Source organism: Chlorocebus sabaeus, chromosome 11 (genome assembly GCF_047675955.1).
Source record: "Chlorocebus sabaeus isolate Y175 chromosome 11, mChlSab1.0.hap1, whole genome shotgun sequence".
Taxonomy (NCBI): domain Eukaryota; kingdom Metazoa; phylum Chordata; class Mammalia; order Primates; family Cercopithecidae; genus Chlorocebus; species Chlorocebus sabaeus.
Window position 1 is genome coordinate 51,585,103 of NC_132914.1, and position 136,753 is coordinate 51,721,855.

General features: G+C 51.4%; 9 protein-coding genes and 1 long non-coding RNA gene across 20 annotated transcripts in view; 9 read left to right on the plus strand and 1 right to left on the minus strand.

Annotated features, from left to right (window-relative positions):
• LOC119623887 (uncharacterized) overlaps window positions 1-902 on the minus strand; it is a 4,260-nt gene extending 3,358 nt beyond the window's left edge. The window contains exon 1 of the long non-coding RNA XR_005239974.2: window positions 730-902. This is a non-coding gene — a long non-coding RNA (uncharacterized lncRNA). The remainder of the gene's footprint in view (window positions 1-729) is intronic.
• On the plus strand, window positions 169-7,838 carry HOXC13 (homeobox C13). Its single transcript, XM_008003480.3, has 2 exons — window positions 169-901; window positions 6,300-7,838. The coding sequence occupies exons 1-2, from the start codon at window positions 169-171 to the stop codon at window positions 6,554-6,556; spliced, it is 990 nt and encodes a 329-aa protein (XP_008001671.1). The 3' UTR covers window positions 6,557-7,838.
• An 8,381-nt stretch (window positions 7,839-16,219) lies between these two features.
• On the plus strand, window positions 16,220-20,256 carry HOXC12 (homeobox C12). The gene is made up of 2 exons (XM_008003486.3): window positions 16,220-16,850; window positions 17,637-20,256. Exons 1-2 carry the CDS (start codon window positions 16,247-16,249, stop codon window positions 17,873-17,875), a joined length of 843 nt encoding a protein of 280 aa, XP_008001677.1. The 5' UTR covers window positions 16,220-16,246; the 3' UTR covers window positions 17,876-20,256.
• Window positions 20,257-27,710: 7,454 nt separating this feature from the next.
• On the plus strand, window positions 27,711-39,291 carry HOXC11 (homeobox C11). Of its 4 annotated transcripts, none has more exons than XM_073020826.1 (4): window positions 27,711-27,819; window positions 27,901-28,066; window positions 28,293-35,235; window positions 36,489-38,575. In XM_073020826.1, the coding sequence occupies exons 3-4, from the start codon at window positions 34,550-34,552 to the stop codon at window positions 36,937-36,939; spliced, it is 1,137 nt and encodes a 378-aa protein (XP_072876927.1). In that variant the 5' UTR covers window positions 27,711-27,819; window positions 27,901-28,066; window positions 28,293-34,549; the 3' UTR covers window positions 36,940-38,575. The 4 variants fall into 4 exon arrangements, with proteins under 4 accessions (XP_072876927.1, XP_072876929.1, XP_037852926.2 ...); XM_073020828.1 differs by having other exon boundaries at window positions 27,712-27,819; window positions 27,895-28,066; window positions 28,293-35,231; window positions 36,489-39,291; XM_037996998.2 differs by having other exon boundaries at window positions 27,712-27,819; window positions 27,895-28,066.
• A 3,463-nt stretch (window positions 39,292-42,754) lies between these two features.
• HOXC10 (homeobox C10) lies at window positions 42,755-51,590 on the plus strand. 2 transcript variants are annotated; one of them, XM_073020829.1, is made up of 3 exons: window positions 42,755-43,339; window positions 46,802-47,327; window positions 50,482-51,590. In XM_073020829.1, the coding sequence occupies exons 1-3, from the start codon at window positions 43,280-43,282 to the stop codon at window positions 50,757-50,759; spliced, it is 864 nt and encodes a 287-aa protein (XP_072876930.1). In that variant the 5' UTR covers window positions 42,755-43,279; the 3' UTR covers window positions 50,760-51,590. The 2 variants fall into 2 exon arrangements, with proteins under 2 accessions (XP_072876930.1, XP_008001678.1); XM_008003487.3 differs by lacking the exon at window positions 42,755-43,339 and having other exon boundaries at window positions 46,446-47,327.
• A 112-nt stretch (window positions 51,591-51,702) lies between these two features.
• On the plus strand, window positions 51,703-117,701 carry HOXC4 (homeobox C4). 5 transcript variants are annotated; one of them, XM_073020832.1, is made up of 4 exons: window positions 78,666-78,774; window positions 114,845-114,961; window positions 115,077-116,042; window positions 116,536-117,701. In XM_073020832.1, exons 3-4 carry the CDS (start codon window positions 115,604-115,606, stop codon window positions 116,889-116,891), a joined length of 795 nt encoding a protein of 264 aa, XP_072876933.1. In that variant the 5' UTR covers window positions 78,666-78,774; window positions 114,845-114,961; window positions 115,077-115,603; the 3' UTR covers window positions 116,892-117,701. The 5 variants fall into 5 exon arrangements, with proteins under 5 accessions (XP_072876931.1, XP_008001680.1, XP_072876933.1 ...); XM_073020833.1 differs by having other exon boundaries at window positions 115,107-116,042; XM_073020830.1 differs by lacking the exon at window positions 78,666-78,774 and adding an exon at window positions 51,703-52,123 and having other exon boundaries at window positions 114,845-116,042.
• HOXC9 (homeobox C9) lies at window positions 61,388-64,640 on the plus strand. Its single transcript, XM_008003496.3, has 2 exons — window positions 61,388-62,032; window positions 63,721-64,640. Exons 1-2 carry the CDS (start codon window positions 61,495-61,497, stop codon window positions 63,963-63,965), a joined length of 783 nt encoding a protein of 260 aa, XP_008001687.1. The 5' UTR covers window positions 61,388-61,494; the 3' UTR covers window positions 63,966-64,640.
• HOXC8 (homeobox C8) lies at window positions 70,148-73,890 on the plus strand. The gene is made up of 2 exons (XM_008003495.3): window positions 70,148-71,030; window positions 72,392-73,890. The coding sequence occupies exons 1-2, from the start codon at window positions 70,595-70,597 to the stop codon at window positions 72,682-72,684; spliced, it is 729 nt and encodes a 242-aa protein (XP_008001686.1). The 5' UTR covers window positions 70,148-70,594; the 3' UTR covers window positions 72,685-73,890.
• On the plus strand, window positions 78,665-92,217 carry HOXC6 (homeobox C6). Of its 3 annotated transcripts, none has more exons than XM_008003494.3 (3): window positions 78,665-78,774; window positions 89,972-90,317; window positions 91,051-92,217. In XM_008003494.3, the coding sequence occupies exons 2-3, from the start codon at window positions 90,164-90,166 to the stop codon at window positions 91,356-91,358; spliced, it is 462 nt and encodes a 153-aa protein (XP_008001685.1). In that variant the 5' UTR covers window positions 78,665-78,774; window positions 89,972-90,163; the 3' UTR covers window positions 91,359-92,217. The 3 variants fall into 3 exon arrangements, with proteins under 3 accessions (XP_008001685.1, XP_072876935.1, XP_008001684.1); XM_073020834.1 differs by lacking the exon at window positions 78,665-78,774 and adding an exon at window positions 80,734-80,843; XM_008003493.3 differs by lacking the exon at window positions 78,665-78,774 and having other exon boundaries at window positions 89,359-90,317.
• Window positions 92,491-102,124, plus strand: HOXC5 (homeobox C5). The gene is made up of 2 exons (XM_008003491.3): window positions 92,491-94,947; window positions 95,659-102,124. Exons 1-2 carry the CDS (start codon window positions 94,494-94,496, stop codon window positions 95,871-95,873), a joined length of 669 nt encoding a protein of 222 aa, XP_008001682.1. The 5' UTR covers window positions 92,491-94,493; the 3' UTR covers window positions 95,874-102,124.
• Window positions 117,702-136,753: the final 19,052 nt, after the last annotated feature.

Below are 136,753 nucleotides of genomic sequence, written 5' to 3' on the forward strand. Positions count from 1 at the left end.
TCCGCATGCGTAGAGGGAATGGAGGGAGGGAGGTGGAAGCACTAGGAGGAGGGGAGGGGTGGAGAGAAAAGAGGGGAGGGATGGGGGAGGGGAAACAGGAGCGAGGTGTCTCCCTTGCTCGCTGCCTCTGGCAAGTGGAGTTTTTAAAAAGCTCCAGCAGATCATGTCATGACGACTTCGCTGCTCCTGCATCCACGCTGGCCGGAGAGCCTTATGTACGTCTATGAGGACAGCGCGGTGGAGAGCGGCAGCGGCGGCGGCGGCGGAGGAGGCGGCGGCGCGGGCGGAGCGGGGGGCGGCTGCAGCGGAGCGAGCCCCGGCAAAGCCCCGAGCATGGATGGTCTGGGCAGCAGCTGCCCGGCCAGCCACTGCCGCGACTTGCTTCCGCACCCGGTGCTGGGCCGCCCGCCGGCTCCCCTGGGCGCCCCTCAGGGCGGCGTCTATACGGACATCCCTGCCCCGGAGGCGGCGCGCCAGTGTGCCCCACCGCCCGCGCCCCCCACCTCGTCCAGCGCCACCCTGGGCTACGGCTACCCCTTCGGGGGCAGCTACTACGGCTGCCGCCTGTCGCACAACGTGAACCTGCAGCAGAAGCCTTGCGCCTACCACCCGGGCGATAAATACCCGGAGCCGTCGGGCGCCCTGCCGGGTGACGACCTGTCCTCCAGGGCCAAGGAGTTCGCCTTCTACCCCAGCTTTGCCAGCTCCTACCAGGCGATGCCCGGCTACCTGGACGTGTCGGTGGTGCCCGGGATCAGTGGGCACCCGGAGCCGCGTCACGACGCTCTCATACCCGTCGAAGGCTATCAGCACTGGGCTCTCTCCAATGGCTGGGACAGTCAGGTGTACTGCTCCAAGGAGCAGTCGCAGTCCGCCCACCTCTGGAAGTCTCCCTTCCCAGGTAAGGAAGGGACCCGAGCGCCGCCGCCGCCGGGGACCCCTCCCCGCCCTGCCTGCCCCGGGGCTCCGCACCCCAGCCACCCCCGCCGTCTGGCCCCGGCGCGCCCGCTCGGCTGGGCTGCCTATGGAGCCGGCCGGGCGAGCTGCACTGAGGAATGCGCCGGGGAAGAAATCTGCTCCGACACGTTTTCTGTAGCTGCCCGGCTGAGAATGAAGCAATCACAGGCGCCCGAACGCCGGGCCGCCGGCTCTGCTCCGTTCGGTGGCTCGCCTCCGCCTCCCCTCGCCGGCTGCAGCCTCCCGCCGGGCTCTTGGCCCCTAAACCCGCTTCCGGCCAGGGATGGGGGCAGGGTGGGCCTATAGTGCCTTGGAATCCAGGACAAAACCCCCAACCCACCAAATAAGTGGGGAGGGGGGAGAATAAGAACTCCCACTTTCTTTGACAGATTTTGCAGGATCGTTCAGGCACTAGACAGTAATTTTTAAATAGGGGACTAATTTGCTGGGGTCTACAGAAATGTGGAATTTCTTTTTTTCCTTTCTTGGCATATTTAAAAATCTGGCCACGAATTTCCTGATTGTTGAGGGAACAGAAGATCCAAAATCTCTGGGGAGGGAGTGGAGAGGAGGCTCGAATCCCTCCCCAGCAATGTAAAGTTTTCCTTGCCTCTCTGGTATATTGAGCTGAAATTTATAGACATTTCCACTGCCAACTCCCCCATATGTGGTCGAGAAAGAGAGTTAGTTATTGGTGCCCCAAACACAGAAAGAAGGGCGTGGGGATGAGAAATGGGAGAGGAAGACCTGTTCAGGGGCTTCTGGGGTCCAGGCCCAGGCTGGGGACCCCTTGGTCTTGTCTGGCTAAGTATGGGAAGGGAGAATTCATTCCTCTCTTGTTCGGTCTCCAGTTGAAGAGAGAAAGGATCCTGCAAATCCCACCGCTCTCCTTACAAGACCAGTCCCAGGTTTCCCAAAACCACACCAAGAGCTTTGGATCCTGCCCTGTGCTGAGAAATCAGGATTCCAGTCTAGGGAGTCCAGTATTTGAGTCTGTTCTCCCTGTAAGAAGAGCTCAGTGGGAGAGCGTTCTCCCTTCTGATACCTACAGAGGTCTTTAGGGGCTGGGGGCCCAGGGCAGCCACAGATGTCTCCCGACGGTGCCCAGCTCCCCAACCAGTTCCACATGCCAAGCTCAGGGATGTTTTCCTTGGAAAGCATAGACCCAAAGACCTCGTAAGGGTGGGCCTGAAATTCCTCTGCATCCGGAATTGGAAGCAGAGGTAGGTGGTTTTAAAAAAAAAACAAAACCGAATGATATTAGAGAGTGCAGCAGATAACATTCTTGTGAATTTTATGAAATTACTTAGTAAAATACAACTCAATACCAGGGTATGACCTACACTAGGCACCATGACTTCTGATTGCCAGAATTAAGGATGGTACAATTTTAGTACATGGTATTATGCATCACCTACCCTGTATTGGCTATAATATTTTTATATAATATGATTTCTTTTATTAACTACCTAATATGAAATATACCATAATACATTTCTAGAAGATAGGCAATTCACATGTTCATAATACAGCAATGTATTTTAGAGAGATGGCCCTTTAATTCTCTGTCTCGCCAAAACACAAAGCTTCTTAGGAGATTGGGGTCCAGCAGGAATTCCTGGGGCAGGGAAGCCAATGGGCTATGCCAAGAGGCTAAGGGGTAAGGGAGCAGGTGCCCACCAAACCCACTGTGTGGGTGGGGGCACAGGCCCATAGCAATGTGCAATGGGTTTAGAGTGAAGAGGTAGAAGAGAAGGGGCTGTTCTATGTATGAATGTGGTGTGGAGTAGGGGTGAAGGATTGGAGAAAAGCTGAGAAATATCTTTGAGCAAAATAAACATCTCAAAGATTCCCGGGAAAAAACAAAACAAAACAAACAAAAAACAACCTCCACTAAAAATAAATTCTTTTTTGATCACAGCCTCCTAGAGAAAAATAACTTTGAAATAAAAAAGTATAGCCCAATTGAGATTTAATACACTTGCAAATTATGGCATGGAAATGGATATAAAACCTAGCATGCCTCAGCAGCTATGTGCTCCCACAATCCCCGTGTGGAAATAGAATTGGGCTGATGTATCAGTGAGTGCAGAGGTACAGGCAAGAGGCAGATGAATAAGAAATTACCTTCAGACACTCTCCATCTTTCTACCCACTCAGAGATCTTTTAGAAGTAGTGAGATTTCAAGATAACTCTGTCTATGCAATTGTGGTTTGTTCGGCAACATGTAGGCATAAACACCGCTGTCTCTCTACAGTGCCTCTGGCTCTGAGAAACCTCATCTGTGGCAGTCTGGGCTGGTTTGGGAGATGGAGGCAATTGTTCAGCAAGATCCAGATAATTAGGGCCAAGATGTGTCGTGGCTTCTTCGTTCTCCCAATTATACAGATGCTTGCTTTATTGCTCTGTTTTTGTGTTGTTGTTTTTTTTCTCTCTCTCTCCCTATGGTGAGTGTAGACTTTGTTTTTGTTTTTGTTTTTGTTTTGTTTTTTGGGGGCTTTTTTTGTGTGTGTTTTTTTGAGAGGAGAGAGAGGCAGAAATTCCAGGAGGGAATCAGAAAGGGAGAAAAAGAGAGATGGGGTTCAGGAGACAGAAAGAGGGAGAAAGGAACAGTGGGCTCTTTGGGCCATACTAGAAGTCCTTACTGACAAGCCTTTGGATTTGGGTTGGGAAGAGTAGCAAGCTGGATTTCTAGCTGGACAAGGCACTCTTCAGAGCCCAGAGCTTGCTCGTGGGGGGCAGGTGGTCAAGAGTGGCTGGGCTGTGGGGAGCTAAACACAGGAGCCCCCAAGCCCAAAAAGAAAGCCATGGCTGAGCATTGATATGATTTTTATTTACTCCTCAAAGGTGTCTATTAGGTTTCCAGGCATGAAGTCATTTGTGTTTGTGATCTGGATGGATACTAGGGAAGGGGTGATTGTAAGACTAGTAACTAAGCCCCCACTCACTTTAGGCAGTGTATGCACATCTCCAAGTCTAAGCTACCAGATATTTCTTCATCTCTACATACCACTTCCTTTCCAGATAAGGCAGCAGACAAAGAAAGGGGGCTTCTTTGAGATGGAAAAACTGGAGTTATTTCCCCAGGAGGCCAAAACAACCTGCAGTTGGTCTGATCCAGGACAAATTGGCTAAATCAATTCTTGGCATCCTATAGAGAAAAATCACCAGTTTAAACCAGTTGTCTACTTTTTAAACTGATTTTTTTTTAGGGTTGATTAAATCTCATTGGAAATTTAGAGCTAGAGTTTAGGAAACCAAAATTGGGTAGGTAATTGTAAGAGTTTAAAGAAAGTAAAGTAAAAAATTAGGGACAATTATTTGGCTAATTCAGAAACAAAAACCCACCTTTACCCTACTTTATTCTTCTCCAGGGAAAAGGAGGTGTTTTAAAGCTGGATTGTATCAGCTGGCCTATTTCCATTTTAAAACTTACTGTATCATTTTAAGAGTCAGAAAGTCTGCCTTTAAAATCTGGTTCTGCCACTTAGGTTATTTTACCCACTCTGAGCCTCAGATTCCTGATCTTGTAAAATGAGTTTAACAAAATAAGCCTGAAAAAATGTTCTGAGGATTAAAAACAACAATAACAACAACAAAAGCAACAAACTCCTGGTATCACCACTTACCCTCTTCATTTTATTCTTGTCAACAAATCATCAATTTCCCAAATCATGGTTACATCTCTAAGAGTAAAACAAATTTGAGGACTGAGAGATTTAAAGACAAAAGGTCTTGTTCAAAAACAAATCCTTTTTAACCTAAAGGATCCATACTGTTTAAATAAAGTTATTTTGTTTTTAAGATTTTTTTTTTTTTAATCATGGTTTATTCACACAGAGGCAGAGAAAAATGCCAGGTCCAACAGTTTTCCTGAGAAATTGTCACCAGAAGACAGTCAAAAAAGTCCATTGGATCCCCTGTCTCCCATTTTCTGCCTGAGCATTTTATTTTCTCCTGTGTATCACTGTGACACTGCTCTTCCCACTGTGTGTAGATAAGAGTCCCTGAGAGAAAGCAGACCCAATGGGGATGGGTACAGGGAAAGTGTTTTGTGAGGGTGGGATGGGAACAAACATTTCAGAAAGAACTTTGTGTCTTCCCTCTGGGCTGTGTCTATAATTTCAAAAGGCAGTAAGAATGAAGGGGAATCCCCAAATATTCAGCCCTCCTCATTAGCTTTCACCTAAAGTCTAATAATTACATGGAAAAAATTGAGGACTGAGCTATCCAGATAATCTCCCTAGTTCCCCACTTCACCTTGAAAGTGTTGCTGTGACCTTTATTGACAGGGATGAGGGTGGAGTAGAAAATGGAGTTAGAAGTGATATATATTGGTTTTAGTTTCTGTGAAATTCTCAGAGTCTAAAGAAACAGAACTGGTGGTATTGGTTTGGATGACAGGTATCTAGGGTTTAGGATTATGGTTGGTGCATGGGATGTAGACAGTTTCCTTCAGCCATGAAGGAATGGAGAGGGAAGGGGGTTGGAACAGAATTTGCCCTGTTTTGGTGGGACTGTGGTGTGGACCCCCTACTTCCAGCGACACCTGATTCCCTATATCTCAGGTTCAGGACCCCCCACCTTGGGTGTTGTTAGGTGGTTCACAACATTGGACCCCAATTCCTAGAGTGTGGACCTCCAAGCAGGCTGGCTTCACCTGGACACTTGTCTTCTATCTGTGCCTCACATCCCTAACATATGGCCACTGTCCAAAGGCATGAAGACCCATCTGGTGATCTGGGCCCACTGAAGCTGACCCCCTGCCTGCCGTGCCCTCCCTGAAACATATAGCAGAATGTCTTCCTCTGACAACGGGGCAGAATATAAACTAATAAGCACCCAAACGATCTAACTCAGGAAGGAGGGATTTTTCTGAATATCTGAAATTCTGCAAGCATGGCAGGCCAGGCTGGAACTTGGAGGGCCCCTTGTAAGCGTACAAGGATCCTAATATCGAGTGCTGTGCAGAGCCATATTGGGGCCTGAAACAAAAGAGAAAATCAGTAATACCGAACCCATGTTTATCTTTTTAATTGATACTGTGTTCATCACGGACGTTTTTGTATTCGTTTTGCTTTTGTAAACGTTGCATTAAAATATCGTCTTGATTACTGAATTTTTGGCGCCCCCTCCCTTAAACCTTGAGCCCAGTGGCCTCACCATAGTTGTGGTCTTGCTAAAATAACAGAAATGAAAAGCATTTGGGACTTCATTATGCGGAGCAATCCTCTGGCCCCGTTGAGCCCCTGCCAGAACTCTGTGCGTAGGCAGCCTCCGGTCCTCTAGACCAGTCCAGCCGCGTGCCTCACTTCTTCTCGCTTGCCTTATCTCCCCGCAGATGTGGTTCCCCTGCAGCCCGAGGTGAGCAGCTACCGGCGTGGGCGCAAGAAACGTGTGCCCTACACTAAGGTGCAGCTGAAGGAGCTAGAGAAGGAATACGCGGCTAGCAAGTTCATCACCAAAGAGAAGCGCCGGCGCATCTCCGCCACCACGAACCTCTCTGAGCGCCAGGTAACCATCTGGTTCCAGAACCGGCGGGTCAAAGAGAAGAAGGTGGTCAGCAAATCGAAAGCGCCTCATCTCCACTCCACCTGACCACCCACCCGCTGCTCGCCCCATCTATTTATGTCACCGCTTTGTACCATAACCAAACCCATGGAAAGATGCTGCGCGGGTGCAGAAGAGTATTTAATGTTAACGAGAGAGAAGAACCGCGCCGCCCGGAGGCAGAGAGGCTCCATGGCCACGGTGGGCCATCCCCAACTCCCTATCCCATCCCCAGCCTCCACCCCCATCCAGATGGGACTCACCCCGGCTTCAACAGCTTTGGAAATGGGTCCCGGGTGGGCCGTGGGAGGAAGGCTGTCGACCTCTACTCCTCCTTGTGCTCACCTTGCCAGAAAGTCCAGTGGCAGTGCAGAGCCCAGTCATTCCAACCAAAGCAGGGTTGGGGAATCCCGAATGGCCCCAATTCTTGCCTCATCCTATCACCAGGCTAGTAGAGGACCCTCCCTAAGGGCGCAGCTTCGGCGCAGGATCTGTCCAGCTCATACTTTCCTTCGCTGTCCCTCTCGCACTCCTTAGGCAAGATTTCCCAGTAAAGATTTTCTGTGCATATTTTAAAAGTCGTGTTAACATTCATGATAATTATTAGGGATCTGGCAGCGTGATTGGAGTATGGATGGTTCCCTAAAAGCTGGAATCAACGCAGCCCCTACGCTCCATCCCAACCAAGAAACTGCATTTCTTGGGGCCAGGTGGGGGCTGCCTTTGCCCCACTGCCTCCCCTGTTCTGCTCTCTCAGTCAACATGTGGAAATCCAAGGAGGACAAAGACTCCAGCCACGCTGCTAAATAGGGCTTCTCTCTCCTCTCTCTTTCTCTCTCTAGGTGGTAAGGTTGGGGATTAGGCCAGGCACAGAGAAGCAGAACTTTTTTTCTAAGGATAAACATCTCTTCCAAGAGGATGGAGAATGGGTTCCTCAACAAAGTCCCTTTCCAGTCACCTTTCCATCAAGGCACTAGCTCCTCACACTTTCACTTTTACTGATTTCCAGAGGAAAGCTAGAGGATCTAGTTCAGGAGGCAAGAAGATCTGGCCCTCAATTAGCTAAATGAGCTAAATGTAGATGCTGCCTAACAGTTCCCTCCTCAAAGACCACCTTGGTGCTGTGGGGGTCCCTTGCCTCTTCCCTTCCCACTGGTGCATTACAAAACAGTGTTCTTTTGAAATGTTCATCAGAAATAGGCTTTTTTTTTTTTAATGTTGTGTATCTGTATATAGTATTGTGATGTCTGAATGACGATGTACTGAATGCAAAAAGGAAAAAAAACCCCACAAACATGTTTTTAAAATAAAATATCTTTTTTTGCCTTGATTTTATTGCTTAGATTCTTTCTGAAGTCTCTTCTGTTCACTGCCTCTTCAGGGCAGTCTACTGTGCCCTGATTCTGCCAGAATGATCAGGGGGCGGAGTATAGACATCACTCCCAGCTGGGTAGATTCCAAACCCTTGTTTTGCTCCACTTAAGTTTTTGAGTTATCTATACCGTCTATATAGGAGAAAACTTCCCATCCTGATGCCCAACTTAGTTGAGTGTATGTTGAGGAAGGAAAGATGTAATTGGTGACTGAAAGGCCTGGAAGCAGGTGAGTAACAAAAGTACATTGATGGTCACTTTAATTAATAATTGGGGCTCAGATCTGTTTCTGGGTACTGAGAAAGTGGCATCCCAGCTGGGAAGTGGGTGAGGTAAACATGGTGGTGGCCGGCGGCAGCAGGGAACTAACCTTAGGCTCCTGGTGCCCTATGGCCCCCAGAGGGCCCCAGATACATTCAGCCAGTTCAGGACTGGAGTTGAGGCTGGGTTGGGGTCAGCACAGCCTGGCAGGGCACCTTCAAGCTCAGCTTTTCCTGGCTGCACTATTTTCTTTCCCCCACTTAACCTATGCAGAGAGGCTGAGCTGCTAGGACCCCTTTGGCCCCCAGTTTGCCAAACCAATCCCACTTTTACTCTCCACATTCCTGGGAACCCCAGTCTTCGAGGCAATGAGGAGCCTATGTAAATGCTGCCACTAATTTGTTTTCCTGGTCGAGTCAGTGCCTATCTCCCTATCTGGCAGAGTTAATGAGATCATTAAGTTGTCAGGTTAAGAGACTTTTTAAAAGCAATATAGCCTAAAACAATGTTATCTCAGATTAAATCTTTACTGCAGCAATTTTTATTTATATGTAATATTCTTCCCCTCCTGAGACGCAGAAACACTGGAGATGTCAGGTTGGAAATGAGAGTTCTCCATTCTCCCTTTGTCTGATGGGGCTGAAGCTTTAACAATTTCATTTAAATAAATATTCCTGGGGGTTAAACACATGCACATTTTGCGTGCGCACACACACACGCACACGGAGGCTGAGAGACAAAGGACCTGAAGAAGTTGCCCTCTGTGGAGGTTCTGCTACTGACGTGGCTGCCAGTGCTTCTGGGTCTCAACTCTGGGTTAACTACTAGAGAGCCACACGCTGGGCAGTGGAGATTTGAGGGAGAATTTCCAGGAATAAGGTTCATTCTTAATTCCATCTCTCCTTTATCTCCCCACCCACCATCCCAACCTCTCTCCCAAAATCCCTGGGTTTCCCCTGAGATGAAAGGAATTGGAGACTGAGTGTGTGTGTTTGGTCAGAAAAAGAAACTGAGTAGACAAGAGGCCTGGGGCGCTCTTACTATGACCCCACCCTTCCTGACTGCTTTAGGTAGTCCCAAGCACAGCTGTAGGCAAACTGGAAATTGGGGATTCTGATTAAAGAGAAGTCTAGAGTTCTCCGAGGAATCCCTCTGCTTCTGCACACAAACCCATTTATAATCATATGAGGTAGTCATCCCATACTGAGGGAACCACCCTAAGGCTCTAGAAGGGAATAATGTAAAAAAAGAAGAGGAGCCAGGTGCAATGGCTCATGCCCGTGATCCCAACACTTTGGGAGGCTGAGGCGGGTGGATTGCTTGAGCTCAGGAGTTTGAGACTAGCATGGAAAACATGGTGAAGTTTGAGACTAGCATGGAAAACATGGTGAAACCCTGTCTCTACCAAAAACAGAAAAACTTTGCCTGGCATGGTGGTGCATGTCTGTGAAGTCTGAGGTGGGAGGATCTTTTGAACCCTGGTGGGGGGTGGGAGGGTGGAGGTTACAGTGAGCTGAGATCTCACCATTGCACGCCAGCCTGGGTGACAGAGTGAGACTCTGTCTCAGAAGAAGAAGAAGGAGAAGGAGAAGGAGGAAGAAGAGGAAGAAGAGAGGAGGAGGAGGAGGAGGAGAGGAAGAAGAGAGGAGGAGGAGGAGGAGGAGAAAAAAAAAAGAGGAAAGCCTGTGCAGGCACACTACTGGTGCATTGGGACACTGGTAAGTCTAACAAGGACTGCAGTTCCTGAGTGCCTGTGAGCCCTCGTGCGGTGCATTAAATATACCCAGATTTATTTTGGAGGAGTATCATGCCTGGATTTATTTGGAGATGACTTTCCCATAAGAGTAAGCAAACATTGTGTGAGTGTGTGTGAGTATGTGTTTTGGGGAGGCACAGTTGTGAAATGTACTATTCTTTCCCTGAATAAGGATTTTTTTCTTCAACACAACTCGATTGTGTTGATCTCTCACCTTTCCTTCTCCCAAGAATTGGCATTGTCTTTGAGGACTCAATGAGATAGTTCATCTCTTAGTCATGTCTCTAATGTATCTTTCTCTCCAAGGCCAGTCTCCTAGTGTTTGTGTTAAAAGTAAAACTAGGTGTGAAGGAAAATATGAGGGTACCAGGGGGTACAGGGTGATCTGAAGAGCTGGTGAAACCACTGTGTGGAAACACAGACACACAGAGGGACTGAGACTCCTGCTATCTTTCTCGTAATCTGATAGCACTCCCCACTCCCCCTATCTCCCTAGGCCAGAGCTGGGAGGCTCAGGCAGCCTAGGGCCTCACAGGACTCTCCATCTGGTGGTCACTCCCCAGGGCTGCCAGAGAGGGCTTCAGGAGATCCTTTGCTGAGCTTGGGGGAAAAACCCTTCCCCACCCACATCTAAGTCTCTAGACAGAGGCCCAGCAGAATGGGCCTTTCAGCTAGCAGTCCCACAGCCCCGTACCCACCTGAGAGAACAAGGACAGCAGTTCTTTCCGCAGATGCCTCCATGACTGTCTGCTCCTGAGACCATCTGCTCCTGGGGTTGATCCACAGGCGGCTGGGTCAGCAGTGTGGGGACAGCAGGCCAGTGTGGGTGCAAGGCGGGGACAGGCCCTTGGGGCAGCTGCTATCTCTCTGAACAGCCCTCCCATTGGAGGTGGGGTCCTTGTGGCAGGCAGCCCCTTCAGTGGCTCCATCTGTTCAAAAGAGAACTCCCCACCCTAGGGTCTGCCTGGATCTGTCCTGGGTGGTACTGGAGCCCACCCCCAAGAAAACTCCAAGAGTGGTTCAGGCAGATGTGTATGTAGACCTGCACTGGTGGAGAATTGAGGGGCTCTGGGGAGCCAGGGGCTTCTGGGAAGAGGAGGAGGGGGCCAGAGTCTTTTCACAACCAACCAGGCTCTTCCTCTTTTAGCCTTGACCGTGACTAGGTCTTTCTGACCTTGACATCACAGGGAGCACACGGAAGGGGGGAGGGTGGAAAAGGCCTTGATCTTCCGGTGGCCAGCGAAGGGGAGGGCTGCTTGCCCCCTTGATGCGCCATCCCCCTTCCCGCCGGAGCTCGCCGCCTCTGTTTACACACAGAGGAGGTGTCGTCTCCAGTCTAGACAAGGGCGCTAATAACGCCCATAAAAGCCGGCCTCTCCAGAGATGCTCTGGCAACTCCGCTCCCGCGCGCCTGCCGCTGGCCGCTTTATCCACCTCCCCCCGCCCCGCCCTCCTCTGATACCTTGGCGAGGCCGGCGCACGGCCTTGGAAAGGGGGAATCCAGAAGGCTTCTAGAGGTTGAGAACTCCTATCCCTCACCCTTATGAACCTCTTCTGTCTCCAAAGGTAAGTGGACCCTCGTTCCTGTCCGCGCTCTCGCAGCCCAGCGAGCCCCGGAGTTGGTAGTCCATTCCTCACCCCCAACCGCCTCCAGCGACCGAGCTTCCACCCTAATCTGCCCGAGCCCCCCTCCTCTGCCCGGAACTGGGGCCCCGGACTTGGAAAGCAGTTGTATAGCGGTGCTGAGCAGACCCTAAGCAGATCTCAGCTCCTCCCCAGAGCTGGGCCTGGCCAGTGGACAGGGTCAAAGCCAGAAAAGGACGCCGAGGAGCAAGGGCACACCGGGTAGTCCTCACCCCCTGACCCAGTTTAGAGGTCGGTGGAGACGTCTCACTGTTGCATTGCAGGCGGCTATGGGTGTGGCATTTGATGCGATTTTTTTTTTAACTTGGTTCCCACACCTTGCCTGACACTCAGTAATTCACTAGGTGGAGGAGATCCTCTGCTGGTGGAGGGGGAAAATGTCAGAGCTGCAGCCCTATTTAACTGTTAGCGCGCCACCGAAGGAAAAGACAAAACGGGGGAAGGTGGTCCATTTAGGGATGCTCATATTGGGGTGGAGAGATGGCCTCCCAGATGTCCTTGCCTGGGGGCTCTCACCTCCCCCGCATTTTCTGAGAGGCAATCGGGCTGGGATCTTTTGGAGACAGAGGACTAGAGAAGCCGAGGGAAAACTGGAGGAGGTAGGGGCTCCGTTGGCCCCAGACTACTTGCCGGAGCCTAAAAGCCTGACTGGGCTCTGTCCTCCAGGCTGCAAATCCCTAGAAAGCAGCACCTGGGGAAGGGATTTCCCAATCTGTTCCTTACCTCCCGGGCACCCGCAGGGAGGGCTGGGAGCCAGGTGGGCTCCAACCCCTGAAGGAGCTTGGAAACCACGAAATAAGAGACTGAGCTCCCTACTCTACCCCCTACCCTTGTTTGAACCCCACAAAAGTCAGGTCCCAAACCCAAGTTGCCCCAAAGAGGCAAGACAGAGAGGGCTACAGAGTTGGGGGGGCAGGCCCTCCCACTCAGCCCCCCTTTCATCTTCCCTTCCCTCCGCCGGCCAAACCCCTGCTCACACCCATTCTGGGGCTGAGGCCCGGCCTAATTTGCATACAAGGCAGAACCGCTTTCTGCAAACTAGACAGTGACCTTGAACTGGGCTCCTGCGGCCTCTGGACAGACCATGGGTAAGGCAGTACTGCGCGGAATCACTCCCGACCATGGGTCGGCGGGGGAGCCAGAACGCAGTCGCTCACAGCCGATTCCCCGCGGCCTAAACCTCCAGCAGCCGCGTTGCCTCTGCCACCAGAATCAGCGTAGATTTTATAATTAACTCCTTTCGCCGGGCTCAGCCGCAGTGGAGGCTGCTAGGATGCAGGAGGGATGGAGGCACAGAGAAGGTGTGAGAGAGGCGGCGTTGCATCCAGCTGGAGGAAGAGCTGAGGGACGCAGGCTGCTGTGGTCTTCAAGGAAAACCTTGGACCGCATCCTTGCCTTCAGCTTTAATTAACCCCGAGTTAATGAGCGAGGCTTAGTCGAGCCTGGCCAGCTGCGGCGGGAGCCAGTGGCCCAGGGGCCAGTAGGCAGGCCACCGCTCTAGCCTTGTGATTTGATAAATGTGAGGGAGAGTTCGCACCAATCGCTCCGCGGTTCGGGTGCCTCGGCCCGACCTCGTATAGTTTTGCGCGTGGTCAGCGAAATGTCGGCGGGTTAAGCCCGGCTGGACACGGCTGCCCCAACGCCTTGGGCTGCGAGTCCCTCCCAGTCTCCTCACCCAGCCCCAGCCTGCTACCCGCGAGCAGCTCTCGCCGAGGCTGGATTTAGAATTGAAGGGTCTCACCCGAGCCTCCCGCCGGTCCCGGGGACCCAGGTTGGGAGCGGCATTTTTGTCTGAGCCCGATTAAAAAACGGGTGCCTGAGCTGCGTGTGTCGCGGGTTTCCTTAACCGCAAACGGAGCCTCGGTGGTGCACCGGAAGGCTGGACGCTTGGATTACCTGGGTCCTTGCCAGGGTCCTGAAAACCCCTAGGTTCCCAGTGGGTCTCAGGGAGCAGGACACTAGGGATGCGAATTTTGCTAGTGGTTGTCGGCAGCTCTCCTTGAGAGGAATCAGGGTCAGCTACAGAGAAGGAAGAGGGGTTTGTGCGTGCTTCTTTGCCCGCAGAGTCCAAAACCTGGGGGAAATAGCCCCCTTTGAAGGAGCTAAATCAGGCTAGAAGAAATGCATGTCTGGAAGAAGGAAGCCTTCACCCAATCTTCATTTCTCCTGTGTTGCATCCGCCGCCCTGTGGCCACTGCTCCTCGCGCTCAGCGGCCTGGCTCGGGAGGGCAGCGAGCAGAGCTCCCGGCCTGGGATTTGCCTGCTGGGGTGGAGGGAATGGGGAGAGGCTGAGATCTTCCTCTCGGGGTCTCTTTTCTAGGAGAATGGAATTATCTAGGAAGGGAAAAGAGAACGAGGAGAATACTCCACCCCACAAAGGGTGGTGATTATTTGGCAAAGTCCAGCTCGGCATCCCTCACACCAACAATAGCGGCTGAGCGCAGAGGCCTGGAGAGCCTGGGCGGAGACCTAGCTGCCCGCACGATGTTCTGATTGAAATCAGCAGCAATATTAAAGTCACACCCTGTTTACCTTTATGACCAAAATAACCCTCAAATAAAATGTTTTTTAAAAACTGAAATTTCAATGGCGCTCATCAATACGGCTCGAGAAGGGGAAATAAGATGTTACAGATGCTGTGACCTGGAATTTGCAGCTGAGGGATGTTCTTCTCCGCAGCCTCGCAGTCCCTTATCAATTAGGCACAAAAAGGCCAATCCAGGCTGAGTCTCCTGCTCATTCCTTGGCGCCACCGGCTCTAACCGAAGGTGACCGCTTCGGGTTTGCAGCCCATAGCTTGCCCTAAGTTCCGACAAGTGGGCCTAACACGGGGCGGCTTCTGGGGGCGGGAGGGGCCAGGCCAGGCCGGGCAGCTAGGCGAGCAGGGGCGGGGAAGGGGAACCGGCCCTGCAGGGCGAGGGGCAGGCACCGAGCTGCGAGCTTCGAAATGCTCCAGGCAGGGCGGCGCCCGCGGGGACACATTTCTGTTGGAGTGAGCAGCTACGGTTTGGGATATGAAATCGCCCGGGGAGCGGTGGAATTCAAAGAATCTGCGTTTCTCTCTGCCGCGTCCTGCAGAGAAGAGAGGGGAGGGAGAGGAAAAAAAAGGGAGAATCTTCTCTGCTTGGGTCTGCTTTTGTAGCTTCGGTTTATTCTCAGGCTTTCTCTGATATTTAACTTTCACCTAAATGGGTTTCTTTTGCGTTCTCTCTGACTCTCTGTCTCCAATTTTCTTTCAATCTTCTGGTATTTTTTCGTATTTAGACGTTTACTGAACTATTTATCCAACCCTGTATTACTTAAGCCGTGCATTGGTTAGGAGTTCGAAAAATCACATGGAAATTCGAGTGTTTTCTCTATTAGACCCCAAAAGGATACATCTGGTTTGGGGGAGTTTTATTTTGTCTTTCTTTTTAATCCGCTTGGCTGTGTTCTGTGGACCTAGTTGAGATCGGATTGTGGTTTTGCAGATGTTGATTATCTCACCAATAGCCAGCATTGCTTCTCGGCCTTCTCTGGAGGGAGCTTCTGAGTTTTCACCATAAATATAATTTCACCCCCCAACAAGATAATTCTTCAAGGTTTTTTCCCCTCAATCCCAGCCCCCTCAGGAGGCAACCTATTGCGGGCCTCTGCACTGCTATCTGATGGTCCCAGGAGAAGGCCGGGCCGGGTCTGGGGTGCGGGTGTCTCCTCCGCAGTGAGAATTAGGCCCCTGTCAGGCCAGTTAAGCCCTGTTAGGGGGTCCAAAGATTTCCGCTGCAAAGACTCCAGGAGGCCCCCAGAAGCTCCTCAGTCCCCCGGAAATGACAGCAGAAGAGTAGTTCTAGCCCCCAGATTTTCAGGAGCAGGCAGGCAGGTCCATGCGGAGCTAGGCACCTCCTTTTGCTGCATTCTCTGCCTCTCTTCCGCATCCTTCCTCTAGCCGTGAGTGGAGGTGTGAGGCTGGGTGGCTCCCGGTTCCAGCGGAAAACCCGGCATTATCAGTTATCCTTGAGTACTGGGGAAGAAGACTCCAAATGTCTCTACAAATTCCTGAGGATAAAGAGCTGATAAAGAAGCGTGCAGCAGCAGCTGGGGCTGGGAGAGATAACGGCAGGGAAACCTGTCCTTACCCCCACTTCGCCTCTACTGTAAATAAACCCCGAGCCAAAGGGCTCATCCGTCTCCTTAAACAGCCAGTAAACTTTATATGACACAATATCTAATAGTAATTTATTGGGGAGATATTGTAAATTCCAACGGTTTTAGTTAATAAAGAAACTAATTAAAGAGGGACGAGCTGTGCTTGGCCAGCTGTTGGCGATAAGATAATACATGGGGGTGGGGGTGCAGGTTATAGGGGTGTATATATGCGGACATTTTTTTGGTGTGTGTATGTTTTTTTTCCCTCTTGCTCCGTGTTGGGCAATTGCTTTACTTTCTGCGTTAGATTGTACATATATATATATATATTTTTTTTTTTTTATCAGAATTCAGCAAATAAATCTGCCCCCGCCCTTTGTTCCCCCACTAACCCCCAGGATTGGGGAAGGGGGAAGTTGGAGTTGGTGCGGGATGGTAGGGGGGATCCGTTGTCCCCACCCCTCCCCCTGGCGGCTGCGCCCACGTGAGCGGGGCGGCCAATGGGTGGCCGGTGCAGGTTTAACTATGTTTAATGTCAGATAGCAATAAAGTAGAAGCTGCCGGTCGGGCCCCGCGGAAATGGGCGAGCATAATCTCCTGAATCCCGGGTTTGTGGGGCCTCTGGTAAACATCCACACGGGAGACACCTTCTACTTTCCCAACTTTCGCGCGTCCGGGGCGCAGCTTCCCGGGCTTCCTTCGTTGTCCTACCCACGCCGCGACAACGTATGCTCCCTGCCCTGGCCGTCGGCGGAGCCGTGCAATGGCTACCCGCAGCCCTACCTCGGCAGCCCAGTGTCTCTCAACCCTCCCTTCGGCCGCACGTGCGAGCTGGCGCGCGTGGAGGACAGCAAGGGTTACTACCGCGAGCCGTGCGCCGAGGGTGGCGGCGGGGGCCTGAAGCGTGAGGAGCGCGGGCGCGACCCGGGAGCCGGGCCCGGGGCAGCGCTGCTCCCGCTGGAGCCGTCGGGGCCGCCTGCGCTCGGCTTCAAGTACGACTACGCGGCGGGCGGTGGCGGTGGCGACGGCGGCGCAGGACCCCCGCACGACCCGCCCTCCTGCCAGTCGCTGGAATCCGACTCCAGTTCGTCCCTGCTCAACGAGGGCAACAAGGGCGCCGGCGCAGGCGACCCCGGCAGCTTGGTATCGCCGTTGAACCCCGGCGGCGGGCTCTCTGCCAGCGGTAAGGACCCCGGCCACTCACGCGGCGGATTCAAACCTGACATCTTACTAGGGCGGGCAGAGCAGGACTGAGCTAGGGACGCCTGGGGTAACAGAATGTGTGGCGAGGAAGAGCTTCTTTTAAAATGAAGTGCGGGTGGGGGGAGCCTATAAACATGTAAATACCCCCATAAAATAACTAGAGAGAGTTCCTTTTTCGTCCGCCCGCGGCAGGAGGCGGCAGGGATTCCGGAGTGAGGGGATCCTGACGGGGACTCCCCAGGCCTGGGAGTGAGGAGGTAGGGACAGAAAGCCTGGCTCTAGTTCTCCCAGGCGCCTCTCCCTCCACCTTCCCACAGACCCCCATTACTTACATTTCAAAAGAAATGCCAGTGGACAAATTTACTCTGCCACTCGCCCATGTCTGTTCTAACGGATCCGGGATCCAATCCTGAAGAATGTGAGAGGAATGGACCAGGAAATAGGGAAGAAGAAAATTGGGGAGAGGTTTGGGGAGAAAGAAGGGGCAGGGACATAGAAGGGTCATGAATACTGCAGCAGGAGGTAGGGTTGAGGAGGTAAGGGCAAGGAATGAAAGAAAAAAAGAGTAAAGAAGGTGGGGGAGTTGGTGGGGATGTGGGTCTGGGTAGAAGAGGGGATTCAGATGACTGGCGGCAAGCAGAAGGCAGAGAAGGGGCCTGGAGTCCAGGCGTGAGGCCAAGGTGAAAGGGTCTGGGGAAGGGCCGAGGGCACTGGACTGGTCACCCTTTGATCCTCTGGCCAACCCCTGCCATTCATCTCCACCCAGGCGCGCCCTGGTACCCGATCCACAGCCGCTCTCGGAAGAAGCGCAAGCCCTATTCGAAGTTGCAACTGGCAGAGCTGGAGGGCGAGTTTCTGGTCAACGAGTTCATCACACGCCAGCGCCGGAGGGAACTCTCAGACCGCTTGAATCTTAGTGACCAGCAGGTCAAGATCTGGTTTCAGAACCGGAGAATGAAAAAGAAAAGACTTCTGTTGAGGGAGCAAGCTCTCTCCTTCTTTTAGCGGGCAGGACACGGGCGCCAGCCCCAGACTGAGCCTGTCCCTGGCAAAGAGCAAAAGAGGGGGCCGCCTAGAACACAGTCCCCGCTTAGAACGCCAGGCGTCTCTGGCTGGCCCTCCCTGGACATCCTCTTGTCTGTTTTGTTCGTGGTTCCCTCCCATACACACCCAAAACACCCTGACAGGTTCCAGAGAGAAGGGAAGAAACCTAGCCAGGGAGAGCCGAAGCCCGCGGCTGCCGGCGGTTGGCAGGGCCAGGAAGGCTGAGGTGCTACGGGCTGGTTTATTTGAGGCGGGACTGAGGCGCTGCACCTCCGCTGAGGATCTGGAGAAGCCGCGGCCCAGATGTCCCCTTCCTCTACTTCCCTTCCGTGGTCTTAATTCTCTTTGCCTGCAGGAGCAGACAGCAGGGCCAGTGGAACCAAGGCACCCCGACCTCACAGTCGGTGGGGTTAGAAGAGGCTGGGAGTAGACAGGAGGGTGGAGGGTCAGCAGAGAGAGCTGAGGGGGTCAGGTGGCTCTGGCAGGGCTGGAGGAAGTGGGGAATCAAGGAGGAAGTGTGGTTTGTGAGAAAATGATCAGCAAGACCCAGAGCCTGCTTGGGTCTGGGTTCCCCAGGACATCCAGTGGGCTGAAGCTTGGGCGTTTGGCTGGCCGCGCTGTGGACAAGGATTATCAGCCTTATGTTCCCTCTAGGACCAGAACAGTGTCCTGATCCCCAGCCCTCTCCTGAGCCCCCTGCCCGCACTGGGCGAACGTCTGTTCACAGGTGTGCTGCCATCCACTGTTTCGTTGCCTGCGGCGGCTGCGGACCTCATGCAGCAAGCAGGGACCTGAGAGCCCAGAGGACACAGCCTCAGGTTCAGTAGCCACCCCAGAGGTCCCCACCTGGCTCTCCAGAAAGAAAGTCCAAGTGGCTGTAGATGGGGCTACAGAGCACCACACTGATTGGCCGGGCGAGTTTCTGGCAGCCGCAGCGGAAGCCTCTGATTCTCCCTTCCCGGCTGGCGTTCATGGTCATGGCCGATGGAGGCTGGACCAGAGTAATTTATGAGGCGGGAGGAGAATTCTTCCCTTAAAGGGGCTACCAGCCATTGAGGCCCCACTCAGCCCGTTTCCCAGGCCGGTGACAATGAAGGAGGGGGGTGCTGCAGCCCCCCACCCAACTCCCTTCTCTCTTTTCCCCGCCCACCCCTCCAACATTGCCCTTTGTCTTCAGACTGGCTGCCTCTGCCTCCTGGCCCGCAAACCTCCACAGCCTAGCACATGGACCAGAGCAGAGGGAGGGGCGCAGCCCTAGAACCCATTGTAGGTCTGAGAATGGCTTCTCTGAGTGGGAAGGCCTTTCATCCAGACTCCTTCAGACCCCAGCCCCAGTCCAGTAGATGCTGGGCTGGCTTCAGAGAAAGGAGCAGTGAGAGAACCATCAACCTTTCTGCACTTCATTTTTATCCTTCTCCCCAAGTGTCCCCCAGCCTCCCATCTGCTGTCCTGCCCTTTCCAGGAGAAAGAGGGGTGAGAAGCAGGACACTGATGGGAATTAACTGCAGCCTGGACAGTGTGAAACTGGCCTGCTGACTTGGAGTGTTTCCCATATGGGGAGAGTCTCCTCTAACAAACTCTCCAAGGGCAATCCACCGAGCTTTTTACTCTCCCACCAGCACAGAGCTTCTGTACAGGGAGAGGCAAAGGCAAACATATACACACAGCTGAGCCCAGCACAGCACAGGGCCCACCTGACCCTCCCTAGTGCACTTGCAAGCAGGCAGCCTCATAGTCCCCACATGGCCCAGCAGAGTGGATATACAATCACATGCCTCCATCCCCCGCTGGATATCTGACACCTGACAATTTCCCAGCCACACATACTTGTTTCACCCATGTACCAGTTCCCCCAAATTACCACTACTCCAGCTGTCTGCAGTCTCCTGTGGGCTTCCCCTGGGCATGAAGCATTCCCCACCTTGCCTGGTCACCCACTGTACCCCCTTTATGCAGCCCTTCCTGTGACCTCTGGGCTCTAGGGTGCTGGATTTGAGCTCTACCACTCCAAACTAACCTGATTCCCAACCTAATAGAGAAGAGAGACCAGAACACTCCAAAAGGAGTGAGGGGACAAAGATATGCAATATTCTCTTTCCATGTGCTTTAAACTTGACTTCTGTGAGCTTCTCTGTCAATCTGTGTCTTGTTCTCTGTGTCTGTCGCTGGTACCTAGTGTAGTCCCCGTGGATAGTTGCCCTTCCCCTAGCTGCCTCCCTAGCTCTCTGTGGTGTACTCTTCTATTCAAACATCTGTCTTTAGCACGTTTTCCCTTTATATAGTCCTTGTACAGAGTTGTTTCATCATATTAATATTGATAATAATAATAATTAAAACATGAATTATGATTATGTGATTTTTTGAAAACAAAAGTTCTACCCCAAAATAATGGGAGTCCCAGCCTCCTAGCTGTCCTCCACTCTATTTTCTCCAGCTCAGGTGAATAATAAAAATAATAAATATATAATAATAATACAGGAAGAGTGGTTGCAGGGGCAACAAAAAATGTATAAGCAACCAAGATCTGTTGATGAGCTACCATCTCCAGTCCCAAGCAATTATAGCAGAGAGAAAATTGGGCGGTAGTAGACTTGGGGGAGGAGAGGGAGCTTTGAGGAGTCATGAGGCTATAAAAATAATGTGGACAGCCTAAAGGAGGTTGAAACTAGCTTCAGAAAAGGAGGTCTGTGCTGCAGGAACTTGACAAATAGAAGCTGGGATAGGGGCACTGGTGATCTGAGCTGGATACTGGGGCAGTGAGAGTAACCCATAATCCAGGGGCTGAGATGGAGTGGGGTTGGTGGGCCTAGAGCTTCAACCCTATGATCTTAATCTTGTGGCTTCACTCTGAGATGACACTGTGTATTGCAAGATGTTGAGAGGGGGCTAAAGATCCCTTGGAACTGGCAAAATAGGCTCCACCTTTTGAAGCCAGCGACTCTCTCCAGGCCATGCCAGAGGTAAACCCAGGCCCAGGCCAGTAGTAGAGTCCAGATGTGCCCACGAACCCTCTGCACCTCCACCTACCCCTGCCTTCGGTAAGAAATGCCCTCTCTCTTTCTCACCCTTTTGCCTCTTCCCTCCCCTTGCCCCTTTTCTAACGGTATGGCTCCTATCAAAGGAGTCTCCTCCAAATGCCTCGTTCACCCTCCTGAGCCTGTACCGGAATCCTAGGAGCCCCCACCAAGTCCAGCCTCTGAGACAAACCTCCTGCCCTGAAATCTCTCTTTCTCTCTTTCCTTCCCTTTCTTTATTCCTATAATTAGAGAAACTAGTGAATGTAGATCAAATACTATTCTCTTTTTTACCCCTAATCCCCAGTTGTTTTGCAAAGCTGAGGGGTATGGACAGGAAGGAGACCCAAAGCCTTACGGTGCTCATAAAAATGCCCCACAGAGTGCAGCATCCACTGAAGACGGGTAGCTTGGGCAGCCATGAGCTGGGGGAGGGGCCTGGTGGTTGAGCCCAGGTCTGGATAGAGGAGGGTAGGAGGAGTCTGAATCCCAGGAAATCCAGGCAAAAGAATATCTGACTCTTATGATGTGTCTATACAGGAAGGATCAACAATAGGGACATCTCTGGCAAAAGAAAAAGAGGGATTTAGGAAGGCAGCAAATAACGGGCCTTTAATTTATTCCCAGAGACACTCCAATTTGAGAGAGAAAGCACCTAGTTGGGTGGTATCTCTGCAGGTCCAGAGACTCAACGCAAACACTGGGGATGTTGCCAGAGAAGGATGTTGCCTCCTCCTTACGACTGAAAAACAAATCGTTGGGTCTCCCGGCCAAAGAGGAGGTCATGGTTGGAACCGCGATCCCAACACTTAGGGCGCAGCTGAGCAGCTCTCCATCTGGGTGAGGATTTCCTCTATGTTACAACTGTTTGTCCAGTTTAAGCCCCTAAACTACAATTTACTCCACTAACTTTAAGACAAAGCACTCCGTGTCTCTCGCCGGGTTTTGAGGAGCAAGAAAAGGGAAGAAATATCCAGATAATTTAGGTAGACAATAATTCTGCTGTTGCGCGTGTATAAGCTTATATTGCCCGAGTGAGTTCTGTATTTGTTATTGTCGCAGTCATTCTGCTCCACTCTGACGTGCACAGACGAAACTGAGTATTTAAGGCCACTAAGCCGCTATCGAGCCGGCAGGCGATGGGTCTGGCAGTCTGGGTTCTGTGGATGCTAATGTAGCCGGAAATCCGGCGCGATCGATGGCTGAGACCCAGAGCTGAGCAGGGACCGCTGGCTCCGGTCCGCGAACAAGACAAACTCCGGGGACTTTCGGTTCCGGCCAGGCCAGAGCCCCTGCCCACCCTCCCTGCTATATCCAGGAAAGCAGGAGCGGTTTTTCGGCCCCAGGCCACGCGAGAAACGCACTCTGGAGCCGCCAGTCCTCCCTGCACTGCACCTGGAGGCGCGGAAGGTTCCGGTCTAATTCAAGCTGGAGGTGGAAGGCAGGCCCCGATTCCACAGCGCGCCTATGCCCAGCCTTTGATCCGAACCGCCGCCCTTCTGCGTATGCCTCGGTCGAGAAGGCGCTGCCGGTTTTCCGCGGAGAGGCCGTGGCCCGCGCCAGCTGCTGCTGGTCTCCCCAGCTTCGCCCTCTGCTCCGCGATGCAGCCTTGCGCGGTGCTCGCCGTTGCCACTCTAGCCGAGGCCCCGAAACAAAGACGCGCTGGCCACTGGTGGACTACGCGGGCGCCTGGGCCACTCCCTGACTCGCGCCTGGTGTGCTCAGCATCCCGGCCCTGTGGAGAAGGCTGTGAGACCTTGGTCCAATTCCCCGACCGTCGTGGTCCCGGCTGCGGTCCTCTCCAGGGTCCAGGGAGAGGAAACCCGGCGCGCCCACAGCCCCAGGGGACCCGAGCAGCTCCCGCGCCCGACAGCGCCGGCAGCTCTGGTCTCCTCTGGAGGGCTGCTGTGCCCCCGCGAAGGACGAGATGACCCCTGCTGGCCAGAGCTGTGGAGACTGCCTTGCTGAGACCCGGACCTGTCCAGTCGCTCGTCCCTGAGCACCCTAGGCCAGGGGGGACGCCCTGTGAGTGTGAGAGACCTCCAAGAGCGGCCGGAGTCTGAGGCGCTGGCCGGGCTGCGGGAACTAGACCTTTATCCTAAGCGCCTTCCTTCTGCCGGGTCTCGGTGTCCCCACAGCGGCTGCCCGCCCTCCTACCCGGCTTCTCATCGCTACAGGCTCTGCCCTGGAGGCTCCTAAGACCCGGGCCGCCCTCTGGAGCCTGGCATAGGAGCCAAGAAACTGGCCTCGACAAGACCAAATATAGCTGGACCTTTAGCCAGTCTAAACCAGCCCGTTGCCGGCAGGTGATTTCTCCTCTTCCAGCCAGAGCCGCTTAGGAGGCAAGTCTTCACTTTGTCAGTTTACCTGGCCCAGAGTGGAGAACTTCCTTCAAAGACAGGTCTGTGAGGATTGAACCCACCAACAGCCCTTGTTTGGGAAGCTCTCTGCAAAAGGTGCATCGTCCACATGCAGAGCATGGAAAAGATGTTCCATAAACACACACCTGGTCATAGTGCTGCCAATAAATTGAAACAGAGTCTAAAATGCACAGATATCTCTATTATGGGTACATTGTTGGCATAGAAAAATAAAATATACACACAGAGGCACTTTTATCTACTGTATGTGAAAGTAACCTACTGGGGAAAGATTACATACAGCATGTATATTCACCACATGTAAAACTTTATTTACACATATAACCACCACACACACACATCCTACACAAGGAATGTGCAGTCCTGAGTCTATTAGGTACATGTGAGTATATACTCCATAAGGCATATAAAACCAGTGCATAGAAAATGCATCCAGATATTAATATATCTACGTTTTAAAACTTCATGGAAAATACATTATTATATATACACAAAGTGCATACCTACCCAATGTATGGAAAATATATTCTGTGAGTTGTGTTTATATACATACTGTGTGTGGACTAAATACATTGAAATTGCATTCTTCTGGGTTCATGAACTGTTCATAAGACACAATTCTCTAGCAATCTTAATAGCAGGAGGAAGTTCAGGCTTTGGGAATGGTAATCTCCATCTGCTGAGTCTTTTTTCTGTTCTTCTGTACTTCTATTATTTCTGTCTTTTAAATACCCCTTCCATGTCTACATGCATTACTTATTTAAGTGTTCCCTTATGTCTATTTATCTGTTGCAACTTTTGTCCCAAGCTGGGGTCTATATTTAGAGTGCAAAGTCCCGTTTGCAGCAGGGTCCCACTGCATAATCACTCCTGTATGGAATAAGCATTATATAATTAGGCTACCCACGTGTCTCAAGATGCATTCTTCTAGACCTAATATAAGCATATTATAGAGTTGCTCTGTGCTGCCAGTTAGAAAAGGGGTGCCACTGTGGCTTGGAGAGGCGTGTAATAGGCAGGTGGATTCCTGGGTGGGTGCTGAGCCTTCAAGAGCTTCCGAAGGCTATAAGGCTGGTTTCACTTTTAAAAATTTGTTTTTGAATCTTTAGGAGGCAGCATGAAGCAAAGGCTGGACCTCTGCTACTATGTTCCTCTCAAATCCCGGAGCAGCTCAAGTCCCCTGCATCCAGCTGGGACAGAAAGGCTTCCGGCCTACACAACCCCTTCGCTTCCTTGTAATTATTAAACTGGGCTGGGTCTACACAAGTAGCATGGAAAGGCTTTGCTATAACCCAAGGATTTTTCCAACAAAACACACTCCCAACCCCTTTGGGGAAGCATTTTCTGGCACTGAACGAACTCTGTTTGGGCCTCCTAAAGTTAGTCCCATTTGGGTTTTTCCTTAGCAACTAAATATCCAGAACCCTCTGACACATGCCTATGGAAAAATTCTTTGACAGTGCACTCACGCCCAGCAGAGATATTGTTTATGAGTCCATGGATTCCGTGTAGACGCCGCCATATTTTACAGTCCAAAGGAATCAATTAATTAGCGCCTCCCAGTCCCCCCGCCGGCCGCTGCTCGGCTGAGCGGGCGCGGTTGAGATAGATGTGCGTGGCCAGCTCGCTGGTCTTGTTAACAAGCCTTGTCATAAAGATGGAGATGATAAGAAGAGCAAGGAAGCCCGGGTGGCCGTGAGGGGGGAGTTGGTGGGCCCATCCCGGCACCGTGTGGGGCAGCGGCTGACCGGAGCCGGGTGCTGCCCGGGCACCCGCTCAGGTTTTTCCAGCGTTCTCTCCTTCTGGGCGTTCATGTGGCGAGCTAGGACCCGGATAATTCTCTCTGTACTCCTGTTCCCCAGATTTTCCCTTTTCGTCATGGAACACCAAATCAGATTTTAAAAAAATAAAAATACATAAACCTCTGTCTGTGAGTGCCTGTCTTGCCCTCTGCCACGTTTGTTCCGGGAACTGCCGCCTTGCTCCCTTGCCTGTATTTCTCTGCGTGGTTCGCTTTCACCTTCGTCTGGTGCTCTCTTCCCTCCTCTGGCTCTCTCTCTAGCTTCGTGGTTGCTTTTTCTACCAGGTCGGTGCTGGCTCAGGCCCCAATGAGCTTGTAAAAAAAAAAAAAAAAAAATACAAATACCCCCTGGTTATCTCTTGCCAGAGTGAACACCCCCAGATAAGCGAGACCCAATGAAAATAAAATTAAAAAAAAAAAAAAAAAAAAAAAAAAAAAACACCTTGGGTGTAATTGCTGGTTTGGGTTGCAGCACTTAATTCTGTTTATTCTCGCCAATGTGCATACTTAACGGAGAGATATTGATATTAAAGGGCAGGGGGGAATTAATTTTACTTTTATAGTCATCCATTAAGAGCAGAAGATGATCTGAGTCTCCTTTAAAGGGACTCAAAAAAGGGGGAAGGGAAAGAGAAAGAAAAGGAGGGGGAAGGGAGAAATATGACTGAAGGCGAACAAAGATCTTTGCCTGAAGAAACAATGTAACACTAGACAGAACTATAAAGTCTGGGAATGTAAGAACGCAGGACTCTCTCAGCTTCCCCCATTTGGAATTCTGTCCCCTGCACTTCCTGCTGAAATTCTGACCCTGACTACACAGTGGTATTCCAGGAAGAATTCATGCAATTATTCGGATAATTGTAGGGGGAGAGAGAGAAAGCATTTCTCTTTTATTGTCTGACCCTCTCTGATGTCTGTGCAGAGGAGGAGGGGCCAGGGGTGTATGGGATGTAGAGGAAAAGGAGATGGTAGGGTCTCCCAATATCACACTAAGCCCCACAAAATGGCTACTCCTAAATCAAGGAGACCCTAGGCAGGAGCTTATAGATTTTGGAACATACTCAAGAACGCACAAGAGATCGAGTTTGAATGCCCCTGATCTGGTTTCATTTTCCAGGATATTTGCTTGGCTTTACTTTGTCAGCATAGACATGCCTCCTGTAGTATTGTAATCGTTACAAGTAAGGGGATAATAGATAATTATAGGGGTGTCAATAATATTATTTTATAGCCACACAAGATATGATTAGAGTTAATGTTGGAGGCTCTGCTGGACCCTGGGAGGCAGCAAGAGACAAGATGGAGAGAGGCCCTTATAGTCTTTCACTATCTTATTTTTACATATGCGTTAATCTGTATAAATCCCTAGTTCTCTACATCTCCTCCTCAGATGTCTTAAGGGAAAACTCTAAGATTTCAGGGGCTGAAAGCCAGAGAAGGGTGAATCACAATTGGGTACTTGAAGTCTGCTCCCTTCCCCATAGTTTCAGGAGCTGTGGGATTTGCTTTCCCCATGCCCCCACAGCCTGAGGCTTTGCTCTCAGTCCCAGGCCACTAGGATCACAGAGACTTTGCAGGTGGGGCCAATGTGAGGAAGACAGGGTCTTATCCAAACCAATTTCATTATGATCCCCAAGTGGGCACTGGTCCCAAAGTGAAGCCTCTTTTGATCCTAAATTGGCCTTCCCCCTTACCCCCAGGAACACCTGGGTGGGGCAAAAGGCAGGCTGGGGCTGTGAAGGTCAGTTCAGAGTAGGGATGCAGGAAGGACTGAAAATATTTTTGTTGTTGTTGTTTCCGGGATTTGAGACCAGAAGGGACCAGAAGGCTGGGGGAGAGAGAAAGAGATCAAGGAAGTGCCTGAGAACAAGGCAAGAAAGAACTCAGGGAAGCTATGAAACCAGCCGGCAAGGGTAAAAGAAATGAGTGAAAGAAAGGGGGCAGGAAGAACAGGAGGAGAAAAAGAAGAAAGGAAGGAAACGAAAAGGAAAAGACAGAAAAAAGACGAAGAAAAAGACAGAAGGAGGGAAATGAAAATAAGAAAGACGAGAGGAAAAGATTGAAAGATAAAAAGAGACGGGAGGGAGGCAGAAGCAAGGGTCGGCGATTGCTTTCCCTCGCCCGGCTGCCTGCAGCAGTCTGGGTGGGCGGGGGCGCCATGACAAAGTGAAGGTCAAGTTAGCATCGTACCTTATAAGGAAGGCGCCGGTCCTCCATTTCAGCCTTTTCTTTGCCAGGACGCGGCTGTGGCATTTCTGGTCTTGTAAACATCGGACTCTTTGGGGCCTTAAAAAAAATAAAGACGCCCCTCCTTCCTTTACTGGGGGTGAGCCGGCCGGGGAAAGCGGCGGACAGGAAAATCAACTAATGAAGACTTTGGGAAACTTTTCTCTCTTTTTCTCTCTTTGGCTCCGCTCCTCGCCAGCTGGGAACCCTTCCCTCCCTCCTTCCTCCTCCTCCCCTCCCCCGCCTCTCTTTTTCTCTGTATCTCCCGGTCTTCTGTATCTCTCGCCGCTGTCTGTAACTCTGGGCTCCCTCTCTCCACTCCCTACTCCCCTACTGCAGGCTTCTAAATCCGTTCCATTCCACTGCGAAGCGGAGCAGGACCTAAGAAATGGAGAGAAAATTAAACGTCATAAAGAAAAGTTCATTTACATCTTAAATGTCTGAATGTTACGGTTTCCTTCAGAAAACAAGGCGGTACACTCGGTAAGGAGGAGAAGTGAGGCAGCAGGGGTGGGGAGGGCTGGTGCCGTAGGAGACTTTGTTTTATTTATTCCTCAGATCCAGAGGCGGAAAGAAAGGGAGAGAAGCAGGAAAATGCGACAGAAGCGTTTTACCCGGGCAGCTAGCAAAGAAAGAGGCTGTAGTCGGTGGAACTGGAAGCAAAGCGCGTAAGGACCCGGTGCGGGGGCAGCGATCCCCGAGCGCTGAGCGGGCTGCGAGGAGGCCTGGGGTGAGGAGAAACAAATATATTGGATATTTGTTGGTCTAGGGGAGGGGTGACGCAAGAATGGAGGGAGACAGGGAGACCGGGAGCGTAAGGCGGCGCCGCAGCCGGCCGGCGAGACCGAAAGAGCCCCGGATCCGCCGCAGCAGCCTTTGGTGGTGGGCAGTGGGCTTAGCTAGAAGGCTCAGGGAGGAAGGATCCTGAACTGAGATTCTTGATCCTTTTCCTCCAGGGTAGCGCTGGGGATGAACAGAGAGAAAGAAGGAAAGAAAATTAATTGGTGTGGGGATATCTGCGGAGGACTTACCTTTTTCCTGGACCTCACAGCTCGTTTTCGCCTCCTCTGGGCTCATTTTAAGGTCTAATCATTGCTTTTTAAATTGAAATTCTAATGGCAAAGGAAGGGAAAGATGCACAGAAAACAATGATGGGGAATTCTGGGTCAATCTGATGCTCCAAAAGCCTCTAATTGTTGTCACCTCCACCCTCCTCAACTGGAAAAATGGCCTCTGGGATCTGCCCCCACCCCCCCCCCCACTTTACCTTTCTGATTGAGAGCACCTCCCGGGTATTAGGAACCTGAGGATCTAAGTCCCGGGTGGGAGACGCCAAGAGCAGGGGTATTGGTTGGTGGAGCTCCAAGGCCTCAGTGCCTGGTGCTCTCTTACCCTGTGTTCTCATCATAAAAAACAAAGGGGGAGGATTTGATTATTTCTGGTGATGTTAAATGATCCTGGCTTTCAAAGCAACTCTGACCCCAAGATCTAAGGTGATAAGTGTCTCTGCCACAGACGTTTAATCTGGGCAAAGTGTCACTTACGTTACAAAATGCCTGGGCTCAAGGGGCTGGAGGGGTAGCCAGGAAGACCCAGGGAGGGAACAGCAGGCTCTCTTTGGCCGTATCTAGAGTACCATGGATAGTATTTTAAACAGTTGAAATGGACTGGGGAAGCCCTTTCTTATGTCCCCTCGGTCTGGGAAGGGGAGCCCCAGTTAGTGAGGTGGTTTATGAGCTGGACGCTTCCCCCTAGTGTGGGAAAGATAGAGATAGCCAGACTTCACCCTGCAAAAATGTGCTTCATGTCTGTGACATAAAATTGGCAGGCACTTTGGAGATTTAGGGACTTGCAGAGAGTGGGGCCGTGTCAGACAACCTGGTGAAGGCAGAGGCTAAGGTGCGATTCAGGGTGGGTGGGGGAATCTGAGGGAGTGAGCCTGGGAAGGTATCACCCAAAACCATTTCCTCAGAGAAGCCAAATACACACAATGCAGTCTAATATTGAAAAACACCAGATGATCTGCTTGGAAGGGACATAAACAGGCCAAGCGGATGCAAGTTAATAAAACCCGAAAAAGCCCAGGCAGGAACACTTAAAATGCCCCAGAAACAAAGCATACCATGACAAATTCTCACCCAACACACAAGTACACGCACCGGAATGTTCCCAGACACAGAGAAAAAGAGACTTCCCTACCTTGGGCCTCCACTCGTGAACACTCAGGCGTACCTGCCCAGCTTCAAGAGCATACACAAATGTGTGCACTCTCATAAACTGACCCAAAGAAACCCCTGGGGCCTGGGGGCAGGCACCGGCTGCACAAACACCCCACAGAGCCAGCCCCATGTCTCCTGAGCCTCGCTAATGCATGATCCATACCCGGAGATAAAAGTCTAGACAATAGACGGCTGTTTATGACAACGAGGCTCTCCAAGTTTGGGGCCAGGCGATAAATCTCTGGTGAATCTTCCTGTAACTCAACTTCTGACTGTAGTGAGGAGAAAGCCACTGAGCCCACAGAGAGGAAAGCAACAAAATGGGGGAGACTTGTAAATCCTGAGCAGAAGGCACCTTCCCTGCTGGGGCAAGGAGGCATAGGCCACCACACTCACCCTACACAGCAGTCCTCACTGTGGAAGCTTTCGGATCAAGCTTCAGAGCACAGGCGAGTCAGAGTTCCCCATTGCCTGCCTAGGCTTCCAGGTTCCGGAAATCAGGGCTGAATGTGCAGGCAGAAGGCAGGGCCTGGAGGCTGGAACAGATCCCAAACAAACGATTCTTGCTGGGGGCAAAAGATCTTTTTTTGTTTTTGTTTTTGGTGACTGGAATCTTTTTGCTTTGTGTCACCTGAATTTTTTCACCCCATGCCTTCCCACCTCTCTCTTTTTTTCCTTTTCCTTTTTGGATTGATTAGCTGTTTGTTTCCTTTTGCATTTTCAACCCAGGCATCTGATCGCTAATAAAGAGTCACTGAAGTTGATCTCATAAAAATGCCGTGAGCTCACTTTGATCAGGAAGACTAGGTCCGAGCCTTAAAGTAGGAGCTAAAGCCAGAGAATCAGGGCCCCAGTCAACCCGCCTCAGCTCTGCAGTGAGGCAGGAGATCTGAGATCTGGGTGGCCCAACAGGGCAATCCCGCCCAGAAAAGGTATTTTCTGTGCCACTACAACTGGCTTAGGAAACTAAAGCCCAATAGCAGCGGCTCCATTTCCAGACTGCTTTTAAGACATTTCCTTCATTTTGGAACATTTGGTGAGGGGGCCAGTGAAACCGGCTCGTAAAATAGGGCTTTTTATGGGAAGAAATAGGGTCGGGTTGCTACCCTCCTGGGACAATCTCTCCACAGAGGAAGCTGGGTGGGGCCTGTGGGGGCAAAGGAGTTGTCCTTCTCCCTCCCACTACCTCCTCCATAGGTGCCAGGAACCTCTGAGCAGCATCCACCAGCTTAGGTGGCCTGACTTGGGGACTTAGGCTTGGGGCAATGGCCAAGTCTGAGAAGAGGTAGAAGCCAGGAACTAGCAGTCCCAGGATCTTGCTCCCTGGCTGGGGCTGGGGTGTCCCGGGTGCAAGATAAACCACTGACCTGAAAATCCCAAAGCATACTAAAGGGATTATTGCAGGCAGTGATATTACTGTAAGGGAGAGAAATATAGGCAAGAAGGTGAAAGCCAATTTCTAATGAAGGCTCCTTGCTGGCCCAGCCTGTGAACAAATGAGGTTGTCCATGCGTGGGACTCTCTCCGCTTATCTTTTTATTGACTCCACACAGGCTGAATTTACAATCCAAGCCCATTGGAGCACATGTGGCCCCATTTCTCCTTTCAGCATTTTCCTCCCCAGTTCATGGTCTGTGGGATGGGCTCCTTTCCCTACCACGATCTGCTTTCTAGAACCCAGAGCAGTGGGAGGAGGTAGACAAGCTAACAGGAGGCCCTAACTCTGTGTGCGGGAGTTTGCTCTGGGAACTGCCCAGGTCAGAATTTAGGAGACACTGTCCCCTTCTGAAGTTGCCCCTGTTGTCCGTGTGTGGGAGGGAAGGGTGCTGGAGTCTGCCTTAGCTTTGGTCAGGCCACCGGGATAGCTGCCCAGACCGCAGCCGCCTGCTAGCGGCCAGGCTGGCTGATGGCGCTGACTGAGGACACCAAGAGCCAGTGGGGAGGGCCGGATGGCCCTGCTGCAGAGAATTTCAGGTGAAGGCCAGGACTCAAAGAAGATGGAGGGGCCACAGGCGTCCACCAGATAAGGTACAAATAAGCCACCTGGAGCAGGCTTGACAAGGAAGGGGTTGGGGGCCGGAGATGGGTCCTGCGTGGGGAGGCATTGATGCTCCGGCCAGAATCCACAGGCTGAGAGGGTGCAGCCTGGGACAAGCATCTCAGCTGAAGCTTCCAGGTAGCCTGGACCCAGGGCTGGGCAGGGAGGCTACTCCAGACCATGGGCATTTTTGCCAGTAAATGCCTGGCTGACCTCAGTGGCCAGGGCCTTCTTTCCTTGACCCTAGCAGCAACTGACAGTTGCTAGGGGTTTTTTGATTTGTTGAAAAACTAAGCCATACCAACACTAGAGAACATTTTAAACTTCATGCCTTACTTTTAAGAGGAGGAATATTACTTTCCAGAAGTCTCTGTTGGAAAACCCCAGCGTTTCCTAGACATCAACTCTTTGATATTCTTTCTTGCCTTTCTTTTTTGTTTCAAGGAAATAGGGCCGCCAGCAGCACCTTGTTGCCGCCTGGCTCACTTTTATGGTGGCCCGGGAATAAACTTTGGTGGTCAAATTCAAGTGCTCAGGCCAGCAGCTGTCTCCTCACAGGAAGCAGCCCCTACCCCCACCTCAGCCCTGGCTGTGCTGAATCTGCCTTGGGGGACTGGGCCCCACATCCCCTGGAGGGCCAGGAGGGGGAAGGAAGCAGAGCCTTGGGTGGAAGTGGAGAAAGTGGGAGCTGAGAATTGAGCCCTCATCCACACTTCTGCAAGGATAGGGGTACCTCTCGCTTCCCTCTTGCTGGTTCCTATCACTGTTTGGGGAGCGTATTGCCTTCAATAAACTTGAGTTTAATGAGGTCAGTGTGAACCCCATTAAAAGCCACAGTCCATAGTTCCCCACTATTATAATTAAAAATGCTGGCCCCAGCTCACCCTATAAAAAGGGCTAGAGGAAAAAGGAAACACAACAGAGAAGCCTCACACTTCAGCAAAGCCCCAATCTAGTTATTCTTTCCTTCGGTTTAAGATCTGACCAGAACTAAAGAAGCAGCGCCCAGCATTGAGTGGGTAGGGAGGCACCTGAGACCTATCCCTGAGTATTCCAGAACCGCCCTGAGATTGGGACCCATGATGGAGGCAGACTCCACCCAGGTGTCACTCTAAATGCTGAGCAAGTTTGAGGAGGCAGGAGCGCTGAGGAGGAATGGATTTTAGGGTTTACATATGGAGACAAGTTACAATTTTTTGTGTCCTCCCTATCTGGTTTGGGAGCTGCAGCACTTCATCATGTTTCATCCAGACAAATCCAGTCTAATTTCTTTAAGTGGAAACTAATTTTAACTAAGGGTTTTCGGTGTAAAGAGAGTTTGGGCTATTTTTTGTTTTCCCTGAGTGTGCATTGGGCTGAGCCCTTGGGGGCTTCGGTTCTTCCCCTCCTTCCCAAACAAATCGTGCCCTGGCAGCTCCTCTTTGGACCCAAGGTTGCTTTCAGCTCATGCCGGTTGCTTTTGGCCCCTTGGACCCAGTCCAGAACCTCTCAATAAAGTGATTTTCAGATGCCCAGATGTGTCCTGTGGTGCTCAAAGGGATGGAAGGCAAGGGATTGGGGATGCAGAATCACTGAGCCTACTGCTTGGGCTACAGCTACCCAGGAGGCTGACAGACTTGGAGGAGGGCAGGGCAGGACTGAGAAATAGGAAGGAGGCACTAAGATCTGGTCACAGCCCCAGGGACAGAGGCTGGGGGCTTTGACTAGGGAGTGGCCCCTGGGTCTCCCCTGATGCTACAGCATCCACCGCTCTTTTCTGCTGTCTGGCTAGTTTCTTCTAGAGACCCATACCTGGCCCCATTCCCACCTTATAGTCCCCAAAATAATCCAAGGATAAGAACCCCAAACCTAGTCCCCCCACTATATTCTATCTGGACCCCTACACTAGGCTTCTTTTCAGCCCACTAGCTGAGGCTGAGCCACTAAGCCAAAGGGCCCTGACATAGAAGATACATGGCTCTCATTCTAATCCTTTTCTTTGGGGTTTGGGATTTGAAAATCCACAGTGGATGTAGCTTTCTTCACATTGATTGACAATAAAGGCAGGCATGAAATATTCACCCAGGGCCACTCTCTCATACTAAATATTTAACACAACATTAGAGAAGGTTTTTCCCAGACTTCGCCAGGCACCGGCTGGGCGGCTGGCGCACTGCTCACCACTCGTTTATGACTAATCTGACTCCCTAGCCAGCGGCAGCACAGCAAGCCAGACAAAGTTGGGACACTGGCTTGCAGCTGGGCTGCCTCACCTTTGGGAAACTTCAGATACTCTTCCGGGAGTCTCTCTAAGGACTCCGAAAAGGTAGTCTTGACACCCAGCTCTGGCCAGGAAAACAGTGGACTTCTTCAAACTCTTGTGAGCAGGCGGTGACTCTGCGGGTTGGAAGGGTAAGAGTCCCTGAGATTTAAGGGAAAGGATTCACTTCTCTGGGGAAATCAGGCAGTGGGGAAAGAAGTCCTCACTCCCACCCTTCTGGTGCTGATCACAGAAAGGAGGCAAGACCCCCATACGTGAGAGACCTCCTCCTTCCCCCAATCCTGGGGGAGAAAAAGAGCAGCAGCTAGAAAAAAATACAATTACCCCCTCCCAGCCACCACCCTCGCCCGTCCCACCGCCCACCCCACCCCAACCCTCTCTCTCCTTTGCTCGTGCTGTGATATGGAGAGAAGGGGAGTGACGAGAGAAAAACGAATACAAATCTGCAATTGATTTTCATAATGTTTCTGCGGTGTTTGCAAACCAATCGCCTGAACGTCCCCGATCTTACCTAAGAGAGAACCCCTCCTACGTCTGCGAAGTGCTCCGAACTGATATATGACAATATCTACTTTGGATCACGTGCTCAGGGAGAGAGACTAAGACGGATAACGCGTCATCTCGCCTTCCCAAATTTTCCCCCCTCGCTAGACCGGGTCCAAAACCTCCATCCGGAGCCGGCAGGAGAGGAGAACGATGTTTAACTCGGTCAACCTGGGCAACTTCTGCTCGCCGTCGCGCAAGGAGAGGGGCGCAGATTTCGGCGAGCGAGGGAGCTGCGCCTCCAACCTCTATCTGCCCAGTTGCACTTACTACATGCCCGAGTTCTCCACGGTCTCCTCCTTCCTGCCCCAGGCCCCCTCTCGTCAGATCTCCTATCCCTACTCGGCCCAAGTGCCCCCGGTCCGGGAGGTCTCCTACGGCCTGGAGCCAACCGGCAAGTGGCACCATCGGAACAGCTACTCCTCCTGCTATGCGGCTGCCGACGAGCTTATGCACCGGGAGTGCCTGCCTCCTTCCACCGTCACCGAGATCCTCATGAAAAACGAAGGCTCCTACGGCGGCCACCACCACCCCAGCGCCCCGCACGCAGCCCCCGCCGGCTTCTACTCCTCAGTCAACAAGAACAGCGTCCTGCCTCAAGCCTTCGACCGTTTCTTCGACAACGCCTACTGCGGTGGCGGCGACGCTCCCGCCGAGCCCCCCTGCTCCGGCAAGGGCGAGGCCAAGGGGGAGCCCGAGGCGCCCCCGGCCTCGGGACTGGGGTCCCGGGCTGAGGCGGGTACCGAGGCGGAGGCTGAGGAGGAGAACACAAATCCCAGCTCGTCCGGTTCAGCCCACTCCGCGGCCAAGGAGCCGGCCAAAGGAGCCGCCCCCAGTAGGTAGCAGCGGCCGGGGAACGGGCGGGCAGCGAGGGAGGGAGCGAGAGAGGGAGGGCGGGAGAAGGGGGGAGGCAAGGGGAGCGGGGACGGCCTCGTGTTTTGGGTCAGTCCGATTTTATGTGGAGTTTTATAAGCATTCAAAGGATTTTATTATAACCTACAAAGCCCTCTCTCCCAACGACTCGACTTTTTACGATGGAGAAGGGGTGGGGAGGGAGGGAAAAGGGCTCTTTGGAAAAGCCGGGTGAACCCCCCTCCCCCGTTATCTCCCTCGGTCTGTGAAATTTTTAAAAGCGCCACCATTGCGGGCGATATTAACTTTGATCGTGAACTTAGAAGAGCATTTAAGGAAGGATGGGGAGCCAGGCTGCCGAGGAGTGGGAAGGAGGGGAGGGGTGGAGGGGGAGAAAGGGGAGGGCGAGGGAAAGACAGGGAGAGATCCAGAGAGGGGGAGAGGTGGGGGAGAGGAGCAATGGAGCAGAACCTGAGACCGGAGAGGCAAGCCAGGGCCGCTATGATCCTTTTTAAAACTAGTTTTGAAAATGTTCAAACTATGTGTTCGCGGGTCCTCCAGCAGAAACCCAAGCAACTCTGGGGTCAGCGGCGACAGGGGAATGGGGCGAGGCGGCGCAGGACTCCACTGCGCTCCAGGCGGGGGTCTGGGCATTTCTCCTGGGTCCGCGGCCTCGGAGCTGGCCTAGAACTGCGGTGTGGAAGGCGCGGCCCCGCGGGCGTCCCGGGGCGCCAGGGCCCCGGAAGCGGCTCTCTGGTGTCCCGGTGCCTGCTGGCCGGCTTCCTCCCCGCCTCCCCACTGCTCTTGCCAGATCTCACTGCTTCGCGCCTGTTCTCAGCTTTCCCCCCAGATTTCTAGGGGGGGGGGCTGGGCTTTCCGAACCACAGGGAGGGCGGCGCAGGAAGGGCCCGAGGGCCGAGGGGGAGCAGACAGGGGGCCCGAGGGCACGCACGTGTCCCCAGAGGGCTTTCCTTGTGTCCCAAACCCTGTCAGCCGTGGCTCTCGCCTGAGGACTGGGGACGAGATCGCGCAGTGGCTGGGGGTCGGGACCCGCTAGACCTGGCAGGGGGTCGAGGCTTGCCCGGGCGCTGCAGCTGCAAGACAGCCAGCCGCCTGGCGGGAGGGCTGCCTGCGGTGGGCTAGGAGAAGGGCCTCTGAGCGCTCAGCGGGCTGGGGTCGCCAGGGTCTCACGTGTCTCTCTCCCCCCTCTCCTCGCACTTGCCCCCTCCCCTCCCTCCAGACGCCCCCCGCACCCGCAAGAAGCGCTGCCCTTATTCGAAATTCCAGATCCGGGAACTGGAGCGAGAGTTTTTCTTCAACGTATATATCAACAAAGAGAAGCGGCTGCAGCTGTCCCGGATGCTGAACCTGACGGACCGACAAGTGAAAATTTGGTTTCAGAACAGAAGGATGAAAGAAAAAAAACTGAGCAGAGACCGGCTGCAGTATTTCTCGGGAAATCCGCTGCTGTAACCTGCAGACCGGGCCCTTTTGGGGGCGGGGGGAGGGGAAATTTATTTTATTTTATTTTTATTTTTTATTTTCTAACTCGTCTTCTTTCCGCGGGTGGAAAACTGGACTGTGGCCAGGGGTGGCCCCCACCGCTGTGGCCCGCACTCCATTCCGGAACCTCCTGGACCCTCGATCTGACTCTTGCTGTGGGACGGGGACCGGGCCTGAAAAGGGGGTGAAGGGAAGTGTCTGATGCACGGCGAGTGAACACGGTTGGCGCCGAGGCCAAGACTTTTATTTAAAAGAAAACACACCTCGGCGACAACGTCTTGCTGCTGCTCGGATTGGGTGGGGGAGGGGCGACAGTAGTGAGCGCCTGAGCCGAACAATCCACGAACTAAAAGCCTTCCCTTGCCCAAGTGAAAAGATCCGCTAAGACAGCATGTCTGCCAGCGGAAACTTCTCGGGCTCCCCCTCTACCCCGCCCCACCTAGCCCCACTACTTTAGGGGGCAGCTAAATGTGATCCTGCTTTGCTGTGAAATTTCTGTACCGTCGACCTGGTGTTAGGTGTGCAAAGTCCGTGTCCTACCTCCGTCTTCGCCAAGGCCCCGCCCGAGCCTAGTTGTTCTCCCCGTGAATGTGTAGAACCTTCCTTTGAAATTTCTTAATCGGTGCATTGAGGTTTCCAAACCTTTTTCCAAGCAGTGCCCCCACTTCATGGATTTATCTATAGTCTATGCAGTCGTTACCTCTTTTTTTTTTTTTTTTTTTTTAAGAAAAAAGAACATTGGGGTGGTGGAGGCAGTAGGGAGATGGGATTGGGCGCCTCCCGCTTGCTGGGGCCTGGATTTTTGTAAATAAATTTCTTTCCACCTGGAGGGGAAGGGGGGACGCCCCCAATGAGATTCAAATCACCCATCTCTCCTCCTATGCGTAAGTGCGTGTGTACATGGGCACTCCCCACCCTGCTCCCTTCCCAGAGGGATTGCTGTGAAAAATTTTTTGGTGGCAAATAAAGATAAATTTCATTCTGTTCAATATTATGATTTTATTTGACCCTTTTATTAACCTCTCTCCTCTTAAAATCCTCCATGCTCCCATGGCGGCGGCGGAGGAGGAGGAGGCAGGAGGGCAAAGCCCAGCCGGTGAGGACAGGCAAGCAGAGGTGAGATAGGCCGGTGCTGGCCGGCCTGGAGCTGCTCTCCGCTGGCAGGGCCAAGAGTATGGCCGTAGTTTCCTCACATTCTCAAGCTGAGGACATTCCATAGCTACTCTGAAGCTCTCCTTTCTCACGTGCAGCTCGAGCTGTGTCCAAACGCCCAGCAACGGCTTTCTGTTTAAGTACACGTTTGTTGTGGAGTTAATTGTAACCATCATCGAATTTAAATTTATAGGAATTTTTTTGGCTCCACCGCCCTTCTGCCAGATGTCTCCGTCTGTCGCAGTTAAATGTGTAGTGTGAAGGGTAGAGCTTTTCTCTCTCTCTCTCTCTCTCTCTCTCTCTCTCTCTATGAGAAGTCTGTATTGGAATTTTTACACACTGTTTTTAAGGAAGGAGGGGACAGAAGGAGAAACCAGCCCCTCCCTCTCCTCTCCACAGCTCCTGGGGGTGGGAAGGTGGGGACTGGCTGCTTTCCCTCTGGCACAAATGGCCAGGCTCTTCCAGACACAACAAGACGCCTGTACTGGGGCCACCCTGAGGTTTACACATTGGGTGTCCCACAGTAGAAAGCCCCAGAGATTTGTTTTGTAGGAGTTGGCACTGGGGATGGAGATGACCTGTGGGGACAGTCACTATACCCATCTATATTTGTTGCAGGTTTCTTCTGTATAAAGATAATCATGGCCCTTGCAGTGCTTTCAGTGAGGGCACTTCGTTGGTCTCTGTTTCAAATTCATTATTTGGGAGCAGAGGTTCGGGACCACTTATCTCATCTTTCCCCTCTCTTTCTGTCTTTGTATAATTCAAAGAAAATGTTTTTGTCAATACAATTCTGTTGGATGAAAGGAAAAAGCATCATGACTATCAAATCTAGGTTCTGTCATTTTTGATGGTAAGAATCCCTGCAGTTTAGGTATCTAAATTTCAAATTTGTAAACGTGGGTCAGGTTGTGAGACAGGATTTGCAAACTAGGGTGTATATGCAGCCCACAATTCCCTCATGTGCCCACACACAAACGTTTTATTTAACTCGGTGTGCCTATGGGTGCACATAAGAAGGAATATTATTTGTATGCTTTTGTCTGTTGTATGGAGTAAACCTGACCACATGCACATCTAGAGCTTGTGTCTCTGTGGTGTGTAACCACTGGCAGTGTTCATTGAGTGCGGGCAGGAATGCAACTGAGGGGCCTCTGTACGTTTGTGTGTGTGTGTATGTGTGACACTTCTCCAGGTATGATGTTTATCCACTAGCCACATTAGGAAATATTAGCCTGCTGGTCATGTTTCCTGTAAAATTAGGCTAGAGGAAACTCTATAAGATGAACCTATTTATAAAGCAAAATATTAGCCTCCAAATGCCTGATTTTGGAGAAAAATATTTAAAACCCACAGGTACCACTTTCTCTGCAATGTGCAGCCCAGAAATGTCCTCTGCTCCAAAAGAGAGTTCTGCTGGATGAGAGGAGAAGGTCACCATGAAAGAAAAACAAAGGCTTCTGCGACCCAAGCCAGGAATCTGCCAGTCCTTGGTGACCCTCTGAAAAGGAGGAAAAAGGGTTTTCTGGCCCCCAAACAAACCCACCTTCGGTCTCCCAAGGTGTCCAACCCCCCTTGCAGGTCAGGGGCACTCTGGGCTCAACCTCTTGGGGTAATCCTCTCCAGCCGCAGCACTGCCCAGGAACAAAAGATCCTCGTCTAGACACTGCCATAAAGCACCCCCACCCCATGTCTCTAAACCCAGTTTCATTTCGACCTTAACGACTCAGTCTGGCCTGTATTAGAAACCGCTTCCGCCCTAAATAGTAAACAAACCTGTAGTGGAGGGTCTTGGTTCTTCCAACACACCCCAGACCCCCACCTCCTCAGCCCCTTGCCCCACATTTTTCCTCTTTTCTCCAGCCTTTCTCAGCTCCCAGCTCCCCAGCCCCTTTCCTCCCCACCGCCCCCCCACAGTAAATAAACCTGAGGCCGAGTTCAAAGTTTCCCGGAGCTAAGGAGGAATGCTGGTTGTAAAAATCCAAGTTTATAGCGCACGTGGGAGTTTACAAGGGTATTAAGTGGTATGGGCTGAGAGAGCACTCTGGGCCCCTCCCCCTCCAACCATGGGCTTTGGGGGTGCAGGAGGAATCAAGGGCACTCGAAATGAGAAATGGGTTTGGGAGTAGCCTTGAGTTTGGGGTTTCTTTGTCACTTAGACTCTTAGGTGGCTGAGGTTTGGCGGTGCAAGGGTCCCTTGTAAGAAGACTCAAAACCCCTGCCAAGCACCTCTGAGAGAAAGCCCCCTGGCTCTAGGTGTCCCAGATGGAAAGACTGGGGAGTTCTGTTTTGGGGGAGCAAAAGGTGTCTGAAAGGTGAACAAAGTTGGGGATACCTAGAGCCAGTTCTCAACCAGAATGGGAGAAGCTACCTTGGGCTAATTTCTCCAGTGGGCTGAGAGCAGAGAGGGCTCTTCTCTTAAGGGCAAAGAAGAACTTTGAACTTCAAGGGAGTCAAGGGCACCACCCCTTCGCTTTCCCCGCCTCTCTCAGGAATCCGTAGGGCAATTGTTTCTGGGCCAGTATTCCCTGAAGGGGGGAGCCGCTGGGGTTTTCTGGTGCCCCAGGGTTGGATAATGCTGTTTGCTAACCCCTCCCTACTCAGAGCCCGCCAGAACCAGTGCACGCGACTGCACTCTTTATTATTCATATAAACCTTTGGAAAAGGCAACGCCCGGGAAGTTTTTATAACTTTGTTTGGCATAAAAATTTTACAAGATTCCCCATCCCTTAAAAAAAAAAAAAAAAAGTCAGTTTTCGTCTTGCCATAGGATGAAATCACAGGTCTTTGAGAGGCAGAGGTGAGAGGGGCTCTGCGGGGTGGCAGTTCAGGGAAGGGAGTGTATGGAGCTGCCTTTCTCTAAGGCAAAAAGGCTTGGCTTGAAGGTCTGAGTCAGTCCTTCCTGAGGCCCATCTTGGACTCAGCTTTGGAGCATTTTTGGACAGAGTCCTGTCCACTCTGCTCTTGCACACTTACAAACTCTAAAAGTTTGGACAATATCAGCATGACAAGACCTTCCCCCATCACACCCTCTTGTTCTCCTGTAGGCACTACTCTCTCTCTCTACACACACACACACAAACACACACACACACACAGAGACACACACCTCTCTGCACAGCCCCTCTCCAATCCACTGCACAAAGCAAAGACCCATAACCTTGACTCAGACTGCTGGTTTGGGAGGGTCTCTGCACACACAGCCCTTCATCCTGGCCTGCCGCCTGTGAAGTCAACAATGGGTTTGAAGAAAGAATCCAAAACACCAAGAAACTCCTGCCCAGAGGTTGCAGTGGTTGCAGGACCAGAGGAGACAGAGGGCCAGCAGGGCTGCAGTCCAGGAGCAGAGAACAAAGGCGGCCATGTGGGAGATGGCCTTGCCCACGGATGACCCCTGGACCTGCCCCTCATCCTGGGACTGACAGAATCCCATTCGCTCATTTCCCCTGACTCCAGCCTTGGGAGCACCAACTGGGCTCAACTTTGGGCCATTTTAATGTTTCAACTCCGGAGGTCAGGACAAAGATGGGACAACTTCTCCAAAGGCAGGCCTGGTAGACAAGCCTCCTTTGGGGTGATGGAAGTGAAAATACATGACCCCTGAATCCTGACACTTGAAGAAGCCATCAGCATTAGTGTGGATGTGCCCCAGAATCCGATTTTTCCTCCCTCTAATGGCGACTGCTGAGGCCTGGCTGCTGGCGGCTGGCAGCCCTACACTTCGCCTTGTGAGGAGGAGCTGAGCTAAGGCTGTGGGCGGGAGAAGGTCAACTCCAAGCCTTAGCAGCTGGGCTAGGGAGGTATGCGACTGAGCCTGGTGCTGTCCCCCTCACTAAGCCCAGCACACCAGAGAAAAATAAGAAAGCCTAGGAAAGAAAGTCAGGGGGAAGGAAATAATTGGAGAGAGAAAAGAGCAAAGAATGAATTGTATAATAAAGAAAGAAGGAAATGAGGAAATGGGAGAAATAAGGAAGACAATTAAGAAAGAGAAAGGATTGGAAAAAGAAGAAAAGAATATATTACAGGCAGAAAGGAAGAAAAAGGAAACCAGAAAGAAGCAAATAAAGGAAAAGAGAAGGATGAAACAAGAAGGAAAGAAAGAAGAGAAGAAAAGAAAAAAAAGAAAAATAGAAAAGAAAGGAAAGGAAGGCAAACAGAGATCTTTGAAAAGGAATTTAACCGGTAAGAAAGGATCGGTGTTTTTCTCCGGAGCAAGCCAGCCTAACCACAGCCCCGACTCTAGCTGGAAACCTGACTTACTGGGGGCAACTGAGAAGCAAACCACTAAAGTGGGGAGCAGGGCCTGCCTAAGACATTCTCCCACCCGTTTCCTCCCCACAAAGCTTCTCTCCGAGGTGTCTTCGGTCTGGTTTCAATTCAGGGGACAAAATTAAATAACTGGCCAGCTTCGGCAGGGCCAGGAAGCAGTCAGACTGGTACGGGTTATCAAAATTCGGGATTCGGAGATCTCAGACAGCACTTTGGGTAAAAGTGAATATTTGTGGCTGTGTACACATATTTAAGTGCAAGTTAGACACGTGTATAGATGCTGAACTCCATAGCATCTGTGTGCAAGTGTGTACAATGTCAAGATGTGACAGATTCTGCTGGCCGAGCTATCCCGGGGGCTGTGAGGTCCAGAGTAGACCAGAGGCCCCGCTAAGCGTCCTCAGCCTCCTACCTTCCTCTAGTACCTGTTTGAAAATCTTTTTCTTTTCTGGGTCTCTGGGCATTCTGAATTTTGCCTGGAATTTCCCTGCTTCCAATTCAGCTGGGGCAGAGCCTGGTGCTAGTGAAGAAGAAAAGCAAATCTTTTCTTTAAGTTTTGGGAAGAGAAGGATTTATCTCAGCCTCCAAAGCAAGAGGAAAAAACCTGCAATCTCTGGTGTGATTCTGTTTTCTCTTTGCTTAGAAAGATTTCAATACACATATTTTATTTTTATTTTATTATTTAACCCAAAAGGGAAAGACATTCTTCCTTTCTCACTTCATCTTCAGAATTTCCCAGTTGACTTTCTTAACCTCTTGGGGAAACTCGGATAATTTTTGCTGGAGAAACCAGGGTGCTTCTGGGGTGTGTTGAGGGCTACAGCCAGGAAAGCAACCAAGGTTCCTTTTTTGTTCATTGAGCATATTTTCCTCCTTCTGCTTTCACGTGGGGACCCCTAGTGCCCCAGCCCTTGGGCTGCCCTGTGGAACCCGCTGGATCCTCCCAGAGTATTCACAGAGCTCCTGAACCCTCCTCCTCTGCACTGCTCACAGCCCCACAGGCAGAAGGAGGCCCAGCCCCGTCCTTGCTGCCTTTCCAGGATCTGGGTGCCCGGGAAGGGAGAAAGGGGTCAGGGCACTGGCCCTGGGTGGGATTTGTCAGGTCGTATGCACAGCCTGGCCCCACTGTGGCCTGCAGCCCCTGGATTTTCATGTTCCCAAGTTGAGGTAAGAAGGGGGAGCCCCACACTTAGGCATAGGCATAGGTCTCTCGGCACCCTCCGAAAGTTGGGGAAATTGATTAATAAGAGTCTATATGTGGATGATTCTAGCAACACAGGCCTTCCCTGGATCCTAATCCAGTTGCCAAGGGCACAGGCTGAAGGGTCTTGGTCCTGTGGGGCAGGGCGGTAGGTGCCTGGCAGTGGCGGCAGGCGGGGTGGCTGTGGCGGCCCGCATGCCTTTGAACGCCAGGCCTGGACAATAGGACGGAAACAGCCTTTGCTCATGGCCTCAGGAAAGACCGAGCCCAAGGGGGCAGGGCTGGGACCCAGGCCCCCACAAATGCTCCCTTCGCCAGTCTCAAACACTCACTTTTTCCTTCCTTTTACCTCCACTGAAGCAGAATCCCAAAGTCTGTGAAAACCCAACAAGTTATTCAGGTCTGCGTCGTCCGAGCGGGCTCGAGTTTAACAGCTCCGGGTTTTCGTTTATCTTGCGTAATTAGAGGCAAACATTTGTCCCACCGGGGGTCCCACTTAGGCTGATGAATTTGATTTCTTTTTTCATTAATGGGCCGTGTTTATCATACTTCTAATTATTTCAACTTTAAACACTATTCGTTCTTGTGAGGAGGCGGGAGTCGAGGCGGGAGGCTCCTCCCCGGAGTATTATTTTCATTAATGACGGCGAGCGACTTTGTCCTCTCCCTTGGCTAAGGTGAGAGGTGGGCTTGGAAAGAGATTGGGTGGTGGGGCCCCTGAAGCCGATGACTCTGCTCCCTGTCTGCTGGTTCCCCAGGCTAGGCCTTGCGGCTTGTCTGAAGTTTATCTCCTTCACCCTTTGCTGCCGACTGCTTCACCCCCTCCCAAGCTGTGCTCAAACCCTTTGCGGTTCTTCCCTGGAAAACTTTCTCTGATCCCAGCCTGGCCTGGCCTGAGCAGACGCTCGGGTAGCGCTGTCCTGGCCCCCAGCTACTAACACCTAGAGGAAAAAACAGAAAAGGCTAAGGTGGCCAAGGGGCACTTGGCCGTGGGGAAAAGGACGCACCGGACTCCAAAATGGGGGGTAAGGGTAGGGAACTGGAACGCTAAATTCCTGGGAAAAGCACACCAGGCAGGAAAATAAAGGAGATGTGAAAGAGGGGGGAGGGAACCCCCAAAGCCATATAATTCTCAATTGCTTTGGTATTTAATTTCATCGTCCCATAAATGAGGAAATATCAGTTCCCATACTAAATTTTTATCCCTGACTGATAAATATGACGGGAAATTTTCGTTGGGTCCTCGTAAAAGGGAACGGTTTCGATCAAACTGGTGGGGAAAGACTAATGCAGATAATACAAACAGAGTGGCCATAAAGTCTCGCCCGTTTCCCGCGGGATGGGCGGTGGGACAAATGGCTCCCTGGATTGACTGCTGCCCGGACTGTCCCAAGTCTGGGGCCTAAACAGCCTAACCTTGCCCTGGATAACCCCCATGCTGAGGCCACGGTGACCCTGCAAATGAAAACACAAAACCATTTCAAATCTCCCCTGGCCGGTCATGCAAGCAAATCATACACTACGTATTTCCTTCTAGTTTTCCGGAGGTTCAGGAACCCCTGCGTCTTCTCTCTCCACCCCTGGATGGGGAAATTCGGAGGATTTCTTTCTGTGGTCTTCTAGCCGCAGCGGGCTTGGGCCTCCCTAGAAGCGGTCTAGCCTCCTCACTCCTCCACGCCAGGGCGCTGGACTCCAGTCCTTTCCCCGCCAACCTCCAGCCCTTCGGAAAGTCTGAACCCCAGGCTCTGTCCAGGGAAAAATGTGGGGCGACCAGAAAGACAAGTTGTTCTCCAGATTCTGTTTCCTGAGGAAGGAGTGGAGAGTTTAGTTCGCTTTGGAAGAAGGCGATGGAAAAACGGAAATAACTATTTGAAAAATACGGTTCCCCTTATTTCTTCCTTTTATTTAAAAACAACCACAAAAATATACTGGTCTGTCTTCTTTCAAACATGCTCCCAGCCCATGCGCTCTGTAAAGGACGCCTCTCTGGGTCGGGTTTTGTTGTGTCTTGTGTGCTGGTTCCCGTGTCATACGTGACTCCTCCAAACTGACCGAGGCTCCGCAGGTTCCCTCTTTCTTTCCCGGAATATTCCCTGTTTTAGTGGGGGCAAGGTCAAACGGAAAGCGAGGGCCGCCAGGGCCTGAAGTAAAGTAGCAGAACCGGCTCCAAGGCCAAAGCCTTGTGGGCCCCTGAGATGGTGACCCAGGAGCCGCCCACCCTGCCAGGCCCAGGCCGCAGCTCTCGGGTCGGGGATCGGGTGCCTCTGGTCTCTGGCTTCCTCTTTCTCCTACGCCGCGTCCATTCGGAACCTCCTTTTCCGAGCAGCCATGAAGTGACCATGACCCCCCTCCCTGGCCCACCCTAGAGGCTGGAGATTCCCCGTCAACCCCCACAGGGAACTTGCAACTCCACCAACCTCCAGCGCCGCGGCCCCCAAGCTTCCAGCCCCGAGGGCCAAGTCCGGAGAAAAGAGGAGGCGGGAGAGCAGAAACTTTAGTCCTGTTTGGGATTCCTTAACTTTTTTTCGCCTTTCTCTGCTCATCAGATCCCCCCACTCCCCCCACAATAAAAACCTCACCCCACTCCCATCCCCAAGGGAAGAAGCGGGAGCCGGGGCCGGGGAGATGAAAAGGGGAGATGAAGAGTGGGGAGAAGTACCTGATTCGTGTCTCGACCTTTTAATTTGAATTTGACTGTTTTGAGCCCCGGGTAGCCTCGCTCTCTCCCTCTCTCCCGCATTTTGCCCCTCTCCGCCCCCTTCTCCCCAGGAGTTACAGGCTGGTTACTGGATAAACAAACCCCACTCTTTCCAGAACCCTCACCCCCATCCCCCTCCACCCCCCTACCGCCCCTGCAGCCCGGGGGGCGCTTCCTTTGTTCGCCGGGAAGGGCTCCGGTGCCCCTACCCCGAGGCAGCTGCTAGGTGGCGCTGTTACTCCACTCTGCGCGCTCCGCCTGCCGACAACTTGACCCCACTGACGTCACGGCCGTCTGAATCATCAAGGCCATTTTCAAATCCCATTGGTCTAGCCGTCACATGGTGAGAACCGAATGCGCGGATAATTATGGAGCTGATATTTTCCCCCCTCCCCTTCTTTTTCCTCCCTCCCCTCCAACCGCGCCCCCCCTCCCGGATGGGGGAAAAAAAAGATGTCAGCTCCTCCGCTGTAGTATTGCTCCTTAAAAACCCCTCTCTCTGAAAATGACATGCCCTCGCAATGTAACTCCGAACTCGTACACGGAGCCCTTGGCTGCGCCCGGCGGAGGAGAGCGCTATAGCCGGAGCGCAGGCATGTATATGCAGTCTGGGAGTGACTTCAACTGCGGGGTGATGAGGGGCTGCGGGCTCGCGCCCTCGCTCTCCAAGAGGGACGAGGGCGGCAGTCCCAGCCTCGCCCTCAACACCTATCCGTCCTACCTCTCGCAGCTGGACTCCTGGGGCGACCCCAAAGCCGCCTATCGCCTGGAACAACCTGTTGGCAGGCCGCTGTCCTCCTGCTCCTACCCACCTAGTGTCAAGGAGGAGAATGTCTGCTGCATGTATAGCGCAGAGAAGCGGGCGAAAAGTGGCCCCGAGGCAGCTCTCTACTCCCACCCCCTGCCGGAGTCCTGCCTTGGGGAGCACGAAGTACCCGTGCCCAGCTACTACCGCGCCAGCCCGAGCTACTCCGCGCTGGACAAGACGCCCCACTGTTCCGGGGCCAACGACTTCGAAGCCCCTTTCGAGCAGCGGGCCAGTCTCAACCCGCGCGCCGAACATCTGGAATCGCCTCAGCTGGGCGGCAAAGTGAGTTTCCCTGAGACCCCCAAGTCCGACAACCAGACCCCCAGCCCCAATGAGATCAAGACGGAGCAGAGCCTGGCGGGCCCTAAAGGCAGCCCCTCGGAAAGCGAAAAGGAGAGGGCTAAAACTGCTGACTCCAGCCCAGACACCTCGGATAACGAAGCGAAAGGTAAGGCCGCCTGGGCCGCGGGCGCTACTGGGACGTTCCGGCACTTGGTCTTCGCGGCCGGGGGAGGCGGGCAGGGGAGAGGGTTGGGCCCAGGAGGCCCCAGACCATTTCGGGAATACGACCCTGGCTTGCGTCTAGTGTCTGCTGAGCTCCAGGCTGATGGCGCGTCACTTAGCTGGGGAAGGTAAGCGGCGACGTGGAGGTGTCTGCCCGGCCCCGGCCATGGGTGCTAAGGCGGGGGCGGTGCGCACCGCGGGCAGCCTGCAGGCGCAGTGTGCTGCCCCGGACGGGTGGCTGCTCCCAGGCGCGTGCTGGCTGTGGTATGCTTTCTCAATGCTGGTGTCCTGGGGAGCTGATGTCCCCCAGCTCAGGTCCGGGGCTTGCAAAAAGCCTAAAATGGCGATCTTGGGCCAGGGACTAGGGAAGCTGGGGAGATGGGGGTTCTCTTTACTGCGTTTTCCCAGTTGAAAATTGTTTCCTGCGAAACGCGATTTGTTGTTTGTGGGTCTGATCTGTGCGTGCGGCTTGGGCTCCTGCGGCTTTGCTCGGCCGGGGGCCTTGGGCAGCGAGGCTGGGGCCGGAAGAGGTGGAGGTGAAGGGCTGCCGGCCACGGCCCTCCCTCCTCCAGATGCCTGGCTTGGATGGCGTTGGAACAGGGCATTTGGAATGTTGTAAGTTTTCTGTTTCCTCTTTTAATTTTTTCCTTTCCATTTTTTCTAGTTAAATTATCTTTTTTCATTGGTTTCCAAAAGCAGCTTACAAATGAGTGGTTGGGAAATTTCTGTGTGCGTGGCAAGAGGTTTTCTCCTGAAAGGGAATGTGGCTTTGGTTGGATTTCACTGTAATTTGGTTTGAGAGAAAGCCCAGCCAGAGTTCAAGCTCAGAGTTCAAGATTCATTTCTGCTGTAGGAGCTGGAGGCCTTGAGGATCTTTCTCTGTCTCTAATACTTGGGGAAAGAATGTGGAGGAAACGGGAGCAGGGGAGGGAAGCTGAGGGGAACGACTTTTCCTGAAAAGTTGTAGCAAAGAGCCTCAGAAAAATGCCCAACCAACGGGGAAGAATAAACCTGCTCCCCACAACACCGGCTAATGGTGACAGAATATAAGGGGCTCATTGGGTATAGAGGCAGATGAAATATTGAGAGTGGAGCAGGCTAGAGGCGGCCTGGATCTCCTGGTGCTTTGTATATGGACGCGACGCACACGCATGCCTACGGGCGACCTGTGCCACACTCACACACATCCGTATTGCATGCTTCTTGCACACTCACACATGCCACTCACACATGCATGGGCACTCTTTTGGTGGGCAAGGGCAGAGCCTCATCCTCTTGGGTCTGCAAAGGTGGCCTTGGCAAATCATCCCCATAGAGACACTGACTGGAAGATGAGCACTGGTGTGTTCATGAGGGGGAGAGTGAGGTGCCTACAGCCTCAAAGCCTTTACTGTGGCACGTGTGCAGTGTGAAGGTTTAATCTTATACCCTCTCTACTGACCCTGAGCTTGGTTAGGGAGAGATTTGAGGCAGGAAAAGCTGCATTCTAGCCCCACCAAAAGCAAAGTCAAGGTTAACAAGTTCACCTCTTAACTCGACCTGCACCCATTCCCATAGGCTCTCCTTTTTCTCTAGCTGTCCCCACAGCAACCTAATCCCTCCCACCCCAAGGAATCCCTCTTACCCTGTACCCTGTCTGTGTCCTTCTTTCCCCTCCTCCTATTTTGATGTCTCCACCAGTCCAGAGGCAAGAGAGCTGTTGGCTAAACTTGCCCATTTATAATTTATCTTGTCCCCCCGCCCCACCAAACCTAACAACCTCAGTAAGAAAATAAACAGGACATAGTTATATGTGGAGAGCCTGTAAACAATCTGGCAAGAGGCTGCAGGTGCAGAGACAGGAGAGAAAATTTGAAACATTCAGATTTTTTAGACTGTAGCCTCAAGTTTGCCTTTTTTGTGTGTTTTCTGGTTCCTCTTAGGCCCCCGCCCCACCCCACCCCCATCAAGATAAGATCCAGGAACCTGGCAGTCTGATTTGGAATAGGGAGGAGAGAGAGCTCAGAGCCATGAGCAGAGTCCTTTGCTGGGTGTCCTCTCAGGTCTTTGGACTCTGTGTTTTGCCCTTAAAAAGATGGCCAGGTTCCCTTCTGCTGCTTGAGAAGCAGGGCTGGTCCATTTCAGCAAAAATGGGTGTCAGGGAGAGAGGCTGTCAATAAGATCATGGGAAATGCACAGTATTCTATAGTATCTCCTTACATAAATAGTCACATGTACTTATCTGTGTGTGTGTACTTACATGTATAGGTGTGTGTATCTCTGCAGGTATACATGTGTACTTGCAGGCATATACATCTACGTATGCACAGATTGGGCAGGGGGTTTCTAGGAGGCTGCATTTCCTCAGGATATGTCTCTCCCTTGAGCTTAGGTCCTTTGACCAGGAAAGTTGTTTGAGGACCCTTTAGGATACCCCAGCTCTGTTGTCCCTGACCTCTGCTGCTCTCACAAGCTCCCCTGCCTCAGCTACACATACCTGGGGAAAATGATTAAGAGAGGAAGAGATGGCAATGGGAGACCTAAGGGAGCAGAGTCACTTTGTGGCAGCTTAGGTTGGGGTAAGAGCTGGGGGTCCAGTGCAGGGACCACTGCAATGGCCTCTGGCCACAGATCCTAGAACAAAGTCCCTCCACCAAGTTGAAACAGGTCAAAGCTCTCTGGGAATTTCTCTGGGCTGTGGGTGGACTCTGCTCTGGTCTGGGGCCTGGAAAATGCTTTTCCTTCTGGTTGGATTTTTCCAGAGCTGGAATGGAACAGAGAGAAGGGGGGACCTGGCAAGATGTAGGGAATCTGCCAGGGTCAGCCAGCTGGGGGAAAGCGAGGGTACTCAGGATCTTTTAGATTAAGGTGGACTTGGGTAATTTAAATTTAATAAACGCTTGGAGGCAAGAACTTCCTCCCTTTATCTCCCTAAGTCTAAGCCCCAGAGAAATTGTAAGAACCCTGAGCCTAAGAGGAGCCCACCGGCCAGGCCCCTAGGGCAAGAGCAGCTCCCCTATGCTCCCTCAGCCACCCCACAGCAGGCTGGCAAAGGCTGCAGCGCTGAGAGGGTTTTCGACTTCGAGGGATACTTATGCAAATAATGTTATTTTTAACAGAGGAGATAAAGGCAGAAAACACCACAGGAAATTGGCTGACAGCAAAGAGCGGAAGGAAGAAGAGGTGCCCCTATACTAAACACCAGACGCTGGAATTGGAGAAAGAATTTCTGTTCAATATGTATTTGACGCGAGAGCGCCGCCTGGAGATTAGCAAGACCATTAACCTTACAGACAGACAAGTCAAAATCTGGTTTCAAAATCGCAGAATGAAACTCAAGAAAATGAACCGAGAGAATCGGATCCGGGAACTGACCTCCAATTTTAATTTCACCTGAGCGCGAGGCCTCTCCTCCTCCCTTCCCCCGCCTTCCTTTCCCCGCCCCTCCTCCCTTTGTGCCTGGTGATATATTTTTTTTTTCCCTCCCTGAGTATAAATGCAACGCGCCTGCAAAAAAGGCAAAGACCTCAGACTCTCCTTCCAAGGGACCTATGGTTCGTGCTGCGAAGATGCTTACACTTAAAGCATGAGAAATGGGGTGCCGGGGTGTGGGGTGTGGTGTGTGCCCTCATAGATGGGGGTGGGAGTGTGGCTGGTGTGTGTGTCAAACCCTCACTCACCCACGCACTCACACATAGCATTCTGTTCTCCATGCAAAGTTAAGATCGAATCCACCCGCTTGTAGGGGAAAAAGAGGAAAAAATTAACCAGAGAGGGTCTGTAATCTCGCAGAGCACAGGCAGAATCGTTCCTTCCTTGCTGCATTTCCTCCTTAGACTAATAGACGTTTTGGAAAGTTCGGCTAGTGTTCATGTGTTTGTCGTAGCACCCAGAGCCTCCACCAAACCCTCTCTGTGTCTTTACCTCCCAGTCGCTCTAAGAATCTGCTTGAAGTCTCGTATTTGTACTGCTTTCTGCTTTTCTCTCACCCCTCCCAGCACCCCCACATCCCCCATCTATTAACATCTCAGAAATTTCATCCAGAGGAACAAAAAAATTAAAAATAGAACATAGCAAAGCAAAAACAGAATGCCCCCCCCCCAATATTGCCCTGTCCCTGTCTGGGAGTTGTGTTATTTAAAGATGTTCTGTATGTTGTATCTTTTGCATGTAGCTTCCTTAATGGAGAAAAAAATCCTAATAAATTTCCAGAATCATAATCCTCAAACGGATGGTTTTTTGTTTTTAGTGATTTTTAGCGACACCCCCTCCCCCGAAGAGGCTGAGTGTGTGGATGTGTGTGTTTTGTGTTTGACTCATCTCCTAGAGCCTTTCTAGAACGTCTCTTGGCGGGTTTAATGTAAGTGAGAGACCATAACGTTGATTTAAATATTATCCAGGTGACCACAATAAGTCAAGGTCATAAAACAGTAATGTCAGGACGGTCTTGGTGCGCGCGAGAGGTGGATTTTATGATCTGCAAATATAATGTGGTGCTGCAGTAAAAGATGCATTTAAAGGTGACTGGAGGAGGGAAAGAGGCAGAGAGCAAACTGCAATCTTGAGGAGCAGACGGATCTGATTGCCTGGGGTGCTGGGCTGGGCGCACCCCACTGCTGCTGGGGGTCACCCAAAGAGCCCCCCACCCATCCAAGGAAAGGAATAAACCTAACCGCTGGAGGGGCATGAGGAGCTCAGCCCCCCCAACCTCAACAGCAGCTAACAGAAACGCCAGGAGCAGCAGGAGGAGGCAGCGACAAGGTAAGAGAAGCGGTTTCTTGTTCTTTTCTTGGCGGTGGAGTGGGGACGAGTGGTGTCCCCAGGTGCCCGGCGTCCAGCGGACAGAGCCTGGAGGAAGGTGTTTAGGGCATCTGTGCTTGCCGAGAATCCAGGCTTTCCTTGTGGCCGCTGGCAGCGGAGGGCAGCGACTGGGAGCTCCCTCTCCTCCCCTCCCCGGCCCATTGCCGTGGGAGTTCCACGGTTAAAGGGATAAATTGATGGTTTTTGGCTTCTTTATGTTTTTGGGCACTTTGGGTCTCCTCGAGGTCGACACTCTGGTCTAGGTGTTGCTCAGTCTGGTCGTCTGTTGGTGGGGGAGGGGGAGTACAGCGGGTTGAAGCTTGAAGCTTAGGTTTTCCTGCTTTTCGCTGGTTTGGGTGTGAGCCTCGTCCAGCCTCTTGTTCCCTGTGCTCCCTGGCTGTAGGGTTTTGCCAGGCAAGTGGCCTGACTGGAAGTGGCTCCAGAGCACAGGGCTATGATTCAGCCACCCACATTCGCTGAGAAGCCTAAACCGAGCTAAGAGGGAGAGGATCAGAAGGAGTCTAGGAGAAAAGAGCAGGAGAGCCAGATGGACAAGACAGGGGACCCAGCTCCAGAGTGGAAGGAAGATCCAGCTTCCCCCAGGGCCAGGGACACATGCAAGAGAATAGCTCCACTGCGGTGCTGGGGGTGGGGCCGGGATTTGGTGGCCAGCGGTCCCATTTCACTAGATTTTTCCTGAGCGATTTGCTTAGACCAGAAACTAATGAAGGCAGTCAGACCCCCTACCCACCCAGCAACCCAAAGTCTACTCTCTAGTCCTTAGGGAGGTTGTGGGGGCGGAAAGGGGGACGGGGCTGAATTTCTTCCTTCCCCAACCCCCTTCCCTTCTCCTCCGGATAGATGCAAAGCTGAATCTCCCGCCCTGCTCGCTCAGCTGATCTGTGGCTTAGGTAGTTTCATGTTGTTGGGATTGAGTTTTGAACTCGGCAACAAGAAACTGCCTGAGTTACATCAGTCGGTTTTCGTCGAGGGCCCCAACCCACCTCTCCCACTCCTACCTTCCCAGTGGGACTGCCCCCCTGCCCCCTCCCAGATAGGGCAAAGTGGGTGCAGACCAAGGAGGGCAAGCTGTGAGTGGGGTTGCAGAACAAGTCTGGAGAACCCTGCTTTATGCCGTCCTCTCCTCAACCTGTCCCAATCCCTGTGACTAAGGGAGAGGAGTTTTTCCTGCAGCTATTGTCTCCTGGACCCAGCTGATGGAGACAGACAAAGAGGGTCCAGCCAATTCCAAGGAAATTCAGGAGTTTGAGTAAGAGGTGACCTGGCGGGCCAGCTCAGTTGGGCAGCAGGGTGGGGCAGAATCATTAGCAGAGAGAGGAGACAGAAAGAGAAGAGGGTCTCCAGAATGGTTAGCCTCTCCCACCTACCACCTCCAGTCAACTGGGGCTTGAGATTCCCCTTAGAAAAGTAGGGTACCTGGAGGTTCCAAGAGTTGGGGAACTCTGAGTGCCAGCCCAGCCATTTCCCCTTCCCCTTCTATAGCTTCATCTCCAGGGGAAGGACATGTTTGGGGTGTTGGTAGGTTAGAGAAAAGCCATCAAGTCCAAGTAGAACCCCCACACACGTACACGCAACTGGGAAACATCAGGGCAAAAACCTGACTCTGGTCTCTGTTTAGTTGTCTGTGGCCCGTAGGCCTCGGTCTCTGTGACTGTGACTGTCAGGCTGTCTTTGCACTATGTGGAAACGTACGGGTGAACAGAGGCTGCCCGTGACCACCATTGCTATGTTGGTGGAAAGGTTGTTGGCTGATGCCAGGGGGAGGAGGGGAGGAAAATGGGGTAGAGGAAAATCTGAGCCCTGTGAAACTTTGCAAAGGTTCCTCTAGTCCTTTCCCCCTCTGGTTCTTCGATTCTGCCCCTGGTTGCTACGGAGAAAGTTCTCAAAAGAGGTTTCTTTGCCTGCCTGCGGGCGGAGTGGGGGGGGGGGGGATAAATGGGGGAGGGGTTAAGGAGACTGAGGAGATATACCCCTGTTCTCAGAGATACTGGGGAATAGAAGCCAAAAGAAGGTCAGGTTCTTGGTTCTCTTACTGTGAAATTATTATGATTATTAAAATATTATAAACTTCTAAACAGGGAAACAACATTATGTCCCCATAACAAAATATATATAGAGTTCTATATTCTCACAGTCATCTGCTGGGAGGGATATATGTGACCTTGTATGAGTGTAGGCTCTGTGTCTGTCTGTTTCCCCTAGGCTCTCTTAAATACCCTGCATGTATTTATACACACACACATTTATTTTCCCCTCTCTCTTATGCAAACATATTTATTTTGACTGCTAAGGAAGCTGGAGGAGAAAATGAGAATAGAGTTTCTTGTCTCTCTAGCTGAATTGTTGGTCTGTCTATCCCCCATGCCTTTGTGGGGGAAAAAATTTCTTCTCTTGGAGAGAAGTATTCAAACCTCTCTATGACTCCCAGGGAAATGGGGAAGTTTCCAGAGAGGCAGGCCAGCTGGTGGGAGGCAGGCAAGGGATTCCCCTAGTTTGGGGGCTCCTAGCAGCCTTTGAGTCTTCAGGCTGCCCCAGGCACACAGTCAGTTGAGGTAAAGGGTATCCCAGGCAGGGACTGGGTGCTCAGGAGCATTTTTGGCTTAGAGATAGAGTCCCTGATGGGCCGAAATTCACCAATGAACGACTTCTGTGATTTGGGTCTCTGTGCCCCCATTTCCGTTTCAGAGCTGTTGAGCTTATGCGTGGGAGGTCATAGAGCCAGGGGTTGAGGTGTCTCCTCCCCAAATCCAGAGAAATGGAGCGAGGTCTCATAGGGCCAAGGTGAGGGCCAGTCTGGTGGTCAGAGTCCATCCCCGGCCGGAGGCCGTGGATCATGGCTAAGGCGATGGTAATTATTTATTCGCTTCGCTGGAAGGGAGTCTTCAGAAGGAACAGCGTGAAGAGAAGAGAAAAAAATTACCTCTCTCGTCTGCGGATATTAAGATGGATTTTTATTTCTTAAAGGACCCTCCCCGCCGAGAGCGCATAAGCGTAAACTTAATATATGCTCCGCAGCCCAACTCCAGAAATCGCAATAAAAGTTAAAACCTCCCCTACTGGTTTTTTTTAATTATGATATGGGAAAGAGGAGCAGGATTTATAGAGCTGAACTCTCAGTGTGTGAGTGTTTGAGACTTGAGAGAGGAGGAAAAGGCAAGAGCTCGCCAAGGCGAGCCTTGGTCTCTGAGATGTCTCGTCTGCTGCTGGGGCTCCGGCTCAACCTGACAGATCCGCTGTGGCCTCTCTGGGACCTCGCCCCGGCCCACGGCCTGGCTTCGGCTCGGAGATGCAGCCCTTCCCGAGAACAGGTGAAGAAGGCGGCGGCAGTGGGGACTGGGGGCTGCGGGCGGCAACGCCAGGTCTCAGGGCTTTGTGTGGGTCGCGCAGGGGGCGAGGTTCGAAGTCCTGGGCCGGGCCGCAGCCCGAGTGTGGCCCAGACGGCTGCGTGGCCAGGAGGGGTGTCCAGGCAGGGCGCAAGAGCACCGGCAAGGTGGATTGTGTATGGACTTTGGCCGCAGACAGAGCAGAGCGGGCTCCCGGGCTGTGGCCGGCGGCGAGGCGGGCAACCGGATGTTGAGTCTGTAGAAAGGACCTTGAGGTCCGCTGGGTGTTTGGGCTGCCGTGGGGGCGGCGGCCCAGAGTGTGGAGCACGCGGCGCACCGGGCGCGGCGGTAGACGTGGGCGAGGCAGCAGGCCCTGCACACCTCTGCAGCTGCCGGGCCGAGTCCGGGACGTCTGAACTGAGGCCGACCAATGGTCACAGCATGAAAAATAAATGCAATGGACGGTCTTTCTTTCTTTTCTTTTCCACGTAAGAGGTCCTTTCTTTTTTCTCTCTTTCGGAGATACCTGGATTTGGTCCAGAGCAGGTTGCCCGCGGGAGGGCCCCGCGAGCGGCAGCGCGCGAGGGAGGGAGAGAGAGGGAGGGCGAGAAGGAGGGAGGGAGGGAAGGAGGGCGGGCGGCGGCGGCCGTGGTGGCCGGGGCTTCCCTCCCCAGGCGGGAGGCGGCTGTCCTGCATCTATGGCCGTGGGGAGCGGAGGAGCAGGTAACGAAGGCGCTTCCGAAGCGGGATTGGACCAAACCAGAGGGAAGGAGTCTTCTGGGTCTCTCTGCCTGAGGCCCTGGAGGGAGAGAAGGTAGGGAGATCGGCGCCCGCCGGGCCTGGCAAAGAGGCCTCGGGAAATGTTGAACCTGTATGTGATCTCAGGCTCACACTCATGTTGTGGGTCTGTCTGCCTCAGGAGATGCGGTTTGCCTTTCTGTCTGAGACGCCCCAAACCCTGAGCTCTCCTTCCCAAGGCTGGAAAAAAAAATCGGGAAAAACGGCGGAATTTGCACTTTCATTCATTGGGTTCTCTGCAACTCAGCGGGGCTAGTTAAGGCGCCCCCAAGTTGGAAGGGCGCTTTGCTTCTGTTTTCTGGATGCAGAGTCCTCTGACTCCCTCTGCCACGGGCTGAGTTTCCGGCTCCAGGTTCGCGTGTCGCCCTGAGGTTTGAGGCCAGACAGCTCGCAGTCGGGCAAGGAGGGCGGGGGAGAGACGAGCGGCTCTGGCCCCTTAATTGTACTTCGGACCCGTATTGTCTCTCCTTTCGCCACCTCGCTTCCTCAGTCTGGGCTCCAAAGTCACTGCAAATTTCCTTGCGACACATACATCACACAAAAGATCAGGTAACAAGGCGCTCAGGGCCATTGGGGCTCCGGGCAGGGCAGGGAGCGGCTCTAGCTCTGGGGCGGCTCCCCCTCCAGCCACTCCCAGGCTGGAAAACCAGACCATGTTGGGGGAGCCGGAAATAGCCCCGTTTGCTGCGGAGCGGCAGGGCGGGGGCGCCGGCGGGAATGCAGGCCCGGCAGGCCGTGGCGTTGAGAGGGCCACGTTCACAGGCCCTGAGGATTTCACTCCTGCTGGGCTTGGGGACCTGACTCCTGGCGTGTAGGGATCCCAGATACCCACCTGGGGTGGGGGCAGGACGCGGGTCTCCTCGCGGCAGGCCAAGAGAACTCAGTTTCTGCTTCCAGCGCAGGCCTTAGCTAGGAGGAGTTGTGTGTGGGTGTGTTTTTCCCAACAAAGAGGGATCAGGAGAGAGAAGGGGGGAAAGTAGAGGGGAACCGGGGAGGGGGCGGGGAGGGGGAGAGGGCAGTGGAGAGGTGAAATGAGCCTATTTCAGGGGGAGAAGGAAAATGAAAGCAAATGGAGTACGGCCTTCTCCGCGCAGGGCGGGTGCTGACGAGCCGGGAGCGGGCTCCCTGCCTGCGGCAGCCGGGATGGCCCGCTGGGGGCACGGGAGAAAGCCTGTTTTAAATTTAATCCGAACTTGACGGTGTGGATTGAACCGGAGGGAATTTAAATCACTAAAAGGAAGGCGCGGGGCAGGGGGAGGGGACGACTCTAACCTGTCTATCTTTCTGCTTGTCCTTCCCACGGTGCTAGTTTGGTTGTGGCCGCAGCTGCCCAGGTTTCAGGTGATGGAATAAGGGTGCCCCTCCCCCTCAGGGGTCTCTCCTGTGCCCAGTGAAGTCTTTAGGGGGTAGGAAGGAACTGTAAGAACAGAGCGAATGCACAGCTGCGAGCTAAAGCTGGGGTTTCCCCCTCCCCAATAAGAACTCCCAGTGGCCTCCAGTCCCTGGGTTTGCCCCAATGGTGCTGAGGAAAATTGAAGGGAGTGTGTGGGTGAGGGGGAGTCTGGAGTATGGCAGAAGATTCAGAAGGAGTAACTGAACCCCAGGAAGACAGACCTTCCTTCTTGGTGCCCCCATATCCTTTGTGCCCCGCCCCCCGCACCTACAAACCTGGATTTGAGGGAAATCTGCAGGTCCGCTTCAAAGCCCTGGTTTGCCACCCACCCCCCTCCAAATGTGGAGAATGGGGGCTACAGGCCACATGCAGTTGTGGACCTGCGGAACCTCCGCCCAGTGGACTCCGGGACTCCCAGCCTCTTCTAGCCCCCCTCCCCAAGGCCGCCTCTCTTCGAAAGGCGCAGGGAAAATGAGGCATTGGCTGGGAAGGGGCTGTGGGCGAGGCCTGCTTCCTGATCCGCAGTCATGCCTGCCTCTGAGTGGGAAGAGTTCGGAGTTCATACTCCCGGGAAAAATAAAATAAAATAAAATAAAGGAAAGGAAAGCGACAGTCTCCTTGGTTTCACAGGGGATTTCACGGCAGCAGGGATCCCGCCAGTGATCCTCACTGCGCGCTGCTGCCGCCTCCGCAGAGTGGGCAGGCAGGGTGCGCAGGCAGCTCAAGAGTTGAAAAGAAGGCGGTGTTCAAAGGGGGTAGGAGAGAAGGGGGCGTCTCTTTACAGCCCCGATGTCTATTTGAGGAACTTTCCCAAATAGCAGAGGCCCATAGGGGAGGCTCCTTAGGGACTCTTTCCTCCAGGAAAGCTGAGGCTGGGGCAGCTGGCCTTGTCGCCAGAAGACGCAAAGGAGGAGCAGGCGTGAAACCTCTTTCCTCTTCTGTTTCTTCGCTCCTTGACTAGAGCAGGGCTCAGCCCCCAGTCGCCTGAGCGGCTCTCTGGGCCAATATGGGGTTCTATATCCCGGAGGCCTAGTGTACCCACCCGAGCAAGTCTCCTGGGAGGGGCAGGAGAGGAGGCCTCTTCCGCCTTTGTGTCCAGACAGAAGTGGCTGCCGCGCCCGGAGCCGGTCCCGCGGCAAAGGCCCGGCAAGCCTGCGGGCTGCACAATGCCACGGCTGCTCCGCCAGCTCGCCCCTGCCCCGTCCTGCCTGTGTACGGCCGCCCTTCCTCCGCCTCCCTCTCTGCACGCCTGCCTTTACCGGCTCTCCTATCTCTTTTCGTCTTGCCTTCCTTCTTTAATTCTTCCCCTTTTTTCTCTTTATTCTAATGCTCCGTTTCCTTCTTTCGTCTCTTGGGCCTGGCTCCGTGTTTCAGTTGGTCTGTCCCAGGCTGTCTCGGGTTCAGTCTCTCAGACTCTGTCCCCTGATGTCCTCTTGGTCGCAGTCTGGCCCCGGGCCCGGCTGAGGGCTAAACGTCTCTGCTCATCGCTGCCAGCAGCCGCCCAACAGCCGGGTGGGGTCCTCAGCCACCCTGGGCTGGGGGAGGTGCTGGCTGCACTGGGGATTTGGAGAAAGCCTCGGCAGGGGTACTGGAACCTCCTGTCTTTTCCTTGAACTAGTGAGGCAGATTTTTTGATTGACAGCTAACCCAACTCCATCAAGGCCAAAGAGATATTCTGTTTCTTGTTGTAAGTTGGGTTTCCCAGCTCAGTCCAGCTCAAGGGAGGGGAAGACAGTGGCGCCAAGGAGCTGAACCCCCAAGTAGCCTCTCCCCAACCAAACACATCCTTCATCCTCCCCCATGCGTTGAAATCCCAGCCTCGTTAAACCGCCCCGCTAGACCGAAAAGGAAAAGGAAAGAACGGGAGAGGGGGAGGAGCAGAGACTTTGGGAGTGGGCCTGTGGAGCTGGGGTCGGTGCTGCCAGCTGCAGCTGTCTCCCCCCAACTTTCCTCCCCCGCAACACACATACTACACACACTCTCCCCAGCCCTTCTCCACCCCACAGGAGAAAGATCCACAGAGATGCAGGAGAAAACTAGCCCCCGCCCCCACCCCTGGCATTTGGTCCCCTCCTGGGGACAGGAGAGGGAAAGAAGGGCAGGCGTGGCTGGGTCTGGGAAGACTCCTACCCTGCTGCCTCCAGAGCCTGCATCTCAGCCTCAGTTCCTGCCTATTTTCCCTGGCCACAGACTGGGACTCTTCTTTTCTGACCCTGAAATTGCACCCCTCCTTCAAATTCACTCTATCCTGCCTCAGTGCACCATATCTCTGGAGGCATCACCTGTCCCTTCCCCCCGCCCCCAGCCAACCTCCATGCCCCCTGTTCTTCACCCACACTGATAATTTCCTACTTGACTAAAGTCCCCCTTTACTACACCACCATGGGACAGTCTGATGGAAAGCAGAGGGCTGGGCACAAACCCTCAATTGAAGGAGGAGGGTAGCAACCAACTTATTGGGGGGAGGAATCCAAGTTGTCTGATATTCCTCTACAATCACACTGCCCCCTCTGGAATTCCTGCATCAGACCCCAAAGAAATTGCTTTCTCCCGTCCCTCCGTTGCTTTTTTCTCGTTCCAAAAACAGCCTACAATTTTATTTAATGAAAGACACATTTATGAACAATCAAATGATCCTCATAAAAATTTTATTGAAGGACGTAAAAACAAGCTACTTGCCCACGACCGAGGTCGCTCTCTTGCCTTGCCCGCTCTCACCCTGGCTCTCTGCAGACAGAGCCCGGGAGTGACTTCTTTTTTAGGGGGTGGGGGTGGGGGAAGTGTCGCAGAGATGGAGCTGGGGGCAAAGGAGGGTGAGCAGGAAGATGGGATGGGGACGCCCCACTTAAGTTGTGTGGATCTCTCCTACACTTCTTCAAGCTGGCAAAGAAAGATAAATATAGACAATAAATTTAAAATAAAGGCGCCTGTATATCTGTGCCAAAGCAAAAAGAAGACTTCCGAGGCTGCTGATAAAGGTGTATGAGATCCTGAGGTTTTACCCCTCCCACCCAGGGAGCACCTTTCCCAGGCTTCCCCAACCCAGATTTGGGGGGCTGAGTTGGCCAGTGGCAGAAGAACGCTCCCCCTGCCTCCTTCCTTCCCTGTATCTCATCTTCCCCAGTCCCCTCCCACCCTCCCTCCCTCACCGCTGCTGCTGCTCCTGAAAGAAATACATACATACACACTATTTAAAAACGCATTTTTAAAAGCCACGTTCCGAACTGACAATCGCTGATCTCGGCTCGCGCAGAGACTGCGGGAGCGTCGGGGCCGACAGAGACGGATTACGTCAAGAAATAGTTCCTCCACCTACCTCGGTCGGCCTCCCCGCCCCTGCGGGGCTCCCGCGCCCAGCTCGGCCCTTGGGGTCCGAGAACCCTGGCTTCGGGGACTGGCATTTTCACCCCATTAAAAAATCCTCATGGTTGGGGGGAGGCCATCTGCTTATGGGCGGACATGGGCACAGGGGCTTCTCAGATGAGCTAGGAGCCGTCCTGAGCGGGTGACCGGTGCCTTGGGTCCAGAGTTCCGGACCCCCAGGAAATCGCAGGTCGCGGGGAGCAGCAGAGGGAAGGGGGTGGGAGAGGGGGAAAAAAAGCAAGGAAAAAAAAAAGCCCCTGCGCATTGATCCGCGCCGTATTTTTGGGTAAATACGATCACGTGGGGGCCGGGGAGCCAATGAGCTGCGGGGAAAAGGCTGGAAAAATAATTACCTGCCTTGATTGTTCTGTGAGCAGATAAAAAGTACATATACAGTTCATACAATAATCTTATGTATGTAAAACCCCGTTACGATGTCGGCGACGGGGCCCATCAGTAACTATTACGTGGACTCGCTCATCTCTCACGACAATGAAGACCTCCTAGCGTCCAGGTTTCCGGCCACGGGGGCTCACCCCGCCGCCGCCAGACCCAGCGGTTTGGTGCCGGACTGTAGCGATTTTCCGTCCTGTAGCTTCGCGCCCAAGCCGGCCGTATTCAGCACGTCGTGGGCGCCCGTGCCCTCGCAGTCGTCCGTGGTATATCACCCGTACGGCCCCCAGCCCCACCTCGGCGCCGACACGCGCTACATGCGGACTTGGCTCGAGCCGCTGTCCGGCGCCGTCTCTTTCCCCAGCTTCCCGGCCGGGGGCCGTCACTACGCCCTCAAGCCGGACGCCTACCCCGGGCGCCGCGCGGACTGCGGCCCGGGCGACGGCCGCAGCTATCCGGACTACATGTACGGCTCGCCTGGGGAGCTGCGCGACCGCGCCCCGCAGACACTGCCCTCGCCCGAGGCGGACGCGCTCGCCGGCAGCAAGCACAAAGAGGAGAAGGCCGACCTGGACCCCAGTAAGTTGGGAGCAATTTTCCTTTACAACCGGCGCGGGAGGGGAGGGGAGGACGGGCGGGGGCAGCCGGATTACAGCCCTCCCGAACCGTGCAGGGAGCTCGGGAGAGAGGCGAGGGGGCGAGGACTCAATAAAAGCGAATTACCTTGGGGAGCTTTCAGGGGCAGGAGGTCTGAGAAGGGGGCCCAGGGAGACAGGTTGGGAGAGGGCCGAGGGGAGCTCCTCTCTCAGGAGATGGCTTTGATGAGAGACCCCTGCCCCCTCCTCCCAGCCCAGGCTTTTTGGCTCAGTCGCCACTTTCGAAGAAATGCAGACAGGGCCAGGGGATGGGGCTGGGGGCGAGGTTCAGTTTATGATTTGAGATGGGATGGGGAAGAGGTGAGGAGGACACTGGGGGCACAGAGGAGATACCCCCAGCGAGAAGAATTACCCCTGCTTCCCAGTCAGCGTGGAGGTCCTCACCCCACTAGAGATTCATAAAACAGAAGGTCCATGGACTTCTCCCCCAGGAGCACTGGATGAGGGGTCTGAGATATTCCGAAGCCTGGAAACTTGGAGAGATCAGGACTTTCAAAGAGAAGTGGGGACAAAAGTGGGGTCTGAGTCTCCTTAAACTTGAGAACCCTCTTCTGAGGGTCTTAGAGGTTAAGGGTTGAGAATGGGGATCAGGGATGAGGAGTGGGCATCACCCCAGATTAGAGAATTCTACACACACACACATACACACACACACTCCAATCAGGGAGACAGGCACCTTCTGAGGATTGCACAGGAGGGCTAGGGTGGGGGGCAGGTGGGAGCTGCAGGGCCAGAAAAAGGGGAAAGAAGGAGAAACAGCAGGGGAGGGGGTGCAGCCCCCTGGGTGTGAGGAAGTGTCTGGGGGAGTCCCAGGAGGGGGCTGCAGGAAATCTTTTCCTCCAGCCCCATAAGGGGCCAGGCCCTAATTATACCCCTCTGAAGGCTTCCCTCCCTGCCCTCAGCTACTCCCATAAACCTGAAATTGGAGGCTTGGCTCCTGCAGAGCCTGTCCTAGGGCTGGCAGGAGGGGGGCACTGGAGGCCAAACAGGAAAACTAAGATATAGGGGAGCTTGTCCCCAAGGCCAGCAGCTCTCTGGGGAGAGGAGAAAGACTTTTCCCGTTTCAGCATCACCCTGAGAATTCGCCTCAGCAGGGTTGAACTCCAAGCGGGAGGAGGGTGCTGCAGAGGGAGGTGAGGGGTTTAGGGACTCTCAGGGTCAGGAAGCAGAACTGCTAAAATTTCAGGACTTGGTCGTGGGCTGGGAGGATGGGAGGGGGCAGAGGAGGAGGGAAGTGGGGAGGAGAGAGACCTTGCTATAAAAATAAAAAACAAGAGAGAGAAGCGTTTATGGGCCTATGAAACGGTTGGGAATTTGGACTTTTTATGAGGATATTCTCAAATTACTACTCTTGAAGCTGAGGACCAGACTGGAGGGGCTTTGATAGCTTTGGATTTCCTACAGTTTTAGGTGCTGGAAACTGAAAAGGGGGAAGCTGGGGAGGGGACAGAATGCAAAAGGAGGAAGGAGGAAAATTCCTAAAGCAAAATGTGTCCAAATTCAGGTTCAGTTATTGCATTTGGGGAGCCTGGCTGAGTCTGGGGGTAGAGTAGCAGAAGTCCTGGGCTGGAAAGGGGCTCCACTGACCCCTGCTTGTGTTTGGCCCTCCAGGCAACCCCGTGGCCAACTGGATTCACGCCCGCTCCACGAGGAAGAAGCGCTGCCCCTACACCAAGTACCAGACGCTGGAACTGGAGAAGGAGTTTCTCTTCAATATGTATTTAACCAGGGACCGTCGGTATGAGGTGGCCCGGGTTCTCAATCTCACCGAGCGGCAAGTCAAAATCTGGTTTCAGAACCGAAGGATGAAGATGAAAAAGATGAATAAAGAGAAAACCGACAAGGAGCAGTCCTAAACACTGCCCAGCCTGCTGCCTCAGCACAGCCAAGGGAAAAACAAAAACCCCACAAAATACCCCAACACAGGCCGGGGAGAGACGAAAAAGAAAAGGAAAGAGCAAGATAGAGAAAAGCCAATCAGCTTAAAAAGAAAAAAAAGGAAGGGGAAAAGAAAACTCTTGCAATTTGGGAGGGTTCAGTGTTGAGATATTGGTGTTTTAGAGTTAGTTCTACCCAGCGAGGAGGAGGCGGGGAGAGAAACTGCGTTCTCTTTCCCCAGCGCAACCGAAATAAATGACACACACAAATGTGATTTTTTTTCTCCTTTCTTCAGAGAAGCCAGTACTTGAATTGCTATATTTCTATTTTTTCCCCCTGTATTGTATTTGGTCCAGGCCATCCCTCCCCGGGCCTGGGGCGCTCTGCGTGCAGATTTTGTACAACAACATAAAAAAGACACACATGCATACATCATAATGATTCTCAGCCCAGGGGCTGAGGGGCGAAGGCTGGGGACCATGCCGCGGGCTGGGTCGGGGCGTGCAGGCCAGCGCCTTGGGCTGTACATAGCAGTGTTTCTTCTCATCCCCAGCGTTCGTCCCCAGCGTCCGTCCTGTAACATGCTCCTGTTTGTTATGGTAGAACAGCCCTGTGTTAATATATCGAAGTCACTTAAAAAACCAGAAACTCAACTGTATCCAGTTCTCGTTATTTCTCCTCCCTATGGTTCCCAGTCTGCTGTTGTGGAGGAGGCAAGTGCTCAGGTCGTCTATCGGAGGCTGGAGCCAGAGAATGGGCTCCTTCTACCTTGGAAGGGCAAATGCCTGCTGCTTCTCTCCAGTCAGGGAGGGGTGGAGGGGGGGCTGGGGGGGCGGGGTGGAGGCTGCTGAGGCCCAGGCCCAGCTTGTGCTTGCCCCGGCTGGCTGCCTACAAGTTTCCTGGTGGCTAGATGGAGTGCGGGGGAGAGGCACGGCATGAATGGCTTTCCTTGGCTGTAATTAATTGTAATAATTTATGAGTACAAGAGATCGGAGGGAAGAGATAGGTGAAGATGAAAGTTGGGTGCTGGGTGAGGGCCCAGGCTGGATTCTTGCCTGGCTGCATTGGTGCTTTGGTACTTCCAGGGATGGCTGGGAAAAAAGGCTGGGAGGGGGTGTGCGACTAGTAGGAAGGCCAGGCAGGCCTCAGAGAGCAGGACAGGCACTGGGGACTGCAGTGGGAGAAAGAGAAGAAAAACAGAGTGAGAGAGAAGAGACGGGACATGGAAGGAGAGAGGAAAGAAAAGGAAGAAAGGAAGGAAGGAAGGAGAAAGATGGCAAAGCCAATACAATCAGAATTAGATGTAGTTTCTACTTCTCAATGCAGTCTCAGCTCCTTTCTCTCTTTCTCCTACTTCTTTTCTTCCCAATCTCTGTCTACCCTACTCTGTTATTTAGTTTGAATGTTTGTCTAGGGGTGACTGGGTCATGCTGTGCAGCTGCAGCATTTCTGGGGGATGGTGTGCCCAAGGCCCAAGGAAGCTGGCCAGAGATTAGCCAGGAGTGGATGCTCCCTGGTGGCTGTGGGATCCCAAGCGCAAAGGTGTGGGGATGTGTGTGTAACAGCCCGGTGGGGCTGATCGGCTGTACTGCACCCCAGAGCGCCTTCCTAGAACCAGCAGTTTTAATCTGCTAATCAGAAGCAGACACAAGCTGCGGGTATGCCTCGGCCCAGCGCCCCCTTTCTCGGAAATCCCCCAATCTGGAAACTATTAAAATCAGGCTGTTTGAAATATAGTCCTTTAATATCTCAAGCTGCCCATTCTGCCAAAGGTGCAGGATATCGCTCTGAATATTTGGGGGATACCTCCGTGAAAAAAAAAATAATTAGAGACCCCAGCCCATGTGCTGCTCCCCGTAGCATCACCTTACAGGATGGTGAGACACTTGTAGGGACCAGCCCCTTCCCCATCATTTGAATCTCCTACTCTCTCCTTCTATTTAAAAACTCCAATTTCGGTGACTGAAGGAAGGTAGGAAGGGGTGAAAATTTTGTTTCGATAATAGTGGGGGGCAATCAAGTCGCAACAAGGGACTTCGCAGTCGCTGAAGCACCAGCTCCTCTTTCGAGCTTAAGAGACCGCCTGCCCAATTCCAGAAGCATTGTTTTCTTGGTCCATTTGAAAGGTGCTTTGCCTATAGTTTTTCTCCTTCCTCACACCTCTCTTTGGCCATTTTGCTGTTCTGGAACTCTGACTCCTCTTCCCCACCCAGTGGAGGCCAAGACACCCCTCTCTCCCCTGGTCGGGAGCGCCAGGATGCGGGCTTCTCTTCCAGACCGAGAGCGGCGTTTCCGGGCTTCCACCCCGCCCCTGCTCCCAGGCTCTGTCGCCTCCCCTTAGCGTCCATCAGCGCGGCCTGCTTCCTGCAGCCGGCCTGAGCGGCCTTACTGCGGGCAGGAAGGAGGGCCGCGGGCTTGGAGGACCCTGAGGAAATCATGGGATGCAGAGCAGGCCCACCCGGCCCGGCCCACTGTTCAATCCCAGCCCAGCCTGCAGGTCAGGATTGGAATCATTTTTTATTCGCTATCATTTACGAATTAAAACAACAACACAACTTGCATCTGGGGAAAGAAATGAAAGCTGGGGGTAGAGAGGGGCTAGCAAACGCCCTCTTCCCCTAATCTTTCCCTCCCACCTCTCCTCTGCTCCTTTGTCAGAACCACAAAACCCTAAAGGTTGTTCCACTTGGGAAGGCAGCGGATAGGTACATTTCCGCAGCCCCGAAATGCCACTTTTATGGCGCTGTTTGTCTCCCTGTTCTGGGTTTTGAATGGGGCCGAACAAAACAGCAGCGCGGAGCTGGCTAGACGTCTGGGCTTAATTGTTTTATGGTTTAAATAAGGTGGACACTCTTTCCTTTGAAATCGGATTATAGGAATGTTTTGTCTATGGCCCACGGAGAACAGGACCTCACTGGCTGAGAGGGAGAGGTGGAGAGCGCGCGCGCGAGAGGGATGGGCTACAAACCAGGGGTCAAACAGCCTGGAGAAGTCAGAGTCCCACCCCAAAGTTCTGCAGGAGGCGGTGGAATAGTCGGTGCGGGGCCAGCATCAGGGTAAGAGGAGCGAGGACTTTAGGGTGCGCGCCGCGGGCAGGCGGTCGTGGGAGCCTCGGAGCGTGCATCCGCGTTCGCGGAGATGTTCCAAGCCCAGAAATGCGCCTGAATGGGGGTAGATCGCGGTAGTTGCTTTGCTTAGAGTCTCTTAATTGGAGAAGGGAGGGTAACAAAAAGAGAAAACAGTGTGGAACCTTTCACAAGGTTTTATTTCAAGAACTTAGAAAACAAAAGAACAGCAGTCCTGGGGCAACTCCCTTCCCGGGAATCTCTCTCCTGCGCACCCATCTGGAGATTCCTTCCTCCCACTTCCCACCTTTGGGGCAAGCCTGGGACCTCTGTTAGCTTTTTCCCAGTCGGACTGCATTGGAGCAAATGGACGCGAGGTGGCGCTGTTGCTCAATGATAGAGGCGGCCGTGCCCCGGGCCGCCCTGGCCGCACTGACATTTGAGGCCCGGCCCGCAGCCGCTGCGAGAAGGCCCCGCGCCTCGGCCGGCCCGGCCCCACTGACTCTGAGCAAATCAATCCTCTCACCTGCGAGGTGTAAATAATTCGCGAGTGGCAGCGGGAGATGGGCCCTCGCTCTGGCAGCAGACTTAGAAGGCTCAGGAGGGCAGGCATCAAAAATAATCGCTTTGTGGAGGAGATAAGTGCAAAGCAGGCAGCGAGTAATTAACGCAAAAAGGCAGAATGACCCGGACAAACGAACATAAATCCGTGGTACCTATGAGGGCGGTGCAGGCCTCGGGGAGAGGGACAGAGACGGCCTCGGCGAGGATGGCTGCTTTCGGTTCCTTTATTTCCAGGCTCGGGGCGCGAAATAAACCAGATAACGTGTAAAAGCAAGCAAACAAACAAATGAAAGAATGGCGAGGGACCCCTAAAAGGGGAAACCAAGTCCGGCCAGGGGTTGCGGGACTGGTGGCTCTCCGGGCAGGCGGCGGTGGCGGCACACTCGGGACAGTCGCATTCCAAGACACAAAGGCCCGGAAGAATAGCTCTCTGGCAGGGTTTTCGCTGGACCATAAAATGTCGAAATATCCCCCCACCCCACCCCCTAAATGATAAGGCGCAGGCCCCAGAGCGGATCCAGCCCTCTGGGCCTCCTTTTTCCAGGCTGGGAAGAGAAAGTATTTATGACAGTCTCCAGTGACCCAGATGCTGGGAGCCCAGAGTCCACTCTGTTCATCGCAGCACCCGAAGAGCAGGCTCAGAAAAGGCAGGGCTGGAACCAAAGCTGAAGGGAGCTGTGGTAGGTAGGGGTAGAGACGCCCTGTCCTGACTCCCACTGTTCTGGACCCTAGGGAGGCCTGCAGCCCTGGCACAGCTCTCTTCTGACCCTTCCCTCCTCTGCTCCAATGCCAGAGTTCCGGGTGTCTAAGAGTTTGGGCAGCTCCTGATATGGGGGTGGGATTCCCCGAATGCAGGGGATCCTGGAAGGAGCTCTTGCAGCCTGCACCAGTGAATCTCCTTTGGGAATTTGACAGAGAGTGGCCATTTCCCCAGCAATTAGTTAGATAATAGAGGGACTGGGTTGGGTGGGGGGAGGTGTTCATTCTCTCTAAACCATCCTGCCCTGAACCGCCATTCCTTTTTCCATCTCCAGAGCTGGGCTCCGGATGAGGAAGGAAAAGATCTGGTTGCCTAACCACCTCCTTCCTCATCCAACCCTGAAACCCCCAGGATGTGGAAGAAAAACAGGTAGCATTTTGTTTTCATAATGCAAAGACCTAAAGATTCATTTGTGTTTGTCAGGCATGTGTGCATGTGTGCCTGGGTGTGCACATGTGCGTACAGTGTCTATGAGGTGGCAAGGATGCTTCCAGGCATGTGTGTGCTAGTTTACACTGAGCATGGACTTGATGTGTCTCAGGGTGAGAAGCAGCACGTACAGTGCGTGTGTGTCCTGAGTGTGCTCCAGGATTTCCTGGGTGTAACAGCCTCACACACTAGTGAGGGAGAGGACTGGAAAAATAATTCTTATTCATCTTTTTCATTTGTATGCACACAACACGCATGTATTCTCACTTTCTCCCTTTTTCTCTCTATCTGTGTTAAGCCCAAATCACTGTACACACTTACGGCCAGAGAAGGGTGCTGATGGACTGAGGTTCTTTAATCCATTAGAATTAACTTAAATGTATTCAGTCTTGGGGTTGGGGGAACCCTCCAGAGAAAGTGTGGATAAATATTTAAAGAGTGTCTGTTGACAGTTTCCATCCACATCCTGGCCTGGGCAGCCTGCCTGGGGACGAGGGGGCTGCAGTGAAGCCAGGGGCCCCACCAGGCTGAGCTGGCATTTCCTCTGGCATGGGGGTATGTGGGGACAAGTAAGAGGCCTGCTCCAGTCCCCTTCAACTCAGATGCAAATAGTCTCCTAAGAAGAAATGTCCTGAATCAGCCCAACTAGAAGCCAGGGACACCCAGCTGCCTTTTCCTTTTAGTCTCCATAAGCAGCTTTGCTCTCAGAGCCCCTAGCCAAGCTTGTGGCCATTGCCTGGGTTTCCTGCTCCATGCAGGGGCTGGTGTCTGAAAGGGCAGTGTGGCCCTGACTGGGTATATGGAGTTTTCCCCAGCCCCACCGTCTCTGACCCTCTCCTCTACCCATAGCAGGTAGCAAGAGAGTCTCTGGGATCGAAGGAAGAAGACAGAACAGATTTGGACCCTGGGGAGGGGCCAGGGGATGGAGGGTCTGATGCCCGAAGTATTTAGGGGTATGGTGTGCTTGTTCCTCCTCAAAGTCTCCAGACTCAGGGATCCCCTAGGGAGCCCATCTTTTGGGTTAGGGGCCCTGCTCTGGCTTGCAGGTATTCATCCCCTTGGAGGTCTTATACCTGTTGAGGTAACCTGGGTTGACCTGATGGCTCAGGTATCTCTCTCTCTCTGAGAAGAAGGAAAAGAGAAGCGAGGTTGGGGGCGAGAGGCACCTTCACATCTAAATTCGTACCCTGGAAAAGCTGGCCCCAGCCATTAGCTGGGGCTGGCTCACCAGCCCCCTACACACACCACACACCCCCATCCCTCCCCCTCTCCTCCCCTCCCCTTCCTCCAGGTTCCCCCAGCCCCGTACCCCTCAACCCCCACCATCTCTCTCTCTCTCTCTCTCTCTCTCTCTCTCTCTTTCTCTCTCTCTCTCTCTCTCTCTCTCCCTCTCTCGCCTGTCTTCATGTCGTGGATTGATGAACGCGAATCGCGTGTAAGCGCCGCCACCGCCGGGAGTCTGAGGAATTCGCCTGGGCTGTTAAAGGAAAGAGCTAAGTGAGAGAGCGCGAGCTCTACCTACCGACAGTGAGGAGCGCCGTCGCCGCCGCCGCCCGCTCGCCGCCCGCCGCCGCCGCCCGCGCCCCAGCCCCGGGAGCTCTGCTGAGCCGGCCGAGCTCAGCACCGAGGCGCCCCCCAACCTGCCCAGCCCCCAGCCCACCAGCCCAGCCCAGTCCCGGGGAGCCAGCCGGCCTGGGGTTTGGTCCCGGGGGAGGGGGAGTTTCGGGGGTACCGGGCGGAGTAGTCGCGAGCCAGAGGGGAGGGGGCCGCGGGTTTTCATGTACCCAGCATGAGCTCCTACTTCGTCAACCCCCTGTTCTCCAAATACAAAGGCGGCGAGTCCCTGGAACCGGCCTATTACGACTGCCGGTTCCCTCAGAGCGTGGGCAGGAGCCATGCGCTGGTGTACGGGCCCGGCGGCTCGGCGCCCGGCTTCCAGCACGCTTCGCACCACGTCCAAGACTTCTTCCACCACGGCACCTCCGGCATCTCCAACTCAGGCTATCAGCAGAACCCGTGCTCGCTTAGCTGCCACGGAGACGCCTCCAAATTCTATGGCTACGAGGCGCTCCCCAGACAGTCCCTTTATGGGGCTCAGCAAGAGGCGAGCGTGGTGCAATATCCCGACTGTAAATCCTCCGCCAACACTAACAGTAGCGAAGGACAAGGCCACTTAAATCAAAACTCGTCTCCCAGCCTCATGTTTCCATGGATGAGACCCCACGGTGAGAAGCCTTTTCTCTTTCCCCCTTGGTCTCCCGCGCTCCGGGGTTTTCCCCCCCTCCCTCGCCTCCTTTTTGTCTGCCCTCGCTTTTTCTCCTGGCTTTGGGGTCTCTCCCGCCCCCGTGCCTGGGTGGGTTTCTCGAGGTTGGGAAGGCTCCGCTGGGGCGGGGCAGGGAGGGGGTGCCTAGAACATTTAGGGGATTGGGGTGAAGGTGGGGGAAAGCTGGTGTGTGGCTACAAAGGGTTAAAAATCGTTTTCTCCATCTCTGTCTGTCTGTCTTTCTCTGACTCTCCCACTCCCCGTCTCTAAAGTCAAAGTTGGGGAGGTAGCTGGGAATGGTACCCTGAGTACCCTGAGATTGTCAGCCTTTGGAACGAACCAGTTTCTCCAGAGCCAGGGAGACTGGAGTCCAGGACAGTGGCCAGGCTGTCTTGGGGCAAAGGGAGACCCCTGTTTCTCTGCCCTAGCCAGAGAGTGGTGAGACTCAAAGGACAGGCTCTCTGGCTCTCTAGGGCACCCACAGCCTCCTCTCAGAGAAACAGCCTGAGGGCCACTACCCCAACTTTTCTGTACTTCCCCCAGTTGGGAGAAGACAGGGGAGCCTGACAGGAGGGGGAAAAAAAGAATGCTCAAAAGGAGAGGGGCCATGGAGATTAGGGGTCCCTGAGCTCCAGAAAACCCTAGCCAGCCCCCCAATCAAGGACTTATGGGGTCTCCCTGAGACCTGCAGAGTAGCTCAGGTCATGAGCCCCTCCAAGGGTGGCCCCTCATGGCCCAATTTCGAAGTACAGGGGGAAGCGATAAAGCGACAAGTTCCGGCAGGGATGGCCCATGATTTATTTGCTGGTCTCCAGTTAGCAATCAGGCGGAGCAGTGATACATTCCAGCAGATCAATTATTTTTCGTATTGGAAAAGCATTAGGCAGAGAGAGACAAGGAGAGGGCAGTGGGCAGAGCCCCTCTTCTTTACCCACAGCTTTTTTTCCTTTCTTTTGGAAGCACTCCGTCCCCAGCCTTGCTCACTAAATGCCATGCTGCACTTGTAAACAAAGCTGCAAAGGCCACTTCCTAGAATTACAGGCCTGGTGGGGGGGATTCTACAGGTCTCCCCCAGCCCCTGAAAGGCCCCAGTTTCCAAATAGACCCCAGTCCCCACCCCCACCCCACCTCCCAAGGTGAAGCCAAACCAAAACAATCCCCCAACTTTCCTGCCCTTGTCTGCCTTCTGCTCTAGCCTTTTCCATAGAGGGGAGGAGAACTGAGGACAGGACATCAGAGAGGGGAGTTTAGAGGAGGAAGAGTGGCGAGGGAAAACCGAGCCCCCAACCAAATGTAACCAGACTGGGGTTTTCTTCTGTCCAGCTCCGGGGAGGCGCAGTGGACGGCAAACTTACAGCCGGTATCAGACCTTGGAACTAGAAAAGGAGTTTCTCTTTAATCCTTATTTGACACGAAAGCGTCGGATTGAAGTCTCTCATGCCCTGGGACTGACCGAGAGACAAGTGAAGATCTGGTTCCAGAACCGAAGGATGAAGTGGAAAAAAGAGAACAACAAGGATAAACTGCCAGGAGCCCGAGATGAGGAGAAGGTGGAGGAAGAAGGAAATGAGGAAGAGGAGAAAGAAGAGGAGGAAAAGGAAGAAAACAAGGACTAAGCAAAAAAAGAGAGACCCCCCCCCTTTAGCAACTCCCTTGAAGTTTCATTTTATGGTAGCAGATAAATTGAGAAGTTTACGACTGTCATTTGCTTTTATAGAGAATAGAATGACACTCACAACTCTAACTACCTGTCAGATACTTGCAGCTCTGGTTTTATTACCTTTGGACTTCCCCCTTCTTTATTTGTTTGGGGACTGGAGGGGGGAGACCGAGACACAGCAAAAAGTTCGGACTCTCTGTCTCACTCCTTGCCCCACACACACTTGTCCCTGCCCCCACCCTTCTGAGTCCTTCCTGGATTTTAAGGTCTGAGACCTGGCCTCCGTGCTCCTGGGTCTGTCTCTTGCCACACTCCCACCTCCCTGCTTCTCTGGTATTTATTTTAGAGGGGAGCCCCCTTGAAATGCAGAAGAGAACTTGTGGTTTTGTTTTTATGCTAAGGCTAGTGTACTAGATGTACTTTTTTAAAAAAGGAAAGGACAGAAAAAAATGAAGAAAGGAAAGGAAGGAAAGGAAGACAAATGTAAAGAAATAAGAAAAAAGCAAGGAATATCGCCTCCCCATCCCCAGGGCTCCCTGCTTAGAAAAACCCCCTTGACTTTCTCTAGGAACCTGATGGAAACCTGAAGGAGATGTGGGTCTCTCCCCTCCCCACATTTCCAGAAGGGTATATAGGAGCCTGCAGTCGCCTCTAAAATCCTACCTAACCATCCCATGGTCACTCGGGCCCATGCCTTCCTCTCCTTCGCTGTTTGATTTCTGTTCTGTTGGGCCCGGCTTCCTCTGAGCTACATTAGTGTTAGTGCTCAGAAATCACCATAATCATGAAAACAATATTAATAATAATAATAATAAATCTTTAACATACTACCTAAAGGGAACCTGCAATAATCTTGAAAAAGAAAAATTTAAAATCCTGCTATAGGAGAAAAAAAGAGAAAAAAATAAAAACCAAAAAAAGAAAGAAAGAAACCTCCAGCGTATTTTATCACTACCTATAGGAAGAAATCCTGCTTTGAGAGTATTTGTAATGCGGTTTTGTTGTCGTTTGTTGCTGCTTATTTCACTAAGAAAACCCAACAACTGAGACTGCCTAGCCCGCCGGTCCTGTGCGCTTTTATTGTGCTTCTAACCCCAGTAGAGTAGAACTAAATTGCACTGAATGTATAGTTAACTCTGTCTTGAATTCTCTGTTTATGCAACGTGCTCGAAAGAAAAAAAAAACGTTAAAAATATATCTATAATAATAATTTTTTGTCATTTGTCTTTATGTCCAGCTATGAATGTAGATTTTGTGTCCCGACAGCCCTGTTCCTTGTCCAAGTACTTTGTATTGTATACGTGAGTCATAATAAAAAAAAAAAGAAGAAAAATAATAGAAGCTGGAATGACTTGCTTTTTCTCCATAGCTCTTCCCCGTTCTCTACCCTCTCCCTCCTTATCCCCCTGTCCAGCTCTCTGGAAATGGTCTGCTTCACTGCTCTGGCTTTGGGGTTGAGAAACTCATGTGGAGAGAAGCCTGGGAATTGAGAAAGCATGCTGGCCTGGGAGGGATGGTGAAAGGGATGAGGGATTGAGAAGAGGAAGAGTAACAGTCCATTGGTTGAGAAAGGAAGGAGTCTATAGGTATGCCCTTGGGGGAATCTTGGCTCCAAACAAAGTGGGTTTCCAGATGCCAGGATCCCAATGGGAAGAAAGATTTCCTCACTCATCTACCCTCCTCCTCCTCAGCCCTGGGCTGGGCCCAAACAAAGAATCTGCCCTATGCAACTATGACTTTTTCTTCCAGGGTCTGGGGCTGAGAATGTGATAGTGGGGTTCCTTCTGATCTCCACATGCCCCTTGTGGCCAGACCTTAGCACCCAGCACCCAGCACTAGAATAGTGAACCAGGTGGGAATGTGTGAGGCTCAAGGCAACTAGCTGGCCTGTCTGCAGGGCTTGCCTGAAGATGCCTGAAGATGGGAGATGCTAAGAATGGAGGATGAGGAAGCTTAAGCCTGAAGGAGAGGAGAAAGGAAGGGGAAAGTAAGTGAACTTGTAGGTGACAAGCCTGAGCCTACATCCTGAAATTCAAATTCAATCCTCTATACAAGAGGATTGTCATCACTGTCATTCAGCCTGCTTGTGTGCACTCCAACTTCTGTTCAGGCTGTTTAAAGTCCACTCCCTGCTTCACCTTGACAACTGGGCAGGTTACCCAGCCCCCATAGTGTGGGCCATTGGCCTGGAGGATGGGCCTGCTGAGTGGACAGCCTACCACCCCAGCCACAGTGGGGTATGAGGGAATCTTTACTGGTATCTTCATTCCCCAAAATGAAGAATTGAAGGTTCAGGGACCCAGAGGGTAGAAGGGTCTCTCACTTCTCTCTGGAGAATCCTAGACTTAAAAATTCTGTTTATGCCAGTAAGATTCTGGTCAAATAATCCCAAATTCCAGAGATACAAGTCTTCTGACTCAGTCAGGAGAGGGGAAAAGGGAGGGGAGGGATCTTCTGGTCTTAAAAACCAGACCCCCAAAGGCTGAAATATTTTTGAGGCCAGATTTTCTTTCTTTCCTCTTCTCTTCTCTTCTCTTCTCTTCTGTTCTCTTCTCTTGTCTTCTCTTGTCTTCTCTTCTCTTCTCCCTCCTCCTCCTCCTCCTCCTCCTCCTCCTTCTGCTTCTGCTTCTGCTTCTTCTCCCACCTCTCTCTCTCTCTCTCTCTCTCTCTCTCTCTCTCTCTCTTTCTCTCCCCCCTCCCCTCCTCTCTACCCCTCATCTATCTAGCTCCTGGTCAATGATTTTCCCAGACCTAGGCCCAGGCCAACTCTTGTTTTGTGTAATTTCACCCGGGTCCCAGTCACTGGCCCCCACGCAAATCTGGCCTGCAAATCTGGCCTGAGTACAGAATTGAGTCGGACTTCCTTCACAGGGGACTCCTGCAGCCCGAGAAAGGCTGTGAATTGGAAGCACACGCTGTAGGCAGCTGGGGCAGCTTTGAATAGGAGCTCCGAGAAATCTACCCTAACCCGGGGTCCCTGCTGTGAGCAGCGGCACCAGCCAGGTAACCCTGTTCTCAGTGGGAAACACCGGCTACCCACCAGGGAGGCCAGAAAAGAGAGCATTTCGCTCTGACCTCGGGCCTTCCCACAGGCGTGTCCTCCATACTCCGAGGGACGGCCGAGGTTCCGTTTCGTTTTTAAACGTGGAATTATGATTGCTGTTAATAAAAATACTCGGCCCAGTAGCCTAGTGGGATGAACCCAGCATTAAATGGCTCCGAAGGGCCTCGCCACCTTTTCCCCACACCAAATGTCCCATTCATCCCTTGTCCTGCTCAGCAATGTCCGTGGCCCCAAGCCCGGCGCGTCGGAGGGCGGGGTGCGTCTGGCGCCCGGCTTTACTCGAGATGCCAGGCATGGGGAGGGCTAAGCCGAGGAAGCCCCAGCCACCGCCTCATGAAGTACCCTCTCCCCCACCCCTCCTGCCCACAGCCTCTGTTTTCTCGTTTGTAAAGAAAAGGAGGTAAAAACCCGTTTTATGGGGGAACATAATTGTGAGCGGGATGCGCTCTCTTTAGAATCGCGTCCTCCCAAATGCTCCCGCCGTCCCATTACCGGAATGAGGACCATTCGGCTGCTGCAGATAGGACTTTCTCTCCCATTCTTTACTTTTTTATTAGCCAATCAAAGTGGCTTCCGAAAGCTATTTGTGATTTGTGAAAAATAGTATCTTTCAAAATGCTGAGTTGAAGCATCTCGCTCATTGCTCCTTGAATTTATTATTCTAATCTCAACCGTAGAGATAGAATAATGCAGCTATTAAGTTGGGGGGCAAATTCGTTTCTCTGCATTAAATTTTTTTTCTTCCCCACTCCCTCATCGTGTAAGCAAAGGAAGGTGCAGACCTGCAAGAGATCTGGGGGTGGGTGAGAGAGGTAGCGAGCGTCCTGAAGGGCTCCTTGAGGGGCCCTTGGATAGGCGTGTGGTTTGGTCTCCCCAGTCTTATCTTCCCCAAATAAGATGCCCCAGTGACTGCCTGCTGGCTGGGAAAGTTACCCCGCCCCAATTAGGGAGAACTCAGGACAGGTTGTGCCACAGTCTAGAAGTGAAATTTCCGGTGAGCTGCCCGCAGCGCCGTCCCATTCTCCCTGCTGCCCATTGTGAAAAGCTGGGCCAGCGCTTCCTTGTCGTAATTTTTAACTACCTGTTATAAAATTTATGGGTGGGTTTGTAAAAAGAAACGAGGTCCCTGCATCCGGCCTAGGGAACTGCTTTGCTTACTATGGAGGAAGTTTGGGGAAGGCATGAGGTATCCCCTCTTGGTCCGGGTTGAGGCACCCAGCCATTGAGATTCCCATGCCAGCTTGATGCGGGACCAAGTGGAGAGCTGCTGGCCTTCAAATCTCCAGCCCGTGGGGAGAGTGACCTGGCTGCAACCCCTCCCCCGGCAAATAGTCTCTATGGGGGAATTTATTCTGGACTCACCTTCAAAATTATGGGTCTGGAAAAAACAGGCTGCTCGAAATTTTAGCACAGAAGGTGGAATTCAGGGCAGTAAAAGATTATTTTTTCAGGCCTCGATAGTACATCCCAGCTGCCCAGACACTGAATCAGAAAATTTTTCTGAGAAAGGCAGGTGGGTGTGGGCAATCTAAAAGGCTTACTGCCTTGCACCCCTCCCCCCAAAAAGGAAGTAGAGACCAAGATCTTGGGCTTTAATTTTATTTTTAATTGTAAAAAGATTCCAAGTAAGCCACCATTTGAACTGGGAAGTGAAACTAGGGATGGTCTTGGGGGAAAATGATTTTCTCTCTAAGAAAGGGACCCCGGGATGAGGGTCGTTTTGAGGGTCCTAGAAGTTGCCCCCAATTCTCACCTCTCCTGCTAAACTGCAGGATTGCCCAGGGTAGGTCTAGTCCCCTAGGTTCTTCAGACCACTCCAGCTCAGGTTTGGTTGGGTGGTTGCCAGTGGTCTTAGACTACTATTCCTGTCTAGGGTGGAGTAGGGGTTTTCAGGGGTACCCCATAGAAGGGATGTTGTTCCCTTCCAAAAAAAAAAAAAAAAAAAAAAGGAAGGGGTAGGGAGGCACCCTTTCAATCCCTGCAACTCACCAGCCATCACTGCCTCAAGGCCACAAATCTTTGCAAAGCTTTGAATTCCCCCATCCAACCTTAATGCCCCCATTTATTAAGGACAATATTTAAAACTCGGCAAGCCAGGAGAAGCAACCGACCCTCCGTGCTTGAAGCTTTCTTTCGTCTGGGCGTCCGCCCTCAGCTCTTTCCGCGCTCGCCTGCAGCAGCCCGGCCCGTGGGGAGTGGGCGGTGGGTGGGGGTAAGGGTGGGGTGGGGGTCCGGGGATGCTCCCTCTATGAGAGAATTGGGTAAACATGGCGACCGCGGCGCCCATTTGCACACGCTACACAAATGCATCGCATTCCCGGTTGTTTGCAGAAAATTTACAGCTGAGTAATAAAAGTTTACGATCGACTCACAAGTTGGATTGGCCACAAGAAGTCATGTGGATTCCATCCATGAACGTGAACTTTTTATTGTGGTTTGTCCGTTCCGAGCGCTCCGCAGAACAGTCCTCCCTGTAAGAGCCTAACCATTGCCAGGGAAACCTGCGCTGGACGCTCCCTTCATTAGCAGTTTTTTTTTAATTAATCTGATTAATAATTATTTTCCCCCCATTTAATTTTTTTTTCTTCCCAGGTGGAGTTGCCGAAGCTGGGGGCAGCTGCGGAGGGTGGGGACGGGAGGGGAGAGACAGAAGTTGAGGGCATCTCTCTCTCCCTTCCCGACCCTCTGGCCCCCAAGGGGCAGGAGGAATGCAGGAGCAGGAGTTGAGCTAGGGAGCTGCAGATGCCTCCGCCCCTCCCCTCTCCCAGGCTCTGTCTCCTGCCCCCTTCTTGCAACTCTCCTTAATTTTGTTTGGCTTTTGGATGATTATAATTATTTTTATTTTTGAATTTATATAAAGTATATGTGTGTGTGTGGAGCTGAGACAGGCTCGGCTGCGGCACAGAATGAGGGAAGACGAGAAAGAGTGGGAGAGAGAGAGGCAGAGAGAGAGGGAGAGAGGGAGAGTGACAGCAGCGCTCGGTAAGTGTTTCCTTATTGGTTCAAATATGTAACTAATGGTCCGTAGCTGGGTGGCGGTTTCAAGATAAGGACAGCAGCGGCTTGTCTTGGTTAGGGAGTAGAGGAGGATGGCGAGAGGGTGGGCGCGTAGGTAGTAATGGGGAGGAAAAGTTGGGGGGTGGGAGAGAAATGGGGTTAAACTGGAATACCGGTAACTGGTAGTGGGGCGATTGTGTTGTCCTGATGTCACTGTGTGCCATGTTGGGGGTGGAGGGGCAAGGGAACAGAACCTGTGGGGCTCAAGCTGGCGGTCTAGGGCGCCAGCTTTTACTGCCCACTGTGTCAGTACCTGCTTATTATAGATCTTCGGGTCTCAGCTAATGGAACTGGGTCGGAGGAGAACTGGAAGCTCAAGCTCCAGGCGGAAGAGAGAACCTAGAGGCTGTACCCATTGCTCCCTAAGCAAAGTCAGCCCCCCAACCCCCAAACAAACTTTCCAGCGTCCCCTCCCTGTCTGGCAGCCTCCTCCCTCCCAGAGAGCGCGACTCCTAGAGCTCACACATGCGCAGTGTGGGCCCAGGGCCGGGCCGCCGAGCAGGAAGCGGGCGCATCTAGGCTGCCGGCGGGGCCTGTTAATTGGCAATTAGGGGGGAGGTTGGTGGCTGGTGCGCGTCAGCCGAGAGGAGAGCGTCTGCCCACCCCCTGCTCCCGCCCCCACTCGGGCGGATGGAAGGGTGGGAGGTGCCCTGCGTTGGGTAGAGGGTGGAGGGTGGGGGTGGGGGATGCAGTACTCAAAAGCCATCTTGTGCTTGGAGAAAGAGGCCTACCGGCTTTCCCTTCCCGGGTCCGGCGCCCCTCACCCCCAACCGCGGCCATCCCAGCCGGGATGCCCACTGGACCGGGATGCCCGCTCGCCACGCATGGCTGCTCTAGGCTAGGACCTGCCTCGCCTAGGGCAGAAGTGGGAATGGGGAAGGCCCTAAGCTGGGCGGGGACAGGCCCAGTCCCCCTGGCAGGGTCTCCTAGGTGCTGTGGAGGCAGCGAGGATTCCGGGGGCTGCTGGCTTATGGGGTAGGGGCGTCAGCCTGGGGCGGCGGGAGAGTCCTGGGCACTCGGGATCTCTCTAATAATTGGTGCTAATGGCCTGTTGTATAGTCTTAACCCGACGCATATGGTTTCATAACACAGTGGCTTAATTTCTTCCAAATGTACATGGCCCTGAATGTGTTGCAGTTTGATATATGACCCCGGCCCGGGTCCGAGACTCCAAGGCGGCCCCTATAAGTGTGAATTTCTGTTTATAAAGGGCGACGCACACGCAAACGCCTACACACCCAGGCAGACACACCCGGAGGCGTGGGGGAGCATATTCCAGACGAGGTCCGAGAGAGCCTGGGGGCCAGACTCACCTTCAATCTAAGCCAAGACACCCCCCCACCCCCACCCTCTCCCAGAGGCGCGACTGGGATTCTGCGCCAAGTCCCAGTGGGGGAGGGGATCGCTCCACGATTTCCTGTTTAAACCCTGACCCGTCGCCTGTGGGGGGCCGGGGGAGGGGGAAGAAACCTGTTTTTATCGCATTCTTAAAAATACAGTTTGCATTCAGATCAAACCGCTTGGGCCCGAGCTGACGGTGAATTTTATCTCCCCTCCCCCCACAACCGCCTTCCCTTCCTTTTCTGCCCCCCCAAAAATTCCCCTTTCGCAGCCAACATAAAGGCCTCTGAGGTATTCTCCCGGGGGAAGAAATGGCATTTTCTCTCCCCCTCCCCCCCCCCTCAGTAGGACTTGTGTGTCGGCAGAGGCGTCTGACGAGGGGCTAATTTCGCGTTCCTTGTTTACGATCGAGAAAAACGCTTGGCTCTCCCCAAATGGGCCCAGCCCGCCGCCTGCTCCGGCTGCCGCGCGCTCTCCCGCCGCTCAGGCACGGCCCAGGGGCTGACGCCCCAGAGATCCAGCCTGCGGCAGGCGGGAACCCGGAGTCTGTGGGACCTGAAAAGGGCAAAGGGAGTGCGGTGGGACACTGGAGGGGCCCGAGAGGCCCGAAAAAGGGAGCTTTTCTCCTGGCGTAATGTGGGAATCGCCTACCGGTGAGGCCTCTATTTCTCTCTTTCGCCTGTATTTTGTCTGCCCCCCGCCCCTGTGGATGGCCGCCGATGGGGGTGGAGTGGGGGTGGGAACACAAGTGTCCTTTGTCCGCCCACGAAAGAAAGCCTTTTCCAGAGAAGGCCATTCAGGCCAGTGGAGATTCACCTGGAATATTAGAAGGGCCCCCTCCCACCCGAGAGGCGGGCCTGGGCGAGGCTAGGGTGTTTATCTCAATCCTGGAACGACCTGAGGGTGTCCACAGTGAGATTTGGGGGTGCTAGAGTTCGAGGTTGGCCGCTTAACAGCACCATCCTGAGGTGTCTTTATATAATATTTTAATTGATTTTCTGTTCCTTCCTGGCTAGAGCCCTGCAGCTCCCCCACCCTCATCCTATGCCCCTAACCCCTAGACCCATCCTCACAAGACAGAGGCAAGGAGAGAAGGCAGAGCAGCAGCGATCGGCCCTCTGTTTTCATTTTCCACCCTGGCCAGGGGATAAACTGGACCCCAGTGGACTCCAACACCAGCTCTCTGCTTCCCAGTTACTTTCGATTTTCTTTCCCTTCTCCTTCTTTCTCTCCTTCTCTGGCATTCAAACAGAAGCACAAGAGGATCCACCAGTGGCAACTCTCAGCCTCCTTGCAGGCCACATTCCCTGCTGACGTGGTCCTTACTGCAGGATAGCCCTTCCATGATTATCTAATAATAGCCAGGGTGGCTGAGAATAGAATCTGGCTCAAGGACTCTGCACACCCCAGGCAGAGACACTGAATCTGTGGGTCAGGGCCTGGCAACATTCCTTGGGGCCTCTGGCTCTGAGCCCACTCTTTGGGCACCCTTAGGCCTGCCTGCTCTCCTTACAAGGGGCTTTGTCAGCCCTGCCATCCGCTGTATTTCACCTGCGGGTTCCTAGCTAAGGAGAAATGGGCAGAGCAAACCCTTTCTCTCCCTGGTCTGACAGTTGTGATCCCGACAAAATGCAACCTTGTTTAGAGAAGGCGACCTTGTTGGGTTGGCTGTTGTGTTCTGAAACCAGGCTTGGGAGTGTTATGTATTTATTATATACAGGCTCAAATGTACAGACTCAGGCTTGTGCATGAATATATACAGACGCATATTTCCTTGGTGGTTAATTGTATATTACCATGCCTATATTCGCTCAAACACCATTTTATGTGCATGCAAAATTTGGTTAACCCTCACTAGATGAGAATGGGCTCATGGAGGCACCGGGTGCACTGAGCAGGCCCTCTCTGCATGCTCTGCTGGAAATATGTGTGCACTGGAATCGGAGTATGCAGGTTCCAGTAACCAATGGATGCCATAAAGGCTTTCTCAGACTTTATTGCTTTTGTTGCCTAAGCAGCTGGACTGGGGAAATACTAAATCCCTTCTGCTTTCTCTCCACACCTTCTAGCAAACTCTCCCAACTTACAAAGTATTTTACAAGGGAGACCAGTTGTCTTGAAATTGAGTTCTGCGGGACTCTTTTCACGGGCGTGGTGGGTCTGCAAGCAGTTCTGAGTAGACAGGGACCTGGCACTGGAAGCCTCCCTGGGGCGATGAAGGGATAAGAGTGGTTAATAAGGTGGCCTCTAGACAGTGGTCTGGGGCGGCTGCTGGCCAGGGTGCTTGGAGAAGCTGGTGGAAAAGGCAAACCAGAAGGGGTAGGGATGCAGTGAATATGTTTCTCCCCCTGCTTGCCCCAGCCGGCCACTCACCCCACCCCAGCCCGATTTGCCTGCATCCATGGTGGCAGATTGGGAGTTCTCTAAGGTCCCCCAAATACCCAGATCTGATTGCTGGATGAACTGCATTTTAATCCTCGTCAATATCTGAGCCAGGGTGAGACCTGGTCAGGGAGAAGGCTGGTCCGAGCAGCATGGGAGAGGACGCTGGGACCGCCGCCTGTGGCCTAGAGCACTGAGTATGGGCTACCGAGGCTGAGAATTAATGGGCCTTCTTTCCCAGCCTTTTTCCCTTCCAGAGACACAAAAAGACAGAGCAGAGGGGAAATATCAACGTCAGTGGAAAACCCCAAAAAAGAAAGCAGGGACCAGAGTGGGGCTGGAGGGGTTTTCCGCCACTCTCTAGGTGATCGGGTTCCTCCCAAGACTCTTGTCCAGACAGGCTGCACCAAGAGATGTGCAGCTTTCTTCCACCTTCCTTCCACCCTTCACGGAGGGCAGCCTTAGGCTTTCTGGGCCTTGCTTACCCCGGGCACTGGGGTGACATTACCTCAGGATTGTGCCCCTCGCCCAGCCCATGGCCTCTGCCATGGTGCCGCTGCCGCTCCTGTTTATTGTGTCTGTGAGTTGTTTACTTGTTTTGTCTGCTGCCACCCTGCGTCAGAAACCCGCCAAACCAGCGAACTCGCCCAGGAGAACAAAGTACAGTGCTATCCCCGAGCTCCCTCCCCTTTCCAGCAACCCCCTCCTACCCTTACAAGCTCCTGCATTCTCCCTTTCTGAGGGGAAGAAGCAGAAATAGTCTTAAAACAGGGCAGCTGTTTATAGGGTCAGGGGAATTATGGGGACACCATAAACCTCCGGGTGTCCCTGTGGTGGAGAGACTTCTGAGCAGCCCGTCCCTTGCCTAGACTTTTCTTCCTTTCCCTGGTAACCACTTGGTTAAGGGGGCCACACTCACTGAGAAAGTTGAGCCCACCCCCGTCAACCCAGTCCCCGACTACCCCACTTCTTTTTGCAGGAGTTTCCCTGAGACGGGGTTGTTGGGTTTTAAATCAGAGTAATGCTAGTGGATTCATAAAGCTAGATATAGCATGTCATTCTCCTCCTACACTCCCTTCTCCTCAGCCCCTCAAAATTGCAGTGAATTTAAGCAAATCCTACAAAATTAAATTGCCCCTTTGCTAAAGATCCTATATGTTTCCAATCTCGCCAGGTGTAGAGTCAGATAGTTGGCTTTTGGCCTTTAATTTTGCTCCTGGCTATTAAATTTAAAAGAGTATCATTCAAGTAAGTAATATCCTCATTTCTAAAATTAATTTTCCCCTCCCAGTCTCTCTCTCTCTCTCTCTTTTTACCAGCACAGATTAAATGGTTCTTTCAGATCTGCAAACAATAAAGGATAAAATTATTTATAGGGAAATGAGGATGCTGTTTTATTGTTGGCTTATTGTTCCAGAACATAACAACATTTTATTTTCAAGCAGGAGAAGCTAGACCAGGGGGAGAAAGAGGGGGAAAGGAAAAAAACATGAAGGGAGGGCGGGAACCCAAACACAAAACTCCTGCCATGTATAACTGGTAGGACATTTACAATTTCTATATGACAACTCACTGTGACTTCACAAATACCGAGTTCTTGAATTTTATAATTCTCATGAACCTCTCAAATAGGTCCAAGCAATGCTTCATGTGGAGGGGTATAGAAGAAGCCAGGAGGCTGGGGATCCTTTGACCCAGCACAGAGCAGCACACCCCCTATTGTGGCTTCTTCTTCATGGGACATCCTCTTGAGGCCCTATTCTGGGGGCTGAAAATATTCTGGATATTCTGGATTTTAATTTTTCTCCTGGGCCAAGCAGGGCCACTTGCTTTGTCCCCCTCAAGTGTCCCTAGGCGTCTAAGCTTTCTCCCCATTCCCAGCTCAGAGAGCTATGTCCCCAGGCTCTCCCCAAGCCCCCTCCTGAGCTGATACTCAGCTGCTTGGAATAGAGGTGAGAGGCTTGGGCGCCAGCCCCCAAAAAGCCAGAAATGATTTTTTCCAGATGGAGCTGGAAGGGGGCTCAGGGTTGAGCGTGATGGGGTAGAGATGTTTGGGACCTATTTTACGTTAACCTTAAGTCAGAGAAGTGAAATGAGAAGCCAAACAAATGCCGATGTGAGAGTTTGTGTCTGCTGATGGTAGCAGCAATAAGTGAAGTGCTGGTTAGGAAAGGTCAGGCAGAAATCTGGAAAGAAAGAGGGAGAGGAAATGTGACATGAGTTAGCAGAGCCCCTCCATATACCTTTCTTCTCCATTTAATTGCAGTAAAGCAAAAGTAGCTCGGGTAGCCTCTCAACCTCAGCTTAAAAGAGGAGTCACCAGCGCAGGCCTCGGAGGTATTTGGGGGCAGTTCTCAGCAGCTTAACATGCTCAATCTGGCCTCTTCCTCCTTTCCTCCTCCCTGCTGATTCCCCAGCTCCCTTCAACTGGTCAGCCCGGGCCCTGTCCCCAAAATATTAGCACCCCAAAATGGAATCAATTTCTGCGTTAGATGTGTCAAATTTCACTTCTCTCCATGCCTAAACTTTGAAAGGAGGAGTGTTCCTTTTTGGAATGTGGTGTGTGTGTGGGGGGGCAGGTATGTGTTCAGACAGCTTCCCCCATCATATCTATGGGAGACTGAAGCCCCTTAGGTGAGCCATGCTTTAGTATTCCCAAGCAGCATTCCCTGCATTCAGGTTCTCTGGCAGACCAGGAGGCTCTCTTTGCGATCTGATCCTTTGACTAGGAGTTCCATGGAGATCAAAGGAGCTTATTTATACACAAAACACCAGGCATTTGGAGTAGAATTTATTTTTAATTTCTAAATTAAAAAGTCTAATAATAGACCAATCGGGCCAACTAAGCAGTCGCTCTAGAACAGCAAAGCCTTAACCAAATAGTGTGATTGTGAGGGGAGCTGAGCAATTACTGAAACTCGGCTTTCTCCGTAACAGGGATTTTAACCCTCGTCCAGTGGCACAAAAGGGGTCGGCGGGGCAACCGCTCTTCTCGTGCTCAGAAAAGTGAGAATTGGGGGTGGTGGGGGCAGGGTCGGGCAGCTACGGTCGCGTCCAGGCAGCTGAGCACCCAGGCCAAGCGCTGAGGCGGAGCACTGAGTCCAGCGGCTCCAGTGCTTGGGTCCCTGAGCAGCCTCCGCAGGCACCGAGCTGTAGTTGCGGCGCAGCAGCCAGGAACGGAGTATGTGTATCTGTGTGCGAGGGTGGGTGAGTCACAAACATCCGCGCAGAGTTGGGGGATCTGGGGAGAGAAAGGAAACAGAGAGAACACAACTCAGAAGGACCTCTGGAAAATATTGTCCCCAATAAAAATTGCAGATCTCATCCCGCTCACTTCAAATATCCCTCCCCAAGAAATTAATGTATTTCCCAGAGCTGAGTGGAACGCAAAAGTCAGCAAGGTGAGGCCTGCCCACGAACCTCTTCAGGCTGGGTCCAGTCCCACCCACCCTTTCCCCAGTTCAAAGCTCACAGGCCCCCAGGCTTTCCCTGGCCTAAAGCGGAGTAAGGTTGGAGTGGTAGCTTTTAACTTGCCTAGGGAAATTCCCAAGTGCCTAGGCTACAATGCCACCCTTATCCTTGGGGACTCCAGGCCAGTGACTGCACCCCACTCAGGTCCAAGGCGCAGGCAGTAAATTTCTTTCCTATAATTAGCGCTATCAAAAGCATGTGTTTTGCACTGGGGAGGACTGGAGAAGCAAGTGGCAACTTTTCCCCTGTATTCTTTTTGTGTGTTTTTTGAATTCTGTTTTTGAATCCACTAATTAAAGCCTCTCTGAAAGTGAAAATCTGCTCTTGACACCAAGCCCCTTCCGAATGCCTGATTTGGGAGGCCAAGGGGCCAGAGCAGCAGCAAGGAGACCTGCAAGCCTGATGGGGTTGGGGGCAGGGGGGTAGTGTTCTCTGATTTCTCTAGGCTCGTTTTATAGAAACAAAGAACAAGTTCTCTCCCCTCCTTCCCAAGACTTGTGCATATTTACAGAGCACAACTGCAGTTTTAATAAAACATCTGTTCTTGCTTCTGCTGATGAGTTTCCATAATTGTTTTCAGACAGATTTAACAGGAAAATATAAATATATTTAGAAAACTGTAAGTCCCAACTTTCCCCCTATAGACAGCCATTCTTTTGCCAAAAAAATAAAAAATAAAATTAACATGAAATGGGAAAAGGAAAATATAATCCAATGGAGGGAAGATCAGGCTCATCCGACCTGCTCTCCCCCCTTGGAGTGAATCCTTTCAGCAAATTTCAGCTACATAATTAAAGATCTAAGAGAAAGAAGAGGGCTTCTTTCCTCAGGAATGAAAGGTAATGGAGGGGAGTGTGTTGAAAATTAATTTTGCCAAAAGTCTTTAAGCAGTGGAGGAATTTATTTGTATTTCTGTTTCCCCTTCTCTCCCCCTTCCAGCATTTCTGCCTTTTTCACCCAGCAGCTGGTTTCTGTTCATTATAAATCGGCGAGACCTTTCAGTCTCTGCCCTCTGTTTAGGAACGTCATAAAACACTTAACTTTCCGGGGCTGAGGCTCACATTCTGCTTCTCAGGTCGCCAATCCCCCTGAGCCCACCGCCTTTAGGCCCCAATAGAGAATCTCCCCAACTTTGGGGCCCCTTTCCTCTCCAGACATGGTTGAGGAGGGGCTCAAGGAAACCTAGGCATCCTTGCTGGGGGCTGTGTAGTCCATGCTGCCCCGGAACCCCCTTCTTTCTTCCAAGGTCCTTCCCTCCCCTACCCAGACATAAAAGAGATTTTTAAATACATAGAAAATCAACACTCACTGAAAGCGAAACCTCATTAAGACATCCTATCTTCCATCATTCAATTTGTTGTACATTGCAACAATTTAATACCTTGAAGGAAATATCACTGACATGATTTATCCCTCTAGCAATCTCTCTCTCTCTCTGAAACTGGGGTGGGGGGGACGAAGTTGCTCTCTCTTCCGGCCTCTTCTACTTGTTACACCATTACCCTCAGGGCAGAAAGGAGGCTGGGAACTCTGAGAGAGGTTACTTGTGTCCAGGGGTGCACTGACTTGTTCCCTAGCTCAGCCCCCAGAGTACTCCTGCCTTGTTGTCTCTCCCCCACCTCTTGCCCTCCAGGGGGCCTAAAACCTCAGCCAGCTGTTAGAAACCTCTGCTCAGGCATGCCATGAATTCGAGAACAGCTGGATTATAGGGCAAAAAGCAACTCACACTGGTGTCTATGTTTGTGTACCTGCCAAGTCACCCCAAAACGAGATAACTCATCTAAAAATTTTTTTTCTTAATTTAAAAATCCTCCTCTACCCTTTCCCCTTCATTTCCTTGGTGAGAAGAAAGTGTGGTCTAGAAGGAGGAACCTTTATAATTATAGGAGTCTTTCCCCTTCCCTTCCAAATACTGACAAATTTCTGTCCTTTCTATGGGATTGGGGCTGTATTTTTAAAAACCAACATATATTGTCTGACAGGAAGACTCTTCAACCCCCTAACGAGGTTCATGTATTAACTAACGTGTTGTCTCCACCAGCTCCTGCACACTGTCTGCTTTTGGGTTCGAAACTTTATTTTTCCCTCCTAGCGACACTCCAGGGAAACCTTAACGTTACAGAAGATGAATAAACGAGTTTTTTTCTCAGCATAGTCCCGTTTATGGCTTTATTGCTACCCATTGATTACTCCGCTTTGTTACACAGAAGGAAAAGATCATAAAATCCCGCGACATCCGGGTTCTTGTTATAACCAGTTTTTCCCCCCCAACCCACCCAAAAATGGTGGGGGGGAGGAGAATATGAGCTTTCACTGCTCCCTGCACACTCCGCACTACCCCTCTTTGTCAGCTCAAAGCATTTTCAGCCTATATCACGATATCAAATTAAGTTTGGACTAATCAGGAGAAAACCCCCATCTGCACACTTTCCGCTGTTTCAGTTCGCCTACTGCGGCTCTCTCAGAAGCCTCAGATTCAGCGGCCTTTTCGTAACCATCTCTTCCTTTTTTTTTTTTAGCCTCAAGATGGGGGAAAAAATGGGGGTTGAGGCTGCTGAGAGGCCCATCCCCACCAGGGGTGACTGGCACTTGGGTGAGAGCTGCTTAGAACCCCTTTCTGAAGTCTCCAAGCCTCATAGCTCAGGTCCAGGGGTGCCTCCACTGGCGGTGCCCTGAGTCTGGAGGGGGCAGGGGCTTCTGACCAAGGCAGGGGCTTGAGCTTGCAGGAAGCCAACTGTCCATCAGAGCCCCACCAGCCTTCTCTTTCTGGCTGGATCCTATGTGAATTACCCCACCGGCCCTCACTGGCTCCAAATCATAAATTCTCACCAACATAAACAGGAGTTGATGTCTCTAGAAAGATTCTCAGAGTTTTCGTTCTTCTCTCTCTCTCTCTCTCTCTCTCTCTCTCTCTCTCTCTCTCTCTCTCTCTCTCTCTCTGTCTCTCCCCCTCTGGTGCCACCTCCCTACATTTTACTTCTTTTTTCTCCTTTTTCTATTGCATTTTTATACATTTGCCCTTTTAGGCAGAAATGCTGGAAGAGTTTTCCCAAAAGAGGGGTCCTGAGGAGGAGGCAGAAGGGAACCAGGAAGCAAAGGAGAGCAGATGCGTGGCCCGTTTGCCCACTTCAGCTCTGCCACTGTACCCTGAAGTCTTGCCCCTTTAGACCTAGTTGTTCCCCACATCCCTCCTACATTCAAGACTCTCAGCCACACTCTACTTACTCAGGGGAACAGGTTTTATGAAATTTCTTTCTACTTTTGATTTTTTTTTAATTATTGGAGAAAAAAATACTAGTTTAGTGATGGGACTCACTCCATGGAGTGTCAAACCAGGATTTCCTGCAGGATTTCTGGGGACCCCCTCCTGTGCTGGGAGGGAGTTCCTCCTTCCTCCCATGGAGAAATCAGGATGTAATTTTACAAGGGGGCAGATATAAAAGATGAAACCAGATTGAAAATACAGGGATTTATCTAGCCCTGGCTCTGGCCACAGCACAGCAAAGTTAACTGGGGCTAAGAGATGTCCTGGGAGTACAGCTCTCCTTACCTAAGTCCCAAGGCCCTGCTCAGGGACGTGCACCCCTCTTTCACCACCAAACCAGTTCCCCTACATACATATTTTTAAAAGAAATCCAAGTCTTACTTTCAAAGCACACACTTAGTCTCAACTAGGGAATCAACAGAAGCAGAAGCGATTTTTTTCCCCCTTCTTGACATCTGGCTTGCGATTGGCTGGGAGGGGGTCAGCTGACTTTGTCATTTTGTCTGTCCTGGATTGGAGCCGTCCCTATAACCATCTAGTTCCGAGTACAAACTGGAGACAGAAATAAATATTAAAGAAATCATAGCCCGACCAGGTAAAGGCAAAGGGATGAATTCCTACTTCACTAACCCTTCCTTATCCTGCCACCTCGCCGGGGGCCAGGACGTCCTCCCCAACGTCGCCCTCAATTCCACCGCCTATGATCCAGTGAGGCATTTCTCGACCTATGGAGCAGCCGTTGCCCAGAACCGGATCTACTCGACTCCCTTTTATTCGCCACAGGAGAATGTCGTGTTCAGTTCCAGCCGGGGGCCGTATGACTATGGATCTAATTCCTTTTACCAGGAGAAAGACATGCTCTCAAACTGCAGACAAAACACCTTAGGACATAACACACAGACCTCAATCGCTCAGGATTTTAGTTCTGAGCAGGGCAGGACTGCGCCCCAGGACCAGAAAGCCAGTATCCAGATTTACCCCTGGATGCAGCGAATGAATTCGCACAGTGGTGAGTTTTACAGCTCCGAGATATAAATTAAATAAACTGAACTGGCTTTATGACCGGCTTCCCTAGAAGAACGGGCGGAGAGAGTTTTTTATGGCCCCATAAAAACAATCACGCTCGTCTCCTTGCCGAGACAGGGCCCCCTCTTCTGCCCCCTCAGCTTGCCTCCCGCTCGCTTGCAGGGGCCTGGCCCCCTTGGCCCCTGACGGATTGGAAGTCTCCAAGACGAGCTGAGGGGGCAGGAACAGGGCAGGGGATGAGGGGAGGGAGCAGAAGATGGGGGAGCCCCCCAAAGCGGAATCAGTCTGAGGAGAAGGGAGGGGGAGAGGAGAGGCAGAGAAGTGGGGAGAAGTTTCCAAGAAACTAGGATACTTGGGGAGATGGTGGAGCCCAGTCCTTGAGAAAGGGGGCCCTCATCCTCATTATCTGGGATTTTTCAAAAATCAGCTTTTAGACTTGCAGCTTTCCGTTTGCCTTTTGCCCCGCCCCCCCCCCACCCACCCCACACACCTTTCTTTGGGACACACACGTCCCACCTATGGGAGGTCTGAATGAAGTTGGGGTCCTGGCTGTACCCCCAGTGGGGGTGGGGCAGGGCAAACGGGAAAAGGCTAGAGCCCTAATGGGGCTGCGAGCTGCTGGCCAGGTTGGGAGGGTCAGGACTTTGCTAGGCGAAACAGTCTGCAGAGGACGCCTCGCTGATTGCTTTTAGTGTGTTTTGTGCCCGGATCTTTAGGGGTCGGCTACGGAGCGGACCGGAGGCGCGGCCGCCAGATCTACTCGCGGTACCAGACCCTGGAACTGGAGAAGGAATTTCACTTCAATCGCTACCTAACGCGGCGCCGGCGCATCGAGATCGCCAACGCGCTTTGCCTGACCGAGCGACAGATCAAAATCTGGTTCCAGAACCGCCGGATGAAATGGAAAAAAGAATCCAATCTCACGTCCACTCTCTCGGGGGGCGGCGGAGGGGCCACCGCCGACAGCCTGGGCGGAAAAGAGGAAAAGCGAGAAGAAACAGAAGAGGAGAAGCAGAAAGAGTGACCAGGACTGTCCCTGCCACCCCTCTCTCCCTTTCTCCCTCGCTCCCCCCCAACTCTCCCCTAATCACACACTCTGTATTTATCACTGGCACAATTGATGTGTTTTGATTCCCTAAAACAAAATTAGGGAGCCAAACGTGGACCTGAAAGTCAGCTCTGGACCCCCTCCCTCACCGCACAACTCTCTTTCACCACGCGCCTCCTCCTCCTCGCTCCCTTGCTAGCTCCTTCGCGGCTTGTCTGCAGGCCCCTTTCCCCGTCCAGGCCTTGGGGGCTCGGATCCTGAACTCAGACTCTACAGATTGCCCTCCAAGTGAGGACTTGGCTCCCCCAACTCCCTTGACGCCCCCACCCCCGCACCCCGTGGAGAGGGCCGGCACCCGGGCCTGAGGCCTCTGCTTCGGGCCTCAGGGCCGGGCTTGGCAGCCGGGGAGGGCCAGAGGCCCAAGGAGGGCGCGCCTTGGCTCCACACCAACCCCCAGGGCCTCCCCACAGTCCCTGCCCAGCCCCTCTGCCCCAGCAAATGCCCAGCCCAGGCAAATTGTATTTAAAGAATCCTGGGGGTCATTATGGCATTTTACAAACTGTGACCGTTTCTGTGTGAATATTTTTAGCTGTATTTGTGGTCTCTGTATTTATATTTATGTTTAGCACCGTCAGTGTTCCTATTCCATTTCAAAAAGGAAAAAAAAAAGAGGGAAAATTACAAAAAGAGAGAAAAAAAGTGAATGACGTTTGTTTAGCCAGTAGGATAAAATAAATAAATAAATAAATCCCCTCGTGTTACCCTCCTGTATAAATCCAACCTCTGGGTCCGTTCTCGAATATTTAATAAAACTGATACTATTTTTAAAAGTTTATACCGGGAATTCTGTTAATTCGCTCGCCCGCCGGCCTCGGGATGAGAGCTGGAGCAGGCTCCAAGCGCTCCCGCGCCTGCCCGCCGCCTGCAAGCCCACAGCCCTCTGCACTCGCCATCCCCGGAGCCCAGGCGCCCGGCCCCGGCCTTCTGTTGGTTCTCGCGATCTCACTGAGGGCCTGGGAGGCCTCTCTGAGCTCCCTGCGCGGAGCAACACACACACCCTGCGGCAAAAAGGCCGCGTAGGATTTTGTTCCGGGGGGAGCCCGGATCAGTCGGCTTGGGCACCAGCCCCACGCAGGCCTTTCTTCCTGCCTGTGGCAGCCGGAATCCTCGGCGTCCGAACCCCGAGGCGCCCCGAAAGACCAGTAAAGAAGCACTATCCAGGCACCAGGGTCTCCTCCGCCCACTCCCGGGAGTTGGAGGCGGGGGGCGCCGTGAGAGCAAGCCCCAGGCCCGCGCCAAGCCGGCTGTTGCGAAACGTGGCGGAGGCGGAGAGCGGAGGGAAAGAGAAGACCGCGGGACTGGAGCCCTGTCGGCAGGGATTGAGCGATTCAAGGACATCTTGAGAGAGAAAGCCTGGAAACTGAGCTCTCGCCGGTTCTGGGACTCCTGACGTGGCCGGGACAAAATTCCTTCTTCATTACAGCTCCAGCCGGGCTAGTTCCTTACTCTTCTCTCCTCAAACGGGTGAAGAGGCGGGTGAGGAGCGCAGCCGGACCCTAACCATTTATCAACCCTGGCCTTCTTTCTTCAAGCCTGACCAGAGAAACCTGAGTGGGCCTACGGGGAGAGGTGTTGAGGGGGGTCTCCGGAGGGAAAAAATCCGCCAGAGTTTTCCAGGCCCTTCAGATTCCCTCCAGCACCCCCACCCTCGCCTCCAGCGCCTCCACCAGTGAGGAGGGGGCCTTCTGGCAGGGGCGGAGATTTCCTGGGAAGAAGCAGGCGGGAAAGTATGAGATTTGGGGCTACTGGGGAAGAGGATGGGGCCGAATGGCTGCAGATACCCTGCGAAGGCTACCCAGGCGCCTGCCCTGCCCACCTCCCAGTCCGCCCCATTCCTCTTGGTAGCTCAGAAATTGCTCTCCTGTGGATCTTATGGATTCAGGTCCATGGAAAGCCTGGCCCAGAGACCTTTTCCCCAAAGGTCACAAAACGGGCCTTTTCCTCTGCCATGCTCACGTAATATTTGTGGAGGCTTCAATCTTGCTTCTCCATGCCCTCAATTAACATCTATTTTCTGTCTAAGCCTCTGGCATCGGTACCACATAAGGATCGCACACAGGGAGACAGAGCAGTCTTCTAGACCATTGCCTGCTCTGTCCGTGTCCACGCACACACTTGAAAATTGCCTTGTTGCCACTCTGGGGACCGTAGCATGGTGAGGTCTAGCCAACTCCACCTGGTTCCTCACCTCCAGATCCATCCCAGACAGCCCGCAGCACCCTCAGCTTCATGACCCTCCTATCTTGTTCTGACCACTCAGGATCCCTCCTCCTGGGCGTCCTGTCTACCTCTCCAGAGGCTAATTCTACTTTCTCTTGCTGATAGGCACCTCTTCAGCAGTAGTGGGGCCTTAGGGCCTGCGAGGGACTTCTACCTTTGGTTTAGGGAACCTAAGTTAAACCCCATTGGGTCTCCAGCCTGGACATGGGCCACCCTACCTAACTAAATCTTTCCTCAGCCATTTTTGAGGATTAGAAGACCCTGGCGGTTGGGAGAACGGGGCTATTCATTACAAAAAGCACTCTGTGCATTATAGGTGGGGCCTCATTTTTTCCCAATTTTAAATAGAATTTAAAAGGCTAGCTCAGAGGTTGCTCCAACAACCAGCTTCTCCTTCACAGTGTAGGAAATTCAGCTACCGGAAAGCAAGCTGGTGCTCCAGGATGCAATTCCGCCACATAGGCACCAGGTGTCGCTGTGGGCTTGTTGTCCCGGCTACCCCCAATTCCAAGAACCATTTTTTTTCCTCCCCCTTCCTTCTTTCTCACTCCCTCTCCCCCTTGGTTGGGCTTTGCCAACATATCGAGATGCGTTTCGCCGGCTTCCATCACTAACCTCCCGGAGGTCATCAAGCCAAATTTATGAGTGGCCGCTCGAGTCACGTGACTCTATTTAAGGCTCCCTTATTTGGGAAGAGCGCATAGGATAAAGAAAGAGATATCTCCACCTATAAATTGTGCACTTTGGAGAACAAAAAACCCCTCAACTTCAAAGAGTCACAAATCACCCTTAATCAAAAAGGGTGCAGAAATTTTTTGGGCCCTCCCCGCCATGAGCTCCTACGTAGCCAATTCATTCTATAAGCAGAGCCCCAATATCCCTGCCTATAACATGCAAACTTGTGGGAACTATGGATCGGCCTCAGAGGTGCAGGCATCCAGGTACTGCTACGGCGGATTGGACTTAAGCATCACTTTCCCACCGCCTGCGCCTTCCAACTCTCTCCACGGGGTAGACATGGCTGCCAACCCCCGGGCTCACCCCGACCGCCCCGCCTGCAGCGCCGCGGCCGCTCCGGGACACGCTCTGGGCAGAGACGAAGCGGCTCCTCTGAACCCCGGGATGTACAGTCAGAAGGCGGCTCGCCCGGCGCTGGAGGAGCGAGCTAAAAGCAGTGGGGAGATCAAAGAGGAGCAGGCGCAGACAGGGCAGCCCGCCGGACTGAGCCAGCCACCGGCCCCGCCACAGATTTACCCGTGGATGACCAAACTGCACATGAGCCACGGTAAACTTTAGGACTTCATTTTGCGCGCTCGGGTCCGCCTGGGTTTTATAGGCCATGCGGGGCAAATAAAGAAAAAAAACCTGCGGCCATAAATTTTACGATCCAGGCATCAATGGCTCGTAAAACTGTCCACTAAAAGGCTTAGAGGCTGTGTGCGCCCAAATTTACGACGACATAATTGGATCATAGGAACAAAACGTGTATAAAAGGCAATATTCAATTTTTGGGGGAGAGGGAGGGAGTTAAAAAAATAGAGGGATCTGTAGGGTGAGGAGCGTGGGGCTCCAGAGCGGGGATCCCCCCGCTGCTCCCTCCCTCCCTCCCTCCCCTGCGGAGCCGGCTCCGCCGGCGCTCGCGGCTCCGGAGGATTCCAGCGACTCGGGAGGGGCGGAAGGGGGGTCCCCGGTGCTCGGATCTCGAGGGTGCTTATTGTTCGGTCCGAGCCTGGGTCTCCCTTTTCCCCCCAACCCCCCCTCAGCCCCTCCGGCTGCAGAGAGAAGGCTGCAGTGAAAAGTTTCCTGCCTGGGTGGAGGCGCCTCTCCCGGGGCTGGGCTGGGCCGGGCCGGGCCGTCTGCCTGCGGCCCGCGGGGCCTGTCTTGCGGCTCTCGCCTCCTCTCCGGCCGCGGGTGGGGGTCTGGGGCTGGGGTGGGGATGGGGGAACGCTGCACGCTATTCACCCCTTCCTGGCTTGGGGTGGGGTTTATGTTCCAGAGACGGACGGCAAGCGGTCCCGAACCAGTTACACGCGCTACCAGACTCTGGAACTTGAGAAAGAATTCCACTTTAACCGCTACCTCACTCGCCGCAGGCGCATAGAGATCGCCAACAACTTGTGTCTCAATGAGAGACAGATCAAGATCTGGTTCCAGAACCGCAGGATGAAGTGGAAGAAAGATTCCAAAATGAAAAGCAAAGAGGCTCTTTAGACGCAGCGGGGCAGGCCCGTAGAGCGCGCCCCTAGCTGGTTCCGGTCCCTGCGCATTTCCTTTTCGCCTTTCCTCTCTCTATATTTCGGGGCGGGGGCAGGTGCTGGAGCACTGGGCTCCCGGACCTCACAGACAAAAGCGCTTTTCCTTGGCATTACGCATCCCTACTGACCCAGGGTTCCCGCGGGGCTGCCCGCGCTGCCCCATCTCCCCTCAGCTCGGCTCAACTCAGTACCCGGGGCCCAGGGCAAGCTCCATAGGGCTTCCCCGGAGGGCTGCGGCGTACAGGCTGGCGCTGAACGAACCTTGGCCTGGGCCGTCTCTCCGACTCTCAGCCTCAGCGCGGCCCTCCCGAGTTAAGGTGGGCCCGGCCCGCGCCACAGGACCCTCGCCCAACCCTCTAGCCTCGCCCTCTCCTTTGTTCCCGGCTGGAAGGGTTAGACAGCCGCAGGCTGGCGAGAGTCTGGCCCCAGACTTGGGGTGCTTCCTTGTAGCGACTAAACTAGATTTTCACTTATGAATGATTTGCATATGAAGGAGAACATCGGTCTAGGGCCCCCACGGTTGCTCTATGCTTTCCAAACCTTATCTCCACAACCTCTTTCCCCCAAAACCCGGGAACCTCCCCAGCCTGCGCCTGCTGCATGCCCTCTCAGGCCGGCAGCCCCAGCCTGCTAGCTAGCTCAACTATTGGGGTTTCCTGACACTGGACCCCAGCAAGTGGTCCTAGAGGCCCTTTGCTGTCCCATTGTCCCTGCCACGACTTTCTGTGCCCTCCTGACCCATTGCTGTTGTCCAACTATTTATTGACTCTGGGTCCTTCCTGAAACTATATTTTGTCATATCAAATAAAGACGAAGAGAGAACAGGACTAAAGATGCAGTGGCTCCTGTCTGTCTGGGGCATGTATTGGGTAAAATTGTCTAAATGGGCTGTGAGGTGTAGAAGGAGACCCACAAACTTTAAGCCTCCCTTTAAAACATTTTCTAGCTTCTAGGAGCAGTGAGTAGAGGAAGGTGAAATTGAGTTCCTTTCCTGATCCTTGGCTGCAACAAGAGCCTCTGGGGGAAGAAAAGGGCACCTAGGCCTCAGGTACTGGCTTTTCCCATGCTGTGGCTGTCCAAGGCCTTCACGCTTCTGCACTCCATGAGGCCTCTGGACTGGCAGCATCCCCCACTGTATGCCAAAGCTCCGGTGCAGGAACCAGTGGCTCTTCGGTGCTCAGCCTCAGGCCCTTCTGGGCTTCTGAAGATCTTTCCTGGGCCTAGGTGGTCCCTGAGAGGCCTTGCTGGACATAGAGGAAGGGCTAAGCCCTCACTCTAGAGACACGTTTGGTCCCAGAAGGGCCTCTAGAGGGAGGTGGCATTGCTTGGTAAGGGGGTGTTGGGAGAGTTGTAGGAGGTGTGCCTCAGTATCTAAGATACTGAGGAAGAGGGAGCAGGGAGGGCAATCTGCAGCATGTATCAGCCTGGCAGGAAATGTTCAGACTGTTTCCACCACCTTCTAGGGCCTAGGGCTATGCAGGACAATTAACTGGGAAAGGAGCTGCATAGACCAATGCTGGAGTCACGTCTGTTTGCCATCATTTATCTCAGTCTCTGGGATTTTGTGTGGAGGAGAGGATGGGTTAAAGGTGGGGGTGGGAGGAGGCAGATAATTCAGGTAGTGTCTGAGGCTCAGGTCCTTCTCCAAGTTCCTGGGATGGGCTAGGGGAGGAAGCACTTTACAGTAGAAACAAATGTGGGAAGGGTCCATAAAACTTTACTGCATTTCCTCTCCCACCTCCCACAAGGGGGTGATTTCCCCCCACACTAGGCCCCCCACACTGGTGGGGTGAGGGTCTGGAGCTGGGCTGCAGGAGCAACCAAGAAGAAAGGGGAGCAGAGAGGCTCTGGGGAGGGGCAAGGGAATATTTATGATTATTAATGCTGATGCTCCTTGGATTTATTATAAGTACTAACGTATGCTGCATCCCACTGCCTAAGCTACCCATCAGTCATTTTTTAAAAGACCCAAGAGCCTTTCCTCACCCCATGCTTGGCACATAGGCAGTCTCAACAAATGTTTATTGAACAGTGCCCACAACTGCTACCCTTCCCCTTCGCACTGCACTCAGGCCAGGTTAGGGCGCCTGTTGTCTCTCCTCAACTTGCACACAGCAGTCAACCCAGACCAGCTCGCTCTCTCTCTCTCTCTCTCTCTCTCTGAAATAAAATGTGTAATTTTCTTCAGGGAGTTATTTTAATTTTTTCTCCATGCTGAGTAAAACTATTGGGCGAGCAGTGAAGCGTGGAGAAGCACTGGTGTCTCCGGTGGGTAACAGTTAACTAAAAAAGAGGCTATGGTGCCCGCATCCGCCCGCTCCAGCCTCCCAGGCTGCCCAGGCCCTGTGCTTCCTCCCCAGGGGACAGGTGTAACAGCCCGGGGGAAAACCAAGGGCTTTGCCATGGATGGGGGCAACACTGGTTAGAGCTGCCAGGCAGGGCACACCAGCCCCACCGTGCACTGACTGCCTCCTCCCGGCAGGGTTTGGGCCTCTCCCTCCCTGGAGGAGCTGAAAGTCTGACTCATTTTGGCCAGGCTTGGGTGGACACAGAGTGCCTGCCTGCTCTCCTCCTTCCTGTCACAATCTGCAGGTCTGCCCAGGCCCCAGCCTCGGCTTCTGTGGCGTCGGCATCAACAGCGGCAACCAAGCCAGAGGCCTCGTACCTACTTCCCTACACTGGGGGTGTGTAAGGCCCAGATCCCTGATTTCTCCCTGAACAGGGGCTTCTGCTTTGCGACCTGCGGTAGTTTCCCCACCTGCCAGCCTCCTAGAACATATTTCCAGGTACCAGGGTCTGGCATTGCTCTGGGGGAGTTCATGGAGGGGGCTTCTGGGTTCCAAACAGAGACCATGGAGCCTGCCTATCCACTTTGCCCTGGAGCCCACCCCCTCTGGCAGCGAGAAAGAAGGGGAAGAAGCATGACTTACCTTCCCGGGGGAGTGGGAAGAGGGGGGACACGGCCCACTCTGAGCAATTAGAGGAGAGAGGAGGAAAAAATAAGAGGACAAAAATATCAACACGACCTCGAAGGCGACAGGTCCTTATGGAAATAAGTAAGTAAATAAATAAATAAGGATCTACCCTCTCCCCGCTCTCCACCCTGCAAGGGTGATGTGGGGGTGGGGCAAAGGAACAGCACCAGGGCTTTTTAGTGTAACTGAGCGTTAGAGAAATAGGCATGGCTTCTATGTGAATTTAGGAGTTTGAAACTTTTGGAGGTTATTTATGTGAATAGCCTGAAGGCAAGCCCGTGAGTGGCTCTTGGGGGACCACGTGATATCATTAAACCAAGTTTTATGGTGTAGGGAGAGCTGACAAACCCACAATATATTTACATCATATATAATCTTAACTGTCCAGCCACGCAGCTGCTGGTGAGGTTTAATGCTAGGACAGAGGGCCTGGCAGTTAGAGGGGATTACGGCGCTGGGGACGATGGTGAGAGAGGTTACATCTTCGCAAATGAATCCCAGGCGAACGCTGTGAGTTAATTCTCTTTTTCTGTCTTTCAGACCCTTTCTCCCATTTACCTAGCCACCCCTCTCACTTGATAGAAGGCAGTTCCCACTCATTAGGGGGAGGGGAAAAGGCCCTCAGGCTGGGGTGGGAGAAGAAAAGAAGCCGAAGAAGCCGCTGGAAATAGGAAGATGGGGGAGCTTGTCTACCCAGAGCAGCCCTCCCCTTCCCACTCGTTATTCTCTCTGACTGCAAGTCAACTGGGGTAGAGAAGCCTTGGTTGTTTAGAATTTTGTCAGGTCTTCCTGACCCTTTCAGTTAAGAAGAAAGCAGGCGGCAGCAACAAGGGTGTTTGGTGTCTGTACGGGTATGTAAACTCTAGACACAAGTTCGAAATGCCTCTGGGGCCCCCCGTTCCAGCGAGGGGTGAGTTCAGCCCTTGGCCAGTGGCCCAGAGTCCACACAGGGTGGGAAGCTGGGGAGAAAGGCAGGGAAGGAGGGTTTTGTGGCTTCTAAGCCCACAGGCTACTGCTGCCTGAACTGGCAAAAGCATCCCAAAGGTAGCTGTTTGAACCCAGAGGTCCCAGAGTGCCCCCTCCCTCCCTCATCACCAGGTTTGGATGGGCAGCTGTCTCATCCTCTGTAGTTTGGCATCTTAGTCCGTCTGGAGCCAGTGTGGTTTCATGCTTCCTCCTCTCCCTCTAGCTGCTTGGGTCTTCTGGCATTCCCAGCCCTTGCCTCAGATAAAACTAGGCCCTAAGAGCCCTACAGGTTCCTGCTGTGAGTGGAGTGTAATTGTGTGTTGAATGGGTGAGGGAACAGAGGCAATGTCTTTGCTAGGCTGGGAAAGTAAGTCCCCCAACCTTAAGGACAGAGTAGCCCCTCGGGGATGGAGCTAGCAGGGCCCAATCTGAGCACTGCACGCTGGGGTCAATCCTAATGCTAGGGCGCTCTTCAGGTTTCTAGGAAGGAGCAGCAGGAGCATTGGGCATGAGAAGCACGTGTCTTCCACACCTGCGAGTGCTATCCCTCCCTGTGCGTCACTGGGAGCTAAGCCAGGAAAGAGACTATATGTGAATTCAGGCTCCTGTACTGGCCAGCCATGAATAGCCAGGGCTTTGGAAGCAGGGCTGAAGGCCAGCGGACCCATAAGGGCAACTCCTCCAGGCTGGGAGAAAGGGGTGGGAAGCAAAGGGATTGCGCTAGATCTGCACTTTCCAGAAGGTGGGGCATGCCTGGGGAGCAGGGGTGTCTGGGCACCTGCTTTGTGAAAAGGTGCTGTTGGGGGATGAGGAGGGAATGCTGTTAGCCTCGCCCCTGCTGCTCAAGGGACTGAGGAAGAACCAAGAAGCAGGCAGACTCTGGGAGAATGAAGCGGGTACAGAGGCCCAAATAAATGGATAGTCTTAGCTGAGCCCCATCCTTCAGTCTAGGGGTCTCTCACTTGCATGAGGAGCTCGGGAACGCGACATGGAGAATTCCCTTGACACCATCCCTCAGGGCCTCAGTCTCGGCCAAGATTCAGCCTCCCCCACCCTCCTCCCTGATACCTTTATTTCCCTAGGATCACAGGGAATTCTCTCCAGCAACGCATTGGAAAAAACTAATTACCAGTTTCTCCCTTCCTCATTACCCGTCCTTCTTGGCTCACTCCTTCCCTCTAGTCTGTGATTTTGAGGGTTTCTGGAAACTTTCCTATCCAAGCAGCAGGGAGATGGGAGTTTCTCTTGGTCTGTAACTTGACTCTTTCCCTCTCTCCAGCCTCCCCAGGGCTCTAGGGAGCGAGTGCAGTGGACTTTAACGGGGAATTTAGCCAGGGCCGAAGTCCCACATCCAGGCAAGACTCCACCCTGACACTCGCCCTGACTCCCGGCCAAATCTCAGTCCCATTCCCTTCCTCTCTGTGTAGACGGGCATTCGAGGGTGTTTAAAGATTTACACAGCGTCCCTTGAGCCCTTTGATGACTTCTTCACCCCCTTTTCTGTTCTTTAGGCTCCAAAGTTCCATTTAAATACCACCCCTCTTCCTGTGATAATTGATTCTCCTTCCCCTCAAATAGTTTGCCTCAGCTTTTTACTGTTTTGTAAAAACAGTTTCAATTTCCACCTGGAAACAAGGCAAACACAAAGGAGGCCTGAAATTCTTGGTTTTCCCACCCACTACCCCAAACCCGAATTTGGAGTCCCTCTGGATCCGAGGAAGGGCAGGCAATCAGGTGCCAAGCTTTCCAGCCAACCCGGAAAGCTTTTAATTTTGTTCCTAGGTCTTTAACCCAAGGAGAGGTCAAGCAACCAATCAGAAATGCACTAAGCAGGGTCACATGGTCCCCATCAACCAATCAGCAAAAAATACTTGGGTCTCTGTCTCGCTTTTCCCATCCGGCCCTGTTCCTTCCTCCCTCCCTCCCTTCCCTCCACAGCCTTAGCTCCTGAGTTTACCCTATCTCAGATTTGGAAGCCTGGAGTGATACCCAGCATATTCTGGCCTCCTCTCTCAGTCCCTGAACCATCTCAGGAGTCTTTGGCTTGTCTCCTCAATGTCTTACAAAGTTGTATCTGGGAGTCAATCTCACATGCACAAGGATGTGAAGTTGTGGGGGCAACCTCTGGATCATTCCCACGTTCGCCAGCGTGATTCTACCCAGTTTTCTGGGTGTTGTAGTTGTAGACTCTAAATTAGACTATAGAGCAAATGCGGATATGAACTCCAGCCCTAAATTCAAATTCTGGCTGTGATTATTCCCCATACACTTACAAGTATTCACTCTTCTGATTTTCATGAGGGCGGGTGGGGTGATTAGAGGAGAGGACTTTTGATTTATCTTTCTGGAAATGCTCCAATAGCCATTAGCTTTATCAGACTGCCTCAGGTTGATCAAGTTAGGAAGGGAGCAAAAGTGGAGTTTTTTTTGAAAGTTGTGTTTGGTACCTCTCGTTTGTCAAATAACTTTGAGCTAGTTAAGGGTTCTGGAAAGGAATGAGCACAGAGAATCCCGACTTTCCTCACTCTCCACATTAAATAGTTGATGGATTTGTTTAAACCCCTTCCTCTTCCATTCTTTTAACAGGATATAATAATAGTAATAATAGGCCGGGCGCGGTGGCTCAAGCCTGTAATCCCAGCACTTTGGGAGGCCGAGACTGGCGGATCATGAGGTCAGGAGATCGAGACCATCCTGGCTAACACGGCGAAACCCCGTCTCTACTAAAAAAAAATACAAAAAACTAGCCGGGCGAGGTGGCGGGCGCCTGTAGTCCCAGCTACTCGGGAGGCTGAGGTAGGAGAATGGCGTAAATCCGGGAGGCGGAGCTTGCAGTGAGCTGAGATCCAGCCACTGCACTCCAGCCTGGGCGACAGAGCGAGACTCCATCTCAAAAAAAAAAAAAAAAAAAGTAATAATAATAATAGACTAGGTGAAGATCGTATGTCCTGGCCAATAGCCATCAAAAGGTACAGCTACTGAAGGTGTGGATTTCAGTGTTTGAGTTTACATGGATTAGACCAAGAACAAGCAATAGGCGAGAAACTATTGCTGAGTAAGAGCATCTGAGGCACAGGGAGTGCACATCTATGACAGAAATGCTTGTGTTTCCTGAACACTTGGGCTGGGCCCTGAGCCAGTCCACTGCTGGGTCCAGACCCAGGCATTCTCCCCCAACTCCTTCTCCAGAGCTTTGTTTCAGAGTGAATTTTCTGGTTGGGTTCTCCTCCCCTTCTCTTCCTGATCTCTTGCCCTCTTTGAGCTAAGGGGCAGGAGTTCTGATGGACTGTGCCACCTGGACCTCTAAGCCCTCCCCTGAGGGCATTAAGAGCACAAGAATGGGAAGGATAGTCCAGACTGAGCTGGAGTTTTTCAACACCCCCCCTCCTTGTTTGTCTTCTGGGTGGAGCTGGTTTGGGGACAATGCCACAGGCCAGTTGGGAAGGATAAGGATGACAAGCCAGAAAAAGAGCAGCTCTTCTCAGAAGTCATTGAGCCCTCACTTCCCAAGTTACCTTCAACCACACTGCTCCATCTGCCTCTTTTGAGACTAAGTTTTGCTCTTGTCGCCCTGGCTGGAGTGCAATGGTGCAATCTCGGCTCATCGCAAACTCTGTCTCCTGGGTTCAAGCAATTCTCCTGCCTCAACCTCCGAAGTAGCTAGGATTATAGGTGCCCACCACCACACCCAGCTAATTTTTGTATTTTTGGCGGAGATGAGGTTTAATCATGTTGCCCAGGCTGACCTCAGGTAATCCACATGCCTCAGCCTCCCGAAGTGCTGGGATTACAGGTGTGTGCCACCGCGTCCAATTTTTTTTCTTTTTTTTTTTGAGATGGAGTTTCACTCTTGTTGCCCAGACTGTAGTGCAATGGCAGGATCTCAGCTCACTGCAACTTCTGCCTCCTGGGTTCAAGCAATTCTCCTGCCTCAGCCTCCTAAGTAGCTGGGATTACAGGCATGTACCACCACGTCTGGCTAATTTTGTATTTTTAATAGAGACAGGGTTTCTCCATGTTGGTCAGGCTGGTCTCAAACTCCTGACCTCAGGTGAGTTGCCTGCCTTGGCCTCCCAAAGTGCTAGGATTACAGGCATGAGCCACCGCGGCTGGCCCCATTTTCCTCTTTTATGAGTTAGAATTAAAGGACACACTTATTCTTCCCCAGTGAATGGTGTGGCAGGTTGTTGGAGACCAACTCTCCCCTCAGTGTGGACTTCTCACACTGGGTACCAGTTCTCATGAAGAGTTAGGAAACAAAGATGGGGGAGATTGGTTCTATCCACACAGGCACTGGGAAAAGAGATTTTATGAGTGCCTCGACCCCTCCTAATATCTAGGTAAACTTTCCCTTTTTGACTATCGCTCTTCTTCCATAACTGCTTTGGACTGAGTTTTTGAGAGGGGGGATGCCGAAACATCATTGTTCTAGGATTTAATTAGGTCTTTTTTGCTGAGAAGGCAAGTACCACCACCCTGAGCCTCTTCTTTAGTGGGACTAGGGCCCCTGAAGCCCTTTCAGGTAAAGAAAGAAAATCTGGAATCAGGATGCCAAACTAGGGTTTTGGGGTGAGGGATTCAATTTAAGGAGAAGACAAGGCTATTTGAGAGCCAAGAAAGTCACATCCTTTCCTACCCCTCCCCACTTTTATTGGCTCCTTGTGACCCATATTGGTGTGTCTGTTCTGATAATATCTCCGCTAGCTGCTTCGATGGGGCCCCAGGAACCCAAGGAATTGCCAGACAAGGTCTGGGCTGAGGAACTTGGGTGATACAGATCTCTTTATTTTTGAGCCCTACACAACCCTTGTAATCATCTCCCTCTCCCAATCCGAAGGTTCACTGAGAGGCAAAAGGGGAACAGAGATACCTCAGAGGAAGCAGTGTGGGTGTGCAATGTGGGACTTGGGAAAATTGAACTCGGTTATGCAGGACCTTCTTCAGCCTCTAAGGACCACATTTTAGCAGCTATGAGAAGAGGTTGAACACTTGGGCTGGGCCCTGAGCCAGTCCACTGCTCCAGGCATGCTAGGGAGCCAGTGCAGGGAGAAGGCTGCTTCTCTACACCTGCACACATGTACAAAAAAAATTCTACAGTGATCTGCAACCCCATGTGGGCTGGCTGAAATGTGTAGCCTGGTCACCTAGGATCCTTTTGGTTCTGCACCACAGGTCTGAGAGAGGCAATTCAGGCTTGGTTCTTCCCTAGGGTTCGTTTCCCCTAGTTCCTGGCCCTGAACACCAGAATACTTGAACACACAGAAATACATATATGTGCCCAAGGATGGTATGGTAGAGGTCAGAAGCCTGGGCTGGATACAGTAACCGGTATGGAACCAACTTCCCACTCCTTCCCTCCCACTCCATTCTTCAGCCCAGCTTCGAAACCATTTGTCCTCCCTACCCCACCCCCACCCCTCAAGCCCTGAGCAGCTGTTGAGTTTCCTTCCTTCTGCCTTTCTGGAAAACCCAAACCCTAGAGCTGACTCCAGGGATGGTGGCAGCCAGGCTTTCTGTGATCAGTGTCATGTTGTCCCAGACTGAGTTGTTGGGATTTGGAGAGACATGGAGGGTCTAAGCAGGCCAGAATCTTATCTGATCTAATGCCTCTCCTGCTGTTCCAAGCTCAAACTCCAAACTCCTCAGGGCTCCCTTGCTCAGACATTAGAAAGAAATCTTGTCTAGTAAATACTTCTTTTAAAAATCAACTTTCTGGCTGGAAAATACAGGGGGTGTGTGTGTGTGTGTGTGTGTGTGTGTGTGTGTGTGTGTGTAGGGAGTAGTAAGGGTCAGGTCTTTCATTTTATGTTGTGTCTCTCCCCATCCCCTGGGTGGAGGATGGGGACATGGGCTGAGGTTTTATTGAGGGTGCTTTTCCTGTTGGGAGTAAAGACAGGGTCGTAAACACCTAGAGGAGGGTGTTTTGATCTGGTAACTTCTCAGGAAGTAGCATCTGAGGTTTTGCTTTGTAAATCACTCTCCCCCAAAGCTGGCTTGGTAGATTGGATTGCACTTCCCCAAGCCCACCTGAGGCCCCTCCTTGCCTCCCTTCCCCAGTAAACTAAAGGAGAACTATAACAGAGCATCTGGAGTCTTCAAAATCCTCTGCCTCCAATTTCTTTTTTAAAAGGCTAGTTGGTGATTTTTTTTTTTCCCCTCAAAGTTTTCCCCTAAAAAATAATGCAACCTTTCATTTCCTTTCATGTCCATGCAGTCCCTGGTCCCCCAACCCCTCAATCACAAAGGAACTAACATTGAAGGTAAATAGCTTCAGAGCCTGGCTGTAGATATCAGGACTCTTCTGTTCTGGGGCTCATCTCTCCCTGTCACTCTTTCCCCAAGCCCCAAACCCCCTTGGACAAGGTAGAACTTCAGATGTATAAGAGAAAGAGTTCATGGGAGCTAGGAATAAGAGGAGATGGGAGTGGGGCATAGGGGAACCCCATCATGTACCGCATGAATGAAGGGAGCTCTGCAGTCTGTCACCGGGTTTTTTGTAATTAAGAGATGGGTGCAGGGGTGTGTGTGCGTGTGCGTGTGTGTGTGTGTGTGTGTGTGTAAGCCCCCAGCCGTCTCACATCTCTATCTACCAAACAAACAGTATATTTTACCTAAATAGCTCCATTTCCTAAAGATAATGAGTCTTCCCCTCCTAAGGATACCCCCACCCCCTCCCTGGCAAGACCTTCCTTTGAGCCTGGGGCTAAGGAGCTGAAGGAAAACCAAGTTAAGAGCCCTCTAACTCAGCCTTAGTTCAAGCCAGATCAGGTCAGGAAGCTTTCAGGCCCAGGCATCAGGGCTTATATTCATTGCCAGTAAAATGCCCCTATATGCTAGAAATATGTTATAGATTATATGAGTTCCTGGGCCCTTTTAGTACTTGTGAAGGCTCTAGTCCACCCTCATTTCTTTCTCAGAGAAGCCTGGGCTGGGATACCCCAAACCCACCAGCACTAGAGATTCCTCTTCATTCCTAGGACTCCATGCAAATAATCTTCACAGAGAGCTCAGCACTCCTATAGTTATATATGTGAAAATGTATTTGTAGATCGTTCGTTCTATGTCTTTATCAGGATGTGTGTTTTATACTCCTTCTTACTCCACGTTTAAATGCAGATTTATAGATCTTTAGATTTATAGAACCATAGTGAACATAATGGTCCTCGGTCGAATTCCTGTGTGCACTTTACCAATCTTTCTATAGTGGTTGGATGTATATGCTAGGATGTATTGGTACAACTCTCTTGAAACACCTAGTGAATAGTTGGGAATTTTTTTCTTGGTTGGAAAGAACTATGTGTGTGTTCAATGTGCATTTTGAAAATTTTATCTAGATTTATGCAAGGATCCTAACCCATAAAATAGCTACATATTGAAGCTACATATTTAGAGGTCTTTACAGTCTTTGCATTTTTGCTGAAAAACTTACATGTTTGGACGTATGTTTAGAGATGGTTTCATAATGCATGCATCTGTGTATAGGGGCATAGATCTCCCTTCTAGAAGGACTTAAACTTACTACATCTCTCTGTCTCCCTCTCTATCTCTGCCTCTGTGATATACAAAGATATTAGGTGAGTGGGTGTAGGGAACAAATATATTTTGGATGTTTAGCTTATTAAAGCAAGTAATTCTGTCTCTATTTCCAAGACTATCTCCAAAGCTAGTCCCACTGAGTTATCTGCCCCCAAAAACCTACTCTAAGGGTCATAGCCTGCCTCCAGGCTGCCTCTGTGACCCAAGATCCAAGCCGAGGCTCCCTACCTCTCAAGATAGCCACTAAAAGGAAGGGGGAGAGAAGGAAGGGGAGAGTCTTCCAGCCCAGTTCGTCTTGGATCCCCAGGGTGAGAGGCTGACAGGGGCTTGTAGGTCTCCCTACACCCCCAACTGGGCCTTTGAAATGTGGGGGAAAAGGGGATCAAGTCCCCAACAATTTTTGTAGGGTGCCCAAATGATGCCAGGGTTATTGCACAACCCATAGGTTCCTCCTCCCCAGTTGTTCTTGGTGCCCAGGGCCCAATTAAGCGGCCGCCTTGCTCCCAGCAACACCGCTCTTATCGGCTGGGATTGATGCCTCAGCGGCTCCTGTATATCATTTCCAAGATTTTTTCTGTCCAACTCCTCGGCTCCTTTGGCTTCCGCGGCTTTGACTAATGATTGCTACAGATGCCAACGTCTCCAGAATCCTAATAGCCAGGCAGGCGGACTCTTATTTACCCGGCAACATTGCTGTGGGGGAGGGGGCCTGGGGGGCAAGTATTGGGGTGTCGTAGGTCAGGGGACAGGGAGAAGGTTGTGGCCAACTCAAGTGTCACTGAACTTCTTCCCAGTCAAAAAGACATTCCCAATCCCCTTCTGACCTTGAGGAAAAATATATATATATATATTTATATATATATATTTATTTATATATATATATATACTGTTAATAGTAACTAATTGCTGCCTCGTTAGAAAAGATCAAAGAATGAACACAACGTAGGAGAATAAGCAGAGCAATGTTTATTTGTTGTAAATAAATGAGAGATTAAGTGGAAAACCAGCAGTTTGGGGAGGAAAAAGAGAAATGGAAAGAAGTCAGCCACAGTGGGAGAAGGGGCTCCTTTTCTTCATTTCTTGTCTTCCCCTTTCTCCTCTCACCCTAAGTCTACTCTTCTCACCAATTTCTCCCCTCTTTCCCTTCCTTCGCCTCACCTTCAATCCGTCGGGTGGAGGGGCTGAACAGCGTGTTCCCGGGCGGAGGTGGGCGCAGCCACCCCAGGCTGCTGCAGGGTGCCCGCTGAGGCTGCCAGGGCGAGGGGGCCTCTGGGCTGTGGAGCGAAAGTCAGATCCACCGCCTACTGCGGGGTAGGGGCCGCAGCGGGGTGGGCCCTCTTGCGCTGACTGGCGTAAAGTTGTGGCCGAATTCTCGTCTCTTCTGGTGCTTCTCGCCCGCCAGCGCCGGGCCCAGGTGTTTGGGGCGAAGGGGCTCGAGCTCCCCGCAAGCCTGGAGCCGGGCGTCGCGCTTCCTCCGGGCTCAATGCAGACCTTCCAACACACACCTCATTCGGGGGAGGAGAAAAGCACAGAACCGCGGAGAGCCCAGCTCTGAGGCCAGGCCTGAAGGGATAACCCACACAGGGAACGTTTTCCTATCAGAGAATAATGGAGCACAAAATAATTCAGAAAGCGAGTGGGCAGGACCACAGCCTGAGAGTCCCGCGCCGCCGGGCCGCTGCAGAGCCGGTTGCCGCCCGAGCACCGCGGCAGGACCATTTCGTTGGAATGTAGGGCGAGGCCGCAGCCAGTCCCGGACCCAGGCCGCGAGGTGCGCGCCGGCAGCCGAGTGGCCGCCTCTAAATTACAGCCCGCCGGAAAGACTCGGAAATACAAAAAGGGAGCCGAAAGATTTAAACAGTCGGAGGGAGAGGCGTCCCGAGGCGGCCAAAGCGGAAATCAATCACGTAATTAAAACAGGGAGGGGGCGAGGCCCGAAGCTGGGGGTCCCGGGTTCGGAGGAGGGGGCCAAGGTGCAGGCCGAGGCTGGCGAGCGGCTTAGGGACGTGGCTCGCCCGCCAGGAACAGAGCGCTCGGAGGGGCTTCGGGGAAGTTTATAACACATCGCTATTGATTCCCACTTGGCTGGGAAGAGCAGACTCTGGTGCCCTCTCCCAGGCCAGACCCTGAAACCGCCGATGGCCCTTTCTCCGACTTTCCCATTTTTCTGGGGTTGAGACGCGCAATTGCAGTTGAAGGCCGTTCCCCAGATCCCACTGGTGCCACGATTTTGCCAAGGCAAGTTTGCGAACCCAAATGGCATCAAGATGCTGCCTCTGGGTTTGAGGGGATGGAGGGAGGTGACACCCTAGTTTTAGGCACTTAGAAATCTCTCTCGGCCTTGATTCCTCCAACCCAGGATTCAAGGCATGCCGATCTATGGGCCGAGGCTTGGAAGGGGTGTGCGAGGCAGACGGGGTTATTAAAGGGGGAGCTTGGGGCTGAGCAAACTGGATCCTTTTGGGCGGGAAAGGAGAAAGAACAGTTCCTGGAAGGGAAAAAAAGGCACCCCGGGAGCTGTGTTTTGTGAGGGGAATATGTTCTTATTATTGAGGTTAATCATGGTAATGATCTGATATCGCTGGGTCAGCCCAGGAGACCGCGCTCTCCAAAGTTCTTTCTCACAGAGGTTTCTCCAGGAGTCAAGGGTTCCCCAGCTTGACCGTGGTTGGAGTAAACAAAGTAAAGACCTCCAGTCCCTTCCTCTGCCTTTTCCTCTCCCTCCCTTAAAAACTCCAGAAAAAGGGAAAGCTTATAAAATCTCCAACACCCTACTTTTTCCTCAACTCTCTCCAGTTTACTAAAATGCATGGTCTTTGGGAATTGAGCTTTTCTGGGTCACCCTTCTTGTGAAGCAACAGAGGTGACCCGACTGAGTCCCCATGAATTCTGACGCTGACCCTGGAGAGGACCCAGGATTCCCTTGCCTACTGTAGAATTCTCTCTCTATCCTTAGCTTTTCCCAGTCTCTGCCTTCTTTGCTCTTGGGTGCCTAATCTCATGGGTCTCTGGCAGTTCAGAGGCTAAGAACAGATTAAGGCACTTTGAGATACCCTCATAAACTCTTAAAAGTGTTTCCAGCTTCCTGTCATCTCTTTAATACTGGGAGGACCAGGCCAGGGAGCCCTCCATAAACTAACCTAAGGCCAGCCTGGTTTCTAGATCTTTTCAAGCCAAATTTAGATTCCTTGAAAAATAAAACTCCCCCTCCCCAGAAAGAAATTCAGGTTACAAACCTGCAACAGAGGAAGGTTCCTGCATCCACACATCAGAAGTTTCAGCAACAATTTTCATAATATGAAGAATTAAAGCTTGCATCAAAGTTAGCAAGGGACACCCCAAACCAAGTTTTAAAAAGCAGTCTTGAAGAGGGGTGGGGGTCAATGAGGCTGGGATGAGGGAGGAACGTGGTGGGGAACCCAATCTCTAACTAACAATTTCTCCAGCATAAAAATGAAACATCAAATTCGTTAGCCCAGGGCCTTCATTTTTCCCCTTCCACATTATAACTAGTTATTGAACTCGCTGGAAGATCTAAAGGCCATTTGCGAAGAGACAAATTTCAATGGAGTTTCCTCATCAATAACCCCATGGCAGTGACCTATTGGAACAAGTCAAACACCCGAGGTGAAATGCAGGTCACTCTGTCTAACCAATATTAAAATGCGGCCACTTTTTAAAAAGCCACTTTAAACGAGATTTAAGGAAAATTGAATTCCAAGGAAGGCAAGGCAAGGCGGGGGAAATCCATGAGAGGACCTCGCCTATGGTCTCCAAACAAACAAGAGAAATTCATCTTCAATATTTTAAAGGGGGGCAAATTAACATGCCATGATTGCTTTTTTTTTTTTTTTTTTGAGACTATAAGCTATTCCAGGAGAAGAAAAAAGGTTGAGTATTTTCTGGTGACACATCCAGGTTATTAAAATCATTTTAGACCAATTCATTACTTTTACTGACAAGAGATTTAAGAAAAAATCAATTAAGCATTTGCATATTCTTTTGCATACATTAGCCCTGGCTGGGGCATTAGAAAGGGACAAACACGCGCGCGCGCGCACACACACACACACACACACACACACACACACACGAAAAAAATGGGATATGAGCCTTGATTTAGTTTGGGGTTTTCAAGTTGCCCAAAGGAAAAAAATCAAAGTGAAATGAATTGCCTGATTGCATACCATCTAAAAGTCAATTTATGTGAGTGAAAGGAAACAGACATGTTGCAATTTTTAATCCCTAAAACAACAACAACAACAACAACAACAACATTCACACACATAAACCCTGCATTTTAAAGAGTAGGAAAAGGAAGGACCCTCATTTTCCTTCCCTTTGCCCTCCAAATCACCCATTTATTTTTCTCCCTTGGAAAAATCAGAGAGGGGTGAGATTTTAATGCAGCAGAGAATCTGTGGAGCCGCTGAGCTCTCTCAGCCGGCAGCTTGTTACTGGGGAGGGGAGGAATATGGGTTATCCAACGGTCAGTATGGTAATCCAGGCACAATAAGGCCTCACACACAATGGACACATATTTTTCTTCAGCGATGTCAGAAGGGAAGCGCTTTGTACTGAAACGTGTTTCCGAAAGAGAAACCAAATTGAGATTTAGAAAGGGGATGGGATGGAGGGGCAATTGCAGAGAGCATTTGGATGCTGGCAAAAGGTAGTCAGAAAAAATAAAAACAAATAAAACTGGGGCAAAGTAAGGTGGAGGACAGGGCAGAGGTGCGGTCCCTGGGCCAGCAAGGCGGGAGGCAGGAGGGTGAAACACAAAAGAAGACAGGACCAGATACAAGGATTCATCACAGATGAGAGCTGCTTTAGTACCCCCACCCCCTCCCAATTAAGCCATTGCTAAGTGCAAAAGCCCTTCGAACGGATTTTATTTCTGTGCTTGTAATAATATCCAGGTGAAAATGTTTGTGTGTATATGTGTGGTATTTTACCCATGTGATAGGCGACTTGCTTGCTATTAAGCTAGAGGAGCCCAAAGGGAGTTGCTGTTGTTGTTTTGTAAATGATATAGACGAGTGTGGGCACATTTGGGGGAACCTTGGAGACTTAACTTTCTGGATGTGCATGTTGAATTAGCTGCACAAACCTGGAATGAGAACTCTACATATTTATAGCTGCATAAAGAGGCATTTAATATATTAATAAATATTAATAGTGTGCATGCATATATGTTAACCATAATAACCAAAGACAGACTTGACATTCAGTTGGGGGCATCTGAACCCTCTGTGTCTACTACTTACACTGGCCCAAAGTCAGTCTCCTTGACCCACCTGCAGAAGTTCAGAAACCTGGCCAGGATGGGATGTGACAGGCAACATATTGGGGAGGACTCCTTAACAAGTCCAGGAAGGTGAAGATTGAAGAAAAGAGGGTTAGGGCCAGGGCAGGGATGGTAGAAGGTGAGTGTGAGGGCTGAGAGGAGGAGAGTCAGGCTCACAGCTCACCTTTCCAGGTGAGGCAGCCATATCCAGGTACAGGCCTAGAAGGGGGCAGGGGGTGGGGCCCGGTTTCCTCCCTCTTCATCAACCCTCTCCGCACAGTACCAAAGTTTTCTGAGCTTTGGACTTCCCCATGGAGTCATCTGGGACTATAGTTCAGACTTAGGTACTAGGATTCAGCACTGGTTTCCATTTGCCCTCTTCCAGCAATTTTTAATGAACCCACCCCCATCACCAATGATTAAAATAAGACAACCCTCACACAACCCAAACCACTGTTAGCCAAGCAGTAGCCTTCCTCTGCCCCCTCACTCACAGTCTCAAGTTCCTCTCCAACCTAACCAGCCTGTCCTCACATGCAGAGGGTTCCAGACAAGAGTGGGCAAGGGTTCTCAGCCAACTCTGAGAATTTGGGAATCTCCATAAGAGGTGGTCAGCCTCTGGGGAACTCATGTTCCTTCACCTGGCCAGGTGACAGTGTGGATGGGCACTGTCCTCTTGGAGAGAGAGTATTCAGGGACCCCCAAGCGCCAGCTCTTTGGAAGCTAAGCGCTGGCCCTGCTGAGCCTGGGGTGGGGTTGGGGGCCTAAACATTAGAAGAGAGAAGGCAGCGAGGGCCCAGGCGGGAATCAGCACCCTTTGGGCACTGCCTGTGGTCCAGCTTCCCTCTCATTCCAGCCCTCTGGGGAAGCCCTAATTTGGAAGTGCAAACCCTCTCCAACATCCCAAAGGTGATGAAAAAGGATGGGAATCTCTTGCCTTCAGTCTCCCTCTCACAAGGGCTTTATTTTTTTTCCCTTTCCCCTCCTCATTCCCTTAATTGCAGATGTTCTAATTAAACCCTCAAATAGTTGTTATGCCGTTTTAAAAGGTACTTATTCAAGTGTCAACCAGGCTGGGCTGGGAGGAGGCAGCGTAGGGCGGCGAATTAAAGGTAGATTGACTAATCACGGCGGCGATCATAATAATAAAATCAGAGGGGAAAAAAATCACATTACGACTTTTCGTGGAAAGGAGGGAGCAGGCAGCCAGCGGCCGCCAGCCCCGCGCCGCCGCCGACACAAAGAGTGCGGGCGATTCCGCGAGACTGATTTATGACGTTTTACAGCCCTATAAAAGCTGTAGCGACGAGGCAAGCGCTCCTACCACCGCTGGCAGATTTAGTCTAATAAATAAAACATAAACAGTTAACTTTATGTGTCACTTTTATTGTTATCAAGTAAAATATAGCCGAGCCCCGGCAAGCTATGATTTTAAACTATAATTGTTATCAAGTACAACAAGGGGACCCAGCTCCCTCCCTGGGCTCTCCCCTCTGCTACCCCCCCAACTCTGAGTTATGGGCGATCAGTTAATTGGAATCGGTGGCCTGACAGGGCCACCCCTAGCTGGGGGGTGGGGGCAGTGTGGTGGTTAGGAAAGCAGCTTTTCCTGGCCCCCTCCCTCCTCTATGGCCCTGCCACCCTCCTCCATCAGAGTACTACTGTGAGTGGGTGGCAGAAAGAGGGGAGGGGGTGTGAATGGGCTGGAGACCCCCAAGGCTGGCCCTGCCTCCCCAACTTGGTGAGCTTAGCCTTCCGTTTTTGGAAAGCAGCCTGGAGCTGGCCCTTAGGAATTCGTGTTTACATGTAAACACACGTGTTACATGGATACAGCTCCTAGCCAGAAGCAAGCAGGCCCTACCCACACAGGCCTCCCTATTAGCTAGGTCTGCCCTCCGTGGGGACAGAGAAAGAACTCTCAGGGTCTTGGCTGGGCACCATCAGAGGGCACTGACTCCTGGCAGAAAGCTCTCCTCCGTGCCCCAGCTCCTTGAAGATAATTGTCAGAAAATAGCAGGCCGGGCTGAATGGGGAGTGGAAACAGGAGCCAGCAGTAGAAGAGATCCTCTGCTCTGGGGCTGGGGCAGGGAGGGTCAGTGGGTAGCAGGGGAAGGTGAGACTTCTGAACTCTGCTTTTGCCAACCACTTCCTGTCTCTCTTCAGCGGGGGCTCAACCCCCAGACCTCCAGAAATGACGTCAGAATCATTTGCATCCCGCTGCCTCTACCTGCCTGGTCCAGCTGGGACCCTGCCTCGCCGGCCCCATGGCCAGAGGGTTGGGTGAGTGTGTATGGGGAAGAGGGCTGGACTCTGGTATCCTTGGATGGGGGGCACTCCAGGCTCTTCAGCCTCCTCGGCTCAGCCTGGGCCCCTCCCCATCCAACCTCCACTCCAGTCCTCATTCAACTTCCTCTTCCTGCGAAAGAGGGGCGCTGCCCGGTGACCTACACAGACTGAGACACGATCGCCATGAATGGAGACCTCTGGAAAAGCTCAAGAGCCGAGGCCCACGGGGCCCAGCAGAGGCCTGAGGGGAGACCCTGGGCGGGGGCTGAATCACTGCCTCCCGACAGCCCCCCAATGCCCGGGCTTTGGAGGGGAGCCGGGAGCTTCCCATCTCCTTTTGCAGGGGAGGGTTGTCAGTCTGGCGGGATGTGCACTGGCGGCACCCCAACCCCTGCCAGCTAACCCCACATCACAACCCCCCACCCCCCAGCACCACCACCACTACACACACAAAAAAATTGGATACATTTTGAATAAAGCGATTCGGTTCCTTATCCGGGGACTGGGTTGCTCCGTGTGATTGGCCGGCGGAGTCACATGGTGAAAGTAACTTTACAGGGTCGCTAGCTAGTAGGAGGGCTTTATGGAGCAGAAAAACGACAAAGCGAGAAAAATTATTTTCCACTCCAGAAATTAATGATCATGAGCTCGTATTTGATGGACTCTAACTACATCGATCCGAAATTTCCTCCATGCGAAGAATATTCGCAAAATAGCTACATCCCTGAACACAGTCCGGAATATTACGGCCGGACCAGGGAATCGGGATTCCAGCATCACCACCAGGAGCTGTACCCACCACCGCCTCCGCGCCCTAGCTACCCTGAGCGCCAGTATAGCTGCACCAGTCTCCAGGGGCCGGGCAATTCGCGAGGCCACGGGCCGGCCCAGGCGGGCCACCACCACCCCGAGAAATCACAGTCGCTCTGCGAGCCGGCGCCTCTCTCAGGCGCCTCCGCCTCCCCGTCCCCAGCCCCGCCAGCCTGCAGCCAGCCAGCCCCCGACCATCCCTCCAGCGCCGCCAGCAAGCAACCCATAGTCTACCCATGGATGAAAAAAATTCACGTTAGCACGGGTAGGCAACTTTGCTTTTTGCTCCCCCCCTCCCTCTCTTCTTCCCTAGCGCTCCCCACCCTCCTCGGCCCCCTCTGGCCCCCGTCCTCCTTTCTCTCCTTCCCCCTCTCTCTCCAGGAGCGACTCTGGGTTAGCACAATTGAACTGGATTTACGAGCGAGAATGGGTAATTACATCCCCCATAAATTTTATGGCTTAGCTACTCTGGGCAGTCCGAGCCATGTGCTACGATCTGTTATGTATGTGTGAAAACTATGCTGGCTTTCTAAGGGCGCATAAATAATTCAGTGTCGTTACAATGAGGATTCCCCTCTTATTACACTACAAAGTCTTCAGCTTCCTTCAACTTCTTTATAACCCATTTAAGCTTGATGACTTTATTTCCACCACTCCCTCCTCCTGTTCCTCAGAGCTGAGGATGGGGTGAGGGTGGGGGGCGGGGTGCCTGCTGCCTCTGAACCCCACTATTTGCTTTTCCCCTCCCCCTCCCCCAGTGAACCCCAATTATAACGGAGGGGAACCCAAGCGCTCGAGAACAGCCTACACCCGGCAGCAAGTCCTGGAATTAGAGAAAGAGTTTCATTACAACCGCTACCTGACCCGAAGGAGAAGGATCGAGATCGCCCACTCGCTGTGCCTCTCTGAGAGGCAGATCAAAATCTGGTTCCAAAACCGTCGCATGAAATGGAAGAAGGACCACCGACTCCCCAACACCAAAGTCAGGTCAGCACCCCCGGCCGGCGCTGCGCCCAGCACCCTTTCGGCAGCTACCCCGGGTACTTCTGAAGACCACTCCCAGAGCGCCACGCCGCCAGAGCAGCAACGGGCAGAGGACATTACCAGGTTATAAAACATAACTCACACCCCTGCCCCCACCCCATGCCCCCACCCTCCCCTCACACACAAATTGACTCTTATTTATAGAATTTAATATATATATATATATCGGTTCTTTTCTCTCTTCCTCTCACCTTGTCCCTTGTCAGTTCCAAACAGACAAAACAGATAAACAAACAAGCCCCCTGCCCTCCTCTGTCTTCCACTGTTAAGGACCCTTTTAAGCATGTGATGTTGTCTTAGCATGGTACCTGCTGGGTGTTTTTTTTTTAAGGCCATTTGGGGGGTTATTTATTTTTTAAGAAAAAAACTGCAAAAATTATATATTGCAAGGTGTGATAGTCTGGTTTGGGTGAATTTCAGGGGAAATGAGGAAAAGAAAAAAGGAAAGAGATTTTAAAGCCAATTCTCATCCTTCTCCTCCTCCTTCTTCCCCCCTCTTTCCTTAGGCCTTTTGCATTGAAAATGCACCAGGGGAGGTTAGTGAGGGGGAAGTCATTTTAAGGAGAACAAAGCTATGAAGTTCTTTTGTATTATTGTTGGGGGGGGTGCGGGAGGAGAGGGGGCGAAGACAGCAGACAAAGCTAAATGCATCTGGAGAGCCTCTCAGAGCTGTTCAGTTTGAGGAGCCAAAAGAAAATCAAAATGAACTTTCAGTTCAGAGAGGCAGTCTATAGGTAGAATCTCTCCCCACCCCCATCGTGGTTATTGTGTTTTTGGACTGAATTTACTTGATTATTGTAAAACTTGCAATAAAGAATTTTAGTGTTGATGTGAAATGCCCCGTGATCAATAATAAACCAGTGGATGTGAATTAGTTTTACGTCAATGTCTGATGGTTTCTTTTTATCCCCCTCCTTTCCCTGGCCTGGTAACATCCCATCTTCTCTATAGTTGCCTAAGTTTACTTTAAACAAACACACAAATCTTAGCTCTCCATTAGTCTTCCAATGTCCTTGGTAGAAACAGCAAAAGGGTTGGGGTATGGGATCTTCAGAAGAGGGGATGTGGAAGATTAAGATTAAGGCTAATTTCTCCAGTCCCCTTGCTTCCCCCTGAGTCTGCGGAGAGGCCAGACTCCTCTGGGGGCACTTCAGTGGAGCTAAGGGTGGGGGGTGTCTCACTTTTCTATAGTTAGGTACAGTTTCTTCTTTCTGTATGTTCTCTCTCTTCCCTTCTCCCTCCTCTGTGCTGAGTAGGCCTGCCTAATTTGTAGACAAGAGGGCACGTTTAGGGAGTGGGAAGGAGAAGAGTTTTCTTTCATCTTTAGGGCTCTTTTGGGATGAGGGATTAAGGAAGACATCCCCTCAACATTTGAGTTCTTAAAAGAAGAAAGTTTTCGAGCTGGTGATTCTGAAGCAGCAAAGTGACCTGTCAGGATGCCTTCTCTGTTTGTTTAGGCTTGGAAAAAGGGGTAAGGTGGAGGCCAGAGGCCTGGGAGTTACCCTTGCTATGGATAGGCCTCAAAGGTTGATGCCTGGAGATAATAAAAGATTTTTACCTTTTTATTCTCTTCTATTATGGACCTGCCAGGTGTTGAGAAAAGACTTAGGGAGAGTAAAGGACCAACCTCTCTTTCTATAACCTCCCAGGTCCTGGCAGTGTATGGGGATAGCCTGAACAAGCCTCTCTGGCTGTAAAGAAATAAATTAATTAAATAAAATTGTTTCCTTGGGGCTAAAAAAGAAACAAAAAATCTTGCCTGGATTACCTGAATAATACATTCAAGCCAAAGGCTCCCAAATAATTCTGGTCTGAGAACCAGGCCCTAGCAAGGCCTGCTTAATTTTTTGCTTGTTTGTTAGGAGAAGGTGGGAGGAGGGCTGTTGGTGAGCTTCTTCTCAGATGATTTATCCATATTTCAGGAAGAAAGGCAATTAGAAGTAGAAGACAGAGGAAGAAGAGATCTAGGGTATGCAGGGAAGCCAGGGATACTCCTTCCCCCATCCCCAAATTCTGGAGTGAAAGGCAACAGCAGGACTAAGTTGTACAAATCACATTGCTGTGATTTGAATTTATTTCCTTTTGAACCACTTGCTGGATGTTACTTGCTCTGTGTGTGTGTGTGTGTGTGTGTGTGTGTGTATGCATGCCCTCACAAGTGTGTGTGTTGTGGGCAATCTCTTAGTCCTTTAGGTCTACTTTTCCTCCCTCAGTGGTACCCTGGAGACAACAAAACATGCTGCCTACAGTGCGAGGAGGCAGGCCAACAATTATCTGGAGTTTTTTATGTGATCAAGTGAATTAGGGGCCAAATCTGACTGTAGCCCCTATCGTCTTGAGGCAATTGCCCTTGGAACAGAAAAAGGGGGTTCTAGCTGCGCTTGCGAAAAGGGAAGGAAGGTCTAAGGGCACCAGGGTGTCTTTTCAAGCCTGTAAAGGAGCTAAGATGGAAAGCAGGGAAGGGGTAAATTGAGATCCATGGTTCTTTCCTAAGTTTGCTCGTGTGACTTTCAGGGAGTTTATCCCTCTCCTCCCAAAAGTGGAAGAGATGAGAGTGAGGAGGGGGAAAATTATTACATTTTATTTCCTAAGTTTCTCCCTGAAATTGCTGAAGGAACACTTTAGTTCAGGGAAAGCAGCATAAAATGGTTGGAACACTTATTTTATTTCCCCTTCTTTATGTCTTCTATTTCTTCTCCTTCCTCTTCCCTCACATACATGGTCATTCTCTGTGTGTCTCCTTCTGTCCTTTATGGTCCAAAAAGGAGAAACATCAGAAATCCATAATTCTTGACAAATGAACCCAAACTAAAATCCCTTACATTTGAGTTTGAAGATTTTGTCCTCTGGCCTTCCCTCCAGTGGGCTCCATTTTCTCCCCTTTCCCCAAAGTTCTCCTTTGCCTTGGACTTCGTCACCCAGAATGGCAGGGCAGGGTTGGGATGTGGGGGGCCAATCTGGGCCGAGGGCCCCAAGCCCCAGCAGTCTTGGTCCCTGCTCTCTGCCTGATGCTGCTACAGCCTCACTGGAAGCTGAGAGCTGAGCTTTTATTTAAGTTGGGTTGAGCAGTGGGGAAAGGCTGGGGGGAGGACACAGCCCAGGTTCACGGGGAGGACACAGCATTTTCTCTCCCATTGCCTTTATATTCTGCAGCGCCTCTGACCTCTCCCCCACCCCCATCTCTGACCCTCCCAAGCCAGCCCTTGCTCAGCCCTGGTCTCCAGATAGGATGCCACTGCTTTTGTAGGACTGGGGATTTCTTGCCCAGAGTAATGGGAGAGGCAAGGCGCATGAATGCCTGTAAGTGCATTGTATCCCTCTCTTCAATGGCTAAGTAAAAAGAAGACGGGTGAAACGGCGACACCGATCTTCCAGGGTTCCTTCTCTCCAAGCGCCAGGAGATCCCCACAGGCCAAAGATCCCTTTGACATGTAAGTAGTTAGCACTCGGTCTGCTCTGGGGGTGAGGAGCACAAAAGTTTAAACTCTATTTGCCAGTCAATTTTTGTCACGATCCCCGGTCTTAGGGAGTGAAGGCGGGAAATCCAATTGTGAGCGGAGGGGTTCTGCTTGGAGAAAAAGACGTTTCTGTGCCGAGTCTGTGTACCTGGGGAGTAAAGAAATTTGGCTCAAAAAAGAGAGAGAGAGTCTGAGAAAGTTAGACTGAGGGAAAAGGACTGGGGCATGTTCCCTGTCCGAGGGTCTCTTGCTGTTGTTTGTGTAAAGTTTCCTACGAAGTTTTCTCTGCAATCTGTGCTTCAGTTTTCTTTCTGCTTGGATTTGGCAGATTGAAATCCAGAGACAGCTTCCCACAGCTAGGGGTGTGTGTGTGTGCGTGTGTGTGTGTGTGTGTGTGTGTGTGTTGGGGGAGTGGTAGGGAAGTGAAAACAATTAAAAGGTTTGCTGGGAGCTTGGGGCCAGGGTGTCCTTCTCTGCTTTTCTAGGATTAGGGGAGACTGACTCTGAAAGGGGCCCTTAAGATCAAGGGTGCTATGACGGGGAGGAGCAGTGCGCTGGAGCAACTGTACCATCTTTTTCTCTGCTTTTGCCCAGTCCTGGGGGAGCATGCTATTGCACTCACAAAACCACCGCTCCAGGTTTTCCACAGCTTCTATCTGGCACCGCACCTATGGAGAGTTAATTTTAATTTTAATGTTCCCCTTCCAAGAGACCCCTCTCAGGCTTGGAACGAGAGATGGAAGATCCCCGAACACCAGAACTCCAGCGGCCACCAGAGCAGAGGGAATATTTATTACCTCTCTGGATGTCATTACCTAAGAATACAATTTTATGAACTTCCTAATCTGTTAGCTTGATTTATCTGGATGGGCAGGAGCCCAAAACAAACATTTGGGGGATTTGGTAAAAAATAAAAAGAAAAAAAAAGTCTTTACCTCTTACCAATCTTTTTTATAGAGCTGATCACCCCTCTCAGCCTGCTTTTTCTGCACCCAGCATTGCCAGCCCCATTTTGATTTTTCTCCTGCAGCTTGTGGCTGCTTGGGTGTTGGAGTTTTAGCTGCCTCTTGATAATTTAAACTGGGGGTGGTGAACTCTGAACCACAGACCTGTGAGAAGCCCTCCAACATTTTAAAACCTGCACAGCTCAAGGAGCTCAGACCCCTTTGGAACTTGGGGAGCAGAAAGAAACTAAAGCCCGTCTGGAGTTTGCTCATCGGCCCTCCAAGGTCAGGAGCCCTTGGGTCTCCCTCCAGTTCTCCGGGTTTTTCTTCTCTTCTCTCTGGTGTCAGTTCTGTAGCTCTTTGAACGCAGGGCCAATCCAGCAGAGCCCACATCCAGGCCTGCCGGGATAAGGGCCTCTGCAACCCCATCTTCCTTTTCCTTTCTGCCAGGCCTAGAGGATAAATCGGGAGGAAGGGAAGACAAGGATGGGTAGGCAATCTCAGAGTATGTTTGAGGGTGAATACGGTTACAGAGCCTAATAAATAGGAAAAGACTATTTTAAATTTCCAGGCCCCATCAACATTTTCAGATTCCTGAATAGGCAGCATCCTCTAGGGTCAGCTCTGCCTGCCTCGATGGGGTATGAGTGAAGCCAGGAGTGTCGCCTCTACTCACTCCTCCTTTCTGACTCCCTCTCTTCCCAGCATCAAGGATCAGAAAAGGAAAGTATACAGTATTTTAATTTCCAGGCAGAAAAAAAAACCCTGGAACTGAGTGTGCAGGAGGCACTGCCAGATAGCCAAACCCTAGGTTCCACTCTGGAGCTCTGGCTTCCCGGGAAGCCTGGCCGCGAGAGAATGGGGCAAAATATGACTGTCTTCATAGGGTGGGGGTGTCCCTGCTCCCCTTCTCACAGAGGCCGGGGTCTTGAGGGTCACGAAATGGGGCCAGCCCGGGCAAAGGCGAGGTTTCAGGGGCCGGCGGCAGCCAGGCTCCTCCTCCGGGTTCCACGCCGCCTCCGTCCGCCCTGGGCGCGGTGTCTCCTTCAGCTGGGTCACGACCCCGGGCTTGGGCGGACAATAGGGCGCGGGGCGGGGAGCGCGGGCTGCGTGGCCGGCTGAGCGGGTTCACTGCGCGGTGGGGTTCACTGCACGGTGAACTCCGCTCGGCCTGAGGGTCTCGCCCTTTAGATCCCAGCCTCTCCTTTCTTCCGCCTATCTCACCTTCCATTTTTTTCGTGGAAAATTGAGAGGACCCTCAATCGCTGATTGACTGATACCCTACTGCTACCACCTCCAAATAATGAGATTTCATTTTCATTAGAAATGAAAAGATAGTTTCCTCCGAGGTACAAGAGCAGGAAATGGGACCCTCTCAGGATCTTTGTGGGGATGGAGAGGGGAGATCTAGTTATCATTAGAAGCGTGCTTATCAGTAGAAGCGTTCTCGACCTGGGACTCAGGATGGCCCTGAAGAATCCCAGGCCATCAAACCAACAATCCCCTCCATCAGAGGAATTCCAGGCCAAGAGTATCCCCTTCTCCCCCAGTTTTAGGGAGAATTGCCCTCTTTGGTTCCCTGGCCTTTGTCTCCGGATGTGGGGTTAGGCTTAGGGCTTTTGTAAAAGGGGAAACACTTCTCAAATCCGATGGGCAGGGACAGAGCTGGACGTGAGTCATTTGGGAGAAGTTCTCCAAGCTGGTCTGTTCTTGTTGAGGCCATCTCACCTCACCACAGTGATAGCCTGGCTCTTATTTGAGGCTCTGCCCCTTTGGGTGGTACCATTGTGTTTGTAACTTTGTACATGTGGAGTCTTTCCATTCAGCTGGAATAGATTTTGGAAAATAAGGTTACCGAATGGGGCTTGAGTTTCAGCTGGAGGAACAAAAAGGCAGCCAGTTTAGAGAAAGGAAAAAATGGGGGAGGGAGGCAAAGAATATTCGGAATACACACTTGCTTGGGCCTCCCCACCTCATCCCTATCCTGCCTGACCCAGCTCAGGTGTGATGGGGAGACGTGGGCCTCCCAGCTGGAAACCTCCTCTCAAGGATTCAGTCTCTGATAATGTCAAACCTTTCTGGAATGTGACTGCCTCCAGCTCTGTCTGTCTTTTATTGGCCATTTCAGAGTCTCTGCCTAGCATTTCTGCTGCTTTCCAAGTTCCATATTTCCTCCTGTCCTGGCCCTGGTTCCAATCCTTGGACTCCCTTCCAACCGTAAAAGCAGAGGAAGAACCAAAAGGTGGTAGTTGGCAGTCTGGGAGGGACAGCTGAGGTTCAAAACTTCCTGGCTGAGCCTCCAGTTCGGGCCACCTCAGGGGCTGATCTGACCACTCCAGAGTGCCCCCTGGGCCAGCAGCAAATAGAACAAAATTTTATAGCCCGGGGCAGATGTTGGCTCAGCCATCTCACCCGGATTCCCCTTCATCTCTCTTCCACTGAAGAGGCTCCAATCTCCACTACACCTTTGTTCTCTTTCCTTTCCCCCTCCTCCCCCTTCTCTTCCTCTGTTTGATCCTGCCCACCTCCCAAATTGTTTCTTTAGATCTGAAAGCATCTGTTCCTGTCCGACCCTCCCCCAACACCCTCCTCTTTCTCCCTCCCTCCACCTCAGTCAAAAAGCCCCCAAATGGAAGGCCTGTGGCCTCTGACCTATTCTGATACACCAACGTCCAGATACCTTTGATGCCAAACCTTTAGGCCCCTCCCCAGTTACTTTTCTTTCATTCTACCAGCTGGAGAGGGTCCTGGAAGTGACTGAATTGAGTCTTGGCCCCTAGGGACCAGTCTCTTCTCTGCCTGGGACAATTATCCATTTTTCAGGTAAAAGCAAGGAGTCCAAGGTTGAAGGGTTTGGTGAGGAACTATTTAGATAACTACCCCAGTCCTCTGCTGGGCTTTTGGGGGCTCTAGATTTTGAACATATCCATATTCCGACCATAGACAGTAGATGTCCTTTGCTAACCTCTACCTGGCCATTTCTTTTATCACCCCTTTCTGACCCTTCTTTTAATTGCAAAGTCATTTTCTGAGCAATAAAAAAGCCCCTCCAATCCCTCCCAGAATTCACTAATCTAAACTAGGAAGATCAAGGCAGTTTCCATACTGTGAACATTGGAGTGCCTCTTTTCTCTGTTTTTCAAAAAATAAAAAAGAAACAAAACATTACTCCCTCACATCCTCCTTCCCTCCACTCATACCCACAGAATATATAGAGAGTGTTGTATACCCAATGGAGGTAGACAGTAGCCTGTCTTTTCCTCTTTTTAGTCAATCCACTTGGCTCCAAGTTCAGATAATTCAGGCCCAAGGTCTTTGAACTCTGCTTGGTAGACCTGTCTCGAGCAAAAACCCGCTTTATGTCTCCAAGGCACCAGACTGGAATAATCCTTGTCCTGGTGCCCACAGTTGAAAACTGGTAGAAGAGAGTAAACCATCCTCGTTCCCTTCCTTCCAGCTCCATCCTGAGATCTAGCCACTGCCTGGGATCCTACCTCCTCTTCCATCCTGGAAGAGCAGCAGTTGACCAAGAGCCCCAGATTCATGCTCCCAGTGGCTTTGCTACCCAGTTTCCATGATGATGAGAGGCAAACTAACTACCTACCACTCCCAGTTCTTTCTTTCTGTCTCTCTCTGTCACACACACACACACACACACACACACACACACACACACACACACAGGTTGGGCAGACCTGGACCAGCCCAGGATGTTGTTCTTGTCTGGGGAAACCTTACCTCAGGAGGATACAGGAGGTAGGAGCCTGAATTTTGTGATAGCAACTTTGCTAATTAGTTGGGAGAGGAAACTGGATTGAATCCTTCTCTCTAGTCTGTAATTTCACACAGACCTTTCTATACACATTTACCTAGAGGCATATCCTCAAAACATATGTGACACATACATTCAAGGACCTTAACATACTTATTTTTATTTATTCTGTTAACATGTGCATGGGTAGGTGACTTTGCTGAAGGTGATGGTGAGAGAGAGAGAGAGAGTGTGTGTGTGTGTGTGTCTATAGAGGTAATGAGTGACAGGAAATGACATCCCAACCAGAGCATCTATGAAGTGGGTTCTTTGACTTATCACTGATGTTACTGGTGCCAGAGGTTTTTGCTGTCCCCTTTTGCCCTTCAAACTGCTCCAAAAGGCCTGCCTCTTTGCTGAGATCATGTGGCCTAAGGTCTCACTCTTGATCCCATAATTTGGCTCCTTAGGCCTGGGGTGGCTAAAGAGGAATGAGGCAGGAGTCAGAAGACTCTCTAGAAGATCACATATCTCACTTAACCCTCTCACTTCTGTATCAAGGTTAATCAAAACCATGAACATTTATTTAACTCTCCAATCTATCCTATTTTGCCCATAGGTAGGACCTAGAAAACAACCACTCCACAATAGCAGCAACTGAAAAATAACTATCTCCTAGGGTTGTTCACTGCCATACAGTGGTATTAGAGGATTAAATGGATTAATGCATGACTAGCACTTAGATTCTTGCTTAGAATAGAATAAGCTTTCAGTGAGTGCAATCTGTTATTATTAGTAACATCATCAGGCATTTTCTTAAGTGCTTGCTATATACCAGGCACTGGACTAGATTCATTGTCTCATTCAAGCCTTCTAATAGCACTGTAAGGAAGTTACTATGTTCCTGTTCGACACAAAAGAAAACTGAGTGAGCCTTGGGAGGATAAGGATGTACTCCACTGGCAGAGCCCAGACTCCGGTCAGATTTGCCTGGCCCCAGAGTGGGTGTTCTGAACCACTCCAATTCTTTGCTCATGATAGGCAAGGAGCATTGGTGAGAATATGGGGCTCGTGTCAGCCGAGAGCAAGCAGGACCTAGATTAGCTTGGGCTTTGCTACCTGGCTTGGTCTTACCTAGGCAGATTCTTGTTCTCATCAACACCAGGCTCCAACCCAGTGGTTCTCAAACTTTTTGGTCTCAGGACCCCTTTACACTTTTAAAAATTATTAGAGTTTCAGGCCCGGCGCAGTGGCTCATGCCTGTAATCCCAGCACTTTGGGAGGCCGAGGCGGGTGGATCACGAGGTCAAGAGATTGAGACCATCCTGGCCAACATGGTGAAACCCTGTCTCTACTAAAAATACAAAAAATTAACTAGGCATGGTGGCAGGCGACAGTAATCCCAGCTGCTTGGAAGGCTGAGTCAGAAGAATGGTTTGAACTCGGCAGGCGGAGGTTGCAGTGAGCCGAGATTGTGCCATTGCACTCCAACCTGGGCAAAAAGAGCGAAGCTCCATCTCAAAAAAAAAAAAAATTATATGAGTTTCAAGGAGCTTTTGTTTACCATTTTTAAATTGTTTACAATAAACATTACATGCTAAAATAACTTTTATGACAAAACTATATTTTCCCAAACAAAACAATTTAGTGTAAAGAATGTAATTATTTCACATTTTAGCAAATCTCTTTAATGTCTAGCTTGATAGAAGAAAGATTCTCATATCTGTTTCTGCATTCAGTTTATTTTGATATGCTGTTTTGGTTGAAGTATCTGAAGTACATAGCCTTATATGCAGACATATAACCGAGGCAGGAAGGACCTGCAGAGCTCCTCAAAGGGTCTCTGGGATCCCCAGGGATTCTTAGACTACAGTTTAAGAACCACTGAGCTAACCAACTATGATAAACAGCAGAAGCCACTATAATAATATGATTGGACACCCTTTTAGCTCTTTAGCAGTGCTTCTGACTACAAAACCCACCATCATTTCACTGTTTCATGCTGTATTTAAATTGTATTATCTTAGGTAAGTTACTCAACTTTTCTATCTCATGGATAGATAGATATAGATAGACATGCTATGTGTATCATAGGTGCATTATTCATTATTGTTTAGCTTGAGTGTATAGAGTAAAATATAAATTTATAGGTAAAATAGCTTTCACATGTTTAGCATTGTTTGAGGTGGGCAGCTTGACTATTAATATCAATCTTTTTTTTTTCAGAAGGGGAAACTGAGCCAAAGAGGGTTGATGTGACTTGATGAGGATGACACAATCAGCAACTGGTGGGCAGTAGGCCAGAACTCCTGTCCTTTGACTCCTAGACCTATGCTCACCCTCTCATAGGGATGAGACCTATGCTCATCCCTCTCTATACAGACATGACTGCAAAACATGCTTGTAGAGGGTGGATGTGTGCCAGGCACAAACCATTTATGAAGTATATATAATGTTTGTATTTATCTGAACATATTTACATCTGAGAGAAAACATGTCTTGGACTCCTGCATGCAAAGTTACAGCTTTGCTTGATACAAGGCATCAGCCTGCCAGTGTTTCTCCTTCCTCATCAAATTATCCATGTGTCTGTAGTTCTGGGCTGGATATGTCCACTGTTAGGGATACTCCTTCCTTCCAGGTCTCCTGCTGGTACATTCCCACTGAGAGCAGGTAGATAGCCCAGCTTGTCACATGAGCACACAGAACAGGCACACCTGAGGGTAGCAGTCTTGTCCCCTTCTTTTTCTTTTTCCTGTACACCATTTCTAACATACCTTTTCAAAAATTAGTGGTGTACAAGTATACAACCAAGGAAAGTATCGTTGTATGAGCTGAGGTGTAGATATGTCTCTGCAGATGCAAATGTAGAACATTGGGTGCCCATATACCCGTCTAGGTAAGCCCTGAGTAAATGTATGAGCAACTGGGGTCTCAATTCTTTCATTAATTTGATAGGTATTTATTCACAAATTCTGTATTTTATGGCTGTATGAGGGTCATGTTTATGCAGGATCCTATGAGAAGAAGCCTCAGTGGGAAGTCAGTCTGTCTGAATTCTAGCCAAGCTTTCTGCTCCTACTTGCCTCAAGCAAATCATTTACCCAGTGAGAGCCTCCACTTCCTCATTCACATAACGGGGGGAAGTAATGATAGTCTCAGCTACATCTCGGGGATGAGGAGTCTGGTGGGGAAATAGTAGGAGATGTCTGAGTGAGTATGATTCTTTCTTTCTTTCCTTTTCTTTTCTTTTCTTTTCTTTCTTTCCTTTCTTTCTTTCTTTTCCTTCTTTCCTTTCTTTCTTTCTCTTTACTTCTTTCTTTCCTTTTCTTTCTTTCCTTTCTTTCTTTCTCTTTGCTTCTTTCTTTTCTTTCTTTCTTTTTTTCTTTTCTTTTCTTTCTGTCTTTTTCTTTCCTTCTTTCTTTTCTTTTTTTAGATTTGGGGGTGGAATCTCACTATATTGCCCAGGCTGGCCTTAAACTCCTGGGCTCAAGCAATCCTCTTGCCTCAGCCTCCTGAGTAGCTGGGACTACAGGCAGTATGCCCAGCTTTAGGATTCTTTTCTTTTATGGAAAAGTCCAAACAAAATAGTAGAGAGTATAATATAATCAAACACTAGTAATATAACCATCATTTCACTTCAACAATGATCAGCCCACAGCCAGTCTAATTTCATCTATTCCCTACTCAACCGTACCTCTTACGTTTTGGAGCAAATTCCAGACATAGAATTTCTTATGTAGTAAATACTTCAGTGAATACCTTTAAAAGTTAAGTTTATTAATAACATAACCACAATATGATCATAATACCTACCTAAAATTTCTTAGCAAAACTCTTTAGTTTTTTTTTTTTTTTTGGAGATGAGTCTCACTCTGTCGCCCAAGCTGGAGTGCCGTGGCACAATCTTGGCTCGCTGCAACCTCCACTACCCAGGTTCAAGTGATTCTCCTGCCTCAGCCTCCCTAGTTTTTAAAGAGTAAAAAAGATCTAAGAAATGTTAAGTGGTTAACTCCCCTATGTCTCATGCTCAGGGCTGATGAATGTCAATAAGAGAAAATGAGAATGGCAAGAAAAGGATGAACTTTCCTTTTTTATTTTTATCTTAAAATACCAGGCCACCCCTAGCTCCTCCCCTCTACTCATTAAGTCCATTACAATTGGGCTGAGAGGGGACCCTGGAGGTCTAATGTGGTGAAGGCAGCCAGAAGGCATCCTCGGAAGACACTGCAGACCTCATCTTGGATGAAAATCGGAGTGAACCAGAAGGAATCTGAGCTGAGGGCCTGCCAAGCCATTCTCCCGCATCAGATTTCTTCCTCGGCTCGCCAGGCATTTGAAAGACGTCTGAAGTCTCTTTGGAGTTACTGATCTCCAAAGACATACAGATACATGTAATAGCATATAGAAACCCAAAAGGAGATTGCACAGAGACACAAGTAAACCCACCTGCCCATATACCAGCCATGTACAAACATATGCAAACACTCAGGGGCAGATGCAAATATACACATACAAATCAGCAAATTCAGGCATGCAGGAAAACAGAGATACAAACCCAAACACTCAAACATATATAAACTTGCAGGGATACAAACATGCAGGTTCTGGAACCAAATAGAAAAGCCCAGAGGTGTGAAAATATACTTTGAGACATTTTTATTACTGACCAGTTAACATGGCCAAGCTCCAAGTCTGGCTGACTCCTTCCCTCACATACCATCAAAGGGGCCAAATATTGACCAAAACTATAATCTGAGTCACATTCATACAAATGTGTACCTGGGATAAGTCATCCCAAGGCCTTTCCCCTGCCCTTATCAGCACAAGTTCTCTATCATTAGTACTCTGTCTCCCCAAAAGGCAGGAATAAGAGTGGTGTGGTGTGGTACCGTGTATGTGTGTGCATGTGTCCATACGAGACACATTTCTTCATTCTGCCAAGTCAACTTGGTGAAAAGGGGAAAGAACACTAGCCATGCACAGACCTCAAGTCCCTGCAGGCTGACAAGGGAACGTTGCTTTGCTTACCCTGTGCTACAGCTGTAGGTTGAACTGATTTTCCCCCAAATTGATTGACCCACATGAGTGTTTTGGCATCTTCTAGACATGACCTGGGGGTGCGTTCTCTGGGGCCCGAGAGAGTCCGTGTCAGTTGTCTGGGGTTGATTCTTCTGAGTGAACTTACCAATTAATTAAAAGAATAAAGGTGATAGAACTGGCTGGATCAGGTTGTTGGCTAGGCATTACATGGCCATGGAGTGATACTGAGTCAAAAAAGATGGGCAGAATCTGACAGTTTTAAAACAAGATCCATCAATAGATGGAGATAAACCAGTGGGGCTATTTAACACTGTGCTCAGGAAAATCAGTCAACTGACTAAAATGTTCTCATTTCAACCAATTTTTGTGAGATGCAGCAGAAGCAACAGCATCTGAGAGTCAAGGGACCCAAGTGTGTTTTCATTGAAAGCTGGATCTACACTGGCATTTAGGGCAAGGGAAGGGTGTGTAAACAACTGTAGATTTGGGAGGATAAAATGTGAGTATGTATCAAGCACTTAAAACTATTATCATTGGCAAGAAAGAAAAAGCTGTATAGTGGATTGAGGCTTTTTCTTTATATGGAATCACAGAATGCTAGATATTGAAGGGACCTTAGAGTTCATGGGGAAACTGAGGCTTAGAGAGTTTTAAATGACTTGTCCAAGGTCATACAGCGAGTAAATGGCTGAGACACATTTAGACACTATATTAGTTTGCTTGGACTGCCGAACAAGTACCACAGCAAGGACGGCTTAAACAACCACAATTTATTTTCTCATAGTTCTGGAGGCTAGAAGTCCAAGATCAAGGTGTTAGCAGGGTTGGTTTCTTGTGAGGCCTCTCTCCTTGACCTGTAGATTGGCTTGTAGATGGCTGTCATCTCCCTCTGCCTTGTCTTGTCCTAATCTCTTCTTCTTTTTTTTTTTTTTTTTTTTTTTGAGATGGAGTTTCACACTGGTTGCCCAGGCTGGAGTGCAATGGCACGATCTCAGCTCACTACAACCTCCACCTCCCAGGTTCAAGTGATTCTCCTGCCTCAGTCTCCCAAGTAGCTGAGATTACAGGTGCCTGCCACCACGCCTGGCTAATTTTTTTTTTTTTTTTTTTTTTTTTTTTTTTTTTTTTGAGACGGAGTCTCACTCTGTCGCCCAGGCTAGAGTGCAGTGGCCGGATCTCAGCTCACTGCAAGCTCCGCCTCCTGGGTTTACACCATTCTTCTGCCTCAGCCTCCCGAGTAGCTGGGACTACAGGCGCCTGCCACCTCGCCCGGCTAGTTTTTTGTATTTTTTAATAGAGACAGGGTTTCACCAGGTTAGCCAGGATGGTCTCGATCTCCTGACCTCGTGATCCGCCCGTCTTGGCCTCCCAAAGTGCTGGGATTACAGGCTTGAGCCACTGCGCCCGGCCTAATTTTTGTATTTTTAGTAGAGAGAGGGTTTCACCACGTTGGTCAGGCTGGTCTCGAACTCCTGACCTCAGGTGATCCGCCTGCCTCAGCCTCCCAAAGTGCTGGGATTACAGGCATGAGCCACCGTGCCCGGCCTGCTAATCTCTTCTTATAAGGACACCAGTTATATTTAATTAGAGCCTACCCATAGAATCTTGTTTTAACTTAATTACCTCTTTAAAGGGCCTGTCTCCAAATACAGTCACATTCTGAGTTACTGAGGATTAGGACTTCAAGAAATGGAATTTGCAGAGACACAATTCAGCCCTTAACTGACACCATGGCTCTGGATTCCTAGTCCGCTGCCATTGTGCTCATGTCAGGCTAAGTCATCTGGTGGATCCTATTCTTGAGTTGGCTCAATTTTGTGTTGTTTCTTAGGGATAGGGAAGCTGTTTAGAGCCAATGTGAAATTGAAAACTGTTTCCTGGAGCCAAGGCCCACTGGGAAACTGAGTGAGCATGGGCTGGGGAATCCGGGATTAGGCTGACCACCAAACACTGGGAAACAGAAGTTTCTAACCAGAATCTTGGAACTGGAAAGAACTCAGTGAGGTTAACTTGGCCATCTCAGATGGAGGAGAATTTACCTGGTATATTCAGAGAACACAAGTGTCTGAGAGCTCTCATGACTGATACATTCTTTCTTATGTGTATTCAGGTTCTTCAGGCCAAGCTCAAACCCCTGTCCCTTGCCTCCAGTCCTCAGAGTTGGAGAGTAAGATAAAACTCATCCAATAAGAGAGGTTTTCTCCCTTGAAGCTTGAAGAAGGCTTGACAAGATATTGAGGACATTTTTTTTTTTTAATTCAAGAGAGCCTCTTTCTCTCTCCATCTGAAGCTGGAGGTGGAGAATTTAGAGGCAGAAACTTCCCTTACCCCGTTGTTGTCTCTCCTGAGACCTTCAGCCCCTTCTCTGGGCCCTGGCCAGCTCTAGAAAATGGATTAAGGTGAGTTGATATGTAATGTGGTACAGAAACAGGGAGAGGCCCTCTAATATCACAGAGATCACAGATGACTCCAGTGGGATTATGGGGTGTGGTGTATGATGAGGCTTGTGCCAAAAAGTGGCCACAAACAGGAAGAAGGGTCCATCTTATTATGATGGTTGGTGATTCTCCCTGCCATGGAGAGCAAGCTTGGATTCTGGGGTTTGGAGGGAGAAACTCCAAAAATATCCAACTGAAACACACAGAGCCAGAGTCAGCATGGGAAGAGTACTGGTTCAGGGATCAGAACACTTGGGTTCTGATCTCTGTCTGAGCCTCAGTTTCCCTTCCTTCACAATGAAGTGGTTTGATTAGGTTATCACTAAGATCCTTCCAGCTCTGAGACTCTAAGCAAAAACCGAAGGATGCTGGGGGGCAGGGAGAAGGAACACTCTTTGTAGCAAATCAGATGATGGACTATGTGTCTCTGTGAACCAAACCAGGCACAGAAAACTCTCCATCTTCATTCCAGAGTTGGTGGGGGGTGGGGGAGCAGGGGGTGTTAGCTGTGGTGTCTCCTTATTTGACAACTCAACCTTTTCCACAGAGCCCCTGCAGACACACCATGGGGAGCTGTTTCCCTTAAGGACCCTGCCCCTGAGGGAAGAGAGGCAGAAACAAGATGGGGCAGGAAGTTGGAAAGGGTGTCTGCATGATGCCAATAGCAAGGTGAAAACAGAGAAATCAGTCCACTATCTGCTTAGTTTCAAATAGAATAAAGGTATCCAATTTTGTAGCTTTCATCTGATGTAATGGATAATGAGATGCAGGATCAGCCTTTTGCAGTGATTCTGTTTAAAGCCCCTGGGAAGGATCTGTTTCCCCCTCCCCAATTATCCTGCCACAGAAATGCCTTAAGTTCCACCATTAAAGCACATGGTGTTAAGTACAGTCCTCTGCAGATCACATCCTTTAAAATACAAAAGCACCACTGGGATACTTCATCAAACGAGGAAAGAACCAGAAAAGTAGTGCTAAGGGGGGATGCTCAGGGAGATGAGGGGCCCTGAAGATTAATCTCTAGATACTTCTCAGTTTCACATTGCCTGACCCTTGTGGGAAAGCTAGATTCTGCCTGAGGAAGTGGAAACTCAAGGACTCCCCTAAAAACCAGATGCCTGCAATTATATTTCTAGTCTTGGGAAATGGGTGGACTCTAAGTGGTGAGGGTAGTTATCACACTGAAAAATCACAGAGGCTGCCAGTAAAACTTAAATCAGGGGGATGGAAATTCTGATAATATACGTGCATTTGGGTCAGCCACTATAGAAACCAGTGTAGAAGTACCTCATGGGGCCCCCTGCATGTCCAGAGGATATAAAACTATTCCAGAGGGGGAAAAATCTATACCATTTCTATGATTATCTACTGTATATCTAACCCATAAGGCATGATTTGAAAGTATTATTTGAAACCTAGCAGATAGGGAAACACATAGCCAGGGTTCAAATCTAGTTATGTGACCTTGGGCAAGTGACTTAACATTTCTGAGAATAGATTTCCTCATCAAATTCAGTATAAAGCAACTGGCATGTAGTAATCTTCTACAAATGGAAACTATTATAGTTATGAGTACCGAGGGAGCTTCAGGACACCATTCATGAATTGGCACTAAGCCATGGAATGAATGGTCACTATGGTCAGAGCAAATCAGAGGTCCAGACCTTGATAAATTCATGAATAATCTTTTTCTTTTTTTCTTTCTGTTTTTCTTTTTCTTTTTCTTTTTTTTTTTTTTTTTGAGATGGAGTCTTGCTCTGTCACCCAGGCTGGAGTACAGTGTCACAATCTTGGCTCACTGCAAGCTCCGCCTTCCAGGTTCACACCATTCTCCTGCCTCAGCCTCCCAAGTACCTGGGACTACAGGCACCTGCCACCACGCCCGGTGAATTTTTTGTATTTTTAGTAGAGACAGGGTTTCACGGTGTCAGCCAGGATGGTCTCATATCCTCACTTTGTGATCTGCCCGCCTCGGCCTCCCAGAGTGCTGTGATTACAGGTGTGAGCCACCGCACCTGGCGCATAATCTTTTTCTTACCTGGGTGAATCTTGTTTCTTCCCAACTTAGTCTTTCAGGATCTGCCAATAAAAGAAGCAGAAAGAGTCCTGTACCCCTCCACGCAACCTGGAAATTTTAGGTTTGGGCCAAGGTTGGCCTTACCCACAGACAGGATGGGTGGCTGACTTCATGACAGTATTTAAGAAAAATCATAAACCACCTTCACCCAAATTTGTATTATGCCACCTGCTATATGGATCTAAAATTCCATTATTATAGATATTTCCCTCCATCTGGGCAATGGCTTCTGAAGACCCCTCCAAAAACACACATGTGCATGTCAACACATTGGTGAAGGTTTCCTAACCTGCAATCTAGCTTCTTCTTCAATAAAGAAGAATGGTCTGGAACTCAGGACAAGTAAGTTTTGATAGTACTGGGGTACTTAAAGGGCCAGAGCACAAGCATCTTCCTACAGTAGAATGTATGGGCAGCGGAAAGACACCAAATGGGCATGAGACCTACTAAGAATGTCAGCTGGGCCATGTGTGATTTAGGGAGCTGAGACATGGAGTCAGTTCTAACTTTCAGTTCACTTTTATATTGACTCTACCTGGCTCTTGTACCTTCCAGCGCAGACTTGCTTCCTCCCAAGAGCAATGATGTACCTGGGCAAGAGGTAGAGAGGCGATACTAGTGTCTGGGTAGTCTAAGCAGCAACATCCAGGATCTCAGTGACTGAGACCAAGCAGCTCTGTCTCTGACCAACACTATCATGACAGGAGCTGAAGGTCTCCACTCTGGGTTGGGGTCAAGGAAATGAGTAACTAAGAGTGTGCTCTGCAGATCACTGGGACTCTAGAGGGTCTTTTAGTTGGTCCAAAAGTCCACCCAGAATCCATCATCCAAACACACATGACTGGTTTGTGTTTCGTTTTTTGTTTTGTTTTGTTTTTGAGATGGAGTCTTGCTCTGTTGCCTAGGCTAGAGTGCAGTGGTGCGACCTCGGCTCACTGCAACCTCCACCTCCTAGGTTCAAGCAATTCTTCTACCTCAGCCTCCCAAGTAGCTGGGATTACAGGCACCCACCACCACACCCAGCTAATTTTTGTATTTTTAGTAGAGACAGGGTTTCACCATCTTGGCCAGGCTGGTCTCAAACTCCTGACCTCATGATCCACCTGCCTCGGCCTCCCAAAGTGCTGGGATTATAGGCGTGAGCCACCGTACCTGGCCTGGTTTGTGTTTTAATTGTAATCTCTTAGGAGATAAAAATATATATTTGAAAGTGCAAAGAAATGAATATTTGAAAAAGTATAACTATTGTCATGGTTATTTACTAAGGAAAAATGTGTGTGTGAATATTGAATATGTATGTATGTGTGTACAGACTCACACACACACGTGTTCTTCCCTCGCTCCCTCCTTTCCTTCCTTCCTTTCCATTGCCAAAAGAGCCCAGTAAGATATGCGAGAACTGGCATCTCTGCAATCTGACCGGAACAGTCTGAAGGCCACCAGAGTGGGTGTTACATCTGCAGGACTGGCCGCTTTCCTACCAATGTTTTTCAACTCAGATGTTTTGGCATCATGGCAGCACACATCCTCTCTCTAATCCAGTCTGCACCTAAACCCTGTGTAGGCAGTTTGTGCCGCAAAAAGAGCAGCCCAAGAAGTGAGAACTTGGTTCCTCCTACATTACCCTAAATTATATCAGGGAAATAATATTAATACTTACAACAACTACAACCAAGTTGTAGGACCTCAACTACTCCCCTCCCCAAACTTTCCTCCTCTGAATTATGAGGAAACTTCCTTAGGAAGGTTGGAAGAACTGGGAATGAGAGAGGAGAATTGGGAATGGGGGAGAATGTGTTAAGCAGGTGTAAAACATAGGAAGGGAGCTCCATCTCTGAGAGGGGGCTTTGTGGATGGGAGGAGGAGAAGGAACTGAAGGGCGGTAATTAGCTTATTATTGTTTCCCCTGGGTGTTGTGAGACTTCCTTAGGAGACACTTGTAAAAAAGCAGAAGGAAGACAGTAAATACACATCTAATGATATGCTAAATAAATTATTATTGTTATTATTATGACTATAATAGCAATTGTAACTTGCTTCCTGCTCGAATTTCCACTAAAGATGGGAATTGACCCCCTTATTGCCAGGCCTCCACAGCTGTCAATAACCCCCAGCCTCCGCCTTCCCAGGAATCAGTCCCCAGGAGTAATTGGGCAATATAGACTAGGCTTCAGTTAACAGCCACTCTCCTGGTTTCTGCAGAAGGAGAACCAAACGGGAG

What these genes read in the sequence shown, in the direction of transcription:
- HOXC13 (XM_008003480.3), top strand. Translation starts at nt 169, where the DNA reads ATGACGACTTCGCTGCTCCTGCATCCACGCTGGCCGGAGAGCCTTATG. An exon ending in CTGGAAGTCTCCCTTCCCAG is followed by an intron (nt 902 to 6,299) that starts GTAAGGAAGGGA and finishes ATCTCCCCGCAG; the next exon opens with ATGTGGTTCCCCTGCAGCCC.
- HOXC12 (XM_008003486.3), top strand. Translation starts at nt 16,247, where the DNA reads ATGGGCGAGCATAATCTCCTGAATCCCGGGTTTGTGGGGCCTCTGGTA. An exon ending in CGGCGGGCTCTCTGCCAGCG is followed by an intron (nt 16,851 to 17,636) that starts GTAAGGACCCCG and finishes ATCTCCACCCAG; the next exon opens with GCGCGCCCTGGTACCCGATC.
- HOXC11 (XM_073020826.1), top strand. Translation starts at nt 34,550, where the DNA reads ATGTTTAACTCGGTCAACCTGGGCAACTTCTGCTCGCCGTCGCGCAAG. An exon ending in AAAGGAGCCGCCCCCAGTAG is followed by an intron (nt 35,236 to 36,488) that starts GTAGCAGCGGCC and finishes CCCTCCCTCCAG; the next exon opens with ACGCCCCCCGCACCCGCAAG.
- HOXC10 (XM_008003487.3), top strand. Translation starts at nt 46,577, where the DNA reads ATGACATGCCCTCGCAATGTAACTCCGAACTCGTACACGGAGCCCTTG. An exon ending in CTCGGATAACGAAGCGAAAG is followed by an intron (nt 47,328 to 50,481) that starts GTAAGGCCGCCT and finishes TATTTTTAACAG; the next exon opens with AGGAGATAAAGGCAGAAAAC.
- HOXC9 (XM_008003496.3), top strand. Translation starts at nt 61,495, where the DNA reads ATGTCGGCGACGGGGCCCATCAGTAACTATTACGTGGACTCGCTCATC. An exon ending in GAAGGCCGACCTGGACCCCA is followed by an intron (nt 62,033 to 63,720) that starts GTAAGTTGGGAG and finishes TTGGCCCTCCAG; the next exon opens with GCAACCCCGTGGCCAACTGG.
- HOXC8 (XM_008003495.3), top strand. Translation starts at nt 70,595, where the DNA reads ATGAGCTCCTACTTCGTCAACCCCCTGTTCTCCAAATACAAAGGCGGC. An exon ending in TCCATGGATGAGACCCCACG is followed by an intron (nt 71,031 to 72,391) that starts GTGAGAAGCCTT and finishes TCTTCTGTCCAG; the next exon opens with CTCCGGGGAGGCGCAGTGGA.
- HOXC6 (XM_008003493.3), top strand. Translation starts at nt 89,918, where the DNA reads ATGAATTCCTACTTCACTAACCCTTCCTTATCCTGCCACCTCGCCGGG. An exon ending in GCGAATGAATTCGCACAGTG is followed by an intron (nt 90,318 to 91,050) that starts GTGAGTTTTACA and finishes CCGGATCTTTAG; the next exon opens with GGGTCGGCTACGGAGCGGAC.
- HOXC5 (XM_008003491.3), top strand. Translation starts at nt 94,494, where the DNA reads ATGAGCTCCTACGTAGCCAATTCATTCTATAAGCAGAGCCCCAATATC. An exon ending in CAAACTGCACATGAGCCACG is followed by an intron (nt 94,948 to 95,658) that starts GTAAACTTTAGG and finishes TTTATGTTCCAG; the next exon opens with AGACGGACGGCAAGCGGTCC.
- HOXC4 (XM_073020830.1), top strand. Translation starts at nt 115,604, where the DNA reads ATGATCATGAGCTCGTATTTGATGGACTCTAACTACATCGATCCGAAA. An exon ending in AAAAATTCACGTTAGCACGG is followed by an intron (nt 116,043 to 116,535) that starts GTAGGCAACTTT and finishes CCCCTCCCCCAG; the next exon opens with TGAACCCCAATTATAACGGA.